Source organism: Perognathus longimembris, chromosome 7, assembly GCF_023159225.1.
Source record: "Perognathus longimembris pacificus isolate PPM17 chromosome 7, ASM2315922v1, whole genome shotgun sequence".
NCBI lineage: Eukaryota > Metazoa > Chordata > Mammalia > Rodentia > Heteromyidae > Perognathus > Perognathus longimembris.
In genome coordinates, this window is record NC_063167.1 from 38031412 (window position 1) to 38175590 (window position 144179).

The window sequence follows — 144179 nt, forward strand, 5'->3', positions numbered from 1 at the left end:
TTGGAAAGCCATAACAAATTGTCCCAGTACAGCTGGCCTAAAACTTAGAAATTCATTTTGTCTGGTCTTGGAGGCTGGAAGTCCTTGAGCATGGTGTCTGTAAATTCAGTTTTTGATGACAGCTTACCTCCTAAACTTGTAGGCTACCACCTTCTCCTGTGTCCTTACATGTTCTGTGTCTCTGACACTGCCCCTCTAGTGTCATTTTCTATTCTTATGAGGACCCTAATCTCAGAGTCTACCCTTAAAATCTCACTTAACTTTAATAATCTTCCTCTAATTATCCAAATAGAGTCAATTTGGAAACAAAAACTTGTATCTGTAGACTAGGGTGGTGGTAAAGGAGGTAATTAAACCATTGTACCTCTATCATAGGTCCTAACTCAGAATATTAAGGCAATTTGCTTTTGTGTCTGTCTCTTTCACAGGTTTCTGAAGGAACTTGGAATATACCAGACCACCAAATTAACTGAGGGTTAGTCTGAAACTTCAGACTCTAAGTTTACAAAATATGGTAAGGTCCTCATCAAGAAAAAAAGATTAAAGGTTAGATATGAAGTGAATTTAGGAGGAAAAGGCACATGCAAAAGACATACCCTGGAGCTTGAGCTTCACGGCTTTCCAGTTCTTCTACCTCTAGAGGCTCCAAGCTAATGAGAGGGTTAATTCACACTAGCTCTGGCATGTCTATTTTTCACACTTGCTGTTTTGACCCATTCCCCAAATAATTATCCCATAAAGTCTGCCTTGCTGAAAGGCACAGTAAAGGAAAACAGCACAGAACAAAACCAGCAATGTGACCTCCTCAGTAATCTTGATTTAGGTTTACAGGAACACCTGGCGTTCCTATAGCCAATACACAACAGTGAAGCCATGTCAAAGGAGTTGATTCTGAGAGAATTAAGGACAGCTGCAGTGCCAACCTGGCTGTAGAGAACTTTTAACCGCTCCAGAAACGCCATAGGAAGCTTCACACTTGTGACCTCTACAAAGCTGGGATTTTGGTAACAGCTTCCCATCTTCCATCTTCCACCTGCCACCTTGCTACCATGAAAGTTCTTTCAGGATTTATTCATTTATTTTGAATTATCTTTAGGCAATTGTTTAAGATTCAACGTATCAATTTACAAGTATAATGCCTCTTAATATCACCCCTTCCATCATTCTCCTTCTTCTCAAGTTATTGGTCTTATAGAGAAGGAATCCCCACCTCTCACACTTACAGGCTCTGTAAGAACGTAACACAATAAAATACCTCCATATCCACAGGCTGACTTTAGCTTTCCATTTTCTTTTTTTTTTTTTTTGGCCAGTCCTGGGGCTTGGACTCAGGGCCTGAGCACTGTCCCTGGCTTCTTGTTGCTCAAGGCTAGCGCTCTGCCACTTGAGCCACAGCGCCACTTCTGGCCATTTTCTGTATATGTGGTGCTGGGGAATCGAACCCAGGGCCTCATGTGTACAAGGCAAGCACTCTTGCCACTAGGCCATATCCCCAGCCCCCACAGGCTGACTTTAGATCAAATTTCCCATCAAATTTCTTCATCACTTGTATGTCAGTATTCTTGCATATGTAAAAATGGGCTTATGGTACCTGCTTGGGTAAAGGCTGTTTTGAAGACCAGATGACCCATTAAATATGTGACATATTAAATATGTGCTTGCTGAATTACTGTCTATGCTTAACCACTACAAAATGAGGCTCGTAAACAAAGGGCTGTCACCTTATTTTCTGCCAACTCCTTGGTTTCCCCAACAGTACCTGGGCATGAATAGTACTTGATAATTTGTGGATGAGAAGTACACAGGGCTACAGACTAGTAGCTTAAGAATGGCATCTAGCATCCATAGATAGGTAAGTTCTATCAACTTTAGCTTATGCTACTATTAATAAAGCTTGATCAAATGAATAAAGAGTAAGAAAATACAAATTTCTGAACAACTGTTCACTAGACTCTGAGGAACAAATATTTCAAAAATGTTTACTGTCCTAAGTGTTGTAAATATACAATATACTTACAATATTCAATTCATAGACATGAAGACAGAACTAGGAAAACTGAGATGGGCTGGGGTGGGGGAGAATGAAAGAAAAGTCAAAAAAGAACTGGTCAAGATGCATAGTACTCACAAACTAGCATGTTGAGTAAAACCCCCTTGTACAACTACTTGTGGATAAAAATAAATAAATAATAAAATAGGAAATATCTTTAGAACACACACACACACACACACACACACACACACACACACACACACACACACTCTACTGAAAACCCATCTGGCAGCCAGTAGAGTAAAACATAGGAAAGCCCCAGAAATTTGACGGTTTCTTGGTGACCAAAGCACCACATGGATTTCTTGCCTAGTCATCTTTTCTTCTGCAGGGAGCATGGCAGGACCCTGGCCAAGGCCTCTCTGTTAGCTGATTAAGAGCCAAGCCTTTACCAGACAACCTCAAATCATGCCTGGCCCCAGCTCTACCAGCTTAGAGCTGAAAAGTCTATCTTTCAACTTCGCTGTGAACTCTTCACCCCAATCAGTTAAGACATATCCCAACAAAAACCCCAAACAAGTTTGTGTGGCCTGACCTTGACAATTCCAGTTAAAGAGACATGGCTCCTTCTGGAAGCATCTATCATTTTTTAATGGCTCGCACGATGGACAAGGAATTCCACAGTCAGGCTGCATTCCAGCCCTGGAGTGTCAAGAGAGGACTCTAGTGTTATGAGTCTATCCTTCATGACTGATGAGGAAACTGAGGCCCAAAGTCATCAAAGGACTTCTCAGGGCCTTAATTTGTTATTATTGTGGTTCAAGGAATGAATTCAACTGTGCTAGCTTTTTACATAGTGTACATGATTCTCACACCTGCCTGTGCCAGTGACTGACTTGGCTTGTGGTGGGAAACAAAGAACATGCTGACATCATGGAACTATTTTGTGTATACTGTGTGCACTATAGGCACTGAAGTAGGCGTGAACTGCTGTACCTTTCTGAGCTTTTAATTTCTCCCTTTCCAGGATGAGATGATGACATCATCTCCCCTGTGTGATACTAAGTGAGATGAAGTGAGACGGCACTGACTTAAAACCAGCACTTGTGTTGCTTAATAACTACAAGTTTCACATCTTGTTTTCCTCTTTCCTCCTTGCCTCTCTTCTTTTCCTCCTTCATTCTCACCAGGTATTGTGATAAACAGAGGAACCTTGCTCAAAGGCAGCTAATCTCCATGTGGGAAGATGAGAATAGAGGATTTCTCCATCACCTCCTCCCTCACTCATCCTCTGCAGGAACAGGTGTTTATCCACATTCAGGAAACAATACTGAGCCCTTTTTCTTGGCAGCTCCTAGGTGAAACTGCCTGATGTACAGATGTACCCCACCCTCACATACTCACAGCAATTTGTATCTGAACTCAAGGAGAAAACCACCACAGAAAGCACGGAAATAATATGCATACTTTCAAGAATTCAGAAGTCACATAGAGGAAGGGTAAATAGCCACATCAGGGTCCAGAAATGGGACCGTCAAAGGGGAAACCCAAGAAGAGCTATAGTTGTCTAATTAAAGAACAAGCAAAACTACTTAAAGGGAAGTAAAAGTTCACTAGTCCAGGCAAACTATCTGGGAACTAAGTATTTCTATAGAGAACCCAGCATGTATCAGATACTAAGTTCATTCAGTCTTCTAAGTTCTGTAATTATTAAGGCTCATGAGAAAATTATGATATCACATGAAATCAGAAAGGAGAAGAGAAGATACAAAAAGAGAAGAGAAAAAATGTGGAGGAAAGGGAAAGGGAAGGAGAGGGGAGAGGAGAGAAGAGGAAAAGGGAAGGGGAGGGGAGTGGAGGGGAGGAGAAGGAGTGGTAAGAGAAGAGAAGAGAAGAGAAGAGAAGAGAAGAGAAGAGAAGAGAAGAGAAGAGAAGAGAAGAGAAGAGAAGAGAAGAGAAGAGAAGAGAAAAGAGAAGAGAAGAGAAGAGAAGAGAAGAGAAGAGAAGAGAGAAGAGAAGAGAGAAGAGAAGAGAAGAGAAGAGAAGAGAAGAGAAGAGAAGAGAAGAGAAGAGAAGAGAAGAGAAGAGGAGGGAATATAATTATAAAGGTGTGGCTTGACATGCTTTCGACTGTTGGTGAGAAACTTCCACTTAACATTTAGTTCATTTTCTTCCTGAGTCCTGCCTAGGACATAAGATGAGAAGAGAATATTTCATTAGACTTCTACTGAAGGGGAAAATATTTAGGATTTTACACCACTGGCTGTTGGACTGTCTCCTCAGTTCCTTTTCTTTTTGTTTTTCATTTATCATTTCTTTATTCATTCCCATCAACTTTTAATATGTATATGCTAGACTGTAAACTTAGTGGTAAGAGAGGAATTAAGTTTCCAACACATGAGTTTAAGGAACACATTCAAACCATGTCATCTCTCTTCAAATCCCTTAATATACTGCTCTCTCTTCCTTCTAGTCACGGGAGACACCCTAAAATCCCAAATATTGGGAGCTTTTGTCCAAGCCTGTGGAATTTGTTTATGTCCTAACTTGGGAATGAAATGGGCTCCTCTGCCTTGGCCTTCTGCTGGATCCTTATGTTTTCAGTCTTGGCATTCAGAACAGCAGCTCTCTCAGTAGGTAGGAGCAATCACTTAGGAGAAAAGAAGACCCTATGGTGTACAACTACCTGTGCTCAACTTGAAGGCTTGGGTATTCTGACATCCAAAGAAAGGAGGGATTTTGAAATATCCATGTAGGCTCTGTGGGCTTAGTAAGTAGAGGAGTTTTTTTCATATCCCAGAATAGTCTCATGTCTATTCATGACATTTGCACTTGTGTTGTGAGAAGTACCTCATCCCTCAGGCCCACAGAAGGAGCTCAAGAAAGTTTTAATGAATAACAGAAACAATTATGAGTGAATGAGCATGTGAGTGAATAAATGATGGCTAGAGAGGGCAACTGATTTTTGAAGAGCCACAAGGCAGTGTCAGAAGTGACCAAATCTCCCAACCTCCTGTAACCTACTCCAGAGCCTCCTTCTACAGTGGAGCCCTCCTCCAAAGTATTTCTTCTTGAAGCCAAACCCTCAAGGGGACATCTTTAGTTCATGCTGAAGACAAGTCACATGAACTTCATCAATTTTGAGCACTATCATGCATCTTATTCACCGGGTTGCTGAGGGTTCCTGGCATAAAGAAATATTTAGGAAGACTCATTTTTCCACCTCCAATTCATAATTCTGTCTGCTTGTCACTCTTCACCCAGATTTAAGAGGTGCTAACTAAACTCAAGCAGGCCCATGCCTCTAATGCCGCTCTCCTGACCTGGCTTTGCCCCTTCCACTCTTATCCTGAAAACCTCCAGTTGCCTTACCAAGTAGCTTCTCTTTAACATGCTGGTCTTTGGGAATAATGTGATCCAGACTCTCCGATGACATGCTCTCCAGGAGAAAGTGAGGGAGAGGGTAGAAATTCTTCACATTCCCTAGGCAGCCCCGGTGGTTCTGCTCCTTGCTCTGCCATTCAGACAGAAAGGCATATGGGCAGGTCAACTGAAGGCATGAGATAAGACCAAAGCTAGAGCTATTTGCCTATGGAAGTCACTCCCAAGGCACAGCTGTCCATGAAATCTGCAAAAGACTGCACAGCCAGATGTTGTAGGCCACACCTGCAAATCCCAGCACTGGAGAAGCTATCCCAGAAGAATCTCCAGCTTGAGGCCAGTTCGGGTTATAAGTGAGATGCTGTCTCAAACAAACAAACAAACAAACAAAAGGAGCGAATGTACTGGCTCAGATGGTAATGCACCTGCCTAGAAAGTACATGATTTTAATTATCTACTCTTATGTGTATATTTGTAGTGCTACAGAGGTTTAAATTTGAACTCAGGTACCACTAAAAGCAGACAAGTAAAATAAAGATCCCTACCAAACCATTCTTTAAAAATATAAACCACCAAGCAAAACCACCACAAAAAGACTGTCAAGAGCAAAGTTTTCAATTCTTTTTCTTTCTCCTCATCCATTTAAGGAGAGAGGATACACTCAGCAGAGGGAGCCCAGCCATTGCCTCTAGAGTCAGCCTCCCTTTCCCCCTCCTCCTTCTCTTCCTTCCCTTCTCCTCACCCTCATCCTTCCCCATGCAATTTCTTGTTCATGTGCTGCTAGCCAGTGGGGAAACTGCGACCCAAACCCACAACAAAGCCAATGCAAGGGGCACAGACCTTGCAAGCCATCTTCACTCCAGAAGTAAGGCTACACTCAAAGCAATCATAATCACTAGGCCACCATGAAGAATGATACTGAGCTAAGAAAGAGGAGAATTGGAGGGAGAGTCAGAGGGCTGGGGTCAGGGAATTGGTGGGGGAGAGATGTGTATATAGTGAATTACACGTGAAATTATTGCTTTGCTACAGCAACAAAATAGGGATTCAAAAATGAGCCCTAACCAGCCCTAGCCCCTTCCTTTTCCCACCCCATGCCTCTTGTCTAATGACTTTCATCTTTACCAGTTGTGTCTTTGAGCCTATGGTGACATCTGTCAAAAACAGCTTCTGTCCACCCTCAACCTGCAGCAGAAAAGCACACAGTCTCACTAACATGTGCTAATACATTCCTGATAACAAGTCTGAATGGGTTCTTGATGCCCAAAAGTCAAGCTACACTTTTCTAGTGGATTCCTCCCTGTGATTATAAACATGTATTTTACACGTTTTCACTCTTTTTCTGGGCCCCATCACTTCCTTCCCCTATTTTATTCTGGCTACTAATTTTGCTCCTGCTTTAATTGAGGAAGTCAATGCAATCAAAACGGAAGTTCACAAGCCATCCTCATCCACCCCATTTTCAGTCTTCCCTGCCCCTACAGGGTCCAGTCCCCCCTCTGCCCTGTGAATGTGAATGTGCTTGCAAGATGAGACACTGACCTACCGCAAGCTTAGTTTCTGCATGCCCTGCATACTTGCATCCTTTTGGCCCCTAGCACTGCCTGTTTGCCTCCTGCCTTATCACTTTCCCCCTCTCTGGGTCATTGTCAGCATACTGACATTCTATCAATTCTACCATCTTTCAAGAGAAAACAAAAGCAAACCCTAACTTAAGCGAAATCAAACATCTCTTTTGGTTTCATATCCTCCTCCTCCAGCTCACCACCCACTTCTCAGTTCCTGAGTTCAGGATAATTAATTCATTAAGGGCTGGCTATGCCAATATACTTCACTTACAGAGGAAAAGAATTTGAAATATGATAAACCGTGCATCATGTTTTCAAGTGATATCTGAAATGGTCACTGTCCTCAGGCCCAATGTGAGTGTGTTTGTGAGCACAGCATGGCCTCGCCACAGGGCCAACATGTTCTGCATGCTTGCGTAAATAGTAGCAAACTTATCTGGGGCTGGGCTTGGACTTTGATCTACCTACCACCATGATCTCTCAGAGTAGTTGGGGTTTTAGGTGTGCACTGCCATTCCCAACTCTAAGCATTGTTTCTTATTGTTTACTTCTTATGCTATTTAGCTTTGTTCAAAAATTGTTTAAAAGTAGTTCAATAGTTACTGCTTACTTACTCTGTGGTTGACTCTGTTCTTGGAGATGGGGTTCTAATAATGAAGGAAACAAACTTGACCCAGATCCTCATGACACATCCTAATTGGGGGTGAGGGACAATATAAGGGAAATACCATGCTGTAATTAGAATGTGGACTAGTCTTTAGAAAAAGGCCTAGACTTTGTGTTGGAGAAAACAATCCATAATTTCCTCTCTTATACCACAATCAGCAGCAGGGTTGCATGACCTCAAAAGGTACGGGGAATCTCTCCTCACCTGCCAGCAAGCAAGCAGTTCTGCAGTGGACTGGATGTCTGGGTGCACTATAAGTATATTCAGTTCTGACATTATCTAATTGGACACAGCTGCAGGTTGCATAGGTGAAGGGCTCAGCCTCCAAGATGGCTCCCACTTTCAAACCCAGTTTTGAGCTTGGGGCTCTAGGCCTTCTGATGGACCAGCTGTAAATTGAGGGCCCCATAACAGCCACCTCTGGATTGATTACTTTTTCCTCTCAGCAGCTCACAGAACCCAGGGAAACACTTCCACCTTTGTGGATGCGCTGCCCTCCAGGATCTTCCAGGATTTGGCTGTCTGGAAGCTCCAAATCCTATGCTTTGAAGTTTATGGTGACTTCATTGCCCAGGTGTGATGACTGAATACATAGACAAAATGGGGTTGGACAAAAAGAACATTGTCCAATCATGATTGGATGAAAAGGACATTGTTTAAACATGATTGGACCAAAAGGATATGAGCTATTGTGATCAAGGCTTGTCTTTTTTAGCATTGTCCTGGGCCTCTGAAGCTTTCTTCCCTCCAGAATATGGGGCAGGAGCCCTGGAGAAAGAGGAAATTCTTAGGACCTAATGAAGGACAGGGATGGGCAGAGAATTTCTTTACAGCCAGTTCCAACACAAAGCGCCAAGGATGATCAGAGCTTCCACGGCATGCCTAGGGGAAAGAACAATGCATCCAGAAGTGTGGATAAACACACACACACACACACACACACACACACACACACACACACACACACAAAATATACCAGGGCTGCTTTAGATGAGAGTATGAAGGAAGACCTCTTTACAGAATTATTTGTTAAACAGACAATGACAAAAGAATCCAGGAAGGGAACGTCACAGGGAAAACATTCCTGGCAGAAAGAGCAAAGGTAAAGATGCCCTGAAGCAGGGAAGGTAGGTAGATGGAAGCTGGAAGTGGATTAAAGCCCTATCATTGCTATTAAGTCTAGGACATGTAACAGTGACTTGTACATCTCTCACCGAAGGGATAGTGAGGGTATGAGTTGAATATAGTTAGAAAAAAGGTATTGCTATTGAATATAGTTAGAAAAAAGGTGCTGACTTATCAAACCAGTTCATTCCTCTGAGTTCTAGAAAGGAAGTAACCTAATGCAACCCCACCCTCAAATGCCCACTCTTCCCCTCCTACACCTTTCTCCCCCTGTTAAGACATCTGCGTCACTCAGAGCTCCTGGCTTTCTCCAACTACATCTTCAGGTACTGACTGGAAAAAAGTTTGTCTTCAGCCCAGATGTTTATTCTGGGTTAGAGCTTCTGGCCCCCATTCTAGCTTCTAGAATGTAAGTTATCCTGTTTTGTACATGGCTTAATGTCTTAATAGCCAGACATTATTTGGTACATAGTAGATGCTCATTAGATATTTGTCCAGTGAATAAACTTATAATCTATTTGTCTGGCCTTTATTTACTGGATTAGTCCATCTTAATGTTTCTCAAGTTCAACATATTCAAAGCAGGACTACAGGCGCTGGGGATTTAGCTCAGCAGAAGAGCACCTGCCTGGTGAGCACAAGGCCCTGAATTCAGTCCTCAGCTCTGGGGGAAAAAAAAACTATTAAAAAAAAAGACTACAGTTCATCCCCCTTTATGCTCTCTCTTAAAGATCAGCTCACACCCTTATTTGATTGCCCAGGTCAGAAATATGGGTCTCATGTTTGATTTCTTCCCTCTGTCTTCACTCATATCTAACAGAGGCAGATGTTTTCCTGTTTTAATTCTTTATTTTTCCAGAATCCATGGCTGCTTCACCATCCTACTTCCCCAGATTATGGCTAAAATTGTCATTACTTCTTTCCAAAACTACAGTAATCATCTGTCTCCTAGCCTTCTGTCTTCTCTCATAGAAGCCTCTTTTCAATCTCTTTTGTACAATGTCTACCAGAGTGACCATTTAAAAATAATTTCTAGATTGTAAATCTTGTATAGTCATTCTATCAATATAGATAATGTAGACAAACTTGAAAAGAGAGTGAAAATCACTAATATCCATTATGCAACATTAGCTGTGGTTGGGTGCTGTCGTGTGGGACAAAGTAATATTTCTCCTCAGAAGTTTGGCTATGCACATACGTATTTCCCTGTATGAATGCATGAATTCAAATTGAATCAATGTATGTAAGCTTTAAATTTTGGGAGGTTAGTATTTTATTATTAATACATTCCCATGCATTCAAATAGGGTTGAACACATTATCTGTAAACTATCTAGTTAATTGAATATATCAATATATCACTATTTCCTCATTTTTCTGGTTACTCAATGTCTATTTTGTTCTGCATTTATAGAACAGGTTTTAATATCCTTTTTTTTTTTTTGGCATCCTGGAGATTGAATTCAGAGCCTCACATTTGCTAAGCAGATTGCTTAATCTCTTTAGCCACATCTCTAACCTCTTTTTGCATTTGTTATTTTTTAGTTAGGGTTTTTCATTTTGTGTCTGGGCCAGCCTGGGTAGTGGATCTCCTATTTGTGCTTCCACTGTGTTCAGTCACTGGTTGAGCTGGAATCCTACAAAGTTTAATACCTGGGCTGGCCTCAAACCATGATCCCCCAATATCTTCCTCCTAAGTAGTTAGGATTGCTGGATTGAGACCCTAGCCACACCCAGTGTAAATGTACACTGTACATAGTTTCTATCTTCATCTCTGATTATTTACTTATGGTAAATTCCTAAAAGTAAAATTACTACCTTAAATTATGTGTGTGTGTGTGTGTGTGTGTGTGTGTGTGTGTGTGCATTTGCCAGTCTTGGAGCTTGAACTCAGCACCTCAGCACTGTCCCTGAGCTTCTTTTGTTCAAGGCTAGCACATTACTACTTGAGCCACAGCACCACTTCTGCCTTTTTCTGTTTATGTGGTGCTGAGGAATTGAAACTAGGGCTTCAAGCATACTAAGCAAGCACTCTACCCTAAGCCACATTCCCAGCCCTAAATTATAATTTTTTATACTTCCTGCCAGGTGTTACAAAATGACTTTAAAACAATCAAATCATGTTATTATCCTTTTTATATCTCTAAAGATGAACTTGTAAAAATATTCCTGGCTTCACAGGAAGGTATATCAACTGACTGTGTAACAGAGCCTCTGTTAACTTCTGACTTTGCCTCCTTCTCTGGTATGAGAGCCCTTTCCCTCAACCACATCATATGTGACACAGTCAGGAAATGTGTCAGAATTTGGGGCCTGCTTATGTTCTTCTCCTGGAAGCCAGGCTTCCTTTTCTTTACAGAGCCAACTCCTACTTGCTGCTTCAAAATTGAGAAATTGGCATCAGTTACATGAAATGTATAATAAAATGTCTTCCAATTAAAGTGTTTGCCATGAGTCAGACTCCATGCCAAAAAACTCAAGTCATTTAATCACTTCGACATTTCTGGATAGGTATGTCATGCTCAATATCCCGCGGAAGAAATGAATGCTGCCTTCGTGAGAGGCTGAGGTATAGTGAAGGGGGTAGAGATTTATGATCCTGTGTATCTAACCCTAAGCCAATGCTATTCATCAGAGAGATCTGCTTCTTTCCTGACCTTTCTATCTTTTAGGGTCCTCTTTTCTGTGTTTTCTGTAGCATTTTGGGCTTGCCTTGGTCTTTTCTATTTGTCTACATGTCTGTCTCTCTCCTGTAACTTTAATTCCTTGGGGTGTGGATGATGTCTAATTCATAGCATAGGACTCGGTGACCATCATTGAACGAATGCCGAATGTAGTAACCAACACAGGTTGCACTCTGACTTCAGTTTTCCATCATTTCCCTTGCTGTCACTAGTGATGACATCATGAGCTTGTCTCCTTGGGAGATCATCACTCATTTCCCCTGATGATGTCTTGATTCATGCTGGGGGCTGTCCCCCAACTGCACAGAGGTGATGATGTCATGATCACTAGAGCCCTCTGCTGAAAAGGGTGGACCCCAGACAGCTTCCCATGAAATAAGTGGAAAGAAAAAGAGGGTGCATGAGAGTACCAGCCGAGGGTGTCCAATTGCCCACTCAAGCCAGAGAATGAGAGGAAAGGAGACCAGACACAGAAGGCAGAGGCTTAACAGGATAAAAAGGAGCCTGTGTGTGTGGCAAGCTCTGGCCTCAAAGGACTAAAAAAAAAGAAAGAAAGAAAAATGTGAAAACATAGCATACAAGCCTCAGTCAGCTTTAAAAGATGAAACCCATAGGAACCATTGCTGTCAAATTAATTAATGAGTGGCAAGTGTCTTTCTATCCCTCCTTCCAAAACATCCTACCCCAAAGCAGTGAGACATTTCCTCCACAACAGCAGATCTGCCCTTTGTAATAGATACCTCCCCTAGTAAGAGCTTCTGGCAGGGAGTGGCTTGGGCCACATATTCCAGTTTGGTCACCAAAGTGACAATTATCCTTTACTTCTCCTGTCCACACTCACCACAAACATTGCAATGTCTCCACAAGTGACACCTAATGGTCTATGTCACCCATGAGAGAGAAGTAGTGTGGATACGAACATGCACACATGGATCTGGGCATGCTAAATGCATATCCAATTATGTACTTGAAAACTCATTGACAAATGTCCACATAGAATAGAACACAGAAGGCTTTCCCATATCCAATAAATAAAGAACTCTATGTATCAGTTTAATTGAACATTTTTCAAGGCCCTACTGTGAGTTCCATCCTAAGGAGGGCAAAGAAAGGATAAGGCCAGGAAGGTGGTTCATGCTTGTAGTCCTAGCTAATCAGGAGGATGAAATCTGAGGATCATGGTTAGAAGGCAGTCCAGGCAGAAAAAGTACATAATACTCTTATATCCAATTAACCGTCAGAGAGCTGGAAGTGAGCTGTGGCTCAAGTGAGTAAAGTGCCAGCCTTGACCAACAACAACCAAAAAAGCTCAGGGACAGTGCAGGATTGGCACTAAAATAAATAAGAAAAATATTTGTGTATGTGTATATATATATGTATATATATAAGATATACACATACATATATATGTATGATATATGGGATAAGATATTGGCTTTGCCCTCATATGTTCACAGCCAGTAAATGAGATAGATAAGTCATATAAGCAGTCAACTGTCCAACAGGGAGGCAATGGAAAGCCAGTAAAGCCATTCAATCCAACCTTAGGGCTCAGCATTCCCAGGAAGGCAAAAATGGACCTGATCAGAGACTATTGGAAGACATTTTTGCATGTGTAAAAGCAAGGCGGTAGGATCCTGAAGGTAGTTCAGCATGGCCCATCTTAGGAGATAAGAGGGAAGGTACAGGGAAACAAATTAGAGAAGCAAGTTTAAGATCATGAAATCAATCTGAGGCCAAAACTCCAAATCTAGATACCTGACCAAATTAGGCCATGAAGAATTATTTCCTCTAGAAAACAAAAACAAACAAGGGAAAAATAAAGAAAAACATAAAACACTGGTAAATTATATCAGCTTCTTCTACTGAATAAAATATAAGAGTCACCCCCTTCCCATTAAGATATAGGTCAGAGAAAAAGTTCTATCCATCTGAAATATAACTAGACTATTAAAGAAAAAGAAACAAAGTATTATGTTAAGGCTGAAGTTGGAGTTGGAGTTGAAGTAGAGGGAAGATCATACAGTCTTATACATCTACCTAAAGAGGTTGAACCAGCCTGAAGATTTTGTTTGTTTATTTATTTATTTTTGCCAATACTGGGTCTTGAACTCAGGGCCTGTTTTTTAGCTTTTTCACTGAAGCCTGACACGCTACTGCTTGAGTTTCACAGCTTTTTGCTAGTTAATTGGAGATAAGAGTCTCATGGACTTTTCTGTCCTTGTTGGCTTCAATTCTTCATCCTTAGATCTCAGCCTCCTGAGTAGCTAGGATTACAGGCATGAGATATCAGCACCTACCCATTGAAAGTTATCTGTAGAGGGTTTTGAGAAAGAATGCCATAATTAGATTTCTCTAGCCCAGGCCAATGAGACTTCTATCAGGTGCAAACACAAAACTGCTTTCTAGAGATTAAGGCACATGGGCTCCCACAGAAAACACTAGCCCTGATGTAGATAAGATTACAATAAAACATTTCAAACCATACACATTCAAGATATTTAGCATTAGAAGCCAAAATTAAAACCCAAAAGGCTTTGCTTATTCATAATGATCACACTGTTAAAAATTGAAAGTCTGGCAATATCAAAATTGAGGATGGAAATAAACTGGCAAGCTCATATACTGCGCCCAAAGTCTGAATTTGATACACATATTTTGGATATCACATGAACAAAAATTTGTATATACTCTACTGCCTACTGATTCCATTTCTAAGTATAAGAAATCTAAGATTCTTACTTGAACAAGAATATATAAGCAGTATTCGCCAATTCTTTGTATTTAAAAAGAACAATGTACATCAATATTAAACTATGGTGTATTTCTTTTTTAAATTTATCCATTTATTGTTAAAGTGATATACAGAGGGGTTACAGTTCCATATGTAAGGCAGTGAGTACATTTCTGATCAAACTTTTACCTCCTTCCTCATTTTTCTCCCACCTTCTCCCCTCCACATTTCCCCCCATCCCGAGTTGTACAGGTAGTTTACAGCATATTTTCTTCTAAGTATTGCTGTTGCATTGGTTTGCCTTTTACCCATTATGGTGTATTCCTACACAATCATGCCACAGAATACTTACAATGAGTGTTCTAATTTGTGTTACTATGTTTAAACTGCAAATGCAACATTGAATGCTTATTGCTGATTTACTAATACTACTTTGATAGTATGGACATTTGACTCATTTAAAACTCATACAACAGTCTTTTGCTCATAGACATATACATGCCCATGAGTCCATGTAGAAAACCTGAAATCCAAATGGCAAAATGCAGGGTACTCTTTATCTGGGGAAAGTACTGTCTGGCATGGAATGATTGGTCTGAAATCATACCGTAACGGTTATATTTCAAAATAATATTTCATCGGGGCAAAATGGGGCAAAATGCTCATCTATTAAAAATGTTGACAATGGTTGTCATGGTTTCTTTTTGTATTATAGTATATTTTCAAAATAAAGTGGAATTTAAAAGTAAGGATAAATTGAATATGATGGCTCATGCCTATAATCCTATCACTTGGGAAGTAGAGGTAGAGCAGGCCACCCCAACTTCAAATCAGACACTGTCTCAAAACAAACAGACAAACACAAACAACAAATAAAGGTCTCAAAACAAACAAACATACACAAACAACAACAAAAACTAAGTAAATAAATGCCATGTTAAGGATTTTCTTCCCTGAGCAAGTAACTGGTGGTTATGTACAGGTTTGTTCTTCAGAAACATCCCTTGCCCCTGCATGGAATAAATCGTTTTTGTGTGTTTGGGGGTGGGGGAGTCATGGGGCTTGAACTCTCGGCCTGGGTGCTGTCCCTGAGCTCTTCAGCTCAAGGCAGGCTAGCATTCTACCACTTGAACCATAGCTCCACTTCCAGTTTTCTGGTGGTTAATTGGAGATAAGTGTCTCACGGACTTTCCTGCCCAGGCTGGCTTTCAACCATGATCCTCAGATCTCAGCCTCATGAGTAGCTAGGATTACAAGTATTAGCCAGGAGTGGCCTGCTTGGAATCAATCTTAGCAGGGGATAAGTAGAGGCATGGGGACCTGGAGAAGATAGGTAAGAGTTAATGACACTGGCATAACATGGAGGCCTGTGGGTTGAAGGAAATGCTGAATTTGAAAGCTATTCAGAAAACAAAACTGCAGATATGTTGTTTGTCTTTTTTCCCCCTTTGGTATTAGAGAAAAAATTTAGATGGGTGTTGTGGCTCATGCCTGTAATTCCAGAGCACAGAAGTCTGAAGTAGGAAGAACTCAAGTTTGAGATCCATCTGAACTATAAGACCCTGTCTCAAAAGATACAAAAAACCGTGGGCTTTTTTTTGTCTTTTAAAGTATGCTACTTTATTCTTCCCCTTGCAGCTTAAATATGACAAGCAAGACAAGTACATAGACCATGGGTGTATAGCTTTATAAATATACATACAGTAGTTAGCATTTAAGTGGTCTTCTCTCAGTCAGAATATGCCACAAAAGTAATCACAAACCTAAGTTCTATCACCATAGATTAAATTTGCTTGCTATAATTTCATAAAATGGAATGTATACAATTTGTATTCTTTTTGTATCTGGGTTCATTCATTCCATATGTGTTTTGTGTAATTTACTCATGGGGTTGTAAGTATGGGGATTTGTTCATTTTCATTGCTAAGTAATATTCCTTGTGTGAACAGCAAGTTCCATTATTTAATTGTCTACTAAGTTGATGAGAATTTAGGTGGTTTTCAGTTTTGGATAGCACTGCTACATGCACTCTTTTACATGCCTTTGCTGAGCACACATACATCCTGTTGGGTGTGTATTTTAAAAATATATTTTTCGAAGATAGGCTATACATAGTATCAGCTTTATTAGATACTAGAAAAGATTTCCAAAGTTGAGCTATTGTCTCCCATTTTTTAACAATATTAGATACATCATGATATTCCACAACTAGCAAGTCGAGTATATGTCATCTCCCACCTATCCAACCTCTGTTGTAAAGTTATCTTTACAACAGAGAATATGGCCTAGTGGCAAGAGTGCTTGCCTCGTATACATGAAGCCCTGGGTTTGATTCCCCAGCACCACATGTATAGAAAATGACCAGAAGTGGCACTGTGGCTCAAGTGGCAGAGGGCTAACCTTGAGCAAAAAAGAAGCCAGGGACAGTGCTCAGGCCCTGAGTCCAAGGCCCAGGACTGGCAAAAAAAAAAAAAAAATAGATTGTCTCCTCTTTTCTTATTACTTCTACATCATTTTGGGTTTAGAACAACCAAACCTACTGGATACTGCTATTCATCTGATATCTGGGCTTTTTGAATTTTTATTCATTGCCCTCTTTTTGATGGAGATTTGAGGGTTCAAATGTGACTGTGTGTTTTTGAGTGTACTGAATATCCTACATACTTGGCATTACTGTGAGGGATCTGAATCCAGCTCTATCCAATGACAGATGTGTAAACTCACACAAGGTTCTGTTTAGCTTTGTTGAGACAGAGTTTCACCATGTAGTCAAGCCTGCACACAAACTTGTAATCCTCCTTTCTTAGCCTTCCTAGTGTTGGATTGTAGGTATCTCTACATCTGGCCTATGACAAGATTTTTAATTCTCAGTTTTTCTTTGAGTAGAATGGAAACAATCAGATCATCTCTTTACGGGGGGGGGGGGATTTAAATGAAGCAAATCACATGACAGGAATGTCAGTGCTTACATATAAACAGTCCCTTGGAAATATTTGGGAATAAGCTAATGAGTTATATAAATTCACTCCCATTGGGAGAAGAAATCTTACCTAGACTCTGGGCTGGTAAGTGTTTTTATTTCCACATCAAGGGGGAAAATATGTACTAAATTGAAGAGAAGATAAAAGGTTTGCAGATACTCTATATCTCTGCAGCCTGGTCAACTGGGTAGTTATCAAGTCATGTGATTTTCTGACCTAAATGCTGATTGGTTCAACAAGTATCCAGAACTATTCAATGCCAGACAGGAAGGTAGGACAGGGCATAGTGGAGAAGAAAGTCATGCTTTTGTCCCAGAGCATCTTTTTTGTTTGTTTGTTTTTTGGTCAGTCATGGGACTTGAACTCAGTTGATGTGGATCTTTACTTAAATAATTTTAGATCATAAAGTGAACCGGTTACTGACATTTGTCAAGCAAGCCCTGAGTATTGCCACTAGGCTGTGGCTAGGTATGTGTACACAAGACTAGAATCTGCAGGCTGATGAGGCAAAGAGCTGGAGTCCTTCTCAAACTTTATTGAGCACATGAGAGGGGATCCACATGTACATGCAATCTGGGGATCTTGTTCAGATTCTCATCGAGAGAGGGGATGGGGGGCTCCTGCATCTGTTGTCGCAGTCATACATAGTTGTAGAGCTACTTTTGAGAATCAAGGGTCAAAGCTGACAGAATGGTATGAGCAAAAAAATGTACAGCAACAAACAATCCAAAGCTCAGAGACATGAAAAAAAAATGTGTTCAAAGGCACAACTGTAGTCAGTAAGTCACAGAAGAGAGAATGTGACCTGGACCCAAGTCCCAAAGCCCATGCATCCTCCTGAGTCATGCCTGTCACAGGCCCATAGGTATTGACATCAGAGCCATCTTCCCCATGGCTGTTTCTTCTGGAGGCTAGTTCACTCATCAAGCAGCTTCAGAGAAGCAACATAGTAGAAAGATGGAGGGTAAGGGAGGAAAGGGAGGGGAGAACAAATATCAGGAGCTGTGGGGTCTTTTATCAGGGGTTCTTCCACTCCTTGTGTACCTCTCCTCCCCCAGCCCCAAGATCAAGAGTTATTCTGTCTCTGGGGACCTTTATTTGTTCTGCAGATTTGAAATGAAAACTGGACTGAAGCCTTGAGGGTCTCCCTAGCAGCATCCAGAGAGCCTCCCAGTTTCGGGGAGTTGGAGGAGGGGAGCTGCTTTGCGCAGCAGCATCAAATAGCAAGCTGACCTGGGTGGCAAGAAAGCAACCTATGAGCTATGAGTCACACTGGTCTACTCCAGGCCTTTGAATCAAATGGAAAGGAACTTGCCTGGGCTGGGTTTGGAACCTTTCTCTTTTTGAATAAGAATGTCTGTGAATGTCATCCTATGCCTGAACCATCACTGCTTGCTTGTTTGATTTTGAGTCATACAAATTGAGAGGGTGCCCAAAAGATGTCCATGTACAAATCCCTAGGATCTGGACACTGTTACATGTCAAACGGCAAATGCAATAGCAGATAGAATTAAGTTTGCTAATCAGCTGACTTGAACATAAAAAGATTATCTTAGATAAAGCATGCAATCACCTAGACATATAACTACAGAAAAGGAGGAAGGATCAAAGACAAGGTAGACAAGGCCTTCACCTGACCCTGTTGCCTTTGAAGACGGAGGACGAGGGTCACAGAAGGAGGAGGACCCAGAAGGGCAGGTGGCTCTGAGAAACTAATTTGTTTTGTTTCTAGTCACCACACTTTGGTAATTTGTTATAGGAGCAACAGACACTGTCCAGCAATTTGCTGCATGAAAACCTTAGAAAAGCCACTTCACCTACAAATTCTGTAGCATTCTGTTTCTCAGTCTAAGAACTGCTGTGGGGTAAATAGGAGCACACAGGTAGAACTGGATGGGACTTAGGTGTGCAGCCCATATGACTTTCTGGTTTCCATTTTTCTTCTAGGCCAGGGGAAGAACAGGGAAGAAACACAGGAGCCAAATGAACTCTCTTCCTTTGATGTGAAAGACTCCCCATAAGCTTCCCAAGCCCACCTTATCTAGAGCATGACTCCTTATCTCCTTTTTTTTTTGAGGGGGAGGGGGATTCCAGCTCCTACCTCCCCCTTGAGAAAAGCCCTTTAGAATACAAAAGCTCTTTTAGAGTTGAAAGCTGAGCCAGAGCCTCACTCTGCAAACAGGCATTCAGAGATGAAAGCACAGCTCAGACATCAGTATCTCCATCACAGACACCAGGTTTCCATTGAGACAATCAGGAGGGGCTGTTCTTCAGAGCCCAGGCAAATCCATTGGAAGAGGGTGGCAGCTACGATGGCTCCTCTTCCCACCCACATCCCCACAGAAACATCCCTCGGACACTCCAGGCTTCTAGTGCCTTAATTAGTTGTGTTACGAGCTTTTATTTAAAAAAGCACATTTAATACAAGTATAGTTTCGCAGATACAAGTTTTCACTTTGTATGCTACAAAAGTCTTTTGAATATTATTCTCTTTACAAAAATGGAACCTTACAAAAATACTGACAATTTAATGTTTTTATACACTTTTCTCTAGTTGCAGTTATTTCTCTCATTGTAAAATGATAGCTACCACAGAACTATGATATTTTAGTAAAAAAACCAAAAACAACAAAATTAACTCGGTGCTTTTTGAAGCAGCTAAAGTAAATGACACAGGTCGAGACACAGTTTATAATCATAGTGGATATAGCTAAACATTGTTTCAGAAATAATATTTTACATAGTTAACTTTTAAGGTTTTATACATTATTTATATAATATTTATATATAAAAATCATAGCTTGCTATACGTTGAAATGAAAGGACGGATTCTGTGGTGGGATGTGCGCGTGGTCCATCCTAGGGTTCATGTAGCCCTTTGAGAGATTTGCATCCAAGACCAAGAGATCTGCATTTCTTCTTTCCTCCTTCCCTTGGAAGTTCAGTAGCAACAGTCCCTGACTACTGTCCATAGTGGGACCTTGCTTGCAAGGACACTTACGGATAGAAGATGAGGACAATTCTGTTCCAAGATTTAACCCATGTGTTCTGCCCAGCAGAACCCACCAAGAACTGCCCCAGGGCTCAACCCTGAGACAATAGTGCTTTATACAGCTTAGCAAGAGCAATTCCCAATAAGACCTTCTCCATTCCATTATCTTTGAGGGCAGCCTCTCTGGCAGGCTAGCATCAGCCCAGCTACTACCTCTGGCTCCTTCTGATTTGGAGTAGCCAGAAGGGTGGCTCATTTTTTTCTTTCTACTTCCTTCCCTTCCCTGTCTCTTGAACACAGGCTGCTTTTCATCAGCCAGAGGCAGACCATGCCTTTGCTCATCCCTGGACCTCACAGGGAATCCTGGTAGGTACATTTCAAAGGAGATAGCAGTAACTGAAGTCTAACCATTTCTAAGTGTGAAAGTGCCCCGTGATTGATGTATTCAGCATCCTGTAAATCAGCTTTCCAAAAATCACAGGATGATGCGTCAAAAGAAGCAAATGAGGACCTGTAGTCTCCATTTCTTCTGAAATTGTGCTGTTTGTGAAGTTTACTCTTCCACAAAGAGTCTCCTAATCTCTAAAGTGTTTATCAGTGGGCTGTGTGACATGATAAAGATCTAAGGACTGGGGATCTGGATTCAGGACTGATCACGTGACCGTGCAAAGCTGTTCATCTCTTAAATTCCAAGACCAAAACCAAACTTCCTGAACCAAAGTCTTAGTAGAGAATAGAATGGGATGGGCAGAGGGAGATAAGAGGGGATGCCCACTATGGTTCTGGGATGGACAGAGGGTACAAGAGGGGATGCCCTCCCTGGCTATAGATGATACTCTGAATTCAGTGCTGTTTCTAGCACCATGTGCTTACAATACAAATTTGAGCTTTCTTCCCAGGCCCGGGATCTCTCAGGTCCCACAAGGTGACTGACCAGCAGACTGCTCAATCAGGTTAGCATATCCTTCTGAACAAGCCCATGTCCCCCTGAGAACATGAACTCTTAAACCAATTGCACATCCAGGACTCCGGCACTTGGTGTTAGTTTACTGAGTTTTTGTTTGTTTGTTTCCACATAGGTGAATTCTACCTATTTTGGAAGGCCACAAGGTTAAGACTTTTCTTTGTTTGTTGCATTAAAAATTAAAAAAAAAATCAATTGGGCACAGAAGTTTTCCCTACATTCTACTGTCTGATGAGATTGGCGAGCAGCAGGAACTTGCTGTCAGCAGTCATTTTACAGAGACAGCTCAGGAGGCGGCAGCACCTACACCATGTTGTGGTGATTGTTCCTGTCAATGACATCCACAGGCGACAGGATGTCCTTTCTGATGGCAGCGGGAGGCAGTGACAGTGTTGTCTTGGTCTTGAAGAGGTCTGACACGAAGAACACCTAGAAGCACAAACCAGAGATCCAAATGAGTAACAGCCATCCAGGGCCTGGGGACAGGCAGAGAGAAGTGGGAGGGACAGAGATGTGAGGGAGAGGGGCTCAAATGATGGATTTTGGAAGAGGAAGGACCACAGAGAGCACATGATCTCACTCTTATTGTGAAAATAGGAAAACTGAGGCCTGGAGGTCAGTGACATGGCCCAAGTCATAGAGGACTAGAACCCGGCACTGCGGACTCTGGGTTCCAAGCTCTACCTGCAGCCCACACTTCCTTATTTCTCAAGATTATTGAGTGGTGGAAGATAAGTTCCTAGCAAGGGAAGTCACAGTTCCAGTCATAATTAGTCAGCTGTCAATCCACATTACTTTCCCTTTCCTCACAAAGGAACCCAGGGTGTAACAAAAAAGATCAGCCAGTAAGAATGCCTGTCAGCAGTAGCTGGGGCAAGGAAGCAGTGGTAACCCGTTTTTTTCCTGGCAAACTCGTGATATCTATCCACTCTGGAATGGGGGTCAACAAGTCAGGGTCTTGTTAATGAGGAGTCAGCAACTAACTCTAAGCAAATGTCAAGGGGAAAAAAAAAATCTCCTGTCCTCATTCCTCATTCCCAGTCTTCTTCTTCCTCACTGGCCTGTGACCTCATGCATCTTTCTCAGAATCACCGAGACACACTTACTGAACACACACCCACTTGCCAGCGTGGGGGATGGCTCAGATAGTGTTGCTGTCTCAAAGCCTATGCTGACAGGTTCAAGAACCTGAAGAGCTACTGAAATCAAGAAAACATATGGTTTGTATTAGACAGCAAGATAAATATGCAGAGACATCCCTTGGAGCCCTTTAGCAATGGCAAGTCTGCATTAAGTAATCATAAATGGCAGCTGCCAGTCATGGAACTTAACAGGAAATAGATGGCTAGGCTCTGACCAGGAAATACGCCCTTTCAAAGTCTCTGACTGGAGATGTGGCTCCTGGTAGAGTGTTTACCCAGCACACAGAGGGTCCTGGCTTTGATGCCTAGCACTGGAGGTAGAAGTGGATAGAGTAGGGTAGAAAGTCCCTCTGTCCCTCATCTTTCATCTTTGCAAACTGAAAAGTTGTATTACATATAGATGATAATGGTGGCACTGCAACTTCATTCTTGTCATCTTCTGAAGAAGAAAAAGTTCTTAATAAGAGTTCAACTGTTTGAAGGCTCTATCTAGCAGCCAGCCCTGACTACAGGAAAGTTGGGATTGCTTGCTGAGTCCATTTCTCCCTACAGTGTCCCTTCTGAAGTGACAGAGAGATAAACAGGTGTCATAAAAGTCATCTCAAGAAGCTGGGGATCTTGCTTATGCCAGGAGCAGAAGACAGGTGTGACAGAGACCATCGGTTTGCTTTGAACCTTTCAACTTTGTATATGTTTATCTTCTCCAATGTTTGTTTGTTTTTTCTTTTTGTTTCAAAAAGAAAAAAAGTAAAGAGGCTGGGGATGTGGTTTAGTGGTAGAGTGCTTGCCTAGCATGCAGGAAGCCCTGGGCTTCCTTAGTACCTTAGTACCATATAAGCAGAAAAAGTCAGAAGTGGTGCTGTGGTTCAAGTGGCAGAGTGCTAGCCTTGAGTAAAAGAAGTTCAGGAACAGTACCCAGGCCCTGACTTCAAGCCCCAGGATTGGCCAAAAAAAGAAAAAAAGAAAAGAAAAAGAAAAAGTAAAGAAAGCGAAGTTATTTTTGTTATATTAAAAGAAAATGATATAGTATCCAGGAAAATACAACACCGTAATATATTCACAACTTGAAGGCCATTCAAAGTACCATTTTGGCACAAGAAAAAAACACTAAGCCTTTTCTCTTTTCTTTTTCTAAGTAGGTCTGAGGGATAGTGGGGGTGGCGGAGGAGTCTGTGTTACAGAAAGCAAGCTCTCCTAACCACGGTCAAACTTGAGAAGAAAGAAAGCAACTACCTGCCCATCACTTGCCAGCAGGCTGTGGGCCTCCCCTGCTAAGGAGTCCCTTGCAAGTGGGAAGAAAGAGCACCCAAGTTCTCCCGTTAGCAGCAAATGCTAACAGATAGAATTAAAGTACAATGTGCTTAATAATTAAGCTTTTCCTACTGTACTGAACCTTGTGTTGTCATCGAACAGATGCAGGGATGGACAGTGGCCTCTTCTCTACCTGAAGATTACCCTTCCTTTCATCTTCCACTTATTTCTCAGGAAGACAAATTGAGGCCCCATCAATGGTTCTCCTCTCCACTTATTCACTTAGCAGAGATTCTGAAAAGAAGATCCTCACTCTCACATCTCTAAAACTTCCCAGAAAATGTGTCCTGGACCTAATTCCACCTGCAAATATAGCAAGGCACCCCATAAACACCTCCACCTTCAAGATCTCGAACCAGGTACCTCATCTCTCTATTGCTTTATCTTCAATCTAGTTGCTTGGGCTCATATCCAGTTCACATTAGATTTTCATTCCCTATCTGCAAGACAGGAATAATATAAAGGTCAAAGGGAATAATGGTCTCAAGAAGATCTAAGCCCTTGTCTTGTACATTCTTGGGCCTAGGATAAGTCTTTTTTAGGTCTCCAAAGCTTTGACTGGCTACACTGCCTGGGTAGGCAGGTTCTTGAAGATTGAGCTTCAGAGCTTATGGCCTCATATCACACACTACACTTAGGTTGGCCCGGCATACAGTAGGTGCTCCCTCAATGCTAGTTGTTGAATTTCTCATTTTCTCCCCCTTACTTGGAAACAAGCACTCTGGCCTTGACACTATGGGCATGAAAAGCACCTACAGATTTCAGAGGAACTACATATTCAACACTGCATGCACATAGCCAAGCAAAGGATAAACAGTTGAGCCAGGCACAGGAAAACCTCACCCCTAGCTGTTCTCTGAGTCCATAGTGGCTTGAGGTTATACATTTACTTTGAGGGATCATGAAAAATAAGTCTGCTCGTTCAAGATTCAAACAGGGCTTGGTCTTCCTCAAACTTGAATAGTAAAACACACACACACACACACACACACACACACACACACACGAGCTAGGAAAAGCAAAAATGTCTTGGCTTGGAGCAGTTCCACTTTCTACAGCGGATGACCCCTCCACCCAGAAAGGGAATCCAGAGGCTCAGGCTGGGAAGGTTCCACAGAGATTCCCAGCTATCTCACGTCCATGGAACAAACTCACTTCTAGCCCACAGACCTAATCCACCACTCTTCTCTGCTAAGCAAAAGAATACACTAGACAACACAGTTTGAACAAAGAAGAGAACTCGACCCAAATACCAAGAGGAGTTCTAAATTAAAGTGCCAAGTTACATTTGCTATTCATTTCATTTCTCTGAGTCCTTTAGTCTATAAATAGGCTTCTTTTGTATAAAGAATAAATGCAACCAGTAAATGTTTATTAAATCCCTGCTGTATGTTGAGCCCCAAGAATATAAAAAGGAATATACGTACATAAGGCAGAGTTCATTGCCCTCCAGGAACTTCCAAAGTAATGAAGGAGAGAGCTAGGTGAAAGCCAATCTTGAGTCTGTTTTAAAAACCACACTAGCAGGAAACCAGAGTGTGAAAGAAGAATGAAGAGGTGGCATGGAACCCAGACTGAGGGAGTATGAGCGGGCATTAGGAGGTTTTGCCTCAAAAGACAGATATGTGAACTTAGCAGGCTTAGGAGTTAGTCAGGTGGTGAGAGCCAAAAATACAGGCTGGGAGGGCAGCTTGTGTATAGACTATAGCATGAGATGACACTGTTTGGGACTCATGGATACCAAGTATGGCTAGGGCAGAGCAATCCACAGAGATGGACAGCATCAGGCCCAATCTTGAGAAGTCTCCTTGGCTTCTCAAGTGAGTCAAGCATCATCCCTTTGGCCCTAGGAATCACTGCCAAGACAACAGGCAGTATCATGTTGGAAAGAGTTGTATTTAAGATGATATACATATCTAAACTGGAGATGGAGTCAGGGAGAGTTCAGAAAGCCTAAAGGTGGGCCTGCCCAGGCGAGAAGCATAGTCCTGAACCACAAACCACATAATGAAGACAGAGGAAGAGATGGATTCTGAAATGTTCCAAACAGGATCACAGCTGACAGAGGTTTCAGGAGTATAGTGAAGGAGGAGGTAGTGGTGGTGGTTAAGCATAGGGGGAAGTAATGTTTTTCTTACCAGTTCTCTCTTCTAGTCTACAAATCTTTACACTGGTTCCCATAAAAACTCTCACCATTAGGCTAGGGGAAAATGATAGTTCAGCTTTCTTCCACCTTCTACTATTTTAGCTTCCTGTGACAGTGTCTTGGGGAAAATGATTGTGACTCTAGCATACTGTCAAGCTCTTCTGTGGTCAGGTGCAAATTCTGACTTACTCAAACACTCTGGACAAGGTTGCTTCTTCTTTTTTTTTTTTTTTGGCCAGTCCTGGGCCTTGGACTCAGGGCCTGAGCACTGTCCCTGGCTTCCTTTTGCTCAAGGTTAGCACTCTGCCACTTGAGCCACAGCGCCACTTCTGGCCATTTTCTATATATGTGGTGCTGGGGAATTGAACCCAGGGCCTCATGTATACGAGGCAAGCACTCTTGCCACTAGGCCATATCCCCAGCCCCTAGGTTGCTTCTTCTTTAAGAGTGAGACTGCACAGAAACAAGGGCAGAGGGACTCTGCTCCAAGGTGAGATAAAACATACATAAAAAAGTCCTCATAAATGGCAGCTGATCTTACTGTTCTAGCACCATTACTTGCCATCTTCTACTCATCTCCCTGATCACCCTGCACCCTGCCCTGCCAAAAATACACAGTACTAGTAAAAGCCTTTGCTCTTTAGATGAAAACAGACTTATGGGAACCAATACCACTGGCCCATGTGTTCAATATCTAGCTATAAAATAATAAGATAAAATCTCTTTTTTCTCTCCTCTGCCCCATATGTAGAAAGAAAAGAAAAAGGAGAAGGAACCAGGAAAAACCCAAAACAAAACAGACAAGCTGGACATGGTGATAAACATGTAAAATCCCAGCCCAAGTTCAAGGCCAAGCTGGGGACCAGAGCAGAATGACTGAGAACATGAATGAACTTGTGAAGCCAACACAGATTTGTCTAGATCTAGAGAAGTGTTGAGGGGATTTTTCCCCCTAAAAAAGATAGGATCTGCTTTCATAGACCTATAATTTCTGGGCTCTTTTGGAGAGTGAGTCAGCGAACTGAAATAAAAAGATACTTCAATATTCACCTGCTAAGGGGATACCAGCCAACCTCAAGGGCTGCTGGGATACTGCCTAGTCAGAGTTTACCATGAGCCTGGCTAACCAGAAAGAAGAAGCTGGCTGGAAGCCAGGTTTCCACTTCAGCTGTGGTAAGTGGCTAAGTCAGCAAATTCTGACTGTCATTTGGTTAAGGGCAGATCATGACAAGCAAATTATCTTTAAATGTTTCTGGAGTGCTTGAGAGTATATAAGTGAACTCCTTGAAGATAGGCATCGTGAACTGGGACATGAGATTTGCATAATCTTCCACCAGCACTAATAAAATGCCAGAAAATTTTAGAATCTCAGAAAAGGAAGGAAATTGAGTTATTTCTTCTACCTGTTTCAGAATCTCCCATGTGCTTCTTGTAAAAGCACATTTCTGGACCTATGGCAGATGAATTGAGAGTGTAGTTTGAGATTTACATTTTAACAAACATTTCAGGTTATAGGATATTCCAGGTTATCGGCTATGTAGACTAAAGTAAGAGTCTACAGATATGAACAAACTGGCTCAAGTTTCCCTGCTGTCACACTGCATTGTTGTGTTTCACACACTATATCACCTTCTGTACCCTTGGCATCCTGACAGATAACTTCCTTGAGCTGCCCTTACCTTTTCTCTTTTGTTCCCATACTGAAATTTTAATGACTTTCCATTTCAGGGTCAGGCCAGAGGCTTTGATGCACAATGCTTTAAATGCTATGTCACATTTGCCATCTAGACGACAAGTTACTCAAGAGCATGGTTTGTGTTGAGTCATCTTGATGCTCAAAGCCCAGAAATTACAACCTTGTGTAAATCTGGTCCAGCCCCTTTGTGACTGTACATACCACAGCTGTTGTTCCCTTTGCCTTCACTCCAGTCCACTCTGCACTTGGAATTACTTTTTGGCTCCCTGATAGATCATACTGGATGATCTCACACATTAAGGAAAGAAGAATTGGGGGTGGTGACAGGGAAGAGAAAGCTCTGGGAAGAGACTGTCCCTTACATTCAGGTTCTGTAAGTGCTGTCTAAGACAAAACCAAAAGCCTGGTCTTTTGACTAGTTGAGAGTTAGTTGGAATTATCCTTTTTTTTTTTTTTTACCTCAGTAAAGGACTTTTAGTGGCTGTTGGCTTGGTGGGTATGACAAAGTCCAGAAGAGATATTATGGTAGTATCACATGGATCATGCAGCAGGACCTATTATCTAATTATTAGGATCTATCATCTAATATCCATATTGCTGTTACTCTGTGACCCAGGCTAAGTTACACTCTTGTGTGATCCTGAACTGACACAAAATGAAAAGGTTGTAGGATTTCAGATGCCTACTGTCCAGTTTACATGATACGTGTGAAAGCATATGGCAGACCTGTGAGAGTCCATTCAAATCCTACCTCATCCACCATCATTAAGGAGGATCATCACTGCCCCTGATGAAGTTAGTCCCACAAAAAGATAATTTGGGGAGCTAGAGAGGAGATGTGGGCTCTTCTGAAGGGGAGCTGGGATCTGTGCTTTGAGAGGTACCTGCTGGGAAGATATGGTTGGTGAAACCAAGAGGGGAAGGAGGCCCAAAGTGAGCTATATGTCTGCAGTGGTGTGTTAGGTCAAGCTGGAGCCTGAGCTCAGGAACTGGATACTCATGGATGATAGGGAATAGACAAGTCAAGGGTCTCATTCCCAGATTTTTCCCAATTTTGAAGGCAAAAGGCAGCAGGTGATTGTTATTCACTGAGCTCACTTCTCCCCACTATCCATCAGATCTCACTGATTGGCACTCCTGGGAAACTATCCCATGTTCTTTCTCATTCATTTCCTTGTCTGTGTGAATTCCGATTGGTCTCTTTTGTAATTTACAGAAAATATCTTTCAAGATTCACCTCTTGCATTTTGTCCCTTTTTTTTTAATTTTAAGTTTTTATTATCAAACTGAATTACAGGGAGGTTACAGTTTCATACATTAGGCATTGGATACATTTCTTGTACTGTTTGTTACCTCATCCCTCATTCCCCCTCCCCCCCCTCCCCCCCATGAGTTGTTCAGTTCATTTACACCAAACAGTTTTGCAAGTATTGTTTTTGTAGTTGTTTGTCTTTTTTTTTTAACCCTGTGTCTCTCTCACACATTTTTTTTCTAGTCCTGGCCACATCTGCATTCCTGACTACCTGAGAGTGGTAGCCTGAGTGGCAAGGCCCTCCTCCTTCTCCTCCTCCCATTCCACAACTGAGCTTTTGCAGGGCCATATTAGGGAGATGATTTATCTATTCCACTCGATCCAGCCATTCAAAGGAAGTAGATGAAACCCAGTAGTTCTCAGCACAGGCCAAATCCAGAGACAAGGAATAGGGTTCCTACTCAGCCTCCGTGAACTGGGCATGTCCCACCTTCTCTGCAATCCCATTTCCTCTTGCAAGGCTTGCCATGGCTGAACTCTTCCTCACACTAGCATTCTTTGCTCTCTCTCTTCCCAAGGTCACCACCCTGGGGCAAAAACAAAGAATACCCTTGCCCTTCCCTGCATCCTGGAGGAAGATAGAAATGCACAAAGAGCAACAGCAAGCAGGGCTCCACCCCAGGGAAGAGGAAAACCAGGAAAGACTGCTGTGTGTTTATGAAACTTATGAGCAGCTGCTTCCTCTCCTGAGCCCACAGCAATGGCAGCCTGGCCCTCCCTTGACCCCTCCCAGAGCCTCCATATTTTTGCCATCTGTTAGCAGGAGGTGACCAGATAGGCAGGTTGTTACTAGACAGGAAATGAACTGATGCCCAGTGGCTGGGTGAGTTCAGCTGTAAAGTGTGCATCTTTGGTAGGGTGATTTCAGGGGTATACAGGTAGGAAGAGTGTTATATGGGCCAACAAATGCCTCTGCTTGAATCTGTTTGTCTCTGTGCCTGGGGTTCTGAGTTCTGCAAATGAGAGAGACTGGATGTCTGGGTACATCTGAGTCTGTCTGGGCTGTGGCTCATGGAATGGCCACATCTGCAAACACGCACACTGGTGGGTACACAGGCCTGTCACACCTCAAGCACCTATGCCTTTGTGCTGAGTCCATGGACACCTTGTAGGCTTTCTGTCTCATCACGTTCCTCTGTTTTCCCTTTCTGGAAGGGGTTCAATTAGTGAGCAATTGGGGAGGAAACTGGACCTGCTCCCCTTGAGCATGTGACTTTTGTCTAGACAAGTCTGCTTGCTATGACAACACCAGCCTCCACAGACTCGGGTAGAAGCATTGGGCTGTCATAGCCAGTTGCTCAAGGTTCTTCAGGGACTGAAGCAACTCCAGAGCAGGCTTTAAGGGCAGTCTGTGAAACCCAAAGATGGGGCACCATCAAAGGCTTTCCAGAAAGATGCTCCCACCTGAGAAAACAGGCATAACTTAACTATAGAATCTCTATGGCCACCTTACGGGCACAGAGACTAACCACAAGATTAAGCTATGGATTTTGCTATTAATATATTTGTAATCTAGATGGAGTAAGAAATATGTGGGCAGGGAACTATCAGAACATGCCAAAACCATGCCAGAAAGAAGTTCTAAAGTACTTGGGCACGTTAAGAAAATGTTGGACAATTCTCAGTTCAGGGACTAGGGAATGTGTGGTGAGTTGGGCAATGGTTCCTCAGAGATAGGTATATCTTACTCTCTAGCACTCACAAGGCTTTTATTTGACAAAACAGACTTCAGATATTAAGGATCGTAAAATAGACAGATGGCTTTGGGCTATCAGTGAAATCTCAGAACCTTTAGGAGGAAGCAGGGATCAGAATCCCAAGGGGTGTGACAAGAGAAATGGAGACCAGAGCAGTAAGAAAGATCTGAAGATTCTATGCTTCTGGATTTGAAGCAAAGGGGCCATGAGCCAAGGAATGCAGATCATACCAGAAAGCTGCCAAAGGCATAGGCAATGGATTTATCCTACAGCCTCTACCTGGATCACTGTGAGATCCATTTCCAAGTTGTGACTTGAGAATTATCAGAAAACAAATATAGCATGGCTTTAAAGAACTGATTTTATGGCAGTTTATTACAGCAGCCATAGGCAACTAATACATAAGGTTTTATCAGACATGAAGTGAAACTACACTGTACTCTATGCCAATCTCTGCTCAGGCAACAGAAGGCCACCGAGGAACAGCTCAAGAGGTTTACTGGCAGAGCAGGAAGTGGGTGGGTACTAGGTATGTTGGTACCCTGTAGCTTTTGTAACATTCCATACTTAGCCTTTTTCCAACTTCTTGACCTCAAAGGATGTTTCTGTGATTCAAGAACCATTCAATACAACCACATCTACAAAACTGGGGAGTGCTTGGCTTTCCCTGGGGATAGCCATCCCCGAATCTCTGCCATACGACATTAGCACAACAGAAGACAGGCTGTGGGAGAGAACTCAAGATGAGCCAGATGCTGAACATGCTGCAAGTGGGAGGCAGAGAACCTCCATCCTTCTCATAGCTTCCCTTTCTGGGAAAGGGGAAGATAGCTTCATGGTCTTGTATCTCCCAGTGCACCATCATCTCTGGTTCAGCCCAGAGGCCTGAGCTTCACTTCTATCTTCCTCACCATCAAAACCAGGCACTAGAATCTAGGCATTTCTCAATCAGAAAGGATATCCTGCCTTCTCCTCTCACATCTGAGCAGCCAAAGCCTCCAGGCACTTGGCTGTCCCAGCCTCTCAGAGAACTGAAGGAAAATGGAGCATTCTCCGCTAGGATTCCAAAGCAACTGGGACCACGAAGTGCTGTTGTGCACCAGGCTGAGTGTTAAGTCTTTAGACAAAAGTGATAAATAAATTCCAGTCTATAGTGTTCGCAGCTATATGGGACAAAAGAGAAAAAGGAAAGATATTCATCATCTCATCCTAAACTCTCTTAACATACTCAAAACGAGGACTGGATCAGCCCAAAGGTTGGGAAGGTCCCTATGATACACTTAAATGACACTCTTGAAGCAGCTGTCTGAAGGTGATGCCTTCATTTAACTTTGGATGGCCTGGCTTAGTGACCTCCTCTTCCTGCCAAGCACCTAATACATGGTGGTGTCATCTCAATCCTGGCAGTAGCTGTCTACTTGCTCTTCAGCCGTAGCTGACTTAAGTCCTGCCCTCGAGTCTGAGTTACCTCATCTATGAGATGGCATGATGGGGCTAACAGAAGACAAAGGTAAAGTACCTAGGAAGGGGCCAGCTAAACAGTAGGTGCTTCACAAAGTAGAATCAAATTCCTATGCCCATGCTGGCAAGAGCCAAATAGGATAAAAATCAGACCCTCTCATTTCCCTTCTTAAAAATAAGCCATGGTGCTCTGCAATAGCCCATCTAATTGTTCATGGCCAGTGCTCTAGAATATAAAAGAGAGGAAGGCTAGGAATGATCCCCACACCTTTTAATTTTTTTAATTGGGAGTACTGGAGACTCCAATTAGGGCAGTGGCGCCATGGCAAAGGAAACTCAGTAACAGGCCCCAAGGGCTGCCCTCCTGCTGAGCTCGAAGCTCAGAAGGAAGGGCACAGGCAGCAAAGGGTTATCCTTTGGTGCCAGGGTCCACCCCTATGTCACTCCACATTAAAGAGCCAGGCACCAGAGGACAAGCTTGACACTGACAGCTGCTTTCATGAATGGTTTGCTCCCCTCTTTTTTCTCCCTTCTGGTCTTCAGTTAGAGAGACAGATAGATAGACAGACATAAAGAGGATGAGAGAGAGAAAGAGGGAGAGAGAGAGAGACAGAGACAGAGAGAAAGAGAACAGAGACAGAGAGAGGGAGGGTCAGAAGAAGGAAGGAAGGAAGGAAGGAAGGAAGGAAGGAAGGAAGGAAGGAAGGAAGGAAGGAAGGAAGGAAGGAAGGGAGGAAGGGAGGGTAGGGTAAGGAAGGGAGGGGAAGGGAAGAGAAAAGAAGGAAGGAGGGAAGAAAGGAGTGAGGAAGGAAGAAAGAAAATCAAGCAAGCAATGAAGGTAGTCTTAATAGCCATCAAGACAGTAGTCTATTAGGCACACAGCCAAGGGCTCCCCCATCAAGGCTGCAGGCTGTTCAGGTTCTACTTCCTTCCTGTTATCCACTCTGAGCTTCTGGACTCCCACTCTGCCTTGTCAGCATCAACTCTGCCCACCTGCTGAGGCTCCCAGTCCTTGGGTCCATTCAGTCCTTCACTGCTGTAGCTTGTATCCTTGGCCTGGCTGTGAATGCAGCCAGAATGGAATTCCTTGAGGACAAGGGCTGAGCTCTACTCATCCCTATGACTTCAAGAGAATGTTCCCTATAGGGACCCTAAAAAGGGCTAGATTAACTCACTGACTTTTTTTTGGCTTATTAAGAGCATACTTTCTCCCCCTGAACTGAGTCCCTGAGAAGCTGTGGTAAGACAGGGAGAGTATTACATGTGCTTGGTCAACAATGCAATATAGAGGGGCAGGTGCTATCCCACAGGAGTAGGGACCACAGCCAAGTTTAGAAATGAGGTCTGGCAATCAGATGGTTTCAGTCTCTCTGTTGTTTGTGACCCTTACTGTGAGAGAGCAAGGACTATGATAAGGATAACGCAACTTCGGTGTGTACTGCTTAATCGTCCAAGCCATTACTTTCAGGGCTTCCAGCTGGCCTGGTCCCCCAGGCTCCTGAGGAGGGCCTAGAAAGGCACAATATAATATCTACGCTGCTGCCTAGTGACTGTTGCTGAAGAAGCAATCCTACCAAAATGTTCCTGGGCAGGAGAAGCAGAGATTACTGAAGGAGGCTCCGAGACATAGAATGTCCTATCTTTAGCGTGCTTAGTCAAGGAAGGATGAGAAAAGGGGAATCCATTCATTTTTAGGAGATCTCCTTGTGGGCTAGCCAAGTCCCTAGCAAACTGATGCTTTTGGCCTGGGGCGGGTTTAGCCTTCAGCAACAGTTGCTCTACCCAGCACTGACCATGAGCCCCAGGGTTTGTGCAAATGGGTGGGATATTTTCCAAGAGGCAGAACAGCTCCACTGCTCTGTGTCTGTGAACCAAGAGACTCCTACTTTGCCAACCACTTCATATGTGGATTTGGGCAATATTTGGGCCTGAATGCCCTCTAATACAGAATAATCTGAATAATACCTAAGGTCCCTCCCAATCGTCATATTCTAGGTCCCCAAACCTTTAGTGTTTGTGAAGAATTCACAGCCCATGGGATAAAAATGCACTGGCTGGAAAGACTGTGCATTCTAGTGACTGAGTGGGGATGGGGGGTGGGGGTAGGTTTTGAGGGACACAGGGAGAAGAGAACAGGAATGAGGATCTCCGGATTTAGCCATCCAGCTGGAAACTTTTAACAAGCAACAATCAGGGCTGTGCTTTCATATGCAGGACAAGAGGCTACTTACTATGCAGCAGGCCACCAGGGCTCCTTGAACAAATCCTGCCAGGACATCACCGGGATGGTGCTTGTGGTCAGATATACGGGACAGTCCCGTGTAGAAGGCCATCATGAGCAAGGTAAACTGCAGGAGGGGCCGGAGCAGGCGGGCGCCTTTCCAGGTGAAGCGAGCCTGTAGGTATAGCTAGAAAGAGGAGACAAAATGGACAGACACTAAATAACTCCTCATTCATGGGCACCATACTGACCACATCCCATATTTTTTGCCAAGTAGAACCATCTAGATCTTAGGTGGCACAGCGTGGATACAATGGCATCCATTTTGGACATGACCCTCCCTCCAGTCAGTTAAGTGCTGAGGTTTTTATATCAACCTCCACAAAACAGCATTTACCTTAACATATAAACAAGAGAGAGCTGGGAAAGACAATACATAAAATGGTTTTCACACACTTTGGCACACAGTATGCACTTTATTTTATTTTTTTATTTTTTTTATTTTTGGCCAGTCCTGGGCCTTGGACTCAGGGCCTGAGCACTGTCCCTGGCTTCTTCCCGCTCAAGGCTAGCACTCTGCCTCTTGAGCCACAGCGCTGCTTCTGGCCGTTTTCTGTATATGTGGTGCTGGGGAATCGAACCTAGGGCCTCGTGTATCCGAGGCAGGCACTCTTGCCACTAGGCTATATCCCCAACCCCAGTATGCACTTTATAATACATTTTTAACTTATTGATTAGGACTATGTGGGCATACCAGGAGCAGTAAAAGCTTGGCTTTATAACTGATAACTCACTTGATGTATTTTTGAATCTCTATGGGGCTTATAGATGCACAATCTCCACAGGACCTTTGGCTCACCTTTGCACAGAACTAATATTGACAACAATGAAGGGAGACACTGAGGCATTCACCATGGAATGTTCTTGTTTCAAAAGAAAGCCATGTTGCCAAGTGCTGGTGGCTCACACCTGTAATTCTAACCATTCAAGACGCTGATATCTGAGGATCATGGTTCAAAGCCAGCCTGGGCAGGCAAGTCCATGAGACTCTTAACTCCAATTAACAATCAGATAGATAGCCAGCAGCGGAACCTTGGCTGAAGTGGTAGAATGCCAGTCTTGAGCAAAAAAGCCAAGTGAGAGCCCTAATACTGGCATACTCAAGAAGCAACACCATGAAGGGCCCATTTCAGAGTCACCATCTCTGGCTTTTAAATTAGCATATAAGGAAACACACACACACACACACACACACACACACACACACACACACACACACACACCATGCCAGACAATGCCAGAGAACTCCCAAGTAGAAGCCGATAGATACTTGCAAGGGGTGGAGCCTAAAAGTAACCTGAAGAAAAATGGAAGAAGAAAAAAATCCAATCACCTCTGTCTGTAGGCAAGAAGTTGAAATGACGTCAAGTGGGTATTGTCCCCTCTGACTTATCTTGGGAGAGTTTCCTTTCTAACCTCTGGGCACAACCTACTTGGCAGGTTCCTGTGGGAACTTGGGAAATGAGGGGGAAGCAGCAAGGGGACAAGGGGAGCTTCCGACTACAAATCAAAGTACTGGGAGAGGCTAGGAGAAAGGGAAAGAGCAGAGGGAGGGGCTCCTGCCTCCAAGACAGACATGTGCCAGGACCCTGCCCTTCCTGAGACAAATGGATACCTTCCTTTGGTGATCAGGAGAAGCATGCCAAAGCCCAGTTCTGAGGGAACAGAAGCTTCCAGAAGGACTCTGAACTCTATAGGAGCAGTGTCCACAACAGAATCCTCAACTACTTGGGAAAAAAAGACTTGTTTACTGAACCTATTCTTAATTACTTACTTAATTTATTCTGTAAAAATAATCATAGCCTTTAAACATATTCACTATTTGTACAGAATACCTACCTAATGAATCACACTGGAAAATATTGCTGCAGGTAATAGTATAAACCTTGATGGTTTTTAAGCAAGGCACAGGGTACCATAAAAAATAATTGGGTGTGTTTTTTTTTTAAAGAGCATAACTGGGTCACTAAAAGCAACAGAGAATTTAGAGTTGTAGACCTAAGACTACATTTTTCTTTCTGATGAAATATCTCCTAGAAAACTCTGCTGACATGGATATAAAGATTCCTTCCTTTTAGTGAAGATGTTGGTCTAGCTCCAACTCAGCTCAAGTTCAGGGAAAAAGGACCTGTCCATGCCTAACCTGTGCACTGAAGTTTGGCCTTCCTGTAGCTACTCCTGGCAGTTAGATGGGAGTGAGGTGGAGAACAGAAACAGCACAGGTTTTCATCAGAAAACCAACCTTCTCTGTGACTCAGTTTCCTCAACTGTAAAAGAAGTGTCATGATTATTACAGGCTACAGTGTGGGTTGATTAAGGACAGAGAAGGCACAGGCCAACATGTGACTCAATTCATTTATTCTATTCTATAAAACTTCTCTTATTGTAACTGCAATATTTTCCTATTTTTCTCATTAAACAAGCTCAGGTTCCCAGGCAATACTTGTTCAAAACTCCCTTGCCCTTCCTCCTACTCAATGCACACAGATTTTTAGGTTGTGGGCCTGGAGACCAGGGTCGGGCAGAGGAAGGGTGGGTCTCTCAACCGGACAAGGCCCACATCTCTGAGCCACTGACTCAGATTCTTCAGGCTGGGAGCTCCACGAAGGAAAACCCTCCCACAGGAACAGGAGGCATCAGAATAGCACCAGGAAGGGAGGGAGGGAGTGCTTATGAATGAGAAAGGAGTAGGGGCCATGGGAAAGAATTCCTTTGGAAGTAATCACACTGGGAATGGCAACCAGCAGATAGATGCAGTTGCTGCCCCTCACCAAGGAGCAATGCCTGGGTCAAGATGGATCCTGGTGCTCATAGCCGAGATGGCCTCTTTCCCTGATCAATGAGATTACTCAGAACTATGGTGATTTCATCATGCTGAGTATATTACGAAAGAAGGCAATTGTGCAATGGCCTTCGACCCAGTGGCCATCTGACTTCAAAGTCTTCTGGTGACAGTAGACTTTGAGGCAGAATCTGACAATCATTTCTACATATACTGGTGCCCTGCTGACTGAGGAGATCAGGCTGGCTCCCCTATTGCTCCATGATGGTCACAGGGGTCTCAAAGAGGATCCCAGTATACTCTGGAGTCTGGCCACAATAACTTTGCAGGCTCCATTCCTTCACAAGCCCAAGGGAAAACCAACCCACTCAAGTACAATGGTGGTATACGTGCTTGAGCTCAGACCCAAACAGACTCAGTATGAGAGAGGAGGCTTCAACAAGAGGCCTTTGGCATCCAAAAATGCAGGGTAGGCAAGGATGATGACCAAGCTAGACAAGAGGTCACCCTGCCCTCTCATAATCACAGTCTGCTCCTGACACCCTGTCCTACCTGTGTCCACTTCTCTCTGGGCCACTGTAGAGATAGTGAGCTACAACCAATCTCAGAAACTAGGTCAGAATCCTTTTGGCTATACACCAGCTATACAGCTCTGAACAAGTCACTCCACTTCTCTGGCTTTCTGTTTTCTCATATGAGAAAATGTTATTAATTTTATGTGTTTGTCCTGTTCATTGTGTTGATACTGGGGCTTGAACGTGGGTGCTGTACTTTAGCACCCTCATGACTAATGTTCTATCACTTGTGTCACAGCTCCGTTTCCAGTTTTTTGATAATTAGTTGGAAACAGGAGTCTCACAGACTTTGCTGCCAAGGCTGAGTTTGAATCTTGATCCTGAGATCTTAGCCTTCTGAGTAGCTAGGATTATAGGCATGAGCCACCAGTGCCTGGCAATTTTATCTTTTAAAAATGTTGCAAGCATCTATTATATTCAAAACTCCAAAGGATGCATGGATAAAATAAGTTCTCTTGCCAAAAAGAAAATAATCTTATAGCCCTTTCCTTTTCTAAGAGCTTGCATTCTAATTGTTGAAATAGAACTGTGTAGATAACAATGACTTCAATAAAAAAAAGATGTCTTCTTCCCCTCCCCCAAAATGATGTCTATAAGAGTTGTTGGCATACAGATACTGCTCCATAAATTGAGTGCTCTTCTCTTACTTAGACTAAATCCCAGCTTACTGCTGCTCAGATCAAGTGAAGTCAGATGCGTGTGTGTGTGTGTGTGTGTGTGTGTGTGTGTGTGTCTCATTCTTGCTTAGTCATTTGTGTTTCATTACATGATTTGCATACTGGTGAAACAGGTCTTTACTGTCCTCTCACTTCATTTCCATTGCTCTTGGGAAAGGTGGGCCAAAACTGAAAAGGAGGCTTTTGTCCACTCTATGTCTCTGCCTACTCTCTTCCTAGAAGCTGGTCCAAGTCACCCACACCATTCCTGAGAGATTTTCTCCATTCTTCAGTCTCCTCCATGGCTCCCTTCTGGCTCTAGTTTCCATCCATGCCTGGTGGCAGGCGACATGATGTCCCACTACAATTTTTCACTGTAGAGTTATGTAACCACTTTGAGAATAGAACCAGAGTTCTTATTTGCCTTTTTTTGTTCTTCCTTTACATAAAACTGAGTCTTAGATTTGGTCACTGTAATCCTTTTGCTGAGCACTGTTCTAGACACTATGTAGATATTTTACCTGACATTAAGCACTGCCACAATAATCTTGTTAGGTAGACATCAGCATGCCCATTTTATAGATGAAAAGGTCAAGACTAGAAGAGGCGATGGTAACACAAAGCCACAAATTATTTGGAAAGTTTGCCCTTTTGAGTTTATTATCTAACTACAGAACTTCCTAGTCTCTAAGGGGAAAAAAAAGCTGTTTACATTCACAGTAGTGGTTTCTTGTTCTGGTTTCTTCAGGAGCAAGGACATTGGAGCATCAAGCTCCTCTAATCACACACTTTTATAAGCATCTATTCATTCACGTATGCATTCATTCATTCACTCACTCACACTGTTTTGGAAACCACGAGACAAAAAAGGAAATCTTTGCCTTGTGGAACTTATACTTTAAATGGGGCAGATGAACAAGCAAATATATCAGATGATTAGACACTCAGGGAGGGACAAGGCTACATAGGAGGTTGTCTAGAAAGGATCAGTGTTGAGGATGGGGCTGTCATTTTCATCAGGATGGCCACAGACTGAAACAAGGCAAAGAGGAAAGGTGCAGACTTCTAAGGAGAAAGAGCCACACTGGGCAAGGCCTTGACCCCAGACTGCTGTAGCCTAATCTGAGTTGCAAAATGATAAGCAAAGACTGGTGATCCTGAAGGTCAGTGAACAATTCTCAAGTATGCCTTCACTTCCTGCCTCCTTTTAGCCACCGAAGCTGTACTGAATGGAATGCTTTCTGTTCCCCAAGTCACTGTCTTCTTTTCACAGACACATGGGTTTTTCTTCTATCTCTCCTGTCTTCACACCACTGGTCCTACTGGAATCTTTCCCTGGCTTTGCCCTCCTCTGCTGTAGGCTAGCTTGGATGCTATAGTTCTGGCATCCAGCACCAAATATCCCTCCCCAATCTTTTGTCTACCTGCACCTATATCTAAACTTCCCAGAGGCAGTGATCATGTCTTGCTGATCTCTATTTTCCCCCTCCTACTATCCTGCTAGGTGTGGAACAGCCCTCATAAAATATTTGCTGAATTCTGAATGTGCCTTGAAAACTCACTCCTCAGTGAGTTCCTTGTGGGCAGGGCCCAAGTCCAATTCAGCTTAGCAACCTTGAAGGTAACATCATTCTTGAGCTCAGACCAAGTACCTGCACAACCAATCCAGATGTGTTTCTCAGGCATGAAGTGGTCCTCTGAGAAGTAGGCTGGGGTCAGAGGTACAAAACACAGTTTATACTGACATATGCTGCAAGGTTTTTCTTATTAGAATTAGTATTAAATTCTAACAAGCGTAACCTCATCTTTAAGCTTCTGTGCCCAGAGCTAATTTGGTGTTTGGGGTGGTTTTTTCCAAGCCACCTATTTTGAAAATCCAAGCCCAGTCTTCAGTGCCCTTTACAGCTGTGGAAGCTGCAGATGGCCACTGTAGCCAAAAGGCCTTTAGCGGGGATAGCTGGTGCTTCTGGCTGGCCACTGCCTTTGAACTCTATGGTAACATAGGCATAATGAGAGTGTCCCCTGTGGCTTCCCATCTTCATCTTCAAATTGTATCACAGAGATTGAGAGATAAGTAGACCCCGTCAAATCTCACTCTTTCATTCATAGATGGAGAAAGTGGGATGCAGAGAAAAGCCACTCTGCAAAACACACATGGCCATCTCTATGGAGGAGTGCCCTGAGACTCCTCTGCTAAGTGCCCTCCCGCCATGGCCCATGGCCAGCAATCCAGATCTCATTCCACACATGTCTGATTCTGAAGGCAAAAACTGTTAGTGCTACGCTTAGCAATTCTTCCTCTCACTCTGAGAAACCTGTGAATCATGGGTTGTCTTAGCAAAAGCACTGGGGAAGACCACAATATATTTGCCCAACTTCATTCAGCTCTTCCTGAAGCACAACATGAAAGCACTTGGGTAGAGGATCCAAGGGCTGCTCTGACTGACTGCAAAATCTCTCACCCTCTCCCAGGCAGCAAACTTTCTTCAGAAGGCTTTGCAAATCAGAAATCAGACCTTTGAAGGAGTGGAGATTTCTGGGTAATCTCTCTCTCTCTCTCTCCTTCTCCCTTTCCCTCTCCCCCCCCCTCTCTCTCTCACACACACACACACACACACACACAGTATAATTTATCTCTTGGAGTAAAATAAAAGGACATTAAAAAAAGAACACATACCCAACTCTTTAAAGCACTTTTTATAAAACACTGAAATTACATTTGTAAAATTGCTTCCAGCTCTGGGCAAAATACACACATGGGGCAGGAATCTAAATATCTTTTCTAAATTATCATTCCTAAGAGCAAAACCAAAAAAAAAAAATAGGGGTACTATTGGTGAGTAAATACAACATATGACCCTGGCAGAAAGCTCTTATGAGTTGAGACCCACGTTTTAGCTTTGCACCCTAGGTAACCAACAGGAAGCCAGAGGCCTCCAAACTTGGAAAGGACTGGGGAAAAAGCAAAACAAAACAACCTCTCTGTTGGTTTTTCCAATTCCTAATTATGTTTTTTAAATGAGTTGCAATGAAAACGTTCTTTTTCCAAACAGCCTATGCTCTTCTGAGCTATGTCTGACCTCTCCACACTTTCCAGCTCTGAACTCTGCAGAAGCAGCAAACACAGGAAGTGCTTTGGCACATGGACCTAATTCAAGGAGAGAGGAAAGGCAGGGACGACCAGGTTTAACTGACAAAGAAAAACACACTAGCCCACTGTCTGTCAGGCAGCTAGAGGGGAGGAGGGCTCTCCATCTGCACTGTCAAAGCAACTCCAGGAAATCAGAGCAGACACAGCCACAGAAAGCACAACCTATGAATTCAAATCATGTTCCTCTACTAGCTGAAGGAACTCAAATATGCCCCTTCATGTCTCTGGCCCTTGGTCTCTGGATCCAAGCAACTGGGAGGAGGACATGTGTCCCTAAGGATGTATTTTGCAAGGCTCAAAAATCACTTTCAGTGTCCAGATGATGATTATCCTTAACATTTTTTCATCAGAAGAGTAGGGAAAACGATGGGGGTGAACACTGTAGGAACTGGATCATCAGTCTTTCATCTGAGTAGCAGTTCTGGTGTGCATGCAGACCTATTCAGTTCACTCGGATTCTCTGAGCTCTAAGTAGTCATCTTTTCCCACAACTCATAGGCCATTATTCGTAACACAAGGCTATGCTAAGGATCACTGAGTACATGGATTTTTCAGAAATCAGTGCTACTACCATAAAGACCCAAATGTCCTACCAATTTCTAAATTCACAATCTTTAGCCATCTGCATGATAAATACTATTTCCATCTGAAAGATAGGAAAGGCCTGGAAAGCAAAACCAGGTCCGATAAACCAGTAGTGGAGCTCAGAAGGAAATACAGCTTTCACCATTGATCTCTTTAGCAAGAATTTCACTGTGAAATCTATTCTTAACTCTTCCAAAGGATTCAAGCTGGGGCTAGATTGTGCTGGCATCAGAAAGCAAGTACTTACCACCAGATACAGCATAGTGTACATGGAGAAGGAGGCATGGCCAGAGAAGAAGGACTTCCTGCAAGAGCAAGAGCATGCCATGAAAAGGCCATATTCACATCCTTGATATTCTCTCATCCGTCTGCCTCCCTTCTCTACACCATGACCTTGACAGCAGCCATTGTGTATTCCTCACTTAAGCATCCTACTTGGTAATGTTTTGGAGGCATGCATATATAAACAAAAGAATGGATGGATGACTGACTGTGCTTACCCAGGCTATAGCATAAGGCTTTATTTACATAGCTGTCTCATGAATTCTTTGAGAAGAGGGCCTATACCCCATATAAATCAGAGCTTAGCAGTAAGCCTGACACCTAGGAGGTGCTCTGTCAGTGCTCACTGAACTGCACTGTATTGAAAGGGTGCCCGTTGTGGCCATGGGAAAGTGGCATCTCACCGAGCTTCCTGGACTTTGCTGTCTTCACCTCTGCACCTGTAGTTCTGAATGTAGCCCTCAGAGCAGTTGATCTGGTTGAAATCAGGGTTGCAGACACTCAGGAAGTGAGGACGCAGACGCCCAATGGACACTTTGGCGATGTCTGTGAAGGACTGGCTGATAGCACAGCCAAAGAGGAAGCAGCCCACTTGCTTATAGAGGGCTGCCACATAGGGATTCTGAATGGTCGACCTGGACTTCTCCTTCAGGTAGTAGATCCGGTAGAATTCCCCTGTGATGATCTGAAAAGAAACCAATAGAGAAATTAGGCATTATCACCACCCATTGTCATAACTAACATTGCAAAGGACACTTAAAGTGACACAGGTGAATATTCAGTATTTAACTCCAGGTTATAATCCCACAAAATCTCAATTTTCTATGCAAGAAATATGATGACACAAATGAGAAAGATAGGAATGAGCCAAGTGCAAATAGACACAGTCATCATTTCCTTTCTTTAAGAAAGTCCAACAGAGTGAGGGGATTATGGCCTACTGGCAAGAGTGCTTGCCTCATGTATATGAAGCCCCGAGTTCAATTCCTCAGCACAACATATATAGAAAAAGCCAGAATTGGTGCTATGGCTCAAGTAGTAGATTGCTAGCCTTGAACAAAAAGAAGCCAGGGAAGGTGCTCAGGCCCTGAGTCCAAGTCCCAAGACTGGAAAAAAGAAAAGAAAAGAAAGTCCAACAAACCCTTCAATGACTCTTAGAATAAGAAAAATGTACATGGAGTTTATATATATGGGATACAAATAATGCCTTAGCTACAGAGAAATGTAGATGAACAACCCATGTGCCAGGGGCTTATACCTGTAAACCCACACTACTCATAAGGTGGAAGCAGGAAGATAACAAGTTTGAACAGCCTGGGCCAAATAATAAGACTTGTCTCAAAAACAAAAATAATGAGACATGTCTACAAAAACAGAAATGTTTAGTACAATGTGTGTGCAATGTTTGGCATTTCCCAAGACTGTCTCCGCTGTTTCCTCAGGCCCTGAAGGCCAGAGATGGAGTCTCATTTTCAGATCCTTGTCCTATCTTACCATGTGTCCTAGTGGCCAAATGGTTACCCATTAAGCTCAGGGCCAGCTGCCACTTGGAAGGTGAATCTGGATGACGTCTATACATCAGAGGACCAACTTGGCTGTGGCGATGCAATACCACACGTCTGCCTTCCATGCCTTAACTCCCCAATGCAGCTAGGGTCACTTCCTGGTTACAACCACAGCCCAGAGACAGAGATGGTCAGCTCATCACTTACCACAAGAGCCCCTTTCACACTTCCTCCCAGGGAGGATGATGAGCCACTTTCAGCGAGTAGACAATGTGTTCGTGACCACAAGGGAAGCAATAGATGGGCACATCCGGACACGTCTTTTTGGAGGCTCTGTTACTATTTTACAGTGGGGGAAGACATCAAGGCAGGGGCACTGACAAAGGTCCTCAACAGCCCAAAAGCTAGAGTAGCATGGTATGTAGGATGGAACCACCAACTCGGTCCAGGGACAGGCAGGTGCAGGAGTGAGAACAGCTGCTATCAATACCAATGCTAACACAGGTACCTGAGCTGATAAACATGATGCCTTTCTATGTAGTCCACTTTGTTTTCCAAGATCTCATTAAGCTTGATTCCACAGGAGAGGGTTGCATACAAAAAGCCAAAATATCCTGGCCCTGTTATTCCTTGAGAGAACAGAATTAACGTCTAACCCTGCACAGGTACCCAGGGACTATCACTAAAGAACAAATGAATAGCAAGGAGCAGGAGAGGAGTCCTCAGAGTTGCCTCACTGCAAAATTGGAAATATCCCCTTAACATTACCAAGGGCCCTTTGATAATACATTGCAGAGATTAAAACCTGGAAAGCACAGCAAGTCAGAAATGAAAGAGGTTGTTATGTACAGAAGAAACTGAGGTCCAAAATAACACATCTAAAGATTAGACCCAGGTGTTCTGACTCCCCACCCAGCATTCTTTCCTACCATTCATGCTCTAACTCTCCTTTTGAACCTGTTTATACTTTTACCCTATGTAACCTTACAGGCTAACAGGTTCCAGATGTTTACTACCACAATCAGCACGTGTTCTCTTGCTCTTTCTTATTCTTCTTTATTTATAAATCATATTCACATGTTTTTATATGCAGGAGGAAGAACACTGAAAATAGGAGTCAAGTGGCCAGGGTTAGAGTCCTCAACTCATTGAGTGAATTTGGGATAAATCACATTCTCCATTTTCAAAATCATGGCCCGAGATGACATGATTTATTACTTAATAATTACAATGGCATTTATTCTCAACTCTCTGTGCTACCTCTACCACTAGCTTCCCAACCAAGCAAAGGTAAGATAAAACAGCACAGGTAGTTATAGTTACTTGTGAATAACACCACAGACCCAGGGCCTGACTCTGGATTGCTACTAAACTCTCAAAACCAGGACACTGCCTTCAATGAAGCTAAGCATTGGCTTTAGCATCAATTCACATACCCCATTTGGTTCTGATAAAGGATTCATGGGTTTCTATGGCAAATTAGCATCTTGTAAGAACTTACTGGAAACTTGTGCATGAGTTATCTCTGTTTCAGTCTATGAAAAATAGTTTGATTATAATTCAATGACTCTTGAACTCTTAGTCTCCCTCCCGCTATAATATCCACCATTAGTAATGTCATCTTTAAATAATGAACAGTTATTGAAATCCTCCCTTCTCATATGGGAAGATAAAGACTTAAATACCTCAGATTACTGATGTTGATCTAAGAATGTTCTGGAAGGAAAGTCCATGAAACTCTTATCTCTAATAAACCACTAAAAATTCAAAAGTAGAGCTGTGGCTCAAGTGGTAGAGGACCAGCCTTGAGAGAAAACACTAAGAGACAGTGCTTAAGCCTTGAGTTCAAGCCCTAATACTGGTTCACACACATACACAAAAAAGCATATATCTTATAGTTCATGTGTGCATTATTAGTCTCATGTACAATTGATGAACCAATTTTATATGTGGATTATAAAGCTTGGAAGATCAGAAGGACAAAAGACTAGGAAGTGATAGCATTTTAAGCACAGTCCAGATATTCTGTCACTCAGAATTGTGTATGTTCCAGCCTGGGGGCCAGGCTGAAGCCATTTAGCAGACACACGACTCCAGTACCACATGACTTCTAGGGCAACCTTGACGGATTTGGGAGTTAATGAGCAGCAAATTATGTATTTTCTCCATCTCCTTGTACAGAAGGGTCGAGGAGTCGACCACACAGCCATAAATCATCATTATGAACCAGCCGGACTTGGCTTCTTGTAATCCTAACGCTTAAAGGCCATTTAATGAGATTCAGGCTGTGAGAGACAGCCCAAATGCTGCGCCTCTAGAGGAGAGGCAAGGACCTGAATTGTTCTCCCATAAGTTACACTCCTCAATCCAGAGCCCCAGATTTACTGCTTTCGGACTTTATTCATTACTCACAATGTTTTCATTCCTGGGCCATAAAATGAGCTTTTCCCTCTCCAGCCCCCTCCAAAGGCTATGTCCCCCACACCCCCTAGGCCTCCAATTCTGCCTCAGTCAGCACGGTTCTGATATGTAAATTTCACTGCTGAGAAAAATGCCTTCCACGTCAATCCCGCTCTGAAACAGCTGGCTGCAGATCTGGGGGTGATGGCAGGCTGCCAGGCAAGCAGAGAATTCTCCCCTACGTGCCTTCTAAAGCGCTTGGCACAGGGTCTGGAAACTCATAAAGAGGAAAGCATGGCAATTAAGCGACAAGGGGACAGTCCTAGCCTCTGAGCCAGTAAGCAGCCACAGTGCACTGGGGGGAAGGCGGGGGAAGGGGTCTCCTTGTCCTTCCCGGTGGAAAGACAGCTGAACTACCTACCTATTTATACAATATTTCCCCGTTCCACAGTGAAAATGTAGAGACACATTAGGATTGACATTGTGGAAAGGATAGAAAATAGGATAGAGAAAGAAGCATCAAGCTGAAAGCCACAAACAGACCAGCAGATCCCATCTATCTGTCTAGGCTGAGGTGTTGCCCCCCTCCCATCTATAATATAAAATTAATAATATCAATGTGGTGGGCCTGCCAGGGAAATCAGTAAGCGATACATCAAATGGCTGGTACTTTAAAAAAGTTTGTGGGTTAAAAAAAACAAATCTTTCCACTGGAGAAAGGGAAAACAAAAGAATACTTCCAAGATCTCCTTGGAAGACAGCATTCCAACTTAGGACACAACCCCCTCTGGGTAGAAGCAGAATACCTGTGTAGGGATGATGTTGGTTTCCTCATTTCATTGGCAATGTTTTATATTAGGATAACAAAACAGGAGGAAAGAAACCCAAGGCAGAAGGGTTTCTTAACTCATTTTTAACATCCCACTCTATACAGTACCCCAGTAAAAATGGTCTTTTGGGCCCTCATATCGCAACAAACAAACACTCTTTTAGAGACTGAGACTCATCTCTCCCTAGTGAGTATGGAAAGATAGACTTCCCTATATTCGGTTCTGCCTTAACTGAATTATTTGCATAGCCCTCTACAGCGCACAAAGCACTTTTACGACCATGGGTTGTTTCCTTCTCATAACATCCTATGAACTATTCAGTTGTTACAAACTCTTTGTAATGTGTGGTGAAGGTCGCATTGACAACCCCCCCCCCCCCCCCATCAAAAATAGTCATGACAGCTTGACAATTCCTTATTCTAAGCACGTAGCAGTATCTGGGTCCTCAGAGACAGACACACATAGCAAACCCAATAAGTCACAGTCTGTAGTCCTGTAAGGCACTTACACGTCTAAGTCCTTGCTAGACAGAGTGTTAGTCCTTTCTCTACTCTGCTATGTGAATGGAAATAAAATTCAACAAACATTTGATGATGGTAAATAACAAAGGGAGAATCATCTTTATTCTCAGTCCCAAGGGAAAAGAAAAAAAAATTATGAAGCGAAGTGTCTAGTAAGTAGGAAGAAGTAATTAGGAATTTAATCTTCGGGTCTTCTCTCACTTGGCTATCTTCAGTGTTTTGGCAGAAGATCAGTCACTCACTGTCTGGAAAAGGTAACCAGGACCTAAATCTGTCCAAGGTCACCAGTAGAGGTTGTGGTCTCTATGGGCAGAAGACTCTGACATCTCAGATATGGCTGGCAAAGAGGCCACCAAAACTATCTATAGTTAGAATCCTCAGTGCCCATAGGCTTTATGAAGATCATTTGAAGCAGGAAGCATCATTGCTTTCCTCAAGGTCATAGGCCCACAGTCATAGGCTTAGAAAACTACAAGCTCTGTCTGCATAAGAGTCTCCTAGCAGTTCTTTTTGTAGCAATTTCTATGGCCAACCTCTCACTATTTGTTGACATGAGGCAGGTTTCCTTGAGAATACATCAACATGCTTTTTTCCTATTTCTATACATTTTCCTATTTCTTTCAATGCTTCCACACTTGGCTTCTACTTAATAAATATGGGTCTTTTCTAGAATTGGGACACTGGCTTTGTGCAGTGACTTTAGCTGCTTCAATAGCCTTAATTACCAACTATTAAGATGACCTGTCCAAAAGACATCACTCTCCTCCCAGTTCAGTTCAAGTCTTCAGCTACATCTCCCAAATGGACATAAAGCTTATTCCATTCACATGTCAAACAAAACAAACTTAAGATGGTATCTAGATTATTTCTACTTCCACCCCAAACTTGGTTTCTCTTTCCAATCTCTGTCACTGTCTCTCTGTCTTTTTGCTTCATAGTTGGTACTCTACCACCTTGAGCCATTTTCTCAGTGCAGCATTTTGCTGCTTAATTGGAGATGGAGTCTCACAGACTTTTCTGTCCAGGCTGGCTTTTTAAAACTCAACCCTCCAGGTCTCACCCTCCTGAGTAATTAGATTACAAGTATGAGCCACTGGTACCTAGCTTTCTCCTATTTCTGTACCAGGTATAACCAATGACCTGAAATCATAGACTCCTTCTCCCTTATCCTACTGTCATCAAATTCTGTCCATTCTACCAACACATGGTCTCTCATATCCATCTTCCCCCCTCCCTATTTCCCTTATATTACCACCAACATTGTTTAGACTTCCTCCATATCGGCATTAGATCAGACTCAAATAATAATGATCTACAACAACCTCATTTGGGGAGGTGAAGGTAGAAGAACCATTGAAGATAGCCCAGGTAAAATTATCTCACAAACAACACATACACAAAATACAAGGACTGGACATGGATCAAGTGGTAGAGCTCTTGCACAACATATTCCAAGCCTTGGGCTCCTTTCTAGTAATGTAATCAAACAATCAATTAACCAACCAATAAGTAGTTCTGTCAATGTCTAGCAATTAACTTGTCAAATTTTCTCAGCACTCAAAGACCTACGATCTTTCCTGGATCTCATTTCAAACCTGAACTTTGTCAGCTTTCTTGGACTCCTCCAGCCAAACAGATCTGAGGTGCATTTCCTCACACTGGAGTTGCAAAGTCTTCCCTTTTGTTACAACACTCTCCTAGGCCTGGAATGTTTAATCTCTGGGACAAATCCCACCTCTCCCTCAAGGTAGATTTCAAGTGGTGACCTAAATGACTGCCGAGTAGGGAGAGATCTGGTTCTCTAACTTCCAAGTCCAGAACAACTGAGTTTTCTAAGCCTGTTTCCTTCTCTGTAAACATGAGAGTGATTCCAGCATAAGTGTTTAAGGATTGTTGTGATAATTAAATGGGACAAATTTTCTTTACACAAGGATCACTACGGTGATGATGTTGATGATGATGATGATAGTGAGGAAGCAGCCCCAGCCATCACCTCTGTGGTCTTTGGAAATGCAAATAGTCTTAACTTTATTTCCTTGTCACAAAGTCTATATCACTTGATGATGGAGAACCATTTCTCTCTGGTTATTTGTAAATCCAAAAGAAAGTTAATTCTGACATGTTCTTTTCTTTGAAGCTCTCTCTTCCCTAAAACCTGTAGCTGTGCATTGATTGTTCTGACACTTAACTTACTTTCTGGCTAATCTCTCCTCATGTAATTGTATTACATCCCCTGTACACCATGGGCTCCAAGTTCAAGACCTGTGTCTTGTACATCAGCTTATAGGCCATGGCACCTACTACCATATTCCAGTGACACAGAGAAGAACTCACCAAGCATCTACTTATGCACAGCAGGTTGCCACCTTCTACCCAAAGCACATACCACCATGGCTGCATCCTGGCCATCTTAGGAGGTCATTCTTCTGGTGGCCTGGACACTTTGTCTTCATATATGCAGCTTTCCAAGCCCAGAATCTAAAAACCTTTAGAAAAGATCACTACACATAGCACTAAGCCCATTGTAGGCCTCTAATAAATGTCCATTAAAATGCTTGGGTTTTTAAAGCTGGACAGACTTGAGTTTCCATTCCTGCTTTCCACTGCATCCAGTCTTTTTGCTTTGATGAGCTGCTAGCCTTGCAAATGTCTACCTCTAGCAGCTGCAGAAGAGGAGTTAAGATAAGGCTAGTTAGCTTCTCCTCCATCAGATAGCTCTTAAATGTTCTGAATCTCCACCCTTCCCTGCCATACACTGTGAATCACAGATGGATTCCTCAGGCTAGAGAAAATTATCTCTCAAGATACAGACTATTGTCACCTCTGTGTTACATTTTGCATGATTATGGACCCTAAGGCCTGTAATTAGAGGACACCTGCTGTTTTGTCTTGTCTTCCCCAGACTAGAAAGTGGTGGGGACAGAGAATAAATGAAATCCTAGATTGCACACAGCAGCGCCTATGTTTGTAAAATCACAAATAGATACCCCCTGCCTCCATCCCCCAAAGACAAGAAGGTCTCTGAAGAACTCTGCAGAACTCTCTGATCAGAGAAGAACATAGCTGAAGGATTAATGTGGCCCCTCTCTGTTGGTGGTCTTAGTAATTGCACAGATGGAGTGGATTGTAAACTTGGGGACTGGGTCTCCCACTAACCCACTGTTGGGCCAGCATGGCCTCACTGTTTTGCAGAGTTGAAAACTCGACTAACCTTTAATGAGGAGCAATGTTAGGGAACCTTGTTTTCTTGGCAGAGTTCTTGTAGATAAAGGGAGATGGGAGTAGGGGTGGGTGGGGGAGAACTAATGAAGTCCAGATGTGGGCAAACTGAAGCCTGATCCTGAATAAACAAGTCCTGGAGGTATTGAGCTCTTCTTCTTGTCTCTCCAGAAAGAAATTTACATGTGGTACAGAGTGCATTCCCATGTACCACACGGAGAATATTTATGATTTTAGGGACAAAAATATGATACTTTTTCCTGCTCTGTAGAGTCTTCAACATCTTCTGGCCTTTGTGTGTTTGATTTCATGCCTATATCAAGGCCTCTTTGGTGATTTTTAAGAAACATATATTGAACACCATGTTCAAATTACGTTTGATCTAGTAATAACAGATCAAATCAGATCTATTCCTACCCTGTGCAACTAACAGGATAGGCATGAAACAGACAAATAAACAGCAAGATTATCAGCATGGGAACCGTAAGGACAGGGGGGTGCCCAGAGTTCTTCTTAGGGACCTTTGGAAGACTAGAGGAGGAAACATCCAAGAAATGCTTCCTGAAGATGTTTGCTTGGTGTGTACTTAGTATGTGCCTTGTATCAGGGGAGACAACCTGGCCACTGTCTCCTAGGAACTTGCCTTTTCGCTGGGGAGAAAAAACCTGGAAAAAAGCAGTGTGTGTTAATGGTGTCAATTTGCCCACTCCAGATGGGGCAGGTGCTGGTAGTTCAGTGCACCAAACAAGGCACAGCCCATTGGGCTGGGAGCACTGCTGTGCCCTCAGCACCTGGCATCCCAGAGCTGCCTGATATATAGCAGTGGAAGGAAGGCTGACTGCTGAATTACACTGGTGGTATCATTATTTAAAAAGCTTTGGCTTCAGAATCAGAGGACCCTGGATCTGGACTTGTCTTTTGTGGGAGAATCACTGAATATCCTTGAACCCCAGAGGTCTCACTTCTGGCAGTCCATCTCCCAGGATGACTCCCAGGGACACATAGGAGTAGGTGCCTAAAAAAGTCACTTGGTAAACTATGCGACATCATCACACAGTCTCACAAATCACAGACATAATTATCACTTGATCTGAAGACAAGCCCAAGCCCATGGCCACCAGTTTAAAAAAGAAAATGTGGTTTGCTAGGGCATGTTAAAAAACAAAAACTAAAACCAAAAGCAAAAGCAAGGAAGCGCGGAAGTTGGGACATGAACTTGAGTCAGATGATGTCAAGGTGTTTCTTCACTTTGGAATATTATTACAGAAGTAGAGTCCAGTGGGGTCTTGGAAGGGAAGTAGCTCTTCTATGGCTAGAGGGGATTTGCTCATGTATCAATTCCTAGATACTAAGAACCTTGGTAAACTCCTTTTGGTATCTGGCTAAGGCAAGCACTAAGCCTATGTTTATTAAAAAATATTGAGGATTTCTGTCATATTAAAATCTTGGCCCATAACACACTTTCTAGGGCAGCTCAGGGCACAAGCAAAAAGCAACCTAGATAGGAGATGTTATTTTGCTGTACGCTGCTAATCTCACCACTGTTAGAGTCATTACGCTTTTGCAAAGGCAAGGCCAGGAACCACTGCTTTGTGGACTTGGAAGGAATTCCTATTATGCTATAATTCCAAAACCTGAGATACATCTGAAAAACTGGTCAACATGACCAGGTTTTTCCATAAGTCCTGCCACAGAAAGGTGCTGGCTTTCTTAATAACTTTTGATGATTTGCATCTCTAAGCCACCCTGCTCTCCTCCACCGTCGCTCTTTGTTGTGGGTACTGTCCAAAGTGGACTAATGGCTTCTCTTGCCATTTCACAGAAAACTGAAATTCAGCAGAAGAAAGCCCAGGGCAGCCAGTAGCAAATGGATTAAATTTCCAGCTCTGCCACCCGCTGATTCTAGGTGAAGGCAGCCAGGCTCTTAACGGCAGCCAGTCCGGATGGGAAAGTGGGAGATATGGTGGTGTTGTGATTGGCAAGGTGCATCTACACATTGAGTACAACCAAGTGAGTTATTCATTCGGCCTCTGAAGTCTCTGCTCTGTTTTCTCCATGAGTAGGACTCATGGTCTGCTCAGTAGCTATGTCAGGTGAGCAGGCTAGTCAACCTTGGTAGCATACACCTCCAGCTGTCACTGCATTTCAGAAAAAGTTCTACTGCAAAGGAATACAAGAGGCTTTGGTTGTCATTAATACTACAAGGGAGAGTGTAACACCCATAGCTGGCTATTATGGGTGTTTCTTCTTGACCTTATTCTTGTCAGGCATGGTCTTGGCTAAGTTAACTTAGCCTAATGTTCTTTTGACTCTTCATGTTAATTTGTAAAAAAGAGAGTCAATATTTATTGAGTAGACTGTATGTGTGAGGTGCTGAGTTATTTGACATAGGTAAGATCTAACAAGGAGACATACTCTCTCCATTTAACAGATGAGAATACTGAGGCTCAACGAATGAGCCTCAATCAACAGCAGAGGAGCGCAAACCTGAATCAGAGCAGATGATTTACAGAAACTAACCTAGACCACAAGAATAACAAGTTCTTGGGAGTTTTCCAAGGATGAAGTGAATGAACAGGGTTCACAAGTGTTCTAGGCCCATTACTCAAAGGACAGCAAAGTTGTGGTATTTTTGTGACTGGTTTCCCTGAATTAGTAAGGCTGTAACCAAACCTATTTTGCTGACATTGTATAGGTGGAAAAAACAACGTGGCTCCTTATCCAATAACCAAGGCCTATTGTTACCCTCTAACCAGCCCCAGGACTGTTTCAAGAAAACCTCAGCATTCAGGGAGCATTTTAATTAAAACATCAACATGACATGGAGAAAGAGGCAAGTACAACTAAGCTCTTGAGAACAGAGGGGGGTGCTCACACTGGCCTGGGCGGCCAGCAGGGGTAGTAGAGCTGTTGAGCTCTGAGTGCACCTTAGGGAAGAAAGATTAGCAGAAAAGTACAGCCCCCAAAGGGACACCTCTCTAACATTTCCTTTGCTCATCCTGGGGCCAGAGGAGAGACCCAGAACCACTCCTCTCTCTTGAGACTTGCCTGTGGCACATAGCTCTCTGCTGCAGCCTATGTTTCCAGGCCTCACAGACTCTGATCCTTATAAGCCATGGTCTTGTGGGATGGTTAACACAATTCCAATTTCATGAGTGAAGTAACTGAGGGTTAAAGAAACCAACAAGTCACCTAATGCACATTGAGAAAGGTGCTTAATCGATCAGGCTGTACTTGGAGCCTGCTAGGCAAGCCAGGAATAATGCCATGTGGAGAGAGCTGAAAGTGGCCTCCCTGTCCCCATGCTGTTCTTCCCTTACTGCACTCCTGGGTTAAATTGTGCTTCTTCATTCATTCAACTAAGGGATCTTCGGGCTGTTGAAAACACCTGTCCAAACCTTAGCACAGATACTGTGCAATTTATTTGCCTCCTACAACAAACACCTTTGTCAGGGGAAGCCATTCTTCCTAGAGAACTCAATCCTACCACTGTCAATTTTGAGCAAATAGTAAAATTACACTTCATTTTTCAGTGTTTTTCCCCCCACACAAAGCTCTTTAGTGCACCTTTAAGAAACGACGACAGTTGCCAAATGAACTGTTTTTCTTTTAAAGGTTGGAAAGAATTCTACTGCCTCTCCTTCTAGCTCCCCAAATTCAAACTGTTGACTGTGTGCCTGGTTTACGATGTTATTAAAAAACAAAGAGGGTCTCAAAGTTTACAACTAACCCCCAGAGTGAGCAAGTCAGAAAAAAAAAGAAAAAAAAACTTTATTTAGTGTAATTCACATAATTTTAGCAGCTAAGATGTGGCCCAGAGTAGGGAAGATAAGCTAACTGCCTATTCCCTTGAGCAATTCATCTGGATAGGTTAGTCATCCTGAAACTTAAGTCTGCAAGATGAAAAGGGGGTTTTGAAATAAACCAGACATAGGCTTGATCCCTAGTTTTTATGAGCTGTACACTATGAGCTTGTCATTTATTCCCCCTGTGTTTCAGATTTTTCCATCTATATAATGAGGATAATAGTTCGCATCTCACATTTAGTATTTCTGTTTGTTTGGTTTTTGTTAGTACTGGAGTTTGAACTCAGTACCTCTTACAAGCTAGGGGTAAGAACTCTGCTACCTAAGCCATATCTCTAGATCTTTTAGTTTTAGTTATTTTCTTAGAAAAGGGTCTTATGAATTTTGCCTTTGTGCTGGCCTCAGACCTCAATCCTTCTACCTATACCCTCTGTCTAACTGGGATTACAGGCAAGCATCACCATCTTATTGGTTTGTTCTTTGAAACAGGGTAATAAGTTGGATAAGAAATGTATGCACTGCCTTACATATGAAACTGTAACCCCTCTGTACAGCACTTGGACAATAAAGAAATGAAAAGAAAAAAGAAAGAAAGAAATAGGGTTTACTTTTTTCTTGCACTAGTCTTGAACCGTGATTTTGCTACCTATACCTCCCAAATAGCTGGAATTCCAGGCAGGAGCCACTGTGCCTGGCCATATCTTGTGTTCTTAATATTAATTACCTTTCTCCTACTGCAGACTAAAGATAAGTTTCCAGGCAATCCTCTACAGAAAGGCAATTCACCAATCAACAAAGGAGAATTTCTAAGCTTGTTCTCTGCCCTTTCCCCACATGGTGGGGGTTCAAGGGCAGTGGACAAACTTAGAAAACACTGTAGAGCTAGAATGGACAGCTGTGAAAACGGAAAATTCACAAGGGACAAGTTCAGCTTTCAACTACCCACCCCTCTTTTGCCTCAAATAGATACATTGAAACAGGGTGGTGACCTTCCATAGAGGACCCGGGTGGGACACACCCAACTTCACAGTAGCCTACCATGGCTCAGGATAATTTTGAACATCAAAGTTCACAGAACTTCCCTACCATATCCTCACTGAGAGGTGAACTCTGTTAAGGGAAGCCCTGGGCTTGTCAGTCTGTACTTTTATACCTGCACATGAATGGCTTGTTGAGCAATGAAGAGTTTTGCACATTTCAATATTCATGAGCTCTTTGCATTTTATTACAAGATTGTGAACTAAGACAGTCATAGGTAAAGATGTGTAGAGGGTCAGGTCAAATGTAGAACCCATTTCTCTCTAGATTGCAAGTCTCATTTCCTTTGCCACCACAGCCACTGGGCACAGCACAATATGCCACAGGACATGAGTGGCATGGTTTCTATCGCTGAAGCTCATCCAGGGAGTGCCAAAAGCACAGAAAATACTTGAGAGAGCTAACAACCTATTTCCCATTCTGAGGGCTCAACTTTTAGAGCACAGTGGCTTAGACTTCAGACCCTAAGGTAAGGGACAACTAGATTCAAATCTCAACTCTACAACTTGTTAACTAAGTGATCTGAGGCAAAATAGTCTTACTCTATGGACCTTGTTTCTTAAATTATAGAAGAAAGAGAGGAACAATATGTAGACACCAGTGGACTGTTGTAAGGATAATTTATATAACATATTTTAGGAGAGTGCTTATCCATGTGTGTCTCTTAGTAAATAGTGGGTCTTAGTGGATAGTATCTAATATATTTCTACTCAGTAGAAGTCAGTTGCTTTGTTGGTTTCTGCTTGGAGTAATTACTCGTGACTTAGTACACCTATCTCTGTTGGCTGAGATTTTAGAACACAGAAGGGAATCAGACAGCATCAGACTGGCAGCTTTCAGACACTTACAGCAAGTATGGCGATGACGATGCCCACGGCGGAGAGCACAGCATCGTTTATGGTCTCATTGACTTTCAGCGGGTACTTGATGCTCTCATCGTTGCAGTAAAACCCTCGGCGGTAAGGCTTGATGGTGCTGGTCTCAATGATGAGGAAGGGCAAGGCCGCTGGAACCAGGGGAAAAAGAAATGGGAAACCATTAATGCAAGGAAGTCAGGGAGGAAAAGCCTACAGCAAAGACTACTCCAAGTAACACTGACAGTCAGAGGAATGCCTTCCATTTGTAGCCACCTGCAGCCTTTCACAGTGGGCATTGCCAATTCCATCTAACGATGGCCCACAGAGAATAGAGAGGTATCATGCTTTACTCTTGCTCAGGAGGTCAAAGGAAATAGTGGAAGAGCCAGAGCAGGGGTTTATTACTGTTTTACAACACCACACACAAATGAAAACCCAGTACTATAACATTTTGGAATACTGACTCATATAGCCCTCAAGCTAATAATGCCCCTTAGATCATCAAAGACATTCATTTCTTAGGTCCTAAGCATTTCTCTGGGAGAAGCCCATCTTCAGGCCAGGCTGCATGGAGTAGAATAAGGCAGGCCTTCAGTCAGATAACCGGGAGTAGAATCCCAGATCCACCACTTCCTAATGGCATGGTCCCTTTCCTCGGTTCATCTCTGTGATCATGTTTCCCTATAGGAAAATGAGTTGCAGCGACTATTACTAGATGAGTGCACGTAAGACACCCAGCACACGGCCACTTTCAAGCCTTTCCTTTCACTGAGCCATCATGGACAAGACTGAGCAGAGCTGAGCTCAGCCCTGTGGCCTACAGACGCGGCTGGTAGCCCCAGGGCAGTGGAAGCACCAGGCAGGCTGAGCAGCTGCAGCTGGTGATCCCTGGCCAGCCGGTTCAGATGCCATTCTCCCGAAAGGTCATGGCTAATGGATTTCATTGCCTGCCCAGATGTCCCTCAGAACCACAAAGCAAAAAAGGCACATGCCCACAATAATTTTTCTAAGCCAGACACTTTGATAAAACCTCCTAATAGGTTTTTTGGTTACGAAGACCTTTTGTATAGATCTACCCATTTGCTTCCTGAAGGATGTGGACAAGGAGCTGGTCACTGCCTGCCTAAGGGGCGTTCAATGGCTCCCCATTGCCAAGGTCTCTTAAGGTCCACCACAGAAGCTCCCAGGACCTGAACCACACCTACAGCTTGCTGCTCACCCCCATCCCCACCCTCAAGAAATCTGGTTCATGCTATTCCCTAACCTGAAATACACCTTGCTTCTGTACTTAACAACAGGCTTACATTTTACTGAATCTCAAGGCTAGGAAAGATTTCAAAGTTGATGAACCAACGATGTGTTAACATTTTTATACATTTTGTTTTTTGCACTGAGTCTTGAAATGATCCTTAAAGATCATTTTAAAACTTCATTCCAGCCCTCTCCTATCTTTAAGAGAAAAAGAACAGAGGCTCAGAATTTTTCCGTCATTTTAGGGCTTTTTAGTTTTCCCCTCATGAAAGTACCTAGATCCCTAATTCAACTTAGAAAATTGGTTTCCAACAAATATGAAATTCATTAGCTGAAGAAAAAAAAAGATAAGTGCTTGCTTAGGAGATAAAATTCCATTTTCATGTTTTTCAAAAAGAATTAAATTCATGTCACGTTGCTCAAAACCCCAGACTGCCTCTTAAAAAAAAATGTACCATGAACTCCACAATTTTTCAATTACTTTGGTCCAGACCAGCAGCGATAAAAATGTTCACTTTCTAAAAAGTGTATTTATGTATCACTGTTCCTACGCACATGGATTTATTTGGTTTTATTCTTTGGATTTATTTGAATTCTACGGCTATTTATTTTGTGACCCCCTAACTGCTTCCTGCTAGAACAACAATTTACTTTATCAAATTCATACTGGTGCTTTGAAAAGAGAGAACAGCAACACACCACAGCATTGTGCCTGACCTTCTCAAAGTAAACACAGAGGGGCCCTAAAAGGCAATAACCATTAGCTTTTGAAACGCTGCCTCTGCCACTGGAGTAGAGGGGGCAGGGAAGCCATGAAGCAGTGTTCTGCCTTAGAAGGGACAGAAAGCTGACTTTTTGGTTAGGGGCCTGGAAGAGATATCCTATGGGCCCAAACCATCTTCATTTCACAGCCTAAACGTTTTGAAATGCGACCAAGTTGGCTATGAAAAGTATCTGGGAAGCCAAACACTATGATGTTAATAGTGTGCTTTTAAAGTCCCATGCATTGTGATAAAAATGTTGAGCTTTGAGTGGGAGCTGAGTTGTAGTCTCTGAGGTGCCGGGGGCCCAGGGGATGGCTAATAAACTCAGGAAAGGAACAGACTTTGGGTGCCTGACATTTGTGTAATACTCTCAGGCCTCCGGCTTCTATATTTAATAGTGTTCACATGATAGGCCTGTAAAACATATGTTTCTAAGGACAATAAAACACATATAAAAGAGCTTTAGAGTTAGAACTTGGCTAATGATCTCAGCTCTGCTTTGCTACTGCTTGACTTAATTCATTTCACATCTCCCAAGATTCCTTTCTTATCTGTGAGAAGAGGCCTAATTTCAGTATTGTTGGGATGCGTAAGACTTTCGTGTATTCCTTCATTTGTTTATTCAACAAATCTTTTGGACTCTTTAATTCATTCTTTTAAGTACAGCAAACAAAGATGACCCAAGCCCTGCCCGCAGGGAGCTTATAATCCAGTCCTGGAAGGCTCACCTCATCCATCGGCCCAAGAAGCTTTAATTGGAAGAAATTCAAGGGAAGATCATTGGGGCAAAAGAGGCTAAGAGACACTGTGGACACTCAATAAGTGTTATGAGGGAAGAGACAAGGGTCCCATAGCACTGGCTTAGGAAATAAAATCTGTCTGGCCAGTTCTTCGTCCTCTTGCAACTGAGAATGAGCCAAATCCCTTTTCTTCTTTCTTTGCCTATGACTTGGGGAGTTTCCGGTTCTGATTATGTGGCTGATGACCACAAACAGACAAGAAATTGGATCTGAATACTGTGTTTATTTTCTTGAAAGGCATGGAGATAGCATTTAGAAAACCCAAAGGCTTTTTCTGTCTTCCCTATGAACTTGAAGTATTATTAGGGGTGAATTGAGGGGGAGGGGTACCAGTCAAATTTTGACTTTGCTCCAGGGAGAGTCTAACTTCAGATTCCCCTCCCTAGATAAAAATTCACCAACATTTCCCCAATTGGGCAGCTAGTTCTCAAGAGACAAAGGACCTTGCTTTGCTTCTGCAAGGCACAAGGGACAAAGACACAAAGTAGGATCTCCATTTCATAGATCCAACATTAGCACCACCTCACACACTATTTTCTCTCTAGAAAACTAGCCATAGACAGATGCTAAAGGCAAAGGTATCATCGCCCCTGCCAGGAAGATCATGGAGTTGTACAGATGTCGCAGCGCAGGTGCACAGGATTGTCATTACTGTGATAACAGAAACTTGTGAAAGCAGACAAGTCTGTCAGTAACACTATGGGTATTCCATGTGGGGAGGATGTAGAAGGTGTGGGTTGAACTTTAGATGAATAAGATTGGTTTCTGAGACCCACAGATTATATATCCATGAAAGAAGTCAGTCCAGTTTAAGGGTTTCAGTACTGGTAGTCACAAAACTGACATATATTATCAAAATTAATTTTAGGGGCAGGGAATGCAGCTTAGTGGTAGAGTGCTTGCCTAGCATGCATCAAGACCTGGATTGGATTCCTCAGTACCGCATACACAGAAAAAGACAGACGTGGCTCTATGGCTCAAGTGGTAGGGTGCTAGCCTTGAGCAAAAGAAGAAGCTCAGGGACACTGGTCAGGCCCTAGTTCAAGCCCCAGGACTGGCAAGAAAAAAAAATTAATTAATTTTAAACTTTGCTACTATGCCAGAAGACATATTCAAGCAACGAATGGAAGAAAGAAAACAACATCACAGAGACTAACAGCTAGCATTTACTAAACAACTATTATGTGCCCAAACTGTGTCTAGGATATCCACATAAAAACTATTAAGATCCAATACATACTATGTTCTAGGCCCTGACTGGGATACTGAGATGAAAAGATCTAAGTCCTCTTCAGGCATGTCACAGTAGAAAGAGTCATAAAAATTAAAGTTAGGGGCAAGGAATGTGGTTTAGTGATAGAGTGATTGCCTAGCATGCATGGGGTCCTGGGTTCAATTCCTTAGCACCAAATAAAAACAAAATATAAATAAAACTAGCTAGCCAGGTGCTGGTGACTCACGCTGGTAATCCTAGCTACTTGGGAAGCTGAGATTTGAGGATTGTGGTTTGAAGCCAGCCCAGGCATTAAAGTCCTTGAGACTCTTAACCACCAGAAAACCCAAAGTGGTGCGGTGGCTCAAAGTGGTAGAGCACTATCCTTGAATGAAAAAGTTCAGGGACAGCACCCAGGTCCTGAGTTCAAGCCCTGTAACCACCACCACTATCAATGAAAACCTAATATGTTAAGCCACACTTTGGTTCAAAGATATTAAAGTAACTTCCCAGAGTCACTATACAAGCAAGTGATGGGTTTGGATGAGGTTCAAATAACCTGACATTAAATCTTGAGTGCTTTCTAAAATGAGTCACTAGTTAGAATGAAGCACTTAGGAGAATTACTCAAGTTATCTGAAGCTCATTAACTCCATGGCCTCCTCAGAGAGGGGGAAAAAAATCCTTTGTAACAGTCAAGGCTACTAATGTTCACCAAACATTCACCATATACCACACACGTGCTAATTAGATACACACGCATCTAATTTAATCAAAACTCTGAAACCAATATCCTGGAATTTAGATTTATTGATAATAAAATATGCATTACGAGCTTTTTGCAACACACAGCCAAGAAGAATAAACTAGTGATTCTAGTACAGACTTAAGCATTTCTCCTCTTTTTAATCAAGGATCAATTAACTTCCTATACCTCTAGGGACCTCTTGGGATATATAAATGGCTGCAGAGGAGGCGAAACACGAACTCACTGACAAACACTTAAGGGGCAAAAAATGAAAGCAAGAAGAAAGGCCCCTGTGTTGGGTTCAGGCCTTTGAAACTTCACTGGCTTTGAAAAACTAACAGTTGGGCAGGTTGGGTGGTTTGGGGGTGGGGTGTAAAAAAACACAGGATAAGTTTTCGTGGCCCACCCATTGATCAAATCATGTGGGAAGTGTTAGCAGAGTGACCTAGCCCCAAAGCCTGCTCCCTGCAGCCATGGCTCATATTTGTACAAAATTAAACACAGGCTCTCCTCAAAGTGCTTTTTAGAAAACCCCTGGTAAAGTGAGGAGAGTGGGACAGTGGGAAGATGAAGGAGAAATGACAGTACTCTTCGTATGACCGAAAATCAAAGCATGGGGTGGTGGGGGTAGGGGTAGCCTGGTAGGGTATCCCACTTCTCCTACCAAGTTTTCCCGTGCCTTTGTCAAAAGTTGTCCAATTTTCCACTTACATTAATCTGTAGCTGTCTTACAATAAGCAGAGATGAGGATCTTGGAGAGTAATAATGAAAGCAACATTTGCAGAAAGCCTATATATCTATCCACAAAATAATAAGGGACACAGAATACGCATCAGATATAGATGGAATAGCTTAACTGCTCATGTCAAGAAGCTAGAAGGACTCTAGGTTAAGAACTTCATGCAACTTATTACTGTACAGAGTCCCAAGTGGGGGCCATTCTACCCGTTTTTATAAATAATGATAACTTAGAACTGGAAATGTCAAGTAGCATGCCTGAAACGGACTGAGTTAGCAAATGTCACACTCAGGAATATATGCAGAAGCTATTAGTCCTACTTTCAAGGGAGTTTAGAGCCTATTTAGGAACTAATTTATCTAATCTCCACAGTAACTATGAAAAGTTATTATTTTTATTTATACTTAATGGAAAATAGAGGCTAGTAGATCTGTAACTTCACCAAGGTTCTCCACTGAGTAAATGGGTCACTGGGATTTGAACTCAGGCTATTTCTTCCTTTCTGACCTGACCCTTTTAAAAAAAAATGTATTCCTTGTTAAAATATGTTCAACTGAGGGGTTTTTTTTAATCACTTAAGGTCAGAATGGTCAACCTAACTGTTAATTAGAGGTTCACATACAAATATTTATGTTGCTTGTAAGTGACTGTGTTTCTATTTAAAGTAATTAATTGCTACTGGTCTTAGAAGTGTGCAAACTCTCCTTGGTTTATGATATTTGTCCAGATTTTTTAACTGGACACAATCCAGATGGGACAAACGAAGTTTACTATTAAGGCATTTCTTCACCTTTTAAATAGGCTGCCATGAAAAACACTTGCTGTTGGCTAGTGTGAACCTGGAATATTCTAGGTCTACAGGTTTTCCCTGACAAATGCTCATTCTTCAGTGTTAGAAAGTTCAAGCCCTTTCTTCATTAAAAAAGAAAGAAAAAACAACTGCTGGAACTAAAAGCAACTATACAGTAGAACTGAAGAAACTGACAGTAGATATAGTTTTGATGGCTGTGTTTGCTGAACTCAAGTGCATGGTCTTTAGTTGAGGTAAAAAAAAACCTGTACTGACAGGTCCTGGTTATTGGGGCACCAATATTAAGGAAAAGAAACACATAGATGAGCTAGAGACTGCCCTGTGTTTGACTTCTCACATTTGTGAAGTCTCAGGTTCTCCTTCCCAACCCAACTCACCCTCTTTTTCCTTTCCTTCCAGTATGGAGATGGAACTCAGGGCCTTGCACATGCTAGGCAAGTGCTGTAAAGTTCCTGAGCTATATACCAAGCCCCTTTTTCTTTAAAATAATTAACAACAGCCTTCTTAAAACCTGCAAGGCTGGGTGTTTTGACCTTTCTAGTTGGATTTTGAAGGGGCTGTCATGTCTACCTGCTAATAAAACAAACTGACCAGCCATCAATCTTTCATTTCTTCCAATCCTTTAAATTATCTGCTGGCATACAGCTAAGAACCAAGGGTTCCAGAAGCTGTAACATTTACGGGTCTACTTTGCTGATAAGAGGAGTAAACAGGACATCAAATGGAACCATCTAATCCTAAAGTCCATTTGGAGATGGAGCCAGTTGTTAGTCTTTCTCCCTAAATATACCTGGACAGTGTCCACACAGGTATTAGCCACTCAGGAAGTCAACTACTAAGCTTGTGGGAGTGCATTTACCTCGTCAAGAAACCAAGGTTCTTCCTTGGATGTTGCAGTAGATTAATAGTACAGATCCAGCTTGGGCTTCTGTCTTTCTTATGACCCCCATGTTCCTTTACTGATGCAGGAGCTAGGGCACCAAAAGATTCCTAGTATGTGTGCTAGCAATTCAGAACTCTTACATATCCATCACATTTGGCCTTCCTAACAACTCTGCAAGGTAATGGTCTAGAACATCTATATTATGTGTAATCACAGGCAGTCTCAGATAACATTCAGATTTCTAGCTTCTTAAAAGTCAGCTTCATTGTGTGTGACAAGAAGGGCTTGGAACCACAGATGCATCCTTTCAGACTTAATAGAGGCCACCAGTATCCAGCATGTCCTTGACACTGTGTATTGGCTGACATCTCATTCAGCTGGCAACTTTCTCATACCAGGCTACTATGGCCATTGATGTTAACTTAATCTACACACATTTGGCTTTTCCATCTCTGTAATGGAAAACAAAGGCATTCTCAGATGAGCCTATACAAGTAGAAATAACTCTTTTTTTTTTTTGCCAGTCCGGGGCTTGAACTCAGGGCCTGAGCACTGTCCCTGGTTTCTTTTTTGTTTGTTTGTTTTTGTTCAAGGCTAGCACCCTGCCACTTGAGCCACAGTGCCACTTCTGGCCGTTTTCTATATATGTGATGCTGAGGAATCGAACCCAGGGCTTCATGTATACGAGGCAGGCACTCTTGCCACTAGGCCATATTCCCAGCCCCTAGAAATAACTCTTGACTCATCACTACCTTCTATGGTAAGCAGTGGCCACATGAGACAAATGAATTTGTGTGTGCATGTGTTTATGTATGTGTCTTATTCTTAAGTGAAGATGAGTCCTTTATGGTTTCAATTATAAGGCTAAGGATTACATCAAGTCAGCAATGCAGGGCAGTACAGAACAAGTGGAGGTGCAGAAGCTACGTGAATTGCTCATGATCACCCAGTGAGTTGCAGGAACAAGATCTGAAGACAAGCGTTGTGAAGCTACAAAAGTGTTAACACAGACAGACACTCCATGAGTTGAGTGGGCTAGCAGGAACTTCTACCCTACTGGCTAGATAAACGATATGTATCTTAACAAATTACAAGGTTATGCTTCAGAGGACATAATAAGACCTGTCTAGGTGTTACAAAGTAGTATTACCTGAGTTCTATTTTTAAAAGCAGTAGTTATCTAAAAGAAAAACAACAATATGACCTCCTTCTGCTAGAAGCTCATTAATCCTAAAGAGTTAAAGCCAGGTGAACAAGGACATAAGAATTAAAGCCCATCAGATATTTGCTGGCATCACAAATCTGACTTATAATGGTGTTAGGCTCATACAATAATAAGGTGATAGTTTAAAACCTCATGGCATCTTAGATATTATCACTTCACGCAATTATTCCTTTCTTATAAGACTCCTGCACTCACTTGCTGAGTCATTTCAGGAAAGGATTCATGTTATTCATCTCTGGATCCCCAGCATAAAGAATAATTCCTAGCACTTAGTGGGTGCTCAGCAAAGGTGTATTGAACAAATGTTAAGGAAGCAATCCAGAATTCAGAAGATCTGTCTCCCCACCAGGTATACTCTATGAACTGACCTGTGTATCTCATTATTTCTCCTAACCAGTTATCCTAACCCATTCTCCCCTCAACAACATATTGCCACATGAATGAAGAATACATAGTTTCATAGCTTCAATTTTCGGATGGGTGGTTAGATTGGGATGGCTTTCAAAATCCTTAATCCTAACAGTTTCTCAGTCTCTTTTCCTGTATTAAAATTATTAGAAAAATACTCTTGAAAGGTAGGGGAAATTGCCCCAGTGATTCTGCTGCTCTGCTTCACCCTGCCCAGCTGCTCTAAGGACTAAGGGATCGATTTCAGCATCCCTAATCCATCTGCTAAGATCCTCTGGGGAATCATGTCCAAAAGAAAAGTGCCAAGTAAGAGAAAGATTGGAGATCTTCAGAAAGTCACTCAGACCTGAATTTGAAAAACCAGTTTTGCCACTTATAATCTATGTGATCTGCAGCAAGTTGCTTAACTTCTCTGAACCTCAACACCCACTCACAAGAGGTATGAGGATGAAATTTCATAGGTTAGACATTTAACAAAGCTTAGATCTTCTCCCTTCCAATGCTGAGAAGAAGAAGAAAAATCTACCATCTTCCTGTTTACATGATGCCAGGGCAAGTGGTTTAACTGGATTCCTCAACCAGGTCACTGGACTTATCTAGACAGGGCTGTGTCAGCTCAGGCAAAGACTGTCACTTGCACTAGGCAAGCCTGGAGCCCGGTGGAGAAGGCAACTCTCACCCCAGGAGCACAGTCCCCCTTCCCAGCCCTGTCAATGTTCCTTTTGTAAAATACAGAAACCTTCTTCAAATCTGACAGCTGCCACCTGCACAAATAATTCAGGGATGTAATGTTGTAACTGAATATAGCCCTGAAAGCTGAAAAGTTTGAAGTCCAAAATAATCCCTTTGACCTTCTGCCTAAAAGCTCACTAATCACTTTTTAATTTGTTGTTGATTTCCTCTTGGTGTGCTGTACTTACAGGTTACATTGTCATTTTAGAAGTATCCAGGGAGTGAATGGCATTGCAGAAAACACCTGACTAAAGCACAGACTCAAAGATTTTTTTCCCAGATATCTAAGACTTGGCTCTTACCTCACTGAGCTCTGAGTTTTCAAAGTGGCTCTTAATGGGCAAGAAAGGGAGGAAAAGGCTTTTGAATAAGTAAATTCAGATATAATTACGATGTGGTCTCTGCTCAATGCTACACAAAGAGGTAACAGGAACTTTCACGCAGCAGTACAAAACTGGAATCATGACTACATCTACTGGCACATGACTTGGCAGTAACAGGCATTGACTAGTCTAGTAAATCTATCTCAAAGATTTTTTCTGTTCTGTGAATGCCAAAAATGTACTCAAGAAGAGAGGGAGGGAAGAGAAGAGGAAGGGAAAGAGAAAGGGAGGAAGAGATCCACAACTGAAATGTATATTCTTTCCAAGAAGGTAACAAAACTACTGTTTCCCCTAGCTAGTCTTTATCAATGAAAGGAAATAGACAGAAAAAAAGATGTTTGAAGATGCTTATATAGTTCCTAAAACGTAGACGATAAAAAGGTATTTGCTAATAAGGAAATGACAGGGAGTTTAAATAAAATATCCTAAAGTCCAGAAGATTTTCCTTACTTGGGATAAACATTTCTACATATACCTCGCTGAGATTACTACACAATGAAAAGAAAATGAAGCCAAATAGCTCTAGTTCAAATAGCTCAGTTCACTTTGCATCTTGTCTGAGCAAATTAACAACCTGCTCCTCCAGAATGTGAGACTCTCCAGGGGTCTGAGATAGTTCTCTCTGATGATATAGAAGGTGAAATAATTCAGTGCTAGATTGTGGTTCAAGTGGAAGAAATACATGATAACCATATGATTAGACAAGTGAGTTGAGGACTATGTGGCCAATACAATGTTCAAAAAAAAAATCAAATCATTGCCTGAAGCTGATAGCTCACACCTATAATCCTAACTACTCAAGAGGCTGAGATCTGAGGATTGCAGTTCAAAGCCAGCCTAAGCAGGAAAAGTCCATGAGACTCTTATCTCCAATAAACCACCAGAAAACCAGAAGTGGCACTGTGGCTCAAAGTGGTAGAGCACTAGCTTTGGGCAGAAAAGCTCTGGGAGAATGCCTGGCCCGAATGCAAGCTTTATGATTGACCAAAACACAAAAACAAACAAACAAAACCACAAATCATCAACAATGATTGCTAATAGTATCTTGTGTGTCTTAGTTTCAATTCTGCTGAGAACCAGCCTTGTGATCCCAGGACCACACTTTTGCTTCCACTCTCTCAGGATCCATTTCTTCACGTGCAATACAAGCAGGATGGTCTTATCAGGTATCTCATAGACCTTTCTAATATTAAGGGTATGGAAACAAAAGCCTTTGTTTGTAGGGCTGCTGCATAAAACGGATGTGTCTCACCACTTACCCCTGTCCCAGACAAGTGAGATCATACCACTGTTCAGTTTGCAAAGAAAGATGCAGAATTCAATGATGATCATTTATACAGAAAAGCTCCAGAAGCACGCCCAACCTTGTATTCCACTTTCGAACTTCTGGGTTCTGTCAAAGCAGCAGTAATCAGCATAAATGGAGAGAGTGGGCTACCAGGAGGGAAGGTTGAACATGAGGTACTGCGGCCACATGTGTACTCCTCCAAGGGCTTTACAGGGGCACCCCTGTATGTCTGCCAATAGCCCTTTCTCAGGAAAGCAGTGGAAACTCAGTTTTACAAAAGCAAGAACTAAGGCTCAGGCAAGATCCTGGAGCATGTGGGGGCGGGATGACTTTCTGGACTTGTGTAGCCATCATGGTTTGTACCTTTGGGTGCTTTTGATGGAAACCAGGGGAGACTTCTTATCTATGACAGATAGCAATTCAGGTGCTGGGCACCCACCTTCAATTGCTTTGGCAGTGCCTTCCTCTTCCTATTAGGAAGGGAACAAAAAAAAATGTAGGCATTCAGATGCCCTAGGAAACACTGGCTGCAGGCTGTACCTCCTAGGTGGCTTGCTATAGGAACTCTATTGTTCCAGGGGGAACAAAACTTTTGCCAAAACTCTCCAGGAAGCCACAGCTCCAGCTCCGGGATGCATTTTTCAGCTGTTGAGAGAAAAGGGTAGCTCCTGGGATGTGTCTCCAATGGTTCTGAAAGCCAGGTTCTTAATCCTTGTAAAGCAGCATGGAGCCAGCTTCCTTAGAAGGAACAGAATGTCTACAGTCCTTCTTCCAAATCAAAACATAAAAACTCCCTAACTTCCCTTTCACAACTTCTCAAAATGTGTGAATCAGGCTGAGTGGGCAAAGAGGGTAGCTAAACGAAGAAGGGGGGAGTGGTGTCCAGGCTTCTCTACCCCATTCCTCCCCTCAGTACCCTGCCACGTGACCCCTCGATTGCAGTACATTACAAAGCCCCCACTGTTCTCTCTGCCCATCTTGCTCCTCCCACCAACATAGTCCTCCCTCCCCCAACACATACATTTTTTTTTTTAAAGGGCACAATGCCAAATAACATTATTCTCCTTCACCATGGTTATTGCCATGAGAGCTGTCTGGTATGTTTTCATGGAAATCTCAGCCTCTACTACTGCTCCCTCTTGGTGGAAGTGAATGAACTTGAAAAGACATGGAAGAATCCCCATGTGGAACCTAATTGATAGGACTAGAGGGATGAGCCAAGCCCCTAGAAATGCTCAAAGATGGTGGAATATGTGACTGAAGCTTAGGGGGGTGGTGGGGAAAAGGTGAGGCTGTAACTGCATGCAAAGCCACATATTCCCTCCATCCTTCTGCAAGGTACTGTACTCTGTCTGAGGACATTATATATGAGGACATATATAATGTGAGACGGGGATGGGAGAACTTATAGTACATTATTCAAGGGTGAAAACATGTGTAAGTCAAAGAAAACCATGCCACCATCATTTTAATCACTGGAGACCAATGAGAAAAAATATCAAAAGATGGTTTTCCCGGTTAGGTTTGCTTTGGTTTTGTGGCGGTGTGAAATCAGCAGACCAAAATACAAGTCTCTCCCACCCTTGCCAAGTCCTGACAGTGTGACACCTGGCTAGTGACTCTCAGGACCTGAGTTCCTCATCTACAGAACTGGTCCTGCAGTCTTGAAAGGCAGCCCCAGGGATTTCCTGGTAGCAGGTGCACACCAATGCCTCTTCCTTCCCTTCCCCCACAAAGCACAAAGGAGTAAGGGGAGAATCGTAGGAACAGGACAGGGTCTGTAATAAATAATCTCTCTATCACACTTTAAGCGCTGCTGAGAGCAGGATGCATATGTGGACTGCTGCTTGTCTATTAAGATGACAGAATGGGTCTCAGAGAATTAATTATTCAACAAACTTGCCCTTCACAAATCCCATCTAAAGAAATGGTGTGATGCCTTTCAGTACACTAACTATACAAAATATTGAAAGACCAGAGCACTTCAAAAGCCTCACAAAAACCCGGGGGCTTGGCAGGAGTTCCTCAGCCACTGGGTCTTTCTGTGTGTGGTTTATAATAACATGCAAACCTCATGCCAAATTCTAATCTATTAAGGGACTGCCAATTAGCAGGGGGCTTAGAGCTGCAGGTTTGAGAACTGGGGTGCAGGTCTAATTAGGCTTGCAAATCATTTCTTTCCATTGCCTCTCACAATCCAACAGAAGGTAGACTAGCCAGTCATTCTGGATAGACTGTTTCAATCTCTATGCATACTGGGCTTTTGTTGTTGTTGTGTGTTTATGTTAATATTTTAGACTTAAGGCTGGTGCTTATTTTTATGTCTGCCTTAAAGAGTAAAATTGGGATTGACAAGGTTATGATTTAGGTGATAATTCTCAGATTCAGTCACATAAAATAAACAAGGAAGTAAGCAAACAAACAAATAAATATACTTGTAGACCCTGCCCAGATCTACTCAAATACTCAATGAGGATTTACAGGGAGGGGGCTGAGAATTTTTTTTTTCTTTTAGTAGTTCTGGAAAGCAAACCTAGGGCTTTGCTCCTGCTAGGCAAGACCTCTACCACCCTCTGTGCAAGAATTTTTATTTTTAATGACATTCAGGCTATGCTACTTCTAGTTGCTGTGAGAATAACTTCTCTAAAAAGAAAAATTTTCACTTTGGAATAAGAAAAGCTAGTTTGAACACTGATATATCATATACATAACATACAATTTACACATGCATACTCCACACAAATACATTGAAGCAATGCATGACAGTACATACCAGTAAGCCCAAATACTTTGGCTTTTTTTTTCTGTATATGTGGTGCTGAGGAATCGAACCCAGGGCTTCATGCATGCTGGGCAAGCATTCTACCACCAAACCATATTCCTAGCCCAACCCCAGCTACTTTGGAGGTAGAGACAAGAAGAGCATCTACCAGGCCAGGCCAAGTAAAAGGTAGTGAAACTTCTCAAAAACAAACAAAAACAAACAAACAAAATGGAGGCATAGCTCAAATGGTGTGTGCTAATCCCAAGTATCCCAAAACCCCAAAATAAAAACACCTCTCCCATTGAATCATATATATATATATATGCACTATATATATCATATATATATATATATATAGTGCATATATCATGTGGCCTAGTTATAAACTAAGCTTTACAACAGCTTTGCCAGAAAAGTTTCAAGAAAAGAAATGGGATGATTCCAGATGCCAGACATCAGAGGCCTATCTCAGAACAGAGAAAAGCTTGAGCAACACATGGCTTCCAGATACAAGAGAAAAACATGCCTGGTTTGCAGACAGGCTGAGGAGGGGCTGGCCTCTGAGCAGGTGGAAAATCCTGGCTGGAGAGTTCCATATCCAATCCCTTAGTGACTTAAGAAAGTAGGCTTTTTCTCTGAACCTTCTTCTCTAAGAAAGGGAGGAGGGGGACTTGGTGGTTATTTCCCATAGCAAGTTCAGCAGGAACTCTTCCCCCGCTACCCAGACTTTCATCAAGGTTCATTGCCTGCTTTCACTTGAAAGATGAACAGCCCAGTAGAACATGGGTTATCTAGACGATTCTTCAAGAAATGCGGGCCTCGATTCATCTGTAATCAGTTCTAAAAAATCTGTTTTGTGTGTACAGTTTGCAACATTAGACAAGACTAAGTTCCTGGCTGGGAAGGGCAAGGCTTAATAGTTACCTTCTCTGCACTACAGGATACTTGGTAGAGACTCAATTATGAAAATGTCTGAGGAAGGGGGCAGTGTGCCAGAAAGGTCACTCTGGTGGCCATGTGGAAGAAAGATTGTGGTACAGAAGCTCAGTCAGGGGACTCCTGCCAAGTGAGGTGTGACCTACTACCTTCCCAAGTAACCTCCTGAATTCTCAGACACACCCCCATCCTCTTGGAACCAGGGGGATGAAGGCCTTTCTGCGGCACCAAGCCACACCAGATTCTGGAGAGTACAGTTCAAATAAATATCGCCTGCTTTCCAGGAGTGTCTAAGGCTGGCTCTGTCTTGACTTCACTCACTTCTCTAACCTGACTGTGGATATCACTCTAAGCACACTCTCAAAGGCAATCTGAACACATCACTTGATTCCAGTGTATACCAAGGTGGACCTTAGAACTAAATGGCTACAGAAGACACTCACTCTGCAGGTAAATATTGGCCTGGTGTGCCTGCCAATGTGTGGTCCACTCCTTCAACAAGTCACTTGACCTCTCACAGGGAGGAGTGTGAAGATGTTCTGTGAGCACAATGCTTGGCACACAGAAAAAGGCTCACCCTTGTTACTTTCATGGGTATGGCCACAGGGTCATGTCCCTTCGGTGAGGATACAGACAGTGTTATCTTGGCCCATGACAATTCATTACTTATTTCACATATAGATGCTAAACACGAACTGTGAACGTTTATAAGCCTTTAACTTTTTAAATTTGATACTGAGGTGGGGTGGGATGCGTGTAATTGAACATAGTTTAGGCTCTGATCTGCTTCTCATTTTGGTCCATTGGACACTGAGCAAGTGGCATGCTTCTCAAGACCTTCTGTAAAATGAGACCAGTGTACGTAAGAAAAGGATTGGTGATTTACCCAGGGGCACCACTCACAGGCTTTGCTTTCAGCTTGGGCTGGAACTGACACTTGTGTCATTCCCACTCCTCAAAGGTGAGCCAACACCATCAATGCCACGCCTCTGCTCAGCAGCTCTCGAAGAACCTTCTTCCACCTACCTCATGAACATGGGCATCCTAAGGACCAGGGATGGCTGGCTTCCCTCACTGCTTATTGCTATGTTAGTTCTAGCCTCCCCTGGGACAACTGGGTTGTGTTTGTGCACACAATATATATGCAGTTGGCCACAGTCTCTTCTTTTCTTTCTTTTTATTTTTTTGCCAGTCCTGGGGCTTGAACTCAGGGCCTGGGCACTGTCCTTGAGCTTTTTTTGCTTACGGCTCACACTCTACCACATGAGCCACAGTGCCACTTCCAGCTTTTTCTATGTATGTGGTACCGAGTAATCGAACCTGGGGCTTTGTGCATGCTAGGGAAGCACTCTATCATGAAGCCACACTCCTGGCCCTCACAGTCTCTTTCTTATGTAAGAGGGAGGGGAAAAAAACTAATTTTCTTTTTGCCAGCTCTACAGTCTGAGCACTGTCCCTGGCTTCCTTTTGCTCAAGGCTAGCACTCTACCACTTGAGCCACAACACACTTCAGGCTTTTTCTGTTTATGTGGTACTGAGGAATTGAACCCAGGGCTTCATTCATGCAAGGTAAGCACTCTACCACTAAGCCATATTCCCAGGCAAAATCTATTTTTATAAAGATTCGAAAATAAGAGAAAAATCAATAAACAATATCTAACATTGACTAGTTTTGCTATGGAATGTTGGTCCAATTACCAGGGACTTACTGGGCTGCCAAACAGCCTATAGCTTACTCCATTTCCTAAGATCTTCCAAATAAGGATGGAATGATCTGGGCCAACAGGCTCTAAGCTTTATAGCAATAAAAAAAAGTTTCAGCTAAGTACTAACCTTGGATTTTAAACAACATCATGATGCAAGTTTCAACTGGTCAAACTAAATGTAGCCACTAACAAACATCAAACACTCTGTCAGATGAATTAAACTTGAACCACAGGAGACATTTTCCTTCCTTGCTCACAGTCTTTGCAATTTGTGAGTAGGCAACAAGGATGTGAAGTAAAATGTACCATGACAGAGCCAGATAAGCCTAAATTCAAATCTCAAGCTACCTGGCTTGAACTCCAATTTCCTCACATATAAGTGAGAAGCAGTTACGGGGCAAATTGTGTGCCCTGACCCAACTCATATGTAGAAGTCACAACTGTTGGGACCTCAACGTATAGACTCACTTGTAGAGTCTTTACAGAGCAGTGGAGTGAAGATTACAGTGTCAAGGTGGGTCCTAAACCAGTATGATGGGATATGTCCAAGTAAATGGGAAATGTAGACACAGACATGTACACACGAGGAATATAGCAGGAACACATGAGCACAAAGTCACTTGCCCACACCTCATGTCTAAAAGCCTCAAATCACCCCTTCTCTAGTCAGAGCTGTGAGGTCACAGCTTAAACTGCTCTCTTGTATTTTGAAAGCAAAATACTTGCTGGTTATCAATACATACTGGGGGCATTGAGCCCCATCTGTTCAAAGGAATTAATTTTCAAATATGTCACCACAGGCTCTGCTCTTCTTCCTCAGTGTTCAGTTAGTCCAGGCTAAGCCCTGTTGTCCATGATTCTGCAAAACTCATCCCATTTCCTTCCTTATTCTTATTGGTCCCTAGCCACCAAACTTCCAAAACGCTTGATAAATGCTTATTTTGTTCATACACACACATATATATATATATGTCTGTATATATATATATATATGTACATATATAGTATATAAAGAGAGAGAGAGAGAACAGGGAAAGAGACTACATTATACCAGCATTTAAATGATTTTCCTTCATTGAATAACATAATCAAATTTTCTCCCACATCTCCTGCTGGACTCCTTGATCAGTCACTTTGCTGCCCTTTGGAATATCTTGGGGGATAACCATGAGAGGTTTCAGATCAGGGAAGGTAAAAATTAAACACCAACTTGGGAGGAGCAAATGTGAGTACTTGCAGTGGGAAGTACTTATTCAGAAATCTGTCTTTGTTACTTGTCATTCTTATTATCCAGTCACCTAGATCTTAAACTCCTTGAATAGGAACTGTATCTTTTTAACTTCAATAGCTATATCAAGCTAACTAATAAACGTTGGACAATGAAGTGGGTAGTTGAATATCTTAATTACTGCTGGAACTTTTGGAGCTTGCTTAAACACACACACACACACACACACACACACACATACACACACACACACACAAAAAAAAAAAACAACAAACACACAAACAAAAACTCAACACTGGCCTTTAGGTAAGACAGACATCCTTACTAGGAAGGTGAAGTCCATCGCCCCTTCATGGGTCATTCCCCTTTTCTATTCAAACACATGCCATAATGTCAATTCCATATATTATATGCTTGTTGGTCAGGCTGACAGAGGGAAGATAATAGCTTCTGAAACCAACTTTTGAGAGGTTTGAAACATAACCCCTCACTGTATGGAAACTTTATACTTCCTCCATGGATCCCATAGTCCCTCTTCTCCCAGGCAAGTCCCAGGGCACTTTTCCAGCCCCACACTGCTCTGTGCTGAAGCCAAAGCCCAGTTTCCTGCCTCAAAAGGTCCTTTGTTTGGGCTCTCTTTCCCAATCAGTTGTATCCTGAGCTTGAACCCTTAGCTTTTGAGAACTACGTAGCCTTGGCTACAGAAGACTTGCCAGCAGGTTTGTGGTCCTTAACAGCTTTCACAAACCTCAATGTGAGGGCATGTCTCTAGCTAAGAAACTCTTTTCATGGGAGGGAGGGCTGGGAGTATTATTTTAAGAGTTGCAAAAACAACTTCAAATTGACTCTTTAGTCTTTAATTGCTACCAGAAGACTGAGAACTTCTTGTTCTCTTGTATTTAATTAAGATGATAGTTTTAATCAGCTCTAAATGATATTGGTTAATATGCTCAGCTCAATCTCTTAGACAGGTTTTTGCATCAGAACCCTGGAATGCAAAGACCAATTTCCAACATGCTTCTCCCCACCCCACCCTACCCCCAAATGGAAAACACCTTCAAAAAGTACAGATGGAAAAGTAGCTACACTGGAATAGCTGCCACATGATTCTTTGAAGATTCCAGAATTGCTTTTCAAACATTAGATAAATCATGTCTGAACTCAGAATTGTCTAAAACACACCCTTCCCTAGTGGCATACTGCCTGTATTTCTTTATCTATCTATCTATCTATCTATCTATCTATCTATCTATCTATCTATCTATCTATCTACCTACCTATCTATCTATCATCTTTCTTTCTATCTACCTACCTATCTACAGAGACAGAGTCTATCTATGGAGACAAGGTCTCATTATGTAGGCAAAGTTGACCTTGAACTCATGATCCTCTGCCTCTGCAAACTGAGATTACAGTTGTCCCACCACACTCAGCTGGCACAATGCCTCTTAGGGCTTAAAATTGTTACAACTATAGTTACTGTTGTGGAAATTTATGATACGGAATCTCATCCTGTATTCTGGACAGCATCTTGTGATAGCACTCAGCAATTGGACAGGCAATATGTCCAGAACCCAAGCACTACCCCAGAAGTGTGGCCTTCTTTTACCCCTGAGGCACTACTGTACATCCTTCAAGACATCTAAAGCAAGTTACCCTTACTCAGGTAAAGAAATTTAAACCAGTTAGGGTGTGAGTGACTTAAGGTCACTAACATTAGAATTCGAATGGCATGAGATCAGGAGGTAAAATACCCCAAGTTGAAGAGGTGAGGGAGTGGGATAAGCAGAAACAACCTTTAAGATTGGATTTATTTTCTTCCCACTGAAAAACAAGAAGGAGAAAAAATAGGAGTGAAGACCACAATGCAGATATCTGTACACTGTTTCCAGAAAGCAATAAGACCAATATGTGAAGGTGAAATATGGATACTGTGTCTAACTGGCGCCATCTTGTCATCTGGTGGATGATAAGGACTTTTGGAAAACTGGGAGAGGTAAAGTCTCTCCTCCACCCCCTGGTGACAGGCCAGCCTGAATTCCTAGAAGCAGGGGCAGGGACTTGGGCAACAGGTTCCTGGATCTGCCATAGCTATACCATAAACTCGAAAGACCCTTTGAACTCGTTAGGTCCCTGTGACCCCGCCCCCTGACCATACCCTATTTAGGCTCTCTGGACCTCTGCCACCATTGCGCCATACCTGGTATCTTCTGACACTCCTCAGGTCACCATGGTATTCCTCTTCAACTCTCCATTACAGTTGATCTGGTTTGTTGAGATTGTTTTCTGGTCTTTCTTTACTACCCTCGTGGCTCAGTTTCCTAACATTATTAAGTGCATTTGAGGCTGCAAGTTTTCTGGGGACATGTGTTCATTTCAGATTTCTAATAAAGACTCCCAAATCAACCTCCCAAAATGTGGCTTCTCTGTATCTTGTAATCAAATATAACAAAGGTAGATGTCAAAAAGAACATCTGTACACTCAAACATGATGGACAAGGACCACAAACTTTTAAAAACAGATATGTCTGGAAAGCAGAATACAAAAAGATGACTGAGAGCTAGTCCCTTTGAAAATAATCATATTTTTAATTTTTTAAAAGAATAAACTGTTTCTGGGTGCTGGTTGCTCAAGCCTATAATCCTAGCTACTTAGGAAGCTGATATCGGAGGATTATGGATTTAAGCCAGCCCAGGCAGGGAAAATCTGAGATTCTGATCTCCCCATGCCCCCCTCCCCCCCCCAAAAAAAAACCGCTAGTAGAGCTGTGGCTCAAGCAGTAGAGCTAGCCTTGAGCAAAAGAAGCTCAGGGACAACACCCACGTCCTGAGTTCAAGCCCCAGGACTGGCACATGCACACATGCATGCAGACACACACACAAAAAAAAATATGTGTATATATGAATATATGTATGTATGTATCTGTGCTTTGAGAGGCTTTGTAGACTACTGACACATGGGGCCAATATCTGATTTATACCACAGAGGGAGTTTCAAAGTATGTTAATTTTTTGTTTGCTTTCTGGATTTGAACTCAAACCTTTTTTTTTTTTTTATACTGAGTATACTTTATTACAATTGAATGAAATAATTCCAATGCAACAGTTAACAACACACTTTCCAATTGGGTACTCTAGGTGAATTTACACAGTGGATATCATTTTTCTAGTGGATGAACTCAAACCTTTTTAAGAGTTTTATTTTTTCTGGATTCTACATTTTTCTATGACAATTAACTTCTCTGAGCCTAGCTGTTCACCTACAAAATAAAGGCAAGGAAGAGAGAGTTCTTGATTGGTCCTCTACCTCCCACATCCTGAGATTGTTTAAAGGCTGGCCGTTGACATGGGGCAGATCAGAAACCAAGAAGGCCCTCCACTTAAATGAATTAGTTGGTGTAGGCCCATTCTTGGCAGTGCCATCTAACAGCAATCTCCTTATTTGCTTAGCAAAACATCTGCGATGGTATCCACTTCAGAAGTCTTAACTCTCCACCCTCCAATGTAGGGTTAATAAACCCATCAACCTTGCTACTTCTATAGATAATGTGTACTGCTAGAATTGCATCTGCCCACAATCTGCTCCCAAAAAGAAACACAAGGGGCAGGGACATTGCAGTCATCATTAGACCCCAAAACCTAACTAAGATACTGACTGGTACATGACAGACTTATGGTGACTGTTCTTTGAAATGACTCAGTACTACAACTTATTCAGGTACTTCTAATTGTAAATTGATTGATATTAGTGTCATTAGCGCTAGTAATTACTTATACTATACCAAATACCTGATGCCAGGTTAAAATTACAGAAGGTCTGATTTTATGTCAATGTAGTCTTTTGAACAATTAGAACTCCTTTCAAGGAATCAATTGGAAATATTAAGCAAAGGTTTGAGGTTATCCCCAAACAAATGGTTTAGAGGGGGTTGTGCCTTTGACTGAATATTAATGACACTAGAGATTTGAAACAGGAAATGAAGGACTGAGGTTAATTTTTAATAGTTAACATCTTATGCCTGTCACATGACCAATTCCACTAGGGAATCATATGGAACTTGAATAAAGCATACAAGATATTGGGATCACAATGAATATTCCATAATGTTTGCTTTTTTTCCTCTTCTGAACTAGACATTCTGGTATTTTACCCTTGGCCCACTCATGACAGTGAGAAGCAAAACCAAGAAAATATACCAAATATCCATACTACAGATCATTTTAAAAGAGATTTCCAACAGGTAAAAAGAAATGTCATAGTCAACACAAAACTCAGTTTGTTGACTAAGATTTAAAAAGAAATCATGTGAGTAATGAAAAATTAAATTTAAAATATATAGGTGCTCTTTAGTGGACTATACACTCCCAAATCTTCTTAATACTTTATTATGGGCTGTGCAAACTCTAGCAAGTTTTGTTTTTTTTTTTTTCATCACACTGACTTACTGGGAGTAGGTGTTAAGCACCCAGTCCTAAGCTTCATAATTATAGTTAACAATAATTCAGCTATTTATAGAAAGAACTGCTGTGCCAATGGCTACCTCAAGGTTATGAGATTATAGGCAACAAAAATTCTATTTTCTTTCTGTTTTATGTCTGTACATTCTAAAGTATTTCTTAGTAGAAATTTTTTTGTGTGTATGAAGGGAGGAAGGGCAAGGGACAGGCAACAAGGAAATGAGGAGTAGCAAAGTTGGGATAAAAGTGTTGGTTGGAGCCAACTTCTGAAGGGACTTAAATATATTCAGAAATGTATTCTGTGGTCATTAAAGGTGACATAGAAGTCCTGCTCTGAGGAGAAGGAAGTCTTGCTCGGTTTTGGGAAATGACTCTTGTGTATTCATTGCTCAAAGACTATGTGGGGGAGGAGAAACTATCAGTCAACAAATAAAATCTGAAAAAAGGATTTTTTTTCAGATCTGCCTGATAGCATGTACTCAGACACAACATGGAGTAAGAAATGGGCAGAATATATTGAAGAGAGTACATGTCAAATACAAAATAGTATATTCATTTTACTAACAGGAGTTTATAGTTCCAAAATACCTTCCCATTCTTATGGGATACCATCACATCTGGTATCAAAAGCTGTATGAGGAAGGTAGGAAACTAATCACCCCCATTTTTATCACTTATAAAGAAGCATCAATTTGGCCAAGGTCACCCAACTAATATAGCAAATCTGGAACCTGAGCCTAGCACAGCAACAAGTTGCTTCTTGAACTCTCTGGGCTTTTTTGTTTTGTTTTGTTTTTATTTGTTATCATTCTATTGAATTATCAGATAAAGACACCTGGCTATGACTTTTTTCCTCCATTGAATGTTTGTATATCTCCCTTCTTGTCTTCTCCCTAGTCTCTTGAGGTTAGGCACTTTGGATTTATATCAATCAACGCTGAGAGAGTGAGAAGATGCACAAGCAACTTTCAAGAATATTCTCTGTGACTTTTGGACAATAGAGAAAGGCCCACAGTTAGGGATGCACTTTCCCAGTGGCCTTGTGGGTACGGCCTATTCATCCATGGCCCCAGTGCAGGAAGAGCCTTGTTATTATGACAGAAGTGTCACTGCTCTGCATTCTAAGTGCAAAGGATGTGTACAAAATGGGTCTGCTCTCAGTCCTCTTTAACTTTTCCATGGGTCTGTGTTTGTCAAAGCTTCATGCCAATTCTGTCAGAAAGAGAAATGCCACAAAACTTCTTTTAGGAACCAGGGGGAAAAAGAGCTACTTTATACACTTGGTTTCATGCTAATCACGTCACTATTGAAATCCAGGCTGAATAGGAACCCCACAATAGCCTGGGAAACACACGGGGCCCTATTCCAAAGTGCAGACTTCTTCACTCAAACATTTCATTCCCTGGCTCTGTAACTCCTTGGGAGAAGACTGATAAGAAGGGGGATTAACTACACAGTCTGAAACCACTGTTTCTCTGTAGAAAAGTCATCCTATTTCTGTACGAAATGGGCAGTACTCTCCTACCACTCTTTTCCTTTCCTTCTGAGGCCCCACTGATTTCAAGCTGAGATTCTCTTTGGCATATTTGTAATAAAAGTGGGCAAAGGATCCAGTGACCAGCTCCACAGAGTAAACGATCTCTGCTAGAAACGAGTTGAATTATTAATTCAATGTGTCACCACCCACCAACAGCAGTGGAGACCTGCACTGCTGAGCAGCTTTTCAGAGAAAACTGAAATGAACTCTAACCTTTTCCTTCACAGAGCGATTGTGAAATTCAAGTAAGTTAATAATGCATGAAGCACCTTAGCTCACTGCCTGCCATATAAGAATTCAGAAAAGTTCATGCCTTTCTCCTAGCCTAAGGGTTTGGATTCTAACCCCTAAAACCCTTCAGAATTTACAAAGGCACAGGAAATATTGAAATGGGCAGCAGGCTTTCAACCTCAGTTCAAACCTGAACATTTTTTACGAGGTCTGCTCATTTCACAGGAAAACATTCTGGCTGGCTTGCTTCCTTCATATGTTTGTTATTGAAAATAAAAGTCAGTGGAAATTCAGACGCCAGTCTTCATTCTTGGAGAAAAAGAATGTAGGTGTTAGTCTGATTATGTCCATGAGCAATGCCTTTTTCTGTCCCAAAGCCAGTCAATTCTTTCTGACAGGTGACTACTTCGTCCACAATATCAATCAGAGGGACATCACCCCTTCTGCTTGTAAGATTTGCTGAGATTTGGGAGTGTGTCTGATTGATTGTGCAGCCATGTCCTCTTCCCAGTCTTTCTGGAGCTAACAAGGAGATAGCGCTTCTGGATGTGGAGATCTGGGTGTTTTGCTTGCCTAGGGGTAGGGCTGGGGGCTAGGTGGATCTACAATAAGAAAACCTGAGGAAAGCCAGAAAGTTAAAATCCAAATTTCTGGATGCTTCCATTATCATTTGGTAGAATTCTTCAACTTAAGAGGTTATCAGTAGGTAATAAATCCTTGATTTCACAGCTGGGAGAAGCACATTCACAAGCTACCAGTTTAAGGCAAAAATCATAATTAAAGTTTCCTCCACTCTATCAATGGACCTGGGAAAATTAAAAATCAGACAGTTTATTTTCCCCCTGGGATTAAAAGCCTGGCTTAGATTTTGAATATGTTGATCCAATATGTATATTTCGGTCTCCTAGTAGTCACTGGGAGTTCTGTAGTCACACAATGCCTTTAGTACAGACCTTTCAAAGCCATCCTGCACAAAGGTGAGAGACTTCCAGCCCCCCCATAGTGTATCACTGGACTGTACTTTCTAAGCAGATTTCAATGAGAAGCCCACTAATTAAAAGACTTGTCATAACTTGGTAAAATTGCTGGAAGATTGTGTGTGTGTGTGTGTGTGTGTGTGTGTGTGTGTGTGTCTCAGTGAACTCAGTTTGGGCACTGTCTCTTAACTTTTTTTGCTCAAGGCTGGCATTGTACCACTTGAACCACATCTCTACTTCTGGCTTTTTGGTGGTTAACTGGAGATGAGTCTCACAGACTTTCCTGCCTAGGCTTAGCTTCAAACCATAATCCTCAGATCTGAGCCTTCTGAGTAGCTAGGAATCACAGGTGTGAGCCACTGGTGCCTAGGTGGGAGATATTTTTAAAATCTTAATTTTTGTAAGTCCCTCCTTCAGTCCAGTATGTGTTATGACTGCAAAAGAAACATAGTGCGCATTTAATCAACATAGGCATTAAAGGCAAGAGGACACCAGTGCAATGTGAGATGTATATAATCGGCCATTCCTCCCTGGAAACCTACAGAGACCAAATTGACCAAAACTGCTCCTTTGGGCAAGTGTCTAATGAAATCTGCTGTGTGGCTGAGAAGCATTCTGCCACTTCCTGTTGGTGGTTACTAACTTTACAACAATGTGGGTCATTTGTGGGGAAGAGGCTACTAGTCAAAGTTCTAGCTACTACACTTAATGAGCAAGCTGCTCCCACAACCACATTTCTCAATGTGACTCAGAGGTCACAACAAACCACACTACATCATATTGAGCCCAGAAGTGACCCATTACTACGTATCTGATGTGAATGACTAAAGGCCTAGTTCAAGGCTCTCCTTCCTTACGAAGCCTTCTCACTGGACTCCAGGACCAGGGGTCATACTTCCACATAAATTCAGAGATGTTGGTCTATTAGAGGATGTCTTAGCCTTTTCACCAATGAAAATCCCTCTAAATTCTCTCCAAATCCCACTGTGCTCTCTAGAAGACATCTTTACTTGCAAAGTAAGCCTCACAAGCCAGTCACTTGTGACTCCTATCTAATCACGAGGCTGAGGTTTGAGGAATGAAGGTCGAAGCCACCTGGGGCAGGGAAGTCTGTGAGACTCTTATCTTTGATTAATCATCAAAAAAGCTGAAAATAGAGCTGTGGCTCAACTGGTAAAGTACCATCCTTGAGTAAAAAAAAAAAGCTCAGAGACAGTGTTCAGGCCATGAGTTTAAGTCCCAGGGCCAGCACAAAATAACAATAATAATTACAATAACAACTAATAATGTTCACTAATCAGGCTTCTGACTCCAGCTCTCAAACTTACTTGTTGCCCAAACTTTTCTCTAAGTGACTTTTACCTCTCTGTTGCACCTCAGCTCTGTCAAATAGAGTAACAGTGATCAACACTTCACAAGCTCCTTGGAGGATTAAACCAGAGAAGGAGAGAATGCATGAATAGTGCGAGGCACCTAGCTATAAATCACTAAATACAATCATTTGATCAGGCTTGAATTTAAATTTCTGTCCCATACAATTTGCTCTCTAAGTTGCGAGATGAAGTTATTAACCCTGACTTCATCATACTACTGGAAAGACTGAAATATCTTGTAAAGCAGTTAATCATAAAGGTATCTTTCCTTCAATCTCTGCTAACAGATGTGGTTCAGTATTTCACACACTTATAATTTGACTTTTAGAGTTTCTAAGCTTGATATTCCAACTAATTCCTACAGATTCATGCTTATGTTTTGTCCTCTTTGATAACCACATGAGTTTAAAGGATATGTAGCAATTTTAATTTTGGGGATGGCAATTATGTATACTATCATACATCCAAGAGAAAGAATGGTGTATAAAAACTATGTACTATGTAGTGATATATCCAGACTTAACAGGATTTGAATAGATAGGTTTCTATTGCGTGGCCTTAAGACTGTATAAAGCAAATTCTAGGAATACACATTTGGAGTATCTGCAATACTTTCTGTCGGTACTGGAGCTTGAAGTCAAGTCTTCATGCATGTCATGCAGGTTCTCTACTGCTAAGCCAATTCTCCAGGCCTTTTTGGACTGGTTATTTTCTTAGACAGGATCTCTCTTCCTGCCCAGGCACAGGCCTGGACTTCCATCTACCTATTTACAATTCCCATGATGCTAGGATGACAGGAACATGTAACCAGTGCCTAGGATCTTACAAACTTTCCTGCCTAGGTGGGCCTTGAACTTCAATACTCCCTATTTCAGCCTCCCAAGAAGTAGTACAGGTGTGAGACATTGACACTGCCGTTAGATATGCAGTTTGAAGAGTAGTAAGGCACATTGAAGAACTGTTTTGCATTTTGCTGAAATGAGAATCTTTAAGTCAACTATGGCTTTGTGGTTCTGTGGGAAAGTGACTCTGTGGGCGAGCAGGTGTAGTTGACCACCAGACTCTATGTCTTAGTCAGCTTTTTGTCTCCACAAACTCATGTTTAATGGGGTAACTGATTCAAACCTTGGTTGTTTTGCTAGAAAATGTCACAACAAACCAAGGGACACTATTGTGGTTTCATGAATATGTTAATTTTTAAAATCTTTGGGGACACGTCTGTGGTTTTAGTTCTTATGTGTTTTAATTATTTAAAAAACAGTACATCTACTGGGGAAGATAGCTTGGTAATTTCTGAAAAGTGAAACAAAGTAATCAATTGATTTAGTAATTCTACTCTAAAATACATACTCCCAAAGAAATTAAAATCATATGCACATGAATGTTTATAAGAGGACTATTCCTATTCATAATAGCAAAACAGGTAATGACCCAAAGGTCCATTACATAAAAAATGTATAAACTGAATGTGGTATAACCATACAATGGGATATTATTATGCAATAAAAATAAATAAAATACTAACATGCTATAAATAAACTTCACAAACACTAAGTGCAAAAAGCTGGTCACAGAAATCATGCACTATATGTTAACATGTTCCTAAAATGTCCAGAATAAGCAAATCAATAAGGGAAAAGAAAATGAGTGGTTGCCATGAAATAGGTGAGGTGGATGGGAATGAAGAGTGATCATTAAACTTTTCATTTCCTTTCTGCAGTGATAAAAATATTCTAAAATCGGTTGGGGCAATGAATGACCAATTTTGTAAAAGTACTAAGAAAGCGTATACATACCTTGAACTGATGGACTCTGTGTGTGTGTGTGCGTGTGTGTATGTGTGTGTGTGAATTATATCTCTATGTAGTTATTTTTAAAATTTCATTAAAACTGAAGAAAAATTTTCTGCAAACTCTATTTCAGAAAATTTTCAATTATAGAGCAAAAATAACCCCCAAAAGACTACCTAATGAGGCATCATATGACTACACACACAAAAAAAACACACACACACATACACACAACACATGTATCATACTACTATACACATATAGAAATATTTGTTCTTTTATCACATGGGTTTCATGAATCTACAAATAGGAAATCGTGTATTTCTGATGTTTGTGAAGGGATGGTCCCAGAATTCTTCCCAGGCTCCCACCTAGGAGATAAGTAGGTATCAGCCATATCTTTCCTGTGGTCCTTTTCCTCCACATCTGTCCCCAGCATACAAAGTTCAGTTCTTACCCTGCTCCCAGTTTCTCTACCCTCAAACCCAGTGATCACCCCACTGTGCTGCCAAAGCTGCTCTCTGAGGCTCAGGCATCAAATCTGTTTCTAGCCTAGCAGTTCCTCACAAGCAACCCTGGTGACCAGAGCCTGATATATTGGTAGGTGTGTCCAAACTTCTGCAGAACACAAGACTTACCCAGACTTCATTAAAACAGACTCTCTAGAAATTATACTGATTGGTACTGCAACTAATTTGGGGGTCTAGATATACAGTACAAAGAGAACATCAATGAGAATGGCTTCCTTCGTGTCAAGGTAATCATATGTATTATGCCCTTCAGGGATACATAAACAGGAACCAAAGCATACTACTTATTATGATAAGGTGCTTATGCTGATCTGTATTTCTCTGCAAAACTCCCTAGGCATATAATTTGGTTAATTTGTGACAAACCTCAAGAACACACTATCAGTACTCTGATGGCAATATATACTTTGAGAGCTCACAGAAATCAACGTCTTTTATCAATGATTTCTAACCTGAGTCCTATTTTTATATGTGCTGTGGGTGGTTGGGTTTGTGCTTAAACTGGGGGATTTTCATATAGATCATGATTTATAATTTCACTTGGAACTATGGAAAGAACAGTGTTGCAGGGATGTTCTAGAACCTTCCTTCCCCTACTACCGACAGTTAGTGCATACTCTTAATTTAAAAAAAACTGTTTTATCCTGGACTCAGTTTTGTCCTCAGCTGAAGAGAATAATGTCTATCTGGAATTGGTGAGAAGTTTATAAAATGCAAAATCTGAAGACATGGGTTCTTTTTTTCTCTTCTGTTGAGTCATCAGAGATCTTGGGCCATACACACTTTCTAGAAATTGAATATTTCAAAAACTGCCTGGTCCTTCAGTTTTGCCTCATGCATCACTGGCCTCACTAACTAACCCAGCATCCTGCAATGTGGATTAAAATGAAAACCTGTTGGTCTTGTTCCTCTTTTCTCTGACAAGGAAAGAGAACACAGCTCTCCATGGAGCTGTACCTCATCAATGATAGAAAACTTCTAACCCACAAGCAAATACCAGAAAAGCAAACCACATAAAGGTAAGCCCTTGATTCTAGATCCTGCTCTGCCACTATCAAGGGACAAGTGCTAACCTATCTGGACATTGGGTCCTCCTTGGTGAACAAGGACATTCATTGGTCAGGACATCATGATGATGATGATGATGATGATGATGATGATGATGATGATGATGATAATGACGAAGATGGTAGTGGCCACCATTTGAGTGTCTTGTGCCATGCACTGTACCAGGCCTGTCCTCATAATGTCATCTTGCAGCTACCATTCTATATGTCACAAATCGTAATGCTGAGCACTCTTTCCTCTCATGGCAAAGTTTGTTCTTCTACTCTTTAAACTTTCCCCCTTCTTTTGTTCACTCACAAAAAGCTTGTTTTCCTAACTGAAATTTAAACAAACTAAAACCCTCTCTCTTTTTTCTTTTGTTGCCAGTCCTGGGGCATGGACTCAGGGCCTGAGCACTGTCCCTGGCTTCTTTTTGCTCAAGGCTAGCACTCTGCCACTTGAGCCACAGTGCCACTTCTGGCCATTTTCTATACATGTGGTGCTGGGGAATTGAACCCAGGGCTTCATGTATACAAGGAGAGCACTCTTTTTTTTTTTTTTTTTTTTGGCCAGTCCTGGGCCTTGGACTCAGGGCCTGAGCACTGTCCCTGGCTTCTTCCCGCTCAAGGCTAGCACTCTGCCACTTGAGCCACAGCGCCGCTTCTGGCCGTTTTCTGTATATGTGGTGCTGGGGAATCGAACCTAGGGCCTCGTGTATCCGAGGCAGGCACTCTTTCCACTAGGCTATATCCCCAGCCCAAGGAGAGCACTCTTAACACTAGGCCATATTCCCAGCCCCTAAAACTCTTGATAAAGTGGTTTTTCTCTGTGTGTGATGAAGCTTGTTTGAACTCCAGCCCTCATACTTTCAGCTTTTTCACTCACAGTTGGCGCTCTACTACTCGAGTCATGTCTCCAGTTTAGATTTTTTTTGTTAGTTAATTAGAGATGTAGTCTCCCCAACTTTTCTATCTGGTTTAGCTTTAAACTGTTATCCTCAGATCTCGGCCTCCTATGTAGCTAGGACTCCAGGTGTGAGTCACTAGTGACTGTCTAAAGAAATTAACTTGATATTTTTGATAAAGAAAATTCTATAACTTCTCTGAATCTAGGCAATGAAGAATTAACCCAGTGGTATTTTCTATAGTATCTTCACAGAGAGGCTTATTCATGACACTTGTTTATGTATACTTTTATTTGTCACACTTATTTATGTACACATTTGTCTATGCCACTGCCCAATATGAGCCTTAAGACTGCTATCTGCATCCTACATTGTGTCTTATAGGACATATTAACCCCCCCACACACACACATAGATACACACACACAGGCCCAATAAAACTGAAATTAAGTTGAATAAAATAGAAAGAGGTGAGACTTCATTATATCAATAGCAATGAAAAGTGGACACCAAGGTAAACTTGATGAGCTCTAGTGGTGCCTAATTACCAACAAGGTACCTTTGTGCAAGCTACTTAAACTCATTGAACTCTAGTGCCCATCTTATAAAAGGCATCTAAGCTGGGTACTAGTGGCTCACACCTGTCATCCTAGTTATTCAGGAGGCTGAGTTCTGAAGATCACCGTTCAAAAGCCAGCCCAGATCAGAAAGTCTGTACTATCAACCACACAAAACCTAGAAGTAGGGCTGTGGCTGAAGTGGTAGTACACAGCCTTGAGTAGAAAAGCTCAAGAACAGAGCCCAGGCCCTGAGTTCAAGGCCCCAATACACACACACACACACACACACACACACACACACACACAGTCATCTAATATCTATAGCATCTGACGAGTAAATAAATAGAACAAGAAGTACAATACCACTTTCTCTTAACAAATATGGAAAATGCCCTGCATAAGAAGCATGTTGATTATTTTCAAAGACTGTTGTTCTTTTAGGTAGTCAGGTCTTTCCCTTGGCTGTCACAAAACACTGATAAGAGCTGGCCCTAAAACAGACCATTTGTCCAAATTGTCCCCACCCTTCCTAAGGTAGATATGTCTTCCTCTTAAGACAATATGGCCATCTCCCTTTCAAAGGAGAATTACAGCCACCAAAGGGCATTGAGGCTCCTGGCCTCTGACCTTCCCACATGGGGTCAGAACCTGTTCTTGTTTCTCCAGCTAACAGAAAACATTTGTGTCCACTCTGCCTGCTTTTCTTTTTCGTATTCTCCTAAGACTTTTCCCTTTTAATATATTTCAGGAAACTCTCTGGCTAAAAAAGGGAAGAGATTTCACAAAAAATGTTGGGTCAAGGAAACTACAAAGGCATTCAAAAGGTTATCATTATGAATAATAATAATATCAGCATAATACCTGGTGATGCAACTTTTCAAAGTGCTTTGGATTCATTCTGTCATGTCAGCTTTGCAGCACAGGTCTTCTCTTGGTGTGTTTATTTTACAGATGAGGAGACTGAACCTTGGAAGGGTGATTTTTATCTAAGTTGTCCCCACGGAGTGTTTGCTTTATATCAACAAGAAAACCTAGATATAGGTAAATCCAAAGCCCAGGTTGTTCCTACTATACTCTGCCACGCTAACTGAGAACTATTGAAGATTCTGCCTAGAAATCTACTGATTTCAACTTTCTCTTGTGCACAAATTTCAGTATAACTCAAAAAAGGAAAATACATTGGACACAAACAACAATAAAGTGCTAGAACATCCAGTGCAGCGACAAAATGCCCACAACAAAATTCAATTGCCCTTAAGATATCAGTAGTTTAAAACAATACAGTTATTGTAAAACTGGATTGATAAGAATCAGCCAAGATTCTATAAAATACAGAATCCTAGGTCCTGGCCCAGAGCCTATGCAACCTGAATTTCCTGGGAGGGAGTCTGAAAATCTGCATTTCATACCAGATGGTTTTCTTATCAAGTAAGTTTATGAAATATTGACATAACAGACATGTTTCCCTCTCCAAATTAATGATTACTCCTTCAAATCATGTATACTGAGTTGACCCACCAGAAGGGATTCCTCCATAAACATATACGGCTACCTGGGGTTGAGTCCTTCATGATGATTCATTAGCACCATGCTGTCACCAACTGGGATGGCCAGCCCAAACAAGTGCACAGGAAGGGGTAAAGAAAGAATATAAAATTGTCAGGCAATCAAAAGGGCAAAAAGCTGAAAGGCTCATGAAAAGGCCCATCGTCTATGGCCTTAGCAGTCTCCCACAAAGACAACTAGATACATAGAAGCTACATATCTGAAGATAAGAAAATGTTAAGGAAGAAAGAAGTTGGGGAGGGATAAACAACAACAACAACAACAAACAACCTAGTAATTCATATAATGTCGAAAGAAGTTTTTCACAGCCCTAAAACAGCCAACAGAGTTTATCTATTAAATTGAAATTGCCTTCATATTTATTCCAATCCATGTAAGATATATGAATAATAAAAAAACCCTAGTAATTTGTACAATGAAGAAATAAAGGTTCTTTACTATCCTACAAAAGCCAGCTGACCTTATCTATTAAATGCAAGTTGCCTTCACATTTATAACTGATGAGTGAAAATGTTTCTATATTCTGTTGTTTACTGCTACATTACTTTTTATCAAGACCCAAACTGCTTTCTTGAGTTATTTAAAACCCATACTTAATGAATGTAATAACTGAACAAAAAAAAAAAAAGAAAGGGAGGGGGAAGCCACCTGTTTTGCTTGCTTACATGTTTGCTTATGAGATTACTACCAATTTTAGGAGCGAGTGAAAAGACACATCTGGCCAGGGAAATCTTGCCAGTTCCTAAGTATATTGGATTAACTCTTATAAAAACAATGCTTACCTTCCCACCAGAATTAACACCAACTTAGGCTAATTATCAACATTAAGTCTTTGGTCAAACATATAACAATTTGATTAATGACAAATGGTCTCAAAGAAGCAATGACTGAGCCTCTACATCATAAAACCTATCAGCATAGACCCACAAAGAATTAGGCATCAGTGCTGATTGAATCTTCCTCAGCTGCAATAAAAAATAAAACCAAAAGCAAAGCTCAGGAAGGTCAAGTGAATTTTTTCCAAATTACACAGCAATAACATGCCAACATAGGATTAGAACTCACAACTCTGGGCTCCTCCTTTTATGAGATGGTCCCCAGGGCTAATATACAGTGAATGGAGCAAGATACATGCTTAAGAGACACTTGTGTTCTTCCTCTACACCTGGCCATGGTCCCAGCATGCTTTGTGGTTGCCTGAGATTTTGCACATATTCCCACACACAACTAGCCATTTTGCTGGTGGAGAAACAGAAACCCACAGAACACTAATTTGTCCACAACCATTAAACTAGTTTATGACATTGTTTAACCTGGAATCTGAAGCTTCTGACTCCCTCGTATCCCATTCTCTTCTCTATCATCATATGACCCTCACACTCATGATTGAAGAGTTGGCATGAGTACACGGTGACTTCCATGTATCACATATAGGGAACCAGTTCTAAAATACCATCTCATCTATTTGATTGCAAGTCAAAAAAATGTACCCAAATATACTAAAACAACAAAATATAACAACATGGTAGCTAGTCACTCAAAGTCTGTTATCACTGGTCAGAAGAGTCTGATTTATTTTATCTACCTGCTTTGGTATGATGAGGTCACTAAGAAATGTGGACAGGCCAAACTTTCTGCACACTGAACTTGTGGAACAGCAGAATGTTCTGCTAACTGAGCTTCAGAATTGTCTGAGGAGAATCTGAGTTTCAAGATGCTTCAAATGAGGAAAAGGACTCTACAATGCAAGACTGGGACTTAGTGATAAACTCCATACTGATTTAATGTGATTTACTTTTCACTTCTTTGAGACTTGGTTTTCTAGTTTATCAGATGGAGATAATGCCTTTTTTTTTCTTTTTTCGTTTTTTTGGTCAGTTGTGGGGCTTGAATTCTGGGCCTGGGCACTGCCCCTGAGCTCTTCAGCTCAAAGCTAGCACTCTACCACTTGAGCTACAACACCATTTCTGGTTTTCTGGTGGTTAACTAGAGATAAGAGTCTCATGGACTTTCCTATCTGGGCTGGCTTTGAACCTCAATCCTCAGATCTCAGCCTCCTGAGTAGCTAGGATTACAGGTGTGAGCCACCGACACTGAGGGAGATAATATCTTCATAGAGTTAAAATAAAGAATACATAAATTATTTTTTTTTAATGCTAAGGGAGCAAGTGGTTCTCCACTTCAGCCTTGGGATCATCTCTATCTCTCTCACAGAACCACACATACCACACCAGAAAGAACATAAAAAGAACAAGAGGAGATAAGGGGTGTGGACATTTGATTTAAACAACAACAAAAGGAAAACAAAAAGTAACTGAAAAAATTAGCATGAAATATTAATCATTTTATTTTAAAAGCAAATAGCTGTCAAAGATAGCTATTTAATTGGAGGTTAAGTAACCAATGGTACACTCTAATGTCAGATTCATTTGGCCTTCAAACAAGGGTGAACTTTTTTACTTTGCCCAGAATTTAATATTCCAGAAAAGTATGTGAAACAACTTAAATGACTTTCCTATTTCCACCTACATAACACTCAGCACATCAGCTTTTATTTTTTCCAAACACTAGTCGATGAAGCTTGGTATATATTCTTCCTGGGATGTAAAGAGAAAACTGTCTTCTAATGTATTAGTAGTCTGTAATCCAGACCATATAATCAAAAACATATATAAAAATTAAATCATGCTAACAGTCTTATGCAAAACGTGGACCAAGCAGAAACATTTTGGTGGTGGGGAAACTGTAGTGGGTAGAATATTAAAATAATATGTTGTGTTAGTAATTTTTCATTTGGAAAGCAAATGGAATTCTGTTGCATAATTATTCTAAGGTATCTGTTTATCTTACAAATAGTTTTCTCTATTAAAGTTATTAGGAGACACATAATTACTGATACCATAACATTGGTTTGTGCTTAGGGGAGACACCAGTCCACCATACGTGACTCTGAAAATGACCTTGATGTTGCAATATCAATGGCAAGACAGATAAACAAAATCATGGGTTCAAGTGTAAGACCAATAACAAATAAGCATGATCAACAGGTTTAGGATTTTAGATTTGGGATAGTTGAAGCAAATGAAAACACACACACACACACACACACACACACACACACACACACACACACCTTACTTTTACCATGAATGCAAAATAGAATACCCTGAGATTGTTATGTCCCTGATTTAACTATGGCTTATGAATATGTCCCTTTGAAAATTCTTTCACATTTAAAAAAAAAAGAACACATCATCTCTGAAATCAGAAAGGTAAGTAAAAGGGAGAACAATGACCTTGTACCAAAACTTTCAGGCATGCCCTAACTGCTTCATGAATCAAGTAGGAGGCAGGATGGAGCCTACACTAGCAACCTAGAAAGAGCTTATCCCCAACCTTCCTTTCAGCAATACACCTAAGTAAGCACTGGGGAGCTCAAGCAAGTTCATAGCAAAAGGGTTTCCCCTTGTTTACAGTTTTTCTGTAGTCTCCCTCAGAATTTGGGGAGGAGGGGCCTTTTAAAAATTCAATAGCTTGATTACAAGACCTCAAGCACAAATCTATCCCACTGTGCTTGATAATAAGCAAGCCACCACCAGGAAGGCAGGCCCCCCAGTGACAATTCCTTTACATAGCATCCTAAAGTTGAATTCATATTAAGACAGCAGGGAATAAGATCCATTCTTTCTTCCCTTTCACTGGGCACAATTTCATCTTCAGGGTCTGTCCTTCTCTGAAGGGTGCCATTCTTAGACTCTAAGAATCCCATCTTTCTCTGGCTCTTAAACTTTTCAGTGAGCAGTCATGCCAAGGACAAGAGAACCCTGTTCACTGGGGACACTGCCTAAGAAAGAGTTTTCCATCTAGGCGAGTGTAACTCCAGCCTAAGTCTCAGGTCTGCACGATCTGCATGGACAAATCCATTGCAAAGGGGACTTAAGTCTTTCCAAGCAGGAGTTCTATTTTAAGGCCACTGAACTCGGTACACAGATGTTTCTTCAGTTAGCAGAGTTGGCAGAACAGCTCCTGGATCAAATCCGAGTTCCTAATGCAGGAAGGGGGCCTTGGAGAGCATCTACTTGAACCCACTCACTCAACTGAGGAGGACACTGAGCCCACAGAGGCAGTCCTATGGCACAGCTACCAAGTGGCAGTGTCCTGTGGCCTGGTGACAAGTCTGTGCGCTTTCCATGACACCATGATCCACTTAAAAAATAATACAGGACTTCAACTTTGAAGTCCTGTACATTGGCGTCTATAGTTTCCCTCTTCCCCTCCCCGAATTCAATAAATCCTTACCCTCCCACTCCAATTCCTTCAACTCCCACTGCCTTTCTAAGCTTCTCACTACTTTACAAAACAGAAGTGGGTTCTCTCGCCTGAACTCTTTCTGGAGTGCAATTAAATTGTGGTCATCAGGAAAAATCACAGCTTTTCTTAGTGTTCTCGGGTTAAAAAAAAAAAAAAAGATTGGGGCTCCTCATCTCCATCCCACAGAGTTAAATCCGAACACCCGCGAAGCCACCTCCCACCTTGGCACATAGTAGGCGCCTAAGAAGTGATTGCGGACTCAGTGGTACCCAGTCAGCACTCCACCGAGAAGAACACTGTCTCAAAGTTGGGGGTGGGGGAGGGCTGGAGGGAGTGAGGGGCCGGATCCGAGAGCGGCTAGTAAAAGCCAGCTTGCAAGTCCGGCCAGGCCCTGGCGAGGCGGCCCGTGGCGGAAGGGCTGGATGTTTACATGCAGCCGGGGCAAGGCAGTTGGGCTCCTGGAGGAGTCCAGCTCTTCTCCAGTATCCCCACCATCACCCACTTGACGCGCAAGCACAGCAGGGCGACCGGGTTACACAAGGCTTCCAGAGCGGGTTGGGGGGGGTGTCTCAAAGATGGAACCCACCCCTTCCGAGGGGCTGTGCCAGGGATCTCATCTTGGCGAGGAAGCTGGTTTCCAGCTGCCCGCGAACGCACCAGCACGTCCAAACACACACTCTCTCGTATGGGCGGGGAAGTTACTGGGGTCGAGGGAGGAGCGGGGAAGTTGTTGGGGTCCGAGGAGAGGGGGCGGGGACCCCGTATCCAGTGCGGCGGGGAAGGAAGACTGCTGGAGAACCCCGAGTTGACAGCATAATGCAGCCCCACACAGGGACCCCGGGCCGGGACTGGATTGGGGGCGCGATCGGAAGTCAAAGGGCCGGGGAACCACGGGATGGAGGCTCACCCATGAAGAGGCAGAAGAGGTCGAGGCAGATGAGCAGCACCCGCTTGCTGCCGCTCTTCCTCGGGTTGTTGTTGAGCGCGGGGCTGCCGCCGTTCTTGCTCTCCGGGACGATCGCCTTGTCGTACTTGTAGTTTTGCATGGCGCTGGCTGCGGCTCGAGCCTCTGGCTCCGCGAGGACGCCCCGACTCAGCAATAACCACACACGCACACACTCACACGCACACACTCACTGCACGCACGCGCCCGGGTCGCTCCTGGCCGCCGCGGCTCGGGACAGCGGCGGGGTTGTGGGCTTGGGACGCCGTGGAGAGCGAGGGTACAGCCCGGTTGCCTGCTTCCAACCGCAGACGCTGGTGTTCTCCGCTTTCCCCGTAGGGCCCCTCAGCTTTTCCTCTCCTCTCTCTCTCGCTCTCTCGGCCCCAAACTCGTTGGAAAAGTCCAGACGGGGGTTGGAGGGTGGGGGGGAAAAGAGCCCGAAGTCGCCGAGCAGGAACTTTTTTGCAGAGTTGCGCAGCCCGGGACGCGCGGGGGCCCGGCGTGTGTCCGCGTGCGCGCCGGAGCCAGTGGGCAGCGCAGGCGCCCGGACACTTCTCCCCCGCGCCGGGCCACTTAATGAATGGAGCTGTGCGCAGCCCTGCGAGAGTCTGCAGTGCCCTGCAACTTCGCTGCGCCGGCCCTACAAGTCTACCTCCTCCTCCTCCTCCTTCTCCTTCTGCTCCTCCTTCCCCCTCAGCTGCTGCGGCGGCGGCGGCTGCGATCGCTGGGTTTGTTTTCTGCACTTTTATTTCACCAGCTCCTTTAAAAAGAGGCGGGGTGGTGGTGGGGAGGAGTGGGGGGGGGAGGGAGGGACCTTCTTACTTGGCTCCGAAGCGATTCCAAAAGCACAGCCCTTTCCTTAAGCTGCCTAAAACGTAGGATAATTAAGGCCACATTTCCCCCCACCCCCTTACTCGGAGGGGGAAAAAAAAAAAAACTAAAATGAAAAGTTACTCTCAAACTAGAGAATCGGGAGCCCCTAGCGTTCAGAAACAAAAAAAGGAGAAGAAAAAAAAAAAAACTAAATAAAATGAAACATTTTCCTCACTGGCCTTGAGCCAGACCTCCCCTCCCCCAAACAACAACAACAACAACAACAACTGCTAAACAGTCCTGATTTGCAAATTTTTCATTTTCACAATGTTGGGCTTTCAAGGCTCTGTTTGGATTTCAACTGGATTATTTGGAAAATGCAGTTTTTAAAACTTTTTTTTTTTTAATCGTAGGACTTGGTGTTGGGTACTGTGCTAGATTCCAAGGATAGTGAAGTGTGTAAGGCTGAGTGAGTCTTCCAGATCCCTCAGCTTGGAATCTGTGCTTCTGTTTCCCCACATGTAAACTGGAGATGTAATGCTTGCTTGATGCAGGTAAGCTCCCAGGCTGGAGTTGGGTACACAAGAAGTGCTCTTGTAAGTATGAGCCATTGATTGAGATGCAGAAATCCCCAAACCTCCAGTCCCTCTGCTAATCCAACTGGAGCCTGCCTGGTGTCTGCCACCATGAGGAATTCCAGGGCAGTGAGAGCATTTGGGGACATGAGTTTCCAGCAGTTTAATGTCCTTGTATCTTCTTCTTAGTGACTAGCATGGAGTTGGGCACACACTCAACAATTAACGTTTGTGTGTGATCCAGAAATGGAGCTAGTTGAAGCTTTCTGATGCATTGTATGGGTTGTGAATCTTCTTGCAATGAATTGATAGGGGGTTTAATAACCTTATATCCAACCATCAGCCCTTTCTCCCACATTCCTGTCCTCTCTAGACCTCTGCTCATATACACATTTGCCTGTGCTGCATACCCCTCCATTCTTCCCTAGCTAGCAAACTATTCATGGGAACTCTAGTTTCCTCTAAAATGCTACCTCTTCTGTGCCCTTGCATAGAATTAACTTCACCCTTAACATTTGCTTATAACACTCTTGAAACACTTAATCTAGGTCTGACTGGTGTTAGGGTTAGCAAAAACTAGTCAGGTTTACACCACCTCTGAAATACAAAAGACATTAGGTTTCCTCAAGACACTGGTGTGCTCCTGGTTTAGTATCTTCTGAAGTAAGCTGCAATTGGGACTACCTCCCAAGAAGTAGAACTGGCCAGTAGAGACAAAATGGTTATGTTCTGAAGCCAGAGAAATTTATTATCCATGGCAGCTCTGATGCCAAAGCACCTAACTTCTAGTCAGATAGAGAAGCATTTGAATTCAGACAGCAGCAGGTAAAGCGAGGGCATCTAAGAAATCAAGTCTTTTAGGTCAACTGTTTTCCAGGGAGAGGCACAAGCTCTGTACATGTTCAAACAGTAGAAACTAAACAAGGCTGACTTCATAATTAATGACAATTAATAATGTTCTAAAAGGAATTTAGGGTTTCAGTATCTTTTCCTTGCTGCCCAACCCACTTCATGATGATAACCATCCTTGAAATTTGAGGACCAGACCAAGTCTTTGGTATTCCAATCTAAAGGTAAAAGCAAAATTCTTCAAATTTCAGCTCCCTCTCATGTCTTCTCTCCTTGAGTGTCAAAAGACCTTGAGCTTTTATATCTCCCAGAGGGCCACTGACACACGTCTGTATGCCACCCTGTCTGATTCCACTTTTCACAAGTGGCCATCATTTACCTCTCAGTAATTCTTAGCTCCATGTGTGTGGGGAAAAAGCTTCACTTTAAAGATAGCTCAGGAAAGAATGATGAAATCCAAAATCAGAGAAAGTCAGTGAATTCCAGTCAGCACCCTGGCTATTTTCTATATGCTATTCCTTATGTGTGAGCTGACCTTTGTTAACTTAAGAATGCATTTTTTATTTTTTTAATTCAAATTTTTATTATCAAACTGATGTTCAGAGAGGTTACAGTTTCATATGTTAGGCATTGGATACATTTCTTGTACTGTTTGTTACCTTGTCCCTCATACCTCCCTCCCTCCCCCCTTTCCCTCCCCCCACTGAGGTGTTCAGTTCACTTACACCAAACAGTTTTGCAAGTATTGCTTTTGTAGTTGTTTCTCTTTTTTTACCCTGTGTCTCTCAAATTTGGTATTCCCTTTGAATTTCCTACTTCCAATACCAGTAAACACGGTTTCCAATATACTCAGATAAGATTACAGAGATAGTGTAGGTACAACCACAGGAAGGTGATACAAGAACATCATCAATAATAGAAGCTACAGATACACATAGGACGTTGAAAGTAGTTACAACTGTGATATAACAATTGTTTCCATAACATGGAGTTCATTTCACTTAGCATCATCTTATGTGTTCATAAGGGTATAGCTATTGGGCCTTGTGATGCTCTGCTATGACTTGCCTAAACCTGTACTAATTAATCCCAATAAGGGAGGCCATAGAGTCCATGTTTCTTTGGGTCTGGCTCACTTCACTTAGTATAACTTTTTCCAAGTCCTTCCATTTCCTTACAAATGGGACAATGTCAAGGAATGAATTTTTTAAACCAGACTTTAATCACTTTAACTCAGATACCCGTAGTGTCTTGAAATCTTATCAGGCAAAATTGTTAACCATAGCTAGTGCTAAATTAAATATTAGGAACTTATTTTGCTTTAAGGTTTTTCTGGGCTAAATTAACTACTTTTCTTTCTTTCTTTCTTCCTTTCTTTTTTTTTCTTCTTTGCCATTCCCAAGGCTTGAATTCTAGGCATGGGGCTGTCCTTGAGCTTCTTTTGCTCAAGGCTAGCACTATCACTTGAGCAACAGTGCCACTTCTGTTTTTTTTTCTGTTATTTAATTGGAGATAAGAGTCTCACAGACTTTCCTGCCTGGGATGGCTTTGAATCTCAATCCTCAGATATCAGTCTCCTGAGTAGCTAGGATTATAGGTGTGAGCCACTGGGACCCAGTATTCAGCTACTTTGTAAGAAAGAGATGACTCTGTTATTCTAAAAGTAGATAAAATGGAAAATAAATGGATGTTTAATAGGAATTTTATATATCCATTTATAAGACTCTGGACTCTTTTTGCAAAACTTGGTAAACAAATATTCTATCTGAATAACTCTCAAAAGAACATAATATAAAATAGCCATAATACCAAATAGTCATAATAAAATATTACTCTTTAGATGAGGAGAGCTACAACAGGATAACCAGATACATGAGCTGAAGGGCTCTGGGCTCTACTTTTTAAAGTTTTCATTCTTTTTCTAGGATTCAAACTTTAAAGTGGAATAATCTTACCAGCAAATTAGATGCAATGTAATAACAGACTGGGCAGTTCAGAAATGGTGTCATTTCAAAGTAATTAAGTAATTACAACTCCTAGTAAGCATAGCTTACCAAGACTCACATACTACAATGACATCTAGTTCACACAAGTACCCTTAGGAAAATGCTCACATCAGCAAGGATAAACACCTTTTAAAGATTAACTTATTATGTGGGGTAACAACAGCACTCTGCTTTTAAATAACTGATACCTCCCAAGAGATATCTGTGGTCTTAATTTCTAAGGTCTTTGGTTACCTAGTGAATGTCTTTGTTTCTTTTTACTCCTTACCATCTAAAAATTAACCCTTTTTTTTTTTAATTAGCTCTGGAAATATTTAAGGGAAAAGTATCTGAGTCTTTTGACCTAAAATTGTATACTCTTTAATTAAAGTCAGAGTCCAAATGTCTCAAGTCATTGGAATTAATTTCAGAAGGCAAGTAAGTTTGGGCTGAGGCTTTACTGTTTATCCCCATTCTTCAAAACTACTGCATTCCACATCTGTATTTACTAACAAAGTTCACAGGTTTACTGCTCTGAATGTTGAGTTTGGTATTGTGAGTTAAGCTACATGACTGTCCCCACGGGAGCCCTCAGTAACAGTGAGTAACACCGGAAGGAGAAAGGAATTCGAGATAAGGTCTTAGAGCTGCTGTTTCACCTGAAGCAAGCTGAGTAACCTATCTGGTCTTCCATTTCCTCAACTTTTAAATGAAGCTGACATTTTTCTTCATCTCTAGAGGGACTAAAAAGAAATTTATAAGTGAAAGAATACATTTGAAAAGACCTGGTGGATAATATGCAGTCAAGTGAAAGTTATTTATTCTAAGAGGATACCATAAAGTGAGGAACGTAACTCAGTGGTAAGTCACCTGCCTGGAGTATAAGAAGTCCTGGGATCAATTCCTAGTACTGAAAAAAATTAATAAAGAAGAAAGATGCTTTTGTGAGCACTGTTTCTACAAGACACCTGTCTTATGTATAGTATTGGAAAGGGCATTTATCTTATCAATTAAAATAGAGCATTTAATTTTATTCATTCCTTCCAAAATGCAAAAGGCTTTCAGACTTCCTATTTTTTAATATATTCAATTTCTTGAGCTTTCTACATATAGTAAATGAAAAATATAGCTTTCAATTTTTTAAAGAAAAGACAATTTATGTAATCCTAGCTTCTCAGGAGGCTGAGGTCTGAGGATCATGGTTCAAAGTCAGCCTCAGCAGGAAAGTCCTTGAGCCTTTCTCCAGTTAACTCCCACAAAAAGTGGGGCAGTGGCTATAGTGGTAGAGCACTAGCCTAGGGGAAGAAAGCTCAGGGACAGAGCTCAGGCCCTTCATTCAAGCCCCAGCATTCACACACTTACCCACAAAAATTAATTTAAGCAGCTCACACCTGTAATCCTAACTACTTAGGAAGCTGAGATATGATCCTAGTTCCAAGCCAGCCTAAACAGAAAAATCCTCAAGACCCTTAGGTCAACCAGTAAAAATGCCAGAAATAGAGGTGTAGCTCAAGTAGTAGAGAGCCAGCCATGAGCAAAATAATTAGAAAGAGTGCCTAGGCCCTGAGTTCAAGCCACAGTGTGGTTACACACACACAAAGACAATTTAATTATGCATTTTTTTACTTCAAGATTGTTGGTAAAATTCAAGGAATCCTACTTGCTGAAAGTAACCATGTACAATTAGGAGTAGTTTCATGTGAAAAGTCCTTTCATGTCCTATCCTCCCCTCCCCCCCACCCCCCACTGCTCACCAAAACAGATGGAGTTGCTTTCATCAGCCCATGTAACAGAGGAGAAAAGTGGTACAAGCCCATTTAATTGGATGAAACTGGTTTTCCCTGTGGATAAAAATGGAAATGATTCTAACAGTAGCTCATGTGAGTAAAGTTTGGCCTGCTTTATAGCTTCAGATACAGTTCCTACCCTGTACAGTTTATAATGCTGGGTATAGCCACTCACCTCATTTCCAAGTAGAGAGAGAGATGATGATTCTATTCATTGGAGAATCAGAGACACCAGTTTGTGCAAAGATGAATTTGCCTAGATGGGAGGCGAGGAGATTCCTGAAGTTCCACCCACATCCAGCTCTCTGCATTTCTACATCGATTTTTCTAATCACAACACAAGCTCAGCCTGGGCAGTGTTCAGAAATCAATACTTCTCCAACAGCAGCTTTGAAGAGCAACTTAGCAGTGACTACAAAGACAGAGAGGCTTTATTTTGCTTCATTCTAACAGGCTCACAAGGGAACAACATTGTTGCACCTCCTGTCTCTGAAACAAGAGATTTGGGTTCATAATTTGTCAAGCAATTTGTTGTTATTGTTGTTACAAAAGAGAGTTTTAAGAACCCATAACAGTAGAGCTACTGTTAAGCAGCCTTGGAGTCCTGTCAACATTTTTATGTTTCTATCAACAGTAACCCTTTGCTTTAGCTAGAAATTAGGGCAGTTAAAAGCTCACATGATAATTCAGACATTTAGTATTGATCATTAAGAAACAAAAACAAACAAACCCAGAATCTAGAATGGGCTGCAGAAATTTGCAAACATTGATGCTGCAGACTGTGCTAGAGCTGGTACAATGAAGCACTTGGCCAACTCATAAGGAGGCTTCTACTGCCATCTTGTGTTCATTTGGAAAAATGCGATTGCTCCCAGAGAGACTTTTGTCATTGGTGGCTAGGAAATGGGTAGAATAGGAATTTAGATGTTACATGTATGCACATGTGCATGCATGTATATGTACGTATATATGTATTTGTTTAATGTGTGTGCACATGCATGTCAGTCCTAGGGCTTGAACTCAGTGATAGGAACTGTTCCTTAGCTTTTTTGCTCAAGGCTGTCACTCTACCAATCAAACTGTACCTCTAGTTCTCATTTTTTGGTAGTTCATTGGAGATAAGAATCTCACAGTGAGATAAAGGATAAAGGGAGAACCAATGCAACCATGATACTTACAAGATGATATGTTAGGAATTAACTGTACAATTCAGGGTGGGGGGCTTGGAGAGGAGAAAAAGTGGGAGAAAAATGAGGGAGGAGGTAACAAGTTTAACAAGAGATGTATTCACTACCTCACATATGTAACTGTAACCCCTCTGTACATCACCTTGACAATAACATTTAAGGAAAAAGAGTCTCATAGATTTTCCTGCCCAGTCTGGCTTTGAACCATGATCCTCAGATCTCAGCCTGTTGAGGAGCTAGGATTGCAGGTGTGAGCCACCAGCATCTGGTTCAGAATTTTTATATCACATATGAAATAATAGCCTACAGTTACTAGATTTTTGATGAGCCAGAAAGACACTTATTTAATCTGTATTTCTGGAGGTGAAGCAAATGGTGAAAGATTACTGAGCTGCTAGGTGCTGGGTTTGAATCCTTGGATCTGCTTTAGGAGCCATTAAGATTTTAATCACTAAGCTGAATAAGCCTTGACCTGAGGTGCACAAGACAAAGGTTAGGGTTTCAGAAATGATTCTTCATGCTTCTGTAAGAAAAGGTGGAAATGTGTATGTGTGTGTGTGTGTGTGTGTGTGTGTGTGTTACATTCACATATGCAGATGTATGTATATTCAGTGTATTGATATTCACTTACATTTTGTGTATATACTCAGGGCATTCATAAATGCATATTTATTCACAACTAGCACTTGGCCAACTCCAAAGGAAAGCTGCTACTTGTGGGTATGCGTATTTACTCACCTGGATAATCACTCAGATTTTCATGCACACTTTTTCTGTGCTAGGATTTATGTTAGATACTAGATATAATCAATGTAGACTCTATGGTCTCTTTCTCACAATACTCATTTTTAGTATAAGAAGAAAACATCATCATATTGTATTCTAAAAGCTTGTTTTATTCAAATGAAATTTTTTTTGTTTCTCATTCAGAGACAAACAAGAACACATGACTGGCATGGTATATACTAAGGTTTCACAAAGTAGTTGTCAGGCATCAATGGCTCATGCTTGTCCTAGCTACTCAAGAGGCTGATATCTGAGGATCATGGTTTAAAGCTAGTCCAGGCTTATCTCCAATTAACTAGCAAAAAAACAAAAAACAGCCAGAAGTGGAGTTGTGATTCAAGTGGAAGAGTGCTGGCATTGAGTGAAAAAGCTCAGGGACAGTGCTTGCCCTGAGTTCAAGCCCCAGTACTGGCAAGCACACACGCACATGCACACGCACAAGCACGCACACACATTCACATCCCTCACACAAGGAAGCTGTTGATTAAAGGACATGAAGGAATTTTTTGAGTTTAACATAGGATCATCAAGACAGCCTTCACAGAGCAGGTAAGTCATCATTGCATAAGGAAGTAGGAAAAGGCTTGTAACAATTAGATAAAAACAAAGAACAAAACCCCTACCTCACACAATAAAACACTGAATCCAGACAGGTAACACATAAACGTGAGGAGAAAAATAAAGCTCTTATAGTTCAATATCAGGAAGCTGAGATGGGAGAGGCAAGCTGAACAAGTGAAGAGAGGATGGGGGAACTAATGCAGTCATAATACTCAATGTACCTACATGGAAATGAAATTTAGTACTGGGAAGGGTTGGGGGATTTGGGAGAAATAGGGAAAACTATGGAAGTGGTGACACTGATCAAGATGCATTTTATTCATAAATGGATGTGTAGCTTTATTTAAAGATAATAATTTTAAATAGGCTGCTAAAATAAAATTCATGACCTTGCAAAAGGAAGAGTTCTGTGTGTGTGTGTGTGTGTGTGTGTGTGTGTGTGTGTTTATGTGGTGTGTTTACTGGGGTTTGAACTCAGCCTTGTGTTTCCTAGGTGCTCTACTGCTGAGCCATGCCTCCAGCCATTTTTGCTTTGTTTTCATCATTTTTTAAGGGTCTGTTTTTTTAACTCCTGTGTGCACTCCATGTATCTAGGATGACAATCATGTGCCAACCTGCCCAGATAATATTGGTTCAGAGGAAGTCTTTCAAACTTCTCTGCCCAGGCTGACTTTGGGACTTGATCCTGCTAACCTCAGCCTCCTGTGTAACAAGAATTATAGGAATAGTCAATTGTGTCCAGCTCAAAGATTTGTAATATAGGAAAATAGCAAACCAATAATAAAAAAAATGCATAAATTTGAATTCATTAAGACTAACAACCTGTACTTGTAAAATACACCAGAGCTTTCCAAATTATGGGCTATGAGTTAAATCCAACCTGACACATGTCTTTGTACAGCCTGTGAGCTAAAAATAGCTTTTCCATTTTTGTATGGTAGAAAACTATCAGAATAGAAATGATATTTCATGACATGTGAAATGTATATGAAATTCAGATTTCAGTGCTCCTAAATAAATTTTGTTGGAATACAGCTACTCTTATTCATGTAGCACGTTTTCTCTAGCTTGTCTTTGTACTATCAAGTAGAAGTAATACTGAAAAAATTAAGTAAAACCTAAGATATATTGTATTTGCCCCTTGTCAGAAAAATTGTGGTGATCCCTAAAATATGTAATTGAGGAAACACAAACACTCACTGCGTAATCCACAGAGAAGACTTAAATCTAGAACTACTAAAAATCAATAAGAAAAAGACAACTCTCAAAACATTTACCAGGAGGGGATGAAAAACTCCAGCAGGCACTCCACAAAAGAAGATATATCAAAGGGCCAATAAGAATGTGGCAAAGTGCTCATTAGGGAAGTGACAATTAAAACCACAATGAACTAGCACTATATCCCCATCAAAAGGGAAAAAAGTTATTAACCTGACGGGCTGGTGTCATGACATAGTGGTAAAGCACTTGTCTAGCAAGTATGAGCACCTGAGTTCAATTCCTGGTTAAAAAATGCATACTATTTCCCCCTCACTACTAGAGATTTAATCCAATGTTGTGTGATGCTAGGCAAGTGCTCTGCCACTAAGCTACATCCTCGGCTCTCTCTTGCTCTATAAGAAGTTAAAAAGTGAACAGTCAACTAAGGAAGGGGGAAGGAAAGCTTTCAATCCCTAGATTCCTAATTACTCTGGATATTTAAACTCCTCAGCCATGACAACCCCAAGGTGAGGTCAGCCTCACCTAGCCTATCCTGGGACTACATTCATAATGGCTATGACCTTGCAACACTTCCACCTCAGAGAGTTCCATCATCTGTCCCAGACTGGTATACACACAGAGGTCAAACCCCAAAACACATCACATATGCTCTTTTAAAAGACAACCTTTCATATGTCTCCATGTTCATGTTCCATCTCCTGGCTCTTCTCCAGTCACTGTGGCATCCCACTTCAGCTCTCCATTGGAGCTGAATTGGTTTGTTGGTATTGTCGTTGTTCTTTCTTTCCTTTCGGGCCTTCATGGCTCACTTTCCTAATAATGCTAAATCTGTTTGCTGGCTGCTGTTCTATAAGGCAAGAGTCCACCATGCAGTTGCTAGCCTTTTAATAAAGACTCCCAATTCAACATCTCAAAAGTGGCTTCTCCATTTTCTCACTGTACAATACCATGTCATATTATTTATTTTTTCTAGATTCTGCGTAGAATGAAAACGTGTGATATTTGTTTGACTGATATTTGTTTTTTATTGTTTTTCTTGGCTTATGCTGCTTCACATGATGATCTCTACTTCCATCCATTTTCCTGCCAAGAACCCAATTTCATTCACCCTTATGGCTGAGTAATACTCTACAGTACATATCTACCACGTGTTCTCTACCTAGTCATTAACCATTGGGTCTTTATTCTAGTTCCTTATCTTGACTATCATAAAGAGTATTGCTATAAATAGGGCATGCACATATGCCTTTTGTATGTTGATTTTATTTGGTATGGAGGAATGCTCAAGAGTATATAGCAGAATCATATCAAAGTTCTGTATTTGGTTTCTTAAGGAAGCTCCACAGTAATTTCCATAGTACTTTGGCTAATTAACATTCCCACCAACAATGTATTAGGGTGCCCTGTCTCCCTCACTCTCTATATCCTTGATTGTTTTCTTGATGTTTACTATTCTGCCCAGAATGAAATAGAATCTCAGTGCTGTTTTGATTTACGTTTACTTTATGGTCAGGGGAGTGAATCACTTCATCATTAGCCATTTGTACGTCTTCATTCATTCATTAGCCATTTGTACTTCTTCTTTTGAGGACTTTTCAATTTGATTGCCTATTTGATAGTTGCATTTTTTTGTTCTTTAGTTTTAATATTTTAATCTTTATATATTCTGGATATTAATCCTTCATGTGGTTCTTGAAGCAAGAGTCTTACATTTGGCCTTCTTCTGATATCTAGACCTCCTGGTTACTGTTGATCTCTATCAAATGTTGTATACAGTATAAATAGGTAATGATTTATTTAAAGAACATAAATGGTGCTGAAATTTATTATATACATATGTATCTATATTCACATATACATACATCCCATATTAGAAAACATAGCTAACTTTAGAGACAATAAAACTTTAGCTCTTTTATGTGCTGATATGTAGAAAATACAGGGACAGTTGTGTTTTCAAGAATTCTCAGGGTAATGGTGTGACACTAACACAAAGCTACAGAACTTAGTGTCTTGGGGTCATTTATGGAACAAAATAACAAACATTGTACAAGAGACTCCCTTAGTTTCCATTCTGAGTTACCACTCTGATAGAATGGTGTAGTTTCAAATTACAACCATAAAAATAATAGAACATTTCAAATTGGAAGAAAAAGATGAGAGCAGTGTAAAAGTACATAACACAGGCAAAAGAGAAGTCAAAATGTTTTACTGAATATAATAGGTTGAACAGTATCCCTTGCAAGATATCCTCAGTGTTTAGACCTGTGAGTGTCTAGATGACCTGTGAGTGTGACCTTATTTGGGAAGGGAGAGCCTTAGATGAGCTCATCCTGCATCACCCTGAGACGTGAGAAATGTTCTTGTGAGAGATGGAAGGGGAGAAGACACAGATGTAGAAAAGATCATGTGAGGATGAAGACAGATAGCAGAGTGATATGATCAGCAATAGTCAGGAACCAGAAGTCAGAAGAGGCCAGGGATGGAGTCTGTCCTAAAGGCCTCTGAAAGACAGGAACCTTACATTGTTGCACTTTGTCCAAAATCTGTGAGAGGAGACATGTCTATCATTCTAAGCCACCCAATCTGTGCTCATTTGTTACAGTAGTCCTAGAAACTAAGATGGTGAGTTAGGAAATACATTCTCTTCCTCAGTCCAGGGGAAACTCTTATTTCCTTCCATCTTGGTGGATGGGAGGCTGTGGGGTGTGCTGAGAGGCCTTGGCCCCCAGTGCTGTCTGTAGTGAAGTGCTCCTCCTCTAAACTCACTTGGCTCCCAAGTCTCCCTTGCTGTATTTCTCTCCATACAAGGTAGCTGATGACCCTCTCTGTATGTTCTACTTATTCTCTTCTTTCCCATCACATCCCACAACACAGAAAATGATTTGTATTCTTCTCCATCTCCCTAGGTCTCCCTAGTACATGCAACAAACAAGCGAATGAATGAGTGAATGAATGAATAAATGAAAGACTAAGAAGCAGCACACACAGGCCTTGGGAAGAGTTCTTGGTGCCTTTGGTTACTGGGAAGTGAATATTCTCATGCAGCAACCCAATTTCTCAGGTGTTAGCTGTCTGCATCACCATTGCTACAAAATTCCAAGTCCATATTCACTCACTCAGTCTATCTGGCTTGTGTTAGTCTCCTTAGACATTCATTCTCCATTTCCTTGGTCACCAGGCAATGTTCCCTGGCCCTTTATTCCCATCTCCACCTTCTGGGATAGGCAGTAGGCTCTCCCATACTGAGAGTATGTCCAGGTTAACCTAACTAGAATAAAAAATGAAGGGTTCCATTATGAAAAAATTCAGGTGGGACAAGTAAGGAAATTTCAGTGACATTCTTTATACATCTAATACTGTGTTTTGTTTTTTTGGTTGTTGTTGTTGGCTTTGTGTTTTGGTTCCAATTCTGGGTCTTGAACTCTGGGCCTGGGCACTATCCCTGAGCTTTTTTTTTTTTTCTCTAGTGTTCTATCTCTTGAGCACAGCTTCATTTCCAGCTTTTTGGTGGTTAAGTGGAGATGAGTCTCATGGACTTTCATGCCTGGGCTGGCTTTGAACTGCAATCCTCAAATATCAGCATCCTGAGTAGCTAGCAACATAGGCATGAGCTGTGGGCATCGAGCATAATGCTGTTTTTTTATATGAACTATATAACTTTGAGTCAATCTATTGAGATAATAGTATTAGAAGCACTTATATCTGCTTAGTGTGTGCCAGCCCTAAGCATTTGCATATATCATCTAATGTATGTATTAGTTAATGATCATGTGGGATAGGAACTAACACTTTTCCCATTTGGGTATTAAGAAAAAGAGAATTAATGAGGTTCAGCAACTTGCTCGAGAATATACTAATTAGTCAAGAGTGGAGTAAGGGGGGCTGGGGATATAGCCTAGTGGCAAGAGTGCCTGCCTCAGATACACGAGGCCCTAGGTTCGATTCCCCAGCACCACATATACAGAAAACGGCCAGAAGCGGCGCTGTGGCTCAAGTGGCAGAATGCTAGCCTTGAGCGGGAAGAAGCCAGGGACAGTGCTCAGGCCCTGAGTCCAAGGCCCAGGACTGGCCAAAAAAAAAAAAAAGAGTGGAGTCAGGATCCAAATGTAGACTAACGAGCACCCAAAGTCTATGACTCCAAGTGTTATAATTGAATAAGTACCTATAGTCGGTTATATTTACCTCTCTTTTATAGTTGAAAAATCAGGAAGTAATACGTTTTCTCAGTGTCATATAGCTAACAAACGATAGAGCCAATATTTGAACCTGGTTCAAACCATATGTCAAAAAAGAACAGATGTCTAGTTGGTTCTTTTCAAATACATCACAAATTTAAAAGATCCAGAATGACACCACCCAAAGGCCACCCTTCCCCTGGAGTGTCCCTCTGAGTTCCTGGAATCCATATCTCTCCCTGTCTTCCATGCCCAACTCAGTTACTCACCAGCTTTCACCAAGCTTCTGACCAATCCATCACAAAGTTCACCTCTGCCTTGACATTAGCTCTCCTTCCTTCCTGGTCTTCTGTCATCACGTGTAAGTTGTTTTCCCTATTTCTATACTTGCTCACTGCCAAACTCTAAACACAAGCCACGCAGAACTATTTTATTTTAATGGCAATTTTATTACTATGTTACTTACTTGCCTAAATCCCTTTGAATCTTCCTTTAGGGAGCGTGATAAAACTTAAAAATCACCTACACTGTGATCTTTATCTAACTCTCTGGTTTATTTCCGGCTCAGACACTCTAGGGACATTGAAGGTATGAAGTTCTTTTCCAGTCTGAAGGCCTTTATGAAAGTTCCCCTTATTATAAGCCATCTCTCTCTTCTACTACCCATTTCTCCATTTAAACGTACCAGATACATTGGAATTGAATTCACATACCATAAATATACCCATTTACAATGTATGACTCAATAGTTTTATGTATTCACAAATATGTATATCTTCACTACAAGCACTTTCAGAACACTCCCTAACAGGCATCCACCAGGCCTAGGTTTAGATAGTCACTAATATACTTTCTGTTGCTATAGATTTGGCTATTGTGTGTAGTTCATATTAACAAAGTCATATCGTATGTAGCTTTTTGTGATTGCCTTGTTCCTTCTACCCTCGTATGGGAGCTTGAACCCAGAGACTCATGCTTGCTGAGCAAGCAGTCTACCACTGAGCCACAACATCCACATTCTTCTCTACCCTAATGTGAAAGTTGCTTCTCAGAGATCTTTACCGGCCATTCAATGGACAAAGGCCTCATATCTAAAACATATGCAGAACTAAAAAAATTACATTCCTCCAAAACAAAACCGCAAAGAACCAATAGCCCCCTCAAAAAGTGAGCTAAAGACTTAAAAAGAGACTTCTCTGATGAGGAAATGAGAATGGCCAAGAGACATATGAAAAAGTGCTCTACATCACTGGCCATCAAAGAAATGCAAATCAAAACAACATTGAGATTCCATCTCACCCCAGTAAGAATGTCCTATATCAAGAAAACTAACAATAACAATTGTTGGAGGGGATGTGGCCAAAAGGGAACCCTACTTCATTGTTGGTGGGAATGTAAACTGGTTCAGCCACTCTGGCAAGATTCCTCAGAAGGCTAAACATAGAACTCCCCTATGACCTAGCAGCCCCACTTTTGGATATCTATCCAAAGACCACAAACAAAATCACAGTAAAGCCACCAGCACAACAATGTTCATCGCAGCACAATTTGTCATAGCTAGAATTTGGAACCAACCCAGATGCCTCTCAGTAGACGAATGGATCAGGAAAATGTGGTACATATACACAATGGAATTTTATGCCTCTATCAGAAAGAATGACATTGCCCCATTTATAAGGAAATGGAAGGACTTGGAAAAAGTTATACTAAGTGAAGTGAGCCAGACCCAAAGAAACATGGACTCTATGGTCTCCCTTATAGGGAATAATTAGTACAGATTTAGGCAGTCACAGCAGAGCATCACAAGAGCCCAATAACTATACCCTTATGAACACATAAAATGATGCTAAGTGAAATGAACTCCATGTTATGGAAATGACTATTATATCACTGTTGTAACTACTTTCAATGTGCTATGTGTAACTGTAGCTTCTATTATTGATGATCTTCTTGTACCACCTTCCTGTGGTGGTACCTACACTATAGTCTCTTCATCTTATCTGAGTATATTGGAAACCATGTATACTGGTATTAGAACTAGGAAATTGAAAGGAAATACCAAAATCAAGAGACACAGGGTAAAAAAAGACAAACAACTACAAAAGCAATACTTGCAAAACTGTTTGGTGTAAATGAACTGAACAACTCATTGGGGGGGGAAGGGAAAGGGGGAGGGGGAGGGGGAGGGGGAGGGGGAATGAGGGACAAGGTAACAAACAGTACAAGAAATGTATCCAATGCCTAATGTATGAAACTGTAATCTCTCTGTAATTCAGTTTGATAATAAAAACTTAAAATAAAAAAATATATATATATAAAAGTTGCTTCTCAGGGACTCATATTGGCTTCCCCTGAGCTGGTTTCATGATTCTCCTACCAGTACTCACTGAGTAGCTGGGATGAGAGGCATGCACCACCATGTCAGGCCTTATGACTGCTTTTTTTCACTTAGCATAATGTTTTCAAGATTTATCCAACTTGCAGTACATATCAGTAGTTCGTTGTTGTTTTATAAGTTTTGTTTTTTTGTGTGTGTGCTGGTCCTGGGGTTTGAACTCATACATTGGATACTGTCCTTGAGCTTTTGTTCTGAAGGCTGGAACCTTACCACTGAGTCATAGCTCTACTTCCAGCTTTCTTGGTGGTTAATTGGAGATAAGAGTCTTATAAATTGTTCTGCCTAGGCTGGTTTCAAACTGTGATTCTCAGATCTCAACCTACTGAGTGGCATGAGCCATCTGACTCCAGCAGTGCACCATTTTTAATCACTTGATATTATTCTGTTGAGTGTATATAGCACATTTTTGTTTATACACTTATATGGCAATATTTATTTTGTTCATATCTTTAGTTACTTTAAACTTCTGTTTCCCTGAAGGATCTTTAGCCTTTAATCTAAGTGAGATGAGAACCACTTTAGACCTGGGTCACAGGAGTGCTGATGGGACTTACCCTTTAAAAGGATCATTATGGGGCTGGGGATATAGCCTAGTGGCAAGAGTGCCTGCCTCGGATACATGAGGCCCTAGGTTCGATTCCCCAGCACCACATATACAGAAAACGGCCAGAAGCGGCGCTGTGGCTCAAGTGGCGGAGTGCTAGCCTTGAGAAGCCAGGGACAGTGCTCGGGCCCGGAGTCCAAGGCCCAGGACTGGCCAAAAAATAAAAAAATAAAAAAATAAAAAAATAAAAGGATCATTATGGTTGTTTTGAAAAATAGAGACTGTTTCAGTCATACAGCCATGGCTGTGAATTGAGTTTGGGGGTTTAATAAAGGATGCAAGTGGGGTTGAGTTCTAGCCTATTTTGGAAGTATAGCTAACAGGATTTGACAAAAATTACCATGTAACCGGAGGAAAAGAGAAACTTCAAAGGTGACTTTCAGGGTTTGAACTTGAGAGGATGAAGCCAGCAACAAGGAAGAGAAAGACTAAGAGCAATGCAAAGAAGATGGGGGTTGTTTTAGACAAGTTAAATTTAAAATTATGTTTTCAAATGACAAGATATCAAGAAAATAGCTAGACATTGAGATGTCATTTCCTTTTTACTGTTAACATCAAATAACTGGGATTACTAAATTAATACTTTAGTCATTCACTAAGCAATTAGTGCCTTTTGTTTTGTTTTGTTGCCAGTCCCGGGGCTTGAACTCAGGGCCTGAACACTGTCCCTGGCTTCTTTTTGCTCAGGGCTAGCACTTTGAGCCATATCACCATTTCTGGCTTTTTCTATATATGTGGTGCTGAGGAATTGAACCCAGGGCTTCATGTCTACAAGGCGAGCAATTTACCACTAGGCCATATTCCCAGCCCCCAATTAGTGCCTTTTATATATACACATCTGTAGAGACCTTATAAGGGTAATTTAACTTTATTTCTGCTTTAGACGGTATTCTATATATTGGCAGTAGCCAGTGAAGGCACATGGTATCTAGAGAGCTGGCGCAAGATCTGTCTCTGTCCCAACTGAAGGGAGCATGGGACCTAGAAGCCTAAGAGTTAAGATCTGTCTCTGTTCCAGCTGATGACGTGCGCTCCAGCAAGTCTCTTCATTTACGTATGCCTCAGGCGCTGCTCAAGATGGTAGCCAAGATGCCCCCACAGCCAGGAACATCCTTCAGTTTGCTTATCTTCACTGAAAACTGGTTTTTCCATGTGACACCATTTCCTTAGAACTTTGTTGAGTTTTGCAAGATTCTTTTTCTTGCCTGTTCATTCACTGAGCCTTAAAGAGAGAGAGAGAGAGAAAGAGAGAGAGAGAGAGAGACAGAGAGAGGTAAATCTACATGTTCCTGACAGTCTGCAGCCTTAAACTACAGAGTGGAAGTCAAGGAAAATGTTCTAGGACAATCACAGAGAAACATTGCTTTCTGTCCTTGAGCATTCTTTCTAGGTCATTCTTCTAGAATAATCTGCAGTTATTCACGCTCCTGGATTTGTTTCTGATACTCTAACAGGACAGATAGCACAAGAAAACAAGGCCAATGTTTTAGAACATTTCTTAACCTTTAGTAAGCATTCTTAACTTTGAATTCTCTTTCAGAAGAGAGCATATGCCTTTTAAGTAACCAGTGGATTCGTTTGAATAATCTTGATACTGTTGTTATAGTTTAAGAGTTAAAGTCAGACTTTACTACTTATTTACAAGTGCCATCATGGACAAGTAAACAGTTTCTTTAAAAAGTCTCTTAAATGAGAGCTTTAGCTGCCTTTCAGTTACTGTGCTTGTTAAGGAAGGCCCATAATGCATTAGTTCATATGCTTGATTCAAGGTAACCATTTTACATTTCACCTTTACATTAAATCCTAAGGAAACATTCTAAGGAACACTCCTTAGGACTTAAATTTCAGTAGTGAAATATTATAACAGGTATATAGCACTGACAACATACTTGGGCCTGCAAATGTTTAAAGAGTAATTAAAAACAAGAGAAAAGCTTGGCATCTTAACTCCATTTTGTACATGTTCTGGACCATTCTCTACAGTCACATTGCAGCCAGTTTGGATCCAGGAAGGACAGGATTGATTGCTAACCTCTTGTGTCAAGAAATGAAACCATCCCTAGACAAGAATGCCTTTCCCATTATGACCGGATATTGCATGTCCATCCTGAGATAACCATCAACAGGACCACATCTTTGACTGATCTACTGAATTATATGCATCTCTTGCCCCCAGCCCAAATTCTACCTCTATTCAAACCCAAAGCTCACGTTTTCATCCAAAGATGGGCTAAACAGCCTATTTGCTTCTTCCTGCAGGGAATCTGTGCTGCATAATAAATCTACTTTCTCTACCTTTCTCCACGGCTTGGCCCTTTGTTTACCATATTAAAACAAGTGGCTGGACCTGACTGTTAGAATCCTTAGAGCTGGGCTGCTGGCCTAGAACTACCAGTTCCAGAATGAATTCTTCCTGTCTGGTAACTGAACTGCTCACATTTCTGAAACACAGACATACAAAGAAAGAGGTGCAGTAATATTCTAGGCCAGGGAAACGGATTCATCCCAACAGAAAGGTATCAAGAAGAAAACACCGGACCGAGAGCTCATGGAGGATAATAAAATTTCCATTTATAAAGCTCTGCAGACTGTTTAAATTTTTCCTAATCTTTATCACCCTGACCTCTATATTATTTGTTTGCATCTAGGAGGAAGTGAGATTAAAGTCTGAACTCTTTTGCTCTGAATTCACAGGCTGTAAAACAAATTCAAGTGTCTCCCTTGGCCACAGAAAGAAGATATATCAGTGAAATGATTCCTTTTTGATGCATAGAATCATCAACTCTTAGAACTGGAAAGGCTCTTAATTGAAGCTTGAATGACTGTCTCATCTCAAAACCCAAAGACAGGAAGGGATTTGCTTCAAGTGAGAATAACTAAGATTCCAGATCTCATTTCCATCCCTCACAGTTGCCAATAGATCACACTGGGGTTTTGTTGTGGTTGTTGCTGTTGTTTTGCATTAAAGTTTTGTGTGTTCTATTTCATCAAAGAATTAGAGTTAAGAGAAAAACATTTCCTTTGTACATCCATTGCAGGACTTTCTAAGTTATAACTTTTCACATGTGGCTTTTGGTCAAATATATTGGTAATATATGATGCTTTTTTATAGTCACTACTTGTGGACTGCCTATACATACATAATGAATAGTGATATGAATACAGGGTGCATATAGCCTGGTATTGGTGGCTCACGCCTGTAATCCTAACTACTCAAGAGACTGAGATCTGAGGAATGAAGTTCAAAGCCAACCTAGACAGGACATTCATTGAAACTCTTCTCTCTAGCAAACATTTTTTTAAGGCAGAAGTGGAGCTATGGATTGAGCAAATAAAGGACAGCACCCAGAACATCAGTCAAAACCCTAGGACAGTCCCCACCCCCCAAAAAATTATCACACACAAATGCAGCTGTGGTCCTATTGGGGGAAAAAAAGTTATTTGGTCTAAGAATTGTTCTACTAAAGATTCAGATTCATTTATATCCTATTTAAGTTTCACAATAAAGATAGGTATTATCAAGATTCACATTTTACAGAAAATAGAGGCACTGATTTGTTGTCATTTTGCTTAAAACCATTATCTTTGTCAGTTGTAGGGCTCTAACTTCGGTCCTGGGTGCTGTCCCTGAGCTTTTCATCTATCTCATTTTACCACTTTCAGCCACAGCACCACTTCCAGTTTTCTGGTGGTTAAACAATAAGAGTCTCATGGACTTTCCCACCCAGGCTGGCTTTGAACTGCAATCCCCAGAGCTCAGCCTCCTAAGCAGCTAGGATTACAGGCATGAGTCACCAGTGCCTAGCAAAACCATGTTTTAAGTATCAAATTACTGTATATCTAGAACATAAGGGCAGGCACCCTCCATTTCCTACCAAGTTAGTACACTCACTTTTCACATGCTAGTATATTAACTTCAAATACTATTTCCTCGTATATTTACACATATAAATTTATAATCTGATGTTCTTTATTTAACTTATTGCAATCAACCCCTATTGCAGTGCTATGCAGTCTTCATAACCATCCTTTAAAGTCAATGAGGAACCCTGACAGCACTGAGCATCCTGCCCTTAGTTCCTTTTGCTACATTAAGTGCATGAGCACATTCATGATCTATTCTTTCCTAAACAGGCTTAGTCTATTCCTCTTGCCAACTTCCTATGACTCTTATTCTAAGCTTCAGTCACCTTTTGACTGACTTAACACACCTTAAAGTATTTATCTTTAAGTATATTTAGTCACATATGTTTGGAACTTTCAGCCCATGGTTGGTTGATTGCATTGTTGTAGAGCCAATCAAGCCAGTAGCTTGATAGTTCTTTATATTGAGTTTCCCCTGTTTAAATCACTGTGTGGTTTCTGGGTCCTCAGTGGACCCAGAATGAAACAAACAAAGTCAAGTTTGGCCTTTGGCATATGTCTAAAAACTGATTAAGGAATACAAAGTTCATTTGAGGCAACATTCCCAGCTCCCTTCTCTTCCTCCCTCCCCTCCCCCCTGCAGTTTACCCATTCTTCAATGATTGCAAACATAAACTGAGTGAGTCCCTTTTTTGGCTGCCTGGCTATTTGCTCTCAGGGATGCTGTGTTTTATTACCTTATTAGGGGAATAATAAGGGATGTTATTCCTGGATATGAAATATCCATTGCCCCTCCTCCTCTTGGCTTCTCCTCATATTCCAACAAGGAATAAGGAAGAGATGAGCTGTTAATGATGCAAAGTAATCTCAAAGGTCCAAGGGCCTCTTTAGTATCTTAAGAAAATGTGGGACCCTAGTCATGAGATAAAGGTATCTAAGTGGGTGCTCTTTAATTTATTTAACCTCTCAGAGCCTACAGAAATGGTCTAACTATCCTTGCTAAGAGCTGGCACTGGTTTTAAGGAAGAAGACATTAGAGAAATTGGCATAGTACAACTGGTCCATTCTGCAAAGTCAACAGTTAAGTGGAATGACAGAATGTTAGATTTTATATCTTAAGTATCCCCCAAAGCTCCATGTGTCAAAGACTTAGTCCTCAGCCTGTATTTCTAGTGGGAGGTGGTAAAACATTTAAGAAGTGAGGCCTAGCTGAAGGATTTAGGCCATTGGAGGGTGTGTCTTGAAAGGGATTTGTGGGATCCTCTTTCTCTCTACTTTCCAACCCAAGGTGAACAGCTTGTCCCCGCCCCCCTCCCGCCACACACTCCTGCCATGACTGCTACCTTGTGATTGGCTCTACAACAATGTGATCAATCAACCATGGGCTGAAACTGCCAAATATGTGTACCAAGATAAACTATTACCCTCTATAAAGTGATTGTCTTAGGTACTTATTGCAGTAGTAGAAAGATGATTTAGACACAGAGTGACCTAGCAGGGGTTCCTGCTGAGCCTGAGAACTCTTTCCTGAGCTGTAAAAATTAGCATATTCCAGATGGAGCCAAGGAGGAACTAAAGGACTAGATTTTGAGAACCTGCTATCAATGGTGGCTGGAATGCAAGACTAATGGACTAAGGGAGAGTTTACTGACTTAGGGACCTCTAATAAGAAACCAGACTTCATACTCCTCAAAATACCCAAGGGGTAATGCAAACTCACTCATAGAGTGGTTGAAGAAAACAACGGCTTCTACAATGAGAAAGGCATCAGCATCACCAAATTTACTTGTGGTTCTCCTCTAAAGGCCAGGGATGAGAAGAGAAAGAAAAGAACTTGGCTTGTCCATAGGAAGAAGAATGATGCCAGGGGGAGTGATTGGCTACAAGAAGCCAGGCAGGGCTTCACAATGAACACAAGAACAGAAAAGGTTGATATGGCGTCCAAGAGGCCTTATCCTACAAAGTTGTACAGATGTTTAATAAAACACAGCATCCCTAAAGCAGTCCCCCCAAAAGGACTGCATTATGTCTATAATCAGCGAGGTAAGAATGGGTAGATGGTGGGTTAGGAATGTTGTCTCAAACAAATTTATGACTCCTCTGGGACTTGTGCTAAATATCAGAACTGAACTTTGTTTCATTCTGGGTTCCCTAAAGGCCCCAAAACTGCAGAGTGATCTAAACAGGAGAGGTTCACTATACAGAGATGTAACTATACTTAGGGCAAAGGAAGAGTAGTTAAGGAAGGACAAGTGAATATATACATTCAAACATGATTAGTGAAAGTACAGTTGCAGCACACTGGATATTGAAAAACTCTCTTATTTCCAGAACCTGACATGATCTTCAATCACCAGGCAAGCATAAAGCAACCTTCTAGGCCCCAGGTAAACCACAACCAATAAAGTATGTGAAACAAATATAAATGTATATAAATATATATACACATATATATGATATATATATGTGTGTGTGTATATGTGTGTGTGTGTGTGTGTGTGTGTATGGTGCTATGGAAAGCTACTTTCACATATAACAGAGTTGGAAGTCATTGAAGCTGAATCTGTCTCATTCTCTCTGTAAGTGCTGACTTCCTCTCAAATGAATCCACTCCCTATTAAGGTTCCTGTACTTATCAGTGCCATACTGCTCAGGCACAGCAGCCACCAGAGTTTCCAAACCATGTTCTTCAACCGGAGCTTCATCACAATTAAGCACAAGTACGATGCCATCATATGCCATGGCTGCTAGGATTCTATTTCCCATTAACAAAATGTTCAACACCCAAGTATGTGCACGCACATGCGTGCACACCCCCCCCCCCACACACTGGCATGGTCAAATCAATTCCCAAATCTTACTTATCCAAATGTTCTAGGACCATTCCTATTGTTTCTTACTATGGGTCCAATCAGAAGACAGAAACCATGTGATGACATCATGAAAAGTGTGAAGTTCAGTAAATAATAATTAAGCTAAGCAAAATGAACTCCAAGATATGGAAACAAGAGGTTTTTTTAATTGCTGTTGTTATTTTTAATGTACTGTGTGAATTTTTTCTTTCGTATAGTTTATCCCCTGTTGTTACTGTATTTGATTTTGGTACCCTGGGAATTGTATATACATTTATCTGAATTAGGGAAGGGAAGGGGAACATCAAAATGGTGAGACAAAAGATAAAAGGTGAATCAATGCAATAGCAATATTCACAAGACAATACAATAGAAATTAACTGTACAACTCGGGGTAGGGACAGGTTGGGAAGGCGGGAGAAAAATGAGGGAAGGGGTAACAAGTATAACAAGAAAAGTACTGTAACCTCTCTGTATACCTTGACAATAAAATAAAATTAAAAAAAATAATTAAGCTATCATAAAAGATTACAAGATACAATGATACTCTAGGCATGAAGGAAAGTACCAAGGATAGACAAACTTATACATGGGAGTTTTCTCCTGACCAATTGTGTTCAGACTGTGTGAGGGAAAATAAATTTACACCCACTGAATGTCAGAGACACACTTGCTGGTGTTGCCAGGTTAGAGTTGGTCCAGTGTCTGAAAAAGTGAGGAGATAATCTTTGAGGGGAATTCAGACTACTGAGGAGGTGCACGTACACTGTAGGTGGAAGGTCTGGAAAACACAGCATCTGTGATGAGATCACACCCCTTGCAGGAATATAGGAGATAAACCTCTGGCAGACAAGGAGGGATGAGTACAAGAAGGTGGGTGCTGGCGTAGACAAAAGGCGTGGAGAGCATAAGGTCTGTGTGGAAAGGGCTTGGGGTGGTGATGATTATCAGGCTAGGTTAGGACTGTTCCTTTTGGGAGCACAGCTGGGCAGAACCACTGACCTGTTGCACAGACACCATGAACAAAATCATCTCCTTTCCTCCTTCCCACTACACTGCTCCTCCAGCAACAGCTACTGGGAACGCTCAGCATTTGGCTCACTTCAGAAGACAAACACTTTACAGAAGTCTGTTACTGTGCTAGAAGCAGTGAGGAGTCCATTTGGAACTAGGAGGTGATAAACTGCTAACACATGAGAGGAAGAAGAGGCAAAGGGATCCTGAAACATCACAACAAACACCCTCAGTCATTTCCCCCAGTCATTTCCAAAGAGATTTATTCCAAAGAGATTTGACCAAGAATCTACTTATTTACAGCTTTGCATCCACTATGAAGAGAGTCATACTTAGTTACATTTAGTATATTTAGAAAACTCTTGGAACAGGTTTCAAATTTTTACATGGAAATGTGATGGCTAATTTTAATTTGGTGTGTCAGCTTGGCCAGGATATGGCACATGGATGTCTGGTTAAATACTAATAGAGATGTCACTGTACTTTTCGTATTTCTAGAGATGAATACAATGTAAGTTAGTGTCAATAAATCAGATTATTGTCCTTGATGTAATCAGTTGGAGGACAAAAAGAAAAAAAAAAAGATGGATTCTCCAGGAAGGGAATCTACCTCTCATCTGGCTTTAGACTTAAAATACAGTATCTACTTTTCAATGGGTCTTTAGCCTACAAGCTTGTTTGCAGATTTTAGAAATGCCAGGCTTGCCAGTTTCTATTAGTACATGGGACAATTCCTAAAAGTTATTATGGTGGATATGATCTCTGAATATTTGAAGGTCTAAGGTACATGACATGATGCCATTAATGTGTAGGATGTATACTTTCCTACCCCCATCAAGAGAAAGGCTCAGTCATAAATGTGCAGTGCAAAAAAAGCTGCAGCTTCACCTCCAGGGTTATGTTAACTCATCTGTTGCGTTAGCAATCTGAAGAGCATTGGACTTTCTGGATGTTCTGTAAAACATCATATTAACCCATTACAGGATAACATTGCACAGGTTTGGCAAGGTGAGCCAGAGTGGTTCTCACACTGGAAGCAGTGGTGAGGCATGTGATATCCAGAGGAAGGGGATAAATCCTAAAATTCAGGGATCTGACACTGTAGTAAAAAAAATTTAGGGCTCCAGTCGTCAAGAACATTTCAGAACATTCTTCCAAAAAATATCCTGCATCTTGTATCTTTCCATAAAGATGGGAGCATAAAATTTGTACACTTCTTTGGGTTCAGAAGGCAACACATTGCACACCCAGGAATACTGCTCATATGCTGGATGTCATAAAACTCTTGTCTTTGGCTGGACCTGAGTGAAAAAAGGGTCCACAGCAGATGCAGGCTGTGGTGCCAGCAGCTCTTCTCCTTAGGCTGTACAGTTGGGCAGGCTCTATGTTGTTGGAAGTATGAGTGGTGAAAATTATAGTGTAGTTTGTGGCAAGCTCTTATGACAGAACCACAATACAGTCCTTGGGCTTCCAGACCAAAGACACTGTGTCTGCAGCAAAGAATCATATGCCTCTTGAAAAGCCATTCTAGCCAGGACCACTGAATCCCAGTGGCTATGGAATGAGGGACCACAGGACACTAAGTGACCCCGTAGTAACAACCACTCATTATGACTTGGGCTTGTTAAACTTGTTAGATCCATCATGTTATAAAGTTGGGCAGTTCTAATACTGATCAATTGTCAGATAGAGATATTGCATCCAGAATCAAACATAAGCAGGACAAGCGGGCACAAGTAAGCTATACCAACAGATAGCTCCAACCTACCTCAAATGAACAAAAGAAAATAAATTAGAAAGGGGGAAGATGGGAAAACATGAGGGGTTTGGAAGTGAGGCTGAGCAAGCCTTAATTTCGTTCAAAAATGTAAACAGATCCATTTAAATGTTTCAGGCAACAGGATAACAAAAGCAGATTTGGGGATGAAAGACATTCCTCTGGCTGCTAAGTGAACTGACATTAGAGCAGTCTATGAAGGAGTAACAGACACCGATGCAGTTCTGGGCACTGCATCTAGTATGACAAAACGGAGTGAAAAAATGTTTTCAGATTTAATACTAAGTTAATTAATTATTTTTTAAAAATATAACAGTGTATAGTCATTAGTGAGGAATTGGTTAAGAGGCTGTGTTCTTTTACTGTGCTTTTGTTTATATAATTGATGGACACTAAGGTCTCACCACTGAAACAGGAAACAATGAAAGAAAGTGAGATTAGGGCAGAGCAGGGGTGGAGCATAGCAATGATCAAGATGTATTTGAAATTCCAAGATAAGTTAGCGAATATTAAGGAGGAAAAACTGTCAGGTCTCGGTTGCTGATATTCCTCCATGAGCCATCCGCTAGTGCTATATGACTTGAATTTGTGAGTGTACATGAGAGTGCCTAAATATGTATCAAGGAGAGAAAAACCTTGAGAATGGACAATATGAATCACCAGAAAGAGGAGACATGCATAGAGAGAGGGAAACAGCAGCAATGTGGGTAGAATTAGAAGGAAACCAGGGAATGAGAGATTGCTTACTTGTGTAGATTGTTCCTTTTGTTGAGTTAAAATAAATGTGATCATTAGACTAAGTAGCGGAGAAATTATTCATAACACCAGTAAGGGAAGTTTCAGTGAATGGTGGAGACAGATGGCCAGATCCCAGTGAGTTAAGGAAAGACTAGCAGGTGAGAAAGTTGGATAAACTTTCTCTTTAGATACTTTTTAAAAATTATATTTTTATCTTTAAGTAGTTTCAACAAAGCAGTCTAAATACAATGCATCTTTTTCCCTGAATAATTATTTATTTATTATCAAAGTGATGTACAGAGGGGTTACAGTTTCATACGTAAGGTAGTGGGTACATTTCTTGTTCAACTTGTTAACTCTTCCCTCATCCCCCCTCCCTTCCACCTTTCCCTCATCCCCCCACGAGTTGTTCAGCTGGTTTACACCAAATTATTTTAAGTTATGTGGATCATATGGTTTTTTGTTTTGTTTTTTGCCAGTCCTGGGGCTTGAACTCAGGGCCTGAGCACTGTCCCTGTCTTCTTTTTGCTCAAGGCTAGCACTTTACCACTTGAGCCACAGCACCACTTCCGGCTTTTTCTCTATATGTGGTGCTAAGGAATTGAACCCAGGGCTTCATGTATATGAGGCGAGCACTTTACCACTAGGCCATATTCCCAGCCCCAATACAATGCATTTTAATCAATGTCATCTCTTTCATTATTCTTCCCCATCCCTCAAACCCTACTCATCCCCTCAATTTTCTTAACTTTGTAGTATATGCATTCAATTTTATTACTGCATTATTTTTCTCTCCCTCTCTTTATTTAACCCCCTCCTCTCAACCCCATTCCTCTACCTTTTAAGTATCAGTTCCCCGGTATTTATTTTGTTTGACTGTGAGTTTGTCTTTCCAAGGAATTACATCATTTGAATTCTCTCCTGCAAATAAGATATTTTGGATAATACATATGTATGCACTTGTGTACAACCCCAATATGTTTGCTTATACATTTATAAATTAGGTCTAGTTTTCACATATGAGAGAAAATACACTGGTTTTTGTCTCTCTGGGTCAGACTAACTTCACTTAGTATAATTTTTTCTTTTGATACATTTGACTGGAAAAAAAAATCAGAGGAGGAGAGAAGATAATGGGAGTCTAAGGAGGTCATCCAATGTTTTGAATTTAGATGAGAATGATCCCAGAATGAGAAAGGTTGTAGCTGGTAGGAGGAGGAAAAGACAAGGAGCCAACCAGAGTGGGTCAGAGGAAATGAGATCTATAGGGTAGAGTTGGATGGAATAGGAGAAAGGACACTTCATTACAGGAAATGGGAGAGGGGAGGAGAAAAGACACTGACACAGATATTTGATGTGGAGATAAGCTTATAAGGAAGTGCCTATCTGATCGCTTCTACTTTCTCCATGAAATTTGAAGAGAGGTTGTGATCTGAAGTGAGAAGATGAGTATGGGAAGTGTGAGGATTCAGATGTGGTGAAATTGATATCTGGGAGAATTGGAAAGTGAGCTTATGGTTAGTGAACTTTATCAGAGAAACCTACTCTGCTGGTAGGACAATATTGACAGCTCATCTTACTTGCCACTTGGCAGTGGGATTGTTCTTCTGTAATTCAAAAATTTAAATTGATCTGGCAAGAGACTGACCTGAAATAACCAGATAATGACTTCAAGTCTCCAGTTCACTTCTGTCTTGGCCTGGATCTCCTCCAAGCAGAGCCTAAAGCAGAGGGCTTATGTATTTTTATTTTACTAAGGAGTGTAATCTCAGGGAAGACACATTAAGGACAAAAATAGTACAGCAAGAAAAGAGGGAGAGCCAAAGTGAGGGTGGTACAGGTTAATAGCTGCACGGTGTGATTGGTTATTGGAATCAAAAGACAGTGCTCCAAATTATCAGAATGTGCTGCATCTCAGGACTTACTTAGAGGAAGAGGAGACAGGAGGAAGTTTCCCCCCACTCCTACCCACCTCAAGTTTGACTATAGTCTATAACATAAGTTCATCCCCTGTGCTTCCAGGTTGCAGGTGACCTGGGGCTAGCTTCTGGTAGGTTCCAGAGGAGCTACAGTTCAAAGGGAACCCTGGGATGGGAGGAGACAATGAAAGGCAGAGCTAGAGGTAGAATGGTTTAAATTTAGATGTACAACAACTTTGCTGGAGTCCAGGCAGAGCTCCAGCAAAAGCTACAATAAGAAATAGATATTGTTTCTTAGATCTTCAATGCCCCCATAGGCGAATGTTGTTAAAGAACCTGATGTTAAAGAACTTGGTTCCATTGAGTGGTAGTAGAAATCTTTAAGAGGTGGGGCCTTGTTGGAAGGTTTTAGGACTTTGGGAAGGGGGTCACACAACCTTCCCCCCTTTTCTTTCTGTGTCTGTGTCTCTGTCTCTCTCTCTTTTTCCTCTGCAATCCTAGCTACTCAGGAGGCTGAGCTCTAAGGATTGCAGTTTGAAGCCAACTTGCACAAAGCCTGTAAGATTCATCTCCAGCTAACCAGCAGAAAATGCAAGAACTAGGGGTATGGCTCCAGTGGTAGAGAGCTAACCTTGAGAAGAAAAGAATAATCAAATGAGAGGGCAAGGCCTTGAGTTCAAGTCCAAACCAAATCCAAACTAAAAAATAAATAAAGAAAAGAACACACACACACACACACACACACACACACACACACACACACACGGGATGTAGAGATGGCAGCTGCCTAGTCTGGAATCCTATCCTGCTTATCACTATTTGTTGAGGCCATGGCACCAATCTTTCTGTTTTCTCAGCAGCCAGGAGAGGGTGTAAGTCCTCCCTCACACAGTATGAGCTTGGATTCGGGCTTTTATAGTATTCAGACCATGCTTGGTATAGAGTAAATATTGGAATTATTCAGAATGAAATGTTCCAGATGCAGAATGACATTTTCCATTTATCTAGGCTCTTAGCTACGACTAGGCATAGAAAATAAAATCTTCCCCTTTCTATTCCTTTGAGAGCTAACATATGTGAGGAACAGAGAGATGTGAGGTGGGGATGGAGAAGATCAGAATGTCAGGAAGTTTTATACTGATCTTTTGTAATCCACTACTCTTCTTTGACTTCTTTGAGGTGGACAGGAAATACGAAAATTGAGGCCCTAAGGATTTAAAAAATTGGCCAGAGATCACCCAGCTGTTTCATGCAAATTAAATCTGTGTCTGTTTGACTCTTTTCATTGTACTCTGTGTTGAAAATAAACATGAGTAAATGGATGAGTAAATTTGAGAAGGATCTGGATTTGTCTTTGGAGCTCCTCCTGTGTTTATTTATTTACTCCTGGATTCCCAGAACTTAGAACAGTGCCTACTTCATAAGAAGGGCTCAATAAATATTTATGATTCAATAAATGAATAAAGACAGGAAAAAACGGGCAAAGGAACAAGCCAAGGAATGAATGGGCAAAATGGCCTCTCACAAAGGCACTTTTTTTTTAGCTTTAATATTCAGCCTGAAACATTGAGTATAGATGGATTCATGATAAATGCTCCTATTTAATACCTAGAGAGCAAGGAGGAAGTCATTCATTACCCGTGTGCTGTAAGCTCAAATTCAGACCAACTGCTTCACAATCACCTGTAGCTTTATTTTTATAAAAATAAAGATAAATTTCCAGTGTGTAACCATGGCTTAATTTGTTTGTGGGTTCCCTTGGAATAGGCAAAGGAATTCAAGCATCTGTTTTCTTTTTGACTGGGGCAATTATAGGGGGGTATTTTTGTTTATATTTTAGATAGCTGTATCCTTTTCCCCTCCTTGAGGGACAATTATAGGTACTCCGTTTGACCGAATTAGAGCTTAAATTTTAAAAAATATAAGCATGGGAGAAACACTATCAACTTCTCATGAAATTGACTTATTTATAATAAGATGTCAACACGATGAAAAAAATCCCACATTAATACATCTGCATGGTACAGTGAAAAACTGCCACAAAAATCAGCTGTAAAAATAATTTTCATTTAGATGACAAATAGCAGATAGTTGAGGAATGAGCCAATATGTGGCCTTGTGTAGTTTATATCCCACGGGTGCTTAGAAACCATTTCTCAACCTATAAAAATACGCTTTCTTGAATGCTTTCAGAGTACATAAAAAGACTCACACTGGAAATGGCACAATACCATTTGGGTTTATATAATTACTGTCTCTCTACTCACATATACAAATCTTGCAGATTATAATTGATTCTTAAAAGGGGTAGGTCGCTTTGGGATAGACAAATATCCATAATATTGTACATGCTGTATAATGAGAAGACCAGAATATATTCACATGAGGGCTAAGGAATGGAACTCAGTGGCATAGCACTCAGCAAGCATGCATAGGGCCTGGGTCTAATCCTCAGCACTGTAAAACACACATACACACACACAAACACCCACTCACTCACCAACTACTACTAATTCATAGTATTGAGGAGGAAACCTTTGTGTGTGTTACAGCTAGCACATTATACAAATTGGGAAAAGATATGGTATTGCTTTTCTTTTTACAACTACCCTTATCTGTGACATTATAATCATACAACATTGCATAATACAACAATTGTAATGCAATGATTACAACTGTTGTATTACAATAATTCCTATGGTCATTGGAATGTAGAGAAATGCATCTCACACATTTAATAAGCCTGAAATTCTATCCTATTAGGTTGAGTCTATTTTCCTTGTGAAGCTTTCTGCATTGAATTATTATAAGGGCATTGTTTTTACAGGAAAAATGGCTTTCTATCCTTCTACATTTTATAATATAAGGGGACTCACGACATATACATGACTATTAATTATACAAACATATAGATGTACAAATGTATCTAATGCTTCCTGGTTCCTATTGTTTGTATCTGGTATGCACACTTTGTCTCTAAAAGATGAAAAGGTGGCCATGTTAAAGATGATGTAGATGGAACATATTACACAATCTGTATACCAGGTCTTCCTCTTTGAAAGTCAATACAAATATTCTGCCTTCTGTTTATATTGTTTCAAGTTTCTCACCACACTGTATTTCTAAAGTTAACTCATATTTATCATTTGCTGTGATACTAAACAACCTCAAAACCTGCCGTATACTAGTAACTAAAATATAGGTAGAGTAAATTTTTATAATGATTATGTGTTAATTTTCAAAAATTGTAAAATTGAAGCCAAGCACCAGTAGTTCATACTGATCATCCTAGCTAATCAGGTAGCTGAGATCTAAGGATTGCAGTTTGAAGCCAGCCCAAGCAAGAAAGTTCATGAGACACTTCTTCTCCAATTAGCAAAAACCTGGCAGTAGACCTATGGCTCAAGTGGTATAGCACCAGTCTTTTTTTTTAAATTTTTACTGTCAAACTGATATACAGAGCAGTTACAGTTTCATACATTAGGCATTGGATACATTTCTTGTACTGTTTGTTACCTCCCCCTCGTTCCCCCTCCCCCCTCCCCCTTTCTCTTTCCCCCCATGAGTTGTTCAGTAGATTTACACTAAACAGTTTTGCAAGTATTGCTTTTGTAATCGTTGTCTTTTTTTTAACCCCGTGTCTCTCAATTTTTGTATTCCCTTTCAGTTTCCTAGTTCTAATACCTGTATACACGGTATACAATGTACTCAGATAAGATACAGAGATAGTGCAGGTACAACCACAGGAAGGGGATACAAGAGGTTCGTCAATAATAGAAGCTACGGTTTCACATCACATGTTGAAAGTAATTACAACAGTGATATAACAGTCGTTTCCATAACATGGAGTTCATTTCACTTAGTATCATCTTTTGTGTTCATAAGGGTATAGCTATTGGGCTCTTGTGATCCTCTGCTGTGACTAGCCTAAACCTGTGCTAATTATTCCCTATGAGGGAAACCATAGAGTCCATGTTTCTTTGGGTCTGGTTCACTTCACTTAGTATAATTTTTTCCAAGTCCTTCCATTTCCTTACAAATGGAGCAATGCCATTCTTTCTGATAGAGGCATAAAATTCCATTGTGTATATGTGCCACATTTTCCTGATCCATTCGTCTACTGAGGGGCATCAGGGTTGGTTCCAAATTCTAGCTATGACAAATTGTGCTGCGATGAACATTGTTGTGCTGGTGGCATTAGTGTGTTCTTGTTTGTGGTCTTTTGGGTAGATACCCAAAAGTGGGGCTGCTGGGTCATAGGGGAGCTCTATGCTTAGCCTTCTGAGGAATCTCCATACTACTTCCCAGAGTGGCTGAACCAGTTTACATTCCCACCAACAATGAAGTAGGGTTCCTTTTTGGCCACATCTCTTCCAACATTTGTCATTGTTAGTTTTCTTGATATAGGACATTCTTACTGGGGTGAGATGGAATCTCAATGTTGTTTTGATTTGCATTTCTTTGATGGCCAGTGATGTAGAGCACTTTTTCATATGTCTCTTGGCCATTCTCATTTCCTCATCAGAGAAGTCTCTTTTTAAGTCTTTAGCCCACTTTGTGAGGGGGCTATTGGTTCTTTGCGGTTTTATTTTGGAGGAAAGTAATTTTTTTAGTTCTGCATATATTTTAGATATGAGGCCTTTGTCCATTGTATGGCCAGTAAAGATCTTTTCACAATCGGTGGGCTTTCTGTTTATCTTGCGAGCTATGTTCTTTGCCATGCAGAAGCTCTGCAGTTTGATGCAGTCCCATTTGTCCATCCTTTTTTTTGATTTGTCGTATTTCTGGGTCTTTCTTAAGGAAGTTTCGTCCTGAGAGCACCAGTCTTGAATGAAAAGGCTAGGAAAGGGTATCTGGGCCCTGAGTCTGGTTCCAGCATCAATACAAATTTTTTTAATGTATACATTTTTTTTTTAAAGATGTATTTCTTGTTCATAGTCCTGTGAGTTGTCTGCAGCATTACTGGGCTTCATGGGCTCTTTGATGAGGGAAGCTCTACTTTGGGTCAAGGTCAGAAGGTCTAGAGGGCAACTGAAATTAGGTAAGCAAATATATAACTAGATTAGGATGAGTAGTGTCTATCACATCCGTTCATATTCTATTGGCCAAAGAAACTCCCATGGACAAGCCATCTGTCAATGTGGTAAAGATGTCTCCCATTGAATGGGGGATGGGATAGCAGAGTAAACACTAGTTAGAAAATATAAAGCTACCATGTTTATGGATTAAAAATCTAAGTTACAAGCCAGGTGCTGGTGGTTCACACCTGTAATCCTACCTACTCAGGAGCATGAGATCTGAAGATCAAGGATCAAAACCAGCCTGGGCAAGAAAGTTCATAACACTCTTATCTCCAATTAATCACTGGAAGTAGAGCTGTGGCTGGAGTGGTTGAGCACCAGCTTTGAGCACAAAAACTTTGTAACAGCACCCTGGATCTGGGGTTCAAGCCCCATGACTGGCATACATGCATGCACACACATACACACAAAGCTAAGTCATCCCTGAGTTAGAAAAATAATTAAATAATAAAATAACAATAGAAATTTAAGTACATTTTAAATAGTTCTTTGTATACCCACAAAGAATACGATTGTTTGGCAGCCAAAGTGTAAGTATATAGGAAGGAAATATAATACATTAATTACATCTAAGGAAGAATCAAACTGAAGCATATTTAATCTTTGTAGAAGTCCCTTTCACTTTTTGGACTAACTTCTGTTGTTTAATCTGTCACTATGCTTTCCTGATTACTTATTTCTGAAGATAGAATTATATTTATTATTTTATATCTGAGGTCTAGTAAAAACTTCGGCACAACTGGGCATTTGATCAATCTTTTTAGACAATAAAGTGAATGCATGCATAAGTGATCAGAATACATTGTTCTTATCATTTGCGTTTAAATGCTGTGGTTGTTTATATTCTATAACATGGGAGAACTTTTTATTTCTCCACCCTGACTTTTGTTTTACCACCTCAGACATTTCCCTTTTGCTTCCCTCAGTGATTATTTTACTTTAAATAAATAAAGACGAAACTTTTGGCTTTGATGTATACTATTTTCTTGCAGATAAGCTGTGTGTGTGTGTGTGTGTGTGTGTGTGTGTGTGTCTGTGTGAGAGAGAGAGATAAATCTATGCCAACAGTCTTCATACATTTAGGAAATATCACTGAGATGTTCACTATTCATTTCCTATTCTACTGATAAAATTCAGTTCATGAATCAAGTTCTTCTTATATTTATTTCTTTTGTGATTTGCTTACTGGGAAAACCTTCAGAGATTGACATTATGTATTTATGAGCCTGCCAGGAGAGCTGTTACTTTACTAGCATGCTTAAAAAGATTTCAAATACGGTACATAATGCAGTGCTTTGGTAGTAAATAGCAGACAACAACATAAAGGAATGAGAAAGTGGCTGGTAATACCAAAAAAAAAAAAAAAGAGTAAAATGCGAACTTTTTTATTATTGTCATTCATTGCATATAATAAACATTGTAATGTCTATAAAATTATTGCTAAACTCCCTGAGCTCATTGTGTCTTTTTCGTGATTTAAATTTCACAGCAAAGTAATGAAGTATTTCAAAATGAAGTTCATACAAATTGGATTTTTGCAAGTCATCCAGAAATAATACAAAGAGATCATATCTCCATTGTGTATATGTACCACATTTTCCTGATCCATTCGTCTACTGAGGGGCATCTGGGTTGGTTCCAGATTCTCGCTATGACAAATTGCGCTGCGATGAACATTGTTGTGCTGGTGGCTTTACTGTGATTTTGTTTGTGGTCTTTGGATAGACACCCAAAAGTGGGGCTGTTGGGTCATAGGGGAGTTCTATATTTAGCCTTCTGAGGAATCTCCATACTGCTTGCCAGAGTGGCTGAACCAGTTTATATTCCCACCAACAATGAAGTAGGGTTCCCTTTTGGCGACATCCCCTCCAACATTTGTCATTGTTAGTTTTCTTTTCTTTCTTTCTTTTTTTTTTTTTTTTTGCCAGTCCTGGGCCTTGGACTCAGGGCCTGAGCACTGTCCCTGGCTTCTTTTTGCTCAAGGCTAACACTCTGCCACTTGAGTCACAGTGCCACTTCTGGCCATTTTCTGTATATGTGGTGCTGGGGAATCGAACCCAGGGCTTCAAGTATACAAGGCAAGCGCTCTTGCCACTAGGCCATATCCCCAGCCCGTTAGTTTTCTTGATATATGACATTCTTACTGGGGTGAGATGGAATCTCAATGTTGTTTTGATTTGCATTTCTTTGATGGCCAGTGATGTAGAGCACTTTTTCATATGTCTCTTGGCCATTCTCATTTCCTCATCAGAGAAGTCTCTTTTTAACTCTTTAGCCCACTTTTTGAGGGGGCTATTGGTTCTTTGCGGTTTTGTTCTGGAGGAAGGTAAGTTTTTTAGTTCTGCATATATTTTAGATAGGAGGCCTTTGTCCGTTGAATGGCTGGTAAAGATCTTCTCCCAGTCTGTGGGCTTTCTGTTTATCTTGCAAGCTATGTCCTTTGCCCTGCAGAAGCTCTGCAGTTTGATGCAGTCCCATTTGTCCAACCTTTCTTTGATTTGTAGCCTTTCTGGGTCTTTGTTAAGGAAGTTCCGTCCTGCACCAAGGAGACCAAGTGTTTCTCCTACTCCTTCCTTTACTGTTTTCAGGTGTCTGTTTTGATTTCGAGGTCTTTAATCCATTTGGAATTGATTTTGGTGCAGGGTGATATATATGGATCTAGTTTTAGTTTGTTGCATGTGTTGAACCAGCTTTGCCAGTACCATTTGTTAAAGAGGCCATCTTTCTTCCAAACTATTGTTTTAACTCCTTTATCAAAGATTAAGTAGGCATAGTTCTGTGGGTTCATTTCTGGGTCTTCAGTTCTGTTCCATTGGTCTTCAGGTCTGTTCCGGGAATTTTATGCCTCTATCAGAAAGAATGACATTGGCCCATTTGTAAGGAAATGGAAGCACTTGGAAAAAATTATACTAAGTGAAGTGATCCAGACCCAAAGAAACATGGACTCTATGGTCTCCCTTATTGAGAATAATTAGTTTAGGCAAGCCACAGCAGAGGATCACAAGAGCCCAATAGCTATACCCTTATGATCACATAAGATGATGCTAAGTGAAATGAACTCTATGTTATGGAAATGATTGTTATATCACAGTTGTAACTACTTTCAACTTCCCATGTGTATCTGTAGCTTCTATTATTGATGATGTTCTTGTATCACCTTCCTGTGGTTGTACCTACACTATCTCTGTAATCTTATCTGAGTATATTGGAAACCATGTATACTGGTATTAGAACTAGGAAATTGAAAGGGAATACCAAAATTGAGAGACACAGGGTAAAAAAAGAAAAACAACTACAAAAGCAACACTTGGTGTAAGTGAACCGAACACCGCATGGGGGGAAAGGAAAAGGGGAGGGGGGGTATGAGGGACGAGGTAACAAACAGTACAAGTAATGTATCCAATGCCTAACGTATGAAACTGTAACCTCTCTGTACATCAATTTGATAATAAAAATTTGGAAAAAAAAAAACCTTCATCTCTACAATTCCCCTTGCTCCCCAAACAACAGCTTTTCAGTTCTGTAGCTGATTTTAGAAAGACTAAGTAGAAAGTACTATCATGTAGCTTACTCAAAAGGAAAACGCAAGTTTACATGTGTGTTATTTTAACTACAAGAAATTTAGCTATTCAGGTTAAAACTTGAAGACTCAAATGTATCTTATTTCTGAGTCAAGTATTTGTCCAGATTATAGTGGCTTTAAAAATAAAAATAGGGTAAGTCAGGCACCAATGGCTCACACTTGTAATCCTAGCTACTCAGGAGGCCAAGATCTGAGGATCTCAGTTCAAAGCCAATACCAGCAGAAAAGTTTTTGAGATTCTTATCTCCTATAAACTACTCAGAAAAAAAAAAACTGGAAGTGGTGACATGGTTCAAATGTTAGAGTGCTAACCTTGAGCAAAAGACGCTCAAGGACAGTGCCAAGGCCCTGAGTTCAAGCCCCAGGACCAGCACTGCAGCAAAAAAAAACGAAAAAGTTAAATAAAATGTTATAACAATGTAGTGAGTACATGAATTATCCAAAAATGGCTCAATAAAGCCAATTCATCTGTTCAAGTGTCATATTTGAAGTGAGTATTTACAAGCCTTCAATTGCGAATCATAGATGCATGCTTGAATACACAATAAAGTGATTAAAAGGGTTAGCATTTGAAATCTCAAACTTCTTTGCATAATGCTAAGAAACTTTTGCAATATAGTAAGAATATATTGATTTTTATGTGAAAATTGACTTAAAAGGTTTCCATCAGATACAAACTCAGTTCTAAAACTCATGACAAAAAAGCAATAAAGCTGAGCTGCTCACAGCAGAGTAGGAACATACACAATTCTGTAGGGATTTATTTCTAATTTGTATTTGAAAAAAATGTTCCTAACAGATGGGAAAAAGTAGGGGACTATTCATGAAACCTTTGGCTTATGTCCATAAAAAGGTTTCATTTATTGAAGATGAAATAAAGTGTGGAATGTGCTTTTAGCCAAACTAGGAATTCATTGCGCCAATTCATAAAAGCTATTCATTCCTCCCACTATCAGTCCATGTAGCTCCTAGTCTGATACCGCTCAATACACATGACAAGACTAAGGACAGATGTTCATGATGCCCTCTTTCATGAAGAAAAGGAGAGGGCAATCTTTCTCTCTCTACCATTGAGAAAGGCTAGATGGGGCTGCGTTGGGGGTCGCCTTAGTGTTCTGACACATGGGCCTGCGTGGCTAGTTGCCATTTTACTCAATTCTTGAGCAACCCTTTGCAGGGAGAAAATCTGGAATTCCCTAAGGTAAGCACCTATAATGAATACTAGACTAAAGGAGATGAGCAAGAATTCTTCAAATAGCATAGAGAAGGAATAGAGAACTTGTAAATATGAAGAACAGAAATCACTGATTAAACCAACTGGCAAAGTAAGGGACAAGGCGTAAAAATTAGCAACAAGGTGTTGTCTGGGTACAAACAAGGTAAAGATTTTTTTTCCCCACAAGTAATTTAGACTCAAAGCTCGGTTTGGATTCAGGGAATATTATAGTCCAATTGTGGCACTTAGAAACATTTCCCTTATTTTCCCCATGATCTTATTAGTATTAAATTTAGTTGTACAAAAGGACATGCCCATGTGGGCATCCAATATACCTTAATTAGACTCTTACCCTCTCTCATTCTCTCTCAACCCTCTCTCCCTTCTCAAGTCAATCTTGACAGGTTTCACAGCTCCATTTTCACACATGTATAAAACACATTTCAACCCCAGTCACCTACCTGCTCTGTTGACCATGGCTCATACTACTAGAGTCTGGAAAAAACATAGCATTTATGAAAGACAGGAAGTGTTCCAAAGGTGTTCCATGCCTTCCAGATTTTCATAATTACCACTTTGCCCTGTGGACATCAAGAAGTTATACTTAGATTCTAGAATAGAGAAGTAAACAGCAGAAAGTTTAGATAATAACACGTTTGTCACAAGCCTATATTTACAAGACAATTTATGTCAGTCAATAAAAAGAGGCAGAAAAAAATCAATTATTCCCTAAGCTGAGCATAGGTGGCTCTTATCTATAATCCTAGCTTCTCAGGAGTAGAAGTCTGAAGGATCATGGTTTGAGACCAGTCCAGGCAGAAAAGACTGAAAGACTCCATATGTAAAACAATGAGCCCAAAGCAAGGGTGAAGGTGTAGTTTAAGTAGTGGAGCACAAGTCTAGCAAGTGTGAGACTCTGAGTTCAAACCCTAGTGCCATCCAAAACAAAAACAAGAAGATGCCCAAACAAGCAAACAAAATTCCAAGTACCTTCTTTCCTCTATCAAAAGAATATGTGTCGGGGGCTGGGAATATGACTTAGTGGTAGAGTGCTTGCCTAGCATGCATGAAGCCCTGGGTTTGATTGTTCAGTACCATATAAACAGAAAAAGCCAGAAGTGGCTCTGGGGCTCAAGTGGTAAAGCACTAGCCTTGAGCACAGAAAGGTTCAGGGACAGTGCTCAGGCCCTGAGTTCAAGCCCCAGGACTAGCAAAAAAAAAGAAAAAAGAATATGTGTATATGTATATGTTTATGTACTAAGAAATACATTTTAAAATTACTTAATGGGTATACGTCTTCTTGAGAAGGTAAAAATCTTGATGGCATTTCTGGGATAATTCTAGCTGGTAAGATGTTTAAAAATCCATAAAGTGGACTGTGGTATCAATAATCTCAGCACTCCATTATGTGAGGCAGGAGGATAGCAAGTTAAAGGCCAACATGAGTCATACAACAAGTTCCAGCTGAACCTGGGCTTCATATGGAGACCTTCAATAAACAGCAACAACATCAGCAATTTTGAGTCTCAAATTACATTCTGAAAAATTAGCATGTAACTTACTAAAAGGCAATTTCCCTAATGATTCAACTGTACATGAAACCAAATAATAATTAATGAAAAGTCAAATGTCAAAAAAACTAGATGGAAGTTTCATAAAACTGAATCAGAATCAGCAGAGAAACAAAAACCGTCTCCCAGTCTATTCCACTCTTTTTTGAATGACATGTGAGAAAGACTTAAAAGGTTTAAATACACATTCTAAAAGACAGGCATGTATGTAAGGGTTATTACTTCTTTGTGAGTAATTTTTAATGACTCATTTTTGAGATTAGAGTTGAGTATACCTTTGACTCTTTCTTAGAAAAACTCATGATGTGATACCTTTTCTTATTATATGTATTTTTTATTATTTCCCTAATTTATGTCTGTAGGTGTTGTGCTTGAAGTTCTATACGGTTTTTGAAAAGAATCTGTGTCTAGGTGGATCAAATATAACAAAAAATATGTAACAGCAGGACTATGGTACGAATGCTCTCCAACTCTCATTTTCAGAACTCTGGCAAGCAGCAAAGTATCAAATTTGCATGAAAATGCTTCCCAACATGCCTTGTTCTCCCTGCTCCATTCTTCTTCACAGGCAAATCGTACTGGGACACTAGTAATAACACAAAAACGAAAAAAAAAATGTGGGCAAAGAAAATCCACCTCAAAGCTGTTCTCTGAGACTGCAGGAATTACCTTAGTTGGAGAAAGACAAGGGACACAGCCACAAGATGGGGCACCTCAGTCACAGTGCACAAGAGTAATTGCTGTCAACCATGTTCCTTGCTGGGTCCATTTCCAGGGACATTTGCCTCAGTTCCACATTGTGAGTGGATGTCAAAGAAAGGAACAAAATCACCTTTTTGATCTTTGGAGTTGTATGTAGCCAGTAGCAGAAGGAAGCAAGGGGGAAATTTGTCCCTTTTTGTAGATGTCGAAACTCATGAAAACAGCAGAGGGCGCCAGTTGGTCAAGCAGTGCCCAAGAACCCTGGGACAGGAAAGCAGTATGGGCCATTTGTGTTCAGTAGAGACTCAAGTCCTGCAGCATTTCTGTTCCCTAAGCTAGCAGAGGTTGAGGAAAACAAGCATTAGTTGTTTTATTTTACCTTGCTTTCCTTATTAATTAATTAATTATTAATTACTGGGGCTCAAGAGACCTAGGTGCTTGTCTCTGAGCTTTTTCTCTTAAGGATGGTACTCAACCACTTGAGTCATTGCTCCACTTCCAGCTTTTTGGTAGTTAGAGGTAAGTGTTTCACTGACTCTCTAGCCTGAGCTAGTTTCAAAAGATGATCCTCAGATTTTGACTTCTCAAATAGACAAGATTACAGCTCTGAGCTACTTACCAGCACCTGGAGACAAGCATCATTTTTTGACGTTGTTATTTTATATAGAATTTAGTTGTAGAAAATAAAATTACCTTCCCCTCACTTATATAAATTATTTCTGAATATAAACAGTGATAGAGCAAATATGGGAACTGATTTTACCTAACAGGCATAATCTGATTTCCCTCTTGACAGTGAAAATAACATTTTTCCCTTCCTTTGTTCATTTACCAAATATGAAAAGAACGACATAACATAATCATCCTCAGTCAGGCAAGAGGTTGTTATTAAACATTGATAATAGTATAAATGCATTAATTGTTTAATAAGAGGAATCACCTTACTTTAGTAAGGTGTTGTTTTTACAACTCTTTCAATTGAATTTACAATAAATTTTTGAAGACTTGGATTTTTTTCCCCCAACTGTGATTTTCATTTTATCCTAGTGCCCCAGCAAAGTTCGCCTGTTGAGGAGAGACAAGGAGGAGGGAGAACAAGGCATGCTGGGAAGAGGGCTTTATGCAATCTGACACTTTGCTACTTGTCAGAGTTCTGAAAGTAAGATCTGGATAGCATTCATACTACACTACTGCTCTATTGTAGAATTATGGACTATGGTGAATAAAGGTATTCTTATCCCTAGGTTTGTATCATTGTCACTCTTAAGTCAAGAACTACCCTGGACTCAACAACATGAAGGCAATACAGCTGCAACTCAATAGAAAGCCAGAGTAAATGGTGCATACCGGTCAGGAATGACTGGGAAATTCTTTGTGAAGGTGGAAAGAGTTGGGTATGAGTCCAGGATGGATAGCTTCAGAAGGTAAAGTCACTCTTTAATTACAAACCCATATTCTTTTATTTTTAAGAGTTGAAATATTTTAATAGTATATATTGATAAAACTATATCATTATTGAACATTAAATATGATACAATGTTATTAATATCTCTCACTTTTACAAAGTGAAATATTTCATTATGATATGCCCATAACATGCATAAATGTACTTTGACTATATTCACCAATCTGTTACTCCTTTATATATTTTATTTTTATTGTCAAGGTGTTATACAGAGAGGTTACAGTTACATACATAAGACAGTGAGTATATTTCTTGTCAGACTTGTTACCTCCTCCTTCATTTTCCTCCTACCTGCACTCCTCCCCAAATCTCCCCCCGACTCCGAGTTATACAGTTGGTTTACAGCATATTGTCTTGTAAGTATTGCTGTTGCATTGCTTTGTCTTTTACCCCTTGCCTCACCATTTTGGTGCATTTATTGAGTATCTAGGTGCTAGAGACACAGAGATAACCCACACCCTTGAATATTCCAGGCAGAAGATACATCCACCAAAACCAGAAGGAACAAAACCAATGCCATGAACAAATACTATGATATAGCACCACATAGTGCTATCACATAATAAGTCCCTAGAAAGGGGACAGGGAAATTAGAAGAAAGCTGCTCCAGAGCTGAGATATTAATCATTTGTGAGTCATTAATTAGACACCTATGTCTTAAGTGCCAGCTACATTTACAGTGCACTTAAGGAGCAAGTAACAGTCAAGTGGTGGACTAGACATGATTGTTTGGCTCAATATACCGATTTAATTAAACTCAAGGTGGACAGTGTGTGAATGACAGGGTGGTGGCTTGTATGTGGGTGGCCGAGGAAAGGCTTCATGTTGAAGGTAAGTTTTAAAAGAGGTAGAGGCATTTTTTTAGGCAGAATGTGACACGGATTGATATATTTGCTTCAACAGGAGTTCAGGATAACAGCAGAAGCAAAAGCACTATGCCCTATTGGAAGCTAGATATGGTCACAGATGAGGAAGAAGTTTACTGTGACTGGAGTTTGGGAAAGAGAGGAGTCTAGAGACGAAGTAAGCAGGGACCAGACACAAAGATTTTGAGTTTTACTTTGTAGCCTAAGAATTTTCATATTGGATTCACTGTTTTTGAGTTCAAAGGAAGAACCTCATGAAGGAACAAGAACCCATACAAAAGGCAGATTTTTAAGGGCCTTTGAGTGCCAGGGGCAACCTTCCTTCTCTCTCTCTGTTGATCCAATCCTCCTTTCAGATGCTCATCCAACCCTCCTTCTTTCCCACTGTGCTTCTCTACATTCACTCTCACTGCTTTAGTTCTCTTCACAGCCTCTACAGCTAACATTATGTTATAGTGCATAGGATACATTTATTTGCCAGTTCGTTTTCTGGCTCTTCTTCTAGAATATAACAAAGATTCTTTCTTTTACCGATTTCTAGTCTATCCCTAGTCTGGCTTCTCCATCTTTGAGCACAGACTCAGGAGTCCAGTTGTAGCAAGAATTCTGCTACATCAGTTTAGATAGAATCTTCCACTCTTAAGATGGAACCAAATTCCTTACCCTTGGGCTGGGAATATGGCCTAGTGGCAAGAGTACTTGCCTTATATACATGAAGCCCTGGGTTCGATTCCCCAGCACCACATATATAGAAAATGGCCAGAAGTGGCGCTGTGGCTCAAGTGGACAGAGTGCTAGCCTTGAGCAAAAAGAAGCCAGGGACAGTGCTCAGGCCCCGAGTCCAAAGCCCAGGCCAAAAAAGAAAACAAAAAACAAGTTCCTTACCCTTCCTCCACCAACACCTTCAACAAGGATCTTGTTAGGTAAGTCTAGCAAAGAATTCCCTTACCTTCTTGGCAATCTTCCATCCATTGGCATACCCCACCCATGTCATTAGCTGCAAGTCCTTACTATTTTTTCTTTCTGAATTTGGAGTTCAGCACAGTTTCTCTCTTCTACTGATCACTTCATTGATGTAGCTCTGTATTAATTACAATAGTAGTGAAAAAGTCTATGTTTAATAACATAAATAATTTTTACTAACAGATACTTATGAGTAGTAGATGAGGTACTTCATTATTAGACTTTTAGAACAAAGGAACAACATACCTAGAGAATCTGAGAACCTTTAAGTGATGGACTAGCTAGTTTCATTGCATTTTAAAATCTGGATGTGAAAAGTTTACTAAGGAATACTTAAAATAGCTACCAACACAATATAATTTCATTAGAGTCAGAATCTTAAGAATTAAGAAGCTTCAGAGGTCACATTGTCCAAGGTGACCCTCCCATTAAAATGAATTGAATTCTCTGGCTACTTTTAAGATCTTTCATCTTGATGGATTATCTTACTATTTATAGAACATTTCAAACTTTTGAAATCATATAATTTATATTGTTTTCATTAATTAATCATGCTGAAGCTTTGTAGCTAAGGTTCACAGCATTGAGCCAACAGCTAGAATGTTAACACCCACTTGAGGTAATTAAAAGTGTACTATAAAAGGCTTCTTTGTTAGTTTGTATTAGAGAGAGTAAGGGGGAGTATAGAAATGGTGGAACAGAGGGTGAACAAATACAATGTGATACTCACCAGACATGCTGTGGAGAATGAACTGTACATCTTGTGGGTAGGGTTGGGAGGAAAAACTGGAAGAGAGAGCAAGAAGGGGAAATATGTTTCAAAAAGACCTGACTCATGTAACTGTGCCCCTTTGTGTATCACCTCTACACTAATAATTTCTTTAAAAGGGCTTCTATGCCAGTGAGGGTGGCTCACACCTATAATCCTAGTAACTCAGAAGGCTGAGATCTGAGAATTAAGGTACAAAGCCAGTCCAGGAAGGAAAGTCTGTGAGAATATTATCTCTAATTAACCAGCAAAAAGCTAGACGTGAAATTGTGGCTAAAATGGCCAAGCATTAGCCTTGAGCAAAAGAATGCAGGCTCAGCACTAAGCCCCGAGTTCAAGGTCTAGTTCTGATAATATGTGCACCATTAGTTTTGTCGGGGTTCTTTTAATTACAAAGCAGAGACATATCAGAGATGATAACCAATTCAAGGTGACATTGGCATCTCCTCACTCAAATCTCAACAGGTTAGAAGTATTCAGCATGGAGAGTCACTGAATCCATGAGGGGAGGCCGGTGGAGTGTGGGGATAACTGACTTAATGGATGTTAACGTGTATTTGAGCTCTCCTTCAGATGAGCTGTCAACACATTCATGAAAGCAAGGTTCTAAAAATGCTGTGAGATCCCCAATGTTTATACAGCAAAGCAAACAACCATTGTTATTCCAATTAATACATCTGCTCACAAAAGGAGTCTGATCCAAAAATGTTCTCTGTGTGTGTGTTTCATCCACACTGAAAATTATAATGTTGACTCATATTGAAGCAATTTGGAAATGTACTCAGCTACAAAATGAAAATAGATTATGTTACGTATGACATTTGTTACTAGGGTACCTGCTAAAAATAATGTCTCCAAGTTATATATTAGATTTCCTCCAAGGATTTTTGGTATTGTTACAGTATCTTTTTAAAGGTATTAAGCTGGGCAATAGCGTCTCTCAGCCTTAAAAACCCATGATAAGTAGTTACAACAGTGATATAACAATCGTTTACATAACATGGAGTTCATTTCACTTAGCATCAGCTTATGTGTTCATAAGGGTATAACTATTGGGCTCTTGTGATCCTTTGCTGTGACTTGCCTAAACCGGTGCTAATTATTCCCTATAAGGGAGACCATAGAGTCCATGTTTCTTTGAGTCTGGCTCACTTCACTTAGTATAATTTTTTCCAAGTGCTTCCATTTCCTTACAAATGGGGCAATGTCATTCTTTCTGATAGAGGCATAAAATTCCATTGTGTATATGTACCACATTTTCCTGATCCATTCGTCTACTGAGGGGCATCTGGGTTGGTTCCAGATTCTAGCTATGTGCTATGTATAACTGTAGCTTCTATTATTGATGATCTTCTTGTATCCCCTTCCTGTGGTTGTACCTACACTATCTCTGTATCTTATCTGAGTATATTTGAAACCGTGTATACTGGTATTAGAACTAGGAAATTGAAAGTGAATACCAAAATCAAGAGACACAGGGTAAAAAAAAGACAAACAACTACAAAAGCAGTACTTGCAAAACTGTTTGGTGTAAATGAACTGAAAAATTCATGGGGGGAAAAGGGAGAGGGGGAGTGGGGGAAATGAGGGATGAGGTAACAAACAGTACAAGAAATGTATCCAATGCCTAACGTATGAAACTGTAACCTCTCTGTACATCAGTTTGTTAATTAAAAAAAAACCCATGATAATAATTGCCAAGGGGTAGAGTGAACTTAGAAAATAATATATCAGGATCAAATCCTTTGTTGAGATACTGTAACTTGATACTTGATAGTAACTTCCCAGTCTTCTTGCTTTATTGCTCCAAAATTGGGAGTAAAATTTGGGAGTAGAATGTTCTATGAACTGAAAAAGAACTTTAAATATAGTGTAGGTCAACACAAGTAGTTTTACCAATGAAAAGTGAAATGAACTCCTTAGGGACACACTGCTGAGTGGCAAAGACAGACTTAAGCTCAGGATCTTTTATTTTAAATACAGTGTTTGCTCTATCAACTCTTGTCATTATAAATAATTGTCCAACTAAATCCAACATAGCTTGGCATATTAAATAGGCAACATGACTTCATTTTTCAACAACACCACACAATGTTGAGTGTGACTTAGTTTATTCTGATTAGAATAAACCAATGTATACTAATTGTGCTTTTCATTGAAGTAAATATAAACTTTTACGCACTCTTCAGTTTTGCTTTTCTTTCTTTAAAGAAGTACCTTTGAGGGCTGAGAATATGGCCTAGTGGCCCTGGGTTCAATTCCCCAGCACCACATATATAGAAAATGGCCAGAAGTGGCATTGTGGCTCAAGTGGCAGAGTGGGAGCCCTGAGAGAATCAAGGGACATTGCTCAGGCCCTCAGTCCAAGCCCAGGACTAGAAAAAAACAATAATAATATTTTTTTAAAAAAGCACCTTTGACCATATAAGCTTGAGGTACCATATAAAACCCTGTAATTTTCCAGGCACTGTTCTGCAAGCTAACACAGTGGAGAGTTAAATTTCCTCCTTTTATGAAGTTTATATACTAGTTGGAAGAGACAGACAAAACAAACAAATAAACATGTATGTTAGAAGATGGTGGCTTTGGAAACAGGTCAGGAGGGTTGGGGTAGTTGGAGTGCAGGGTAAGGAGGCCGGGTGAAATGAAATCATCATTTCAAATAGGGTGGCCAAGTGACTTTTCAAACAAAGTTACTCTTAGCAAAGGCTGGAAGGAACTTCTTGTTGATATTAGGATGCTATACTAACACAGTGGTTTAATAGAATTCCGTCAGTCTCCTACTCAGACCCTGCTTTAGTATATATGAAGGGAACTAATATCAAAGTCCAAGAATAAAGAGATAAGGCAATTACAGTTAGATAAGGGCTATGAATTGAAGAGCTACCCAGGGTACCTCTCATTAGAGGTTGATGCTAATAACTAGAGATGCTAAGATACCACTAGAAAATAATACAATGGAGACTATTGGATTTACCAGTATTCTTGGTAAAATGGCCAGGGGATTTTGAGGGTTTTATACTGCTGAGTAGGTTGAGGCAATGTACCTTGGACCACTTGTTAAAGCCAACATAAGGCTGAGTGCTGCATTGCAACTTGTCCTTTACCCATTCATCTCACCCATCTACTGTTCAATCTTTTCTTTAAAGAAAAGCTGAGAAAACAGCACAAAACTAAATATAAGTGTGTGTTTTGGCCTATACTAACAATTTAAAAAATGTGAGAACATGACTGTGTGAACATCTTAAACTGTCTTAGAGCTCCATATGCTCTTTAGTAGCGTCAATTGTGGAGTAGCAGAAAGAAAAGGACAAGTCAGAACTGGATAGGTGTCTGGCTCTGCCACTTAGCTTAATAGCCTTAGGCAAATTAGAAAGGGAAACACTGAATTTTATTACATATACAATAGATATGGATAGTAAGTTTCTTTTATGACAAATAATTATGTTTAAATGAACTTCTTTAACCAATAAACTATCATATGGTTGGCATAAAAACAGAGGTACAAAGTAGTTCATTAGCATTTATATAAGAATCCTTGGTAAGCATGAAGTGTAAAACAATTTAACTTATAATTATCAAGGAATTTGGTGAAGTCAGTGCAACATGCTTTAAAATTTCAATTTATACCCGCTCTCATGTAGCTAAAGAAAGCATTCTGATTTACCCGCTCTCATGTAGCTAAAGAAAGCATTCTGATTTAAAGCGAGAACTCTTCCACATCTTTAGTATACTGGGATGTTAGAACAAGAGACAGACAGACAGCCCTATCTTGAAAGCAGAATGAATATTTTCTTTCTGTGCATGAAAGAATGTTAAAGGGGTAGACCTTGAACACATGAAAGTTCAACATCAGAAATAACCAGCTCTCTTCTCTGAATTGCCAGCTAGGTAGAATGATTCTTAAATGACACTTCTTGTCAGCAAGAAAGGTGATCCAACGATTGAACAAAAATAGCATGTGTTCAACAGCTGTGATGTCTATCATTTGTAAGGCAAGATCATCTCTCATCAGATTGTCTTGGTGTGTACCCAGCAATGAATTAATTTTTGTCATTTGTATAGTTAGTAAGTACTTCGCAGAAAACAAGGCTTGTTACATCACATTCTTTCTGACTAATAAATACATTTCTGTCTTTGTATGTCAACAGAGTGAAGTGGGGCTTTATGTTTGAGGAATGTGATTCAGAAACTTTTGGCACCTATAATGTTATAAATATTTAACTAATTCTTAACAATAATTCCTGAGCAGCAAACGATCTTTTTATTTATCTTTTAAAAAAGTACTTATTTTTCACGGGAAAAATTGCATATGTGAATCTTGTGCAATATATTTTGAATTTTATTAATTTATTTTTCTGGTCCTGGGGCTTGAACTGTGGGTCTGGGCTCCATCCCTGAGCTTCTT

The 144179-nt window shown here is 41.2% G+C and overlaps 1 protein-coding gene and 2 long non-coding RNA genes across 3 annotated transcripts; all 3 read right to left on the bottom strand.

Moving 5' to 3' along the window:
• Positions 1 to 19513: 19513 nt before the first annotated feature.
• Positions 19514 to 95139, bottom strand: Plpp3 (phospholipid phosphatase 3). The gene is made up of 6 exons (XM_048351410.1): positions 94412 to 95139; positions 56333 to 56490; positions 42570 to 42850; positions 42131 to 42188; positions 34085 to 34261; positions 19514 to 21517 (listed from the first exon to the last, which is right to left on the bottom strand). The coding sequence occupies exons 1-6, from the start codon at positions 94548 to 94550 to the stop codon at positions 21392 to 21394; spliced, it is 939 nt and encodes a 312-aa protein (XP_048207367.1). The 5' UTR covers positions 94551 to 95139; the 3' UTR covers positions 19514 to 21391.
• LOC125355212 lies at positions 70139 to 76832 on the bottom strand. Its single transcript, XR_007211615.1, has 3 exons — positions 75795 to 76832; positions 71429 to 71435; positions 70139 to 70149 (listed from the first exon to the last, which is right to left on the bottom strand). It is a non-coding gene; the product is annotated as an uncharacterized LOC125355212 (long non-coding RNA).
• On the bottom strand, positions 85585 to 86999 carry LOC125355213. Its single transcript, XR_007211616.1, has 2 exons — positions 86969 to 86999; positions 85585 to 86524 (listed from the first exon to the last, which is right to left on the bottom strand). It is a non-coding gene; the product is annotated as an uncharacterized LOC125355213 (long non-coding RNA).
• Positions 95140 to 144179: the final 49040 nt, after the last annotated feature.

Excerpts from the sequence above, each read along its gene's own strand:
- Plpp3 (XM_048351410.1), bottom strand. The coding sequence starts at position 94,550 with ATGCAAAACTACAAGTACGACAAGGCGATCGTCCCGGAGAGCAAGAAC. Across the intron at positions 42,851-56,332 it reads TCGTCATCGCCATACTTGCT|ATCATCACAGGGGAATTCTA; the intron begins GTAAGTGTCTGA and ends GTTTCTTTTCAG. Across the intron at positions 42,189-42,569 it reads AGCAAAGTCCAGGAAGCTCG|GAAGTCCTTCTTCTCTGGCC; the intron begins GTGAGATGCCAC and ends TTGCTCTTGCAG.